The sequence below is a fragment of the Coregonus clupeaformis genome, unplaced genomic scaffold (assembly GCF_020615455.1).
Source record: "Coregonus clupeaformis isolate EN_2021a unplaced genomic scaffold, ASM2061545v1 scaf1360, whole genome shotgun sequence".
Lineage (NCBI taxonomy): Eukaryota > Metazoa > Chordata > Actinopteri > Salmoniformes > Salmonidae > Coregonus > Coregonus clupeaformis.
In genome coordinates this window covers 328-144,506 of record NW_025534814.1, presented here as the reverse complement: position 1 = coordinate 144,506, position 144,179 = coordinate 328, and the positions used below count along the sequence as shown (strand labels likewise).

The window sequence follows — 144,179 nt, the reverse complement described above, 5'->3', positions numbered from 1 at the left end:
GGGAAGGGTTAGCTAACATGCTAAGTAGTTGCCAAATAGCTAAAAAGTAGTAAGTAGTTGAAAAGTTGCTAATTAGATCAAATGCAAAAGTTGTTTGTGATGAGATTTGAATTCTCAACCTTTGGGTTGCTAGACATTCGCATTATACTCTGACCCATCCACCCCGACCAACCGCCCTACTTTTGCCTTAAATAACCATCTGTCTTATGTAACCATACCAAATGTAATATATCATACAAATTTGAGTGTCCCAGATCTACTTTTACTATGTTACATCTAGTCTATGAGACCAGGCTGAGGTTAGGGTTAGGTTTAAAATCAGATTGCATGACTTTTTGGCTGTGCTAGCTAGTGACCACTCTGAAGAGCTGCCTCCAGATCAAGATTCATGACAATTTTGTATTTAAAAAAATATATATATATTTCACCTTTATTTAACCAGGTAAGCCAGTTGAGAACAAGTTCTCATTTACAACTGCGACCTGGCCAAGATAAAGCAAAGCAGTGCGATAAAAACAACACAGAGTTACATATGGGGTAAAAAACATAAAGTCAAAAATACAACAGAAAATATATATACAGTGTGTGCAAATGTAGCAAGTTATGGAGGTAAGGCAATAAATAGGCTATAGTGCAAAATAATTACAAAAGTATTAACACTGGAATGCTAGATGTGCAAGAGATTATGTGCAAATAGAGATACTGGGGTGCAAAAGAGCAAAATAAATAACAATATAGGGATGAGGTAGTTGGGTGGGCTAATTTCAGATGGGCTGTGTACAGGTGCAGTGATCGGTAAGGTGCTCTGACAACTGATGCTTAAAGTTAGTGAGGGAGATAAGAGTCTCCAGCTTCAGAGATTTTTGCAATTCGTTCCAGTCATTGGCAGCAGAGAACTGGAAGGAATGGCGGCCAAAGGAGGTGTTGGCTTTGGGAATGGCCAGTGAGATATACCTGCTGGAGCGCAGACTACGGGTGGGTGCTGCTATGGTGACCAATGAGCTAAGATAAGGCGGGATTTGCCTAGCAGTGATTTATAGATGGCCTGGAGCCAGTGGGTTTGACGACGAACATGTAGTGAGGACCAGCCAACAAGAGCGTACAGGTCACAGTGGTGGGTAGCGTATGGGGCTTTGGAGACAAAACGGATGGCACTGTGATAGACTACATCCAATTTGCTGAGTAGAGTGTTGGAGGCTATTTTGTAAATGACATCGCCGAAGTCAAGGATCGGTAGGATAGTCAGTTTTACGAGGGCATGTTTGGCAGCATGAGTGAAGGAGGCTTTGTTGCGAAATAGGAAGCCGATTATAGATTTAACTTTGGATTGGAGATTCTTTATGTGAGTCTGGAAGGAGAGTTTACAGTCTAACCAGACACCTAGGTATTTGTAGTTGTCCACATAATCTAGGTCAGACCCGTCAAGAGTGGTGATTCTAGTCGGGTGGGCGGGTGCCAGCAGCGTTCGATTGAAAAGCATGCATTTAGTTTTACTAGTGTTTAAGAGCAGTTGGAGGCTACTGAAGGAGTGTTGTATGGCATTGAAGCTCGTTTGGAGGTTTGTTAACACAGTGTCCAATGAAGGGCCAGATGTATACAAAATGGTGTCGTCTCGCGTAGAGGTGGATCTGAGAGTCACCAGCAGCAAGAGCGACATCATTGATATACACAGAGAAAAGTGTCGGCCCAAGAATTGAACCCTGTGGCACCCCCATAGAGACTGCCATAGGTCCAGACAACAGGCCCTCGATTTGACACACTGAACTCTATCTGAGAAGTAGTTGGTGAACCAGGGCGAGGCAGTCATTTGAGAAACCAAGGCTATTTAGTCTGCCAATAAGAATGCGGTGGTTGACAGAGTCGAAAGCCTTGGCCAGGTCGATGAAGACGGCTGCACAGTACTGTCTATTATCAATCGCGGTTATAATATCGTTTAGGACCTTGAGCGTGGCTGAAGTGCACCCATGACCAGCTCGGAAACCGGATTGCATAGCGGAGAAGGTACAGTGGTATTCGAAATGGTCGGTGATCTGTTTGTTAACTTGGCTTTCAAATACTTTCGAAAGGCAGGGAAGGATGGATATAGGTCTGTAGCAGTTTGGATCTAGAGTGTCACCCCCTTTGAAGAGGGGGATGACCGCGGCAGCTTTCCAATCTCTGGGGATCTCAGACGTTATGAAAGAGAGGTTGAACAGACTAGTAATAGGGGTTGCGACAATTTCTGCGGCTAGTTTTAGAAAGAAAGGGTCCAGATTGTCTAGCCCAGCTGATTTGTAGGGGTCCAGATTTTGCAGCTCTTTCAAAACGTCTGCTGTCTGAATTTGTTTGAAGGAGAAGCGGGGGGGGCATGGGTAAGTTTCAGCGGAGGGTGCAGAGTTGGTGGCCGGGGTAGTGGTAGCCAGATGGAAAGCATGGCCAGCTGTAGCAAAATGCTTGTTGAAATTCTCGATTATTGTAGATTTATCGGTGGTGATAGTGTTTCCTAGCCTCAGTGCAGTGGGCAGCTGGGAGGAGGTGCTCTTATTCTCCATGGACTTTACAGTGTCCCAAAACTTTTTGGAGTTAGTGCTACAGGATGCAAATTTCTGTTTGAAAAAGTTTGCCTTTGCTTTCCTGACTGCTTGTGTATATTGGTTCCTAACTTCCCTGAAAAGTTGCATATCGCGGGGGCTATTTGATGCTAATGCAGTACGCCACAGGATGTTTTTGTGCTGGTCAAGGGCAGTCAAGTCTGAGGAGAACCAGGGGCTATATCGGTTCTTAGTTCTGTATTTTTGAATGGGGCATGTTTATTTAAGATTGAGAGGAAATTACTTTTAAGGAACAACCAGGCATCCTCTACAGACGGAATGAGATCTATATCCATCCAGGATACCTGGGCCAGGTCAATTAGGAAGGCCTGCTCGCTAAAGTGTTTTAGGGAGCGTTTGACAGTGATGAGGGGTGGTCGTTTGACCGCGGACCCGTTACGGACGCAGGCAATAAGGCAGTGATCGCTGAGATCCTGGTTGAAGACAGCTGAGGTGTATTTAGAGGGTAAGTTAGTCAGGATGATATCAATGAGGGTACCCATGTTTATGGATTTAGGGTTGTACCTGGTAGGTTCGTTGATAATTTGCGTGAGGTTGAGGGCATCTAGTTTGGATTGTAGGATGGCCGGGGTATTAAGCATAAAGGCTTTAAGAACTGGTCTTCTAGTGCGTCGGGTACATAGAATAAAGGGGGCAGATTTCCGGGTGTTGTAGAAAAGATTCAGGGCATTATGTACAGACAAGGATATGGAAGGATATGAGTAAAGTGGGGGTAAACCTAAGCGTTGGGTAACAATGAAAGAGATAGTATCACTAGAGGCATCAATTGAGTCGGTCTCTGCGTGTATGGGGGGGTGGGACAAAGGAGCTATCTAAGGCAGGTTTAGCTGGGCTGGGGGATCTACAGTGAAATAGTACAATTAGAAATAACCGAAACAACAATAAGCTAACCATGTTTGGGCTGAGGCTAAACATAAACAGGATGTAGTACCGTAAAAGGAACAGTCCAGCAGACATCAGCTGTATAGCTGAGTTATCATAAGGTCCGGTGAACAGCAATAGGATAGTTCGGAGGCTGCTAAAGCACTAGCAGGTAAGAGGCCACGGCTAGCGTGTGCTAAGCGGGCCGGAGCTAGCAGATGGAATCTTCGTGGTCGACGCTGCCGCAACCACATCAGACGATTTCATCGGCAGACCAGTCGTGTAGGATCGGCGGGGCTCCGTGTCAACACTAGGTGGTCCCGTCCGGTTGACAGAGAGGTAGATAGCCGGGAGATGGGCCTAGCTCAGGATGATTAGCCAGACCACAGAGTCCATTTAGTTGAAGCTAGCTGGTAGCGATGAATCCGGAGTTAAAGGTCCAGTGATTCAGTGATTCCGGCAGAAAAACTGATATGTTCTGGGTCGATAACGCGCTGTGCAGACTGGCCGAATATCCGGTGATTAATATCCAGTGATTGAATTAATTCCGCAGAAAAAAAAAATCCAATGTTCTGGGTGAAATACCGCTAACTGTGGCTAATAGCAAGTAGCTGGCTAGCTGGCTAGCTAGTTTCAACTGGAGATTCTAGATTCTAGATAAAAGGTAAGTCAATAATAGAATCCGTTCCACATTGAGTGAGGCGGGTTGCAGGAAAGTATATTTTGTAGAAGGATGAAAAGTCTGATAGGGAAATATGTACGAAAAATACAAAAAAAACTGGGTATTTACAGGCTATTTACAGACACACGACAAAAACAGAACTACACTACTTCGCCATCTTGGATTCCCTATGAATTCCAACCTGCCAAAAATGTAGCAGAGGAGGTTTTGCCCAAGAGTACAATACTGGGATTCTCAAATGTTCAGAACCGCAGTGCATCGCAGGTGTCTCCACTTGCGTCAGCTGAAACCAGCATGACTCAATGAATCATGGGTAAAAACATCTGGTGCACCTGCAGATATGTTTACCCTCAGCTTGATCACCTTCTCATCTCCGTGTTTAGACAGACTGGAATTATCCAGGGGTAGAAACACACCCAGGGAGTCATGAATTTTCCAATGCTAGACATTCAATAAGGAGCCTACTATTTCCATTACTTGGTTTTAAATGGTGATACCCAGAGTAACGGTAGTAAAAAATACTAAAGAGTATTAACAAAGATTCAGTTAAGCATTATTGCAACTTCCTGTTACCAAGTGATGCTTAGTGGTGCTTAAAAAATATGTACTTATATACTAGGTAATAAGCAATACTGTAAAATAAAGTGTAACCACTAAGACAAGCAAGTACCGGTAAATGATTCAATCACAACATCCAGTAGTAACCCAGATACTCCAAAACAGAAACAACAACAACAACAACAACAACAACACAATTCCAGAAGTTTCTGAATAGAACAAGCTAGCATGATGGACAAGTTCAGAAAATTGCCACATTCCAGCAGAAACCTTTTTATATCCTCGCATACATTCGGTAAGACACGTCGTGCATGGATAGAGAGGGAGGGAACTCTCTTTTTCAGCTTTAATTCGTTCTGCTCCAGAAAAAGGGAAAGTAGCGAGCTAATCATCCTAACTGTGGCGGGAAAAACGCTTCTCTGGGACACTGGTTCTCTGGTGGGGCAGAGGGTTATTGTCACGGTCGTCTAGGAGCGAAGGAGACCAATACGCAGCGCGTTGAACGAACATAATGCTTTATTTAGTAAAAGCCTGGAAACAAAACAAGAAACAGAACGATCCGTGAAGTCCTCAGTACACAGACTGAAACATGGAACAAAAACCCACAACCCTCATGAGAACACAAACGGTTTAAATATGGCTCCCAATCAGAGATAACGAGCCGACAGCTGACACTCGTTACCTCCGATTGGGAGTCATCGACCAACCTAGAAAACAACCCAACAGAAATGCAAACATAGAAATACACCCAATACCCAACTAAACAAATACACCCTGGCTCAAATATAAAAGTCCCGGAGCCAGAGTGTCACAGTACCCCCCCCTAAAGGTGCGACCTCCGGGCGCACCAGCATACAGTCTAGGGGAGGGTCTGGGTGGGCGTCTGTCCACGGTGGCGGTTCTGGCCCTGGTCGTGGTCCCCACCCCACCTTAGTCACCACCCGCTTCCCTAGCCTCCTCCACATGACCACCCCCCAACTAAACCCCACTGGATTAAGGGGCGGCACCGGACTAAGGGGCAGCACCGGACTAAGGGGCAGCACCGGACTAAGGGGCAGCACCGGACTAAGGGACAGCACCAGGATCAATGGCGGATCCTGGCTGGCTGGCTCTGGCGGATCCTGGCTGGACGGCTCTGGTGGATCCTGGCTGGACGGCTCATGGCTGGCTGAAGGATCTGGCTGCTCATGGCTGGCTGACGGATCTGGCTGCTCATGGCTGGCTGACGGATCTGGCTGCTCATGGCTGGCTGACGGATCTGGCTGCTCATGGCTGGCTGAAGGATCTGGCTGCTCGTGGCTGGCTGACGGATCTGGCTGCTCGTGGCTGGCTGATGGATCTGGCTGCTCATGGCTGGCTGACGGATCTGGCTGCTCATGGCTGGCTGACGGATCTGGCTGCTCATGGCTGGCTGAAGGATCTGGCTGCTCATGGCTGGCTGACGGATCTGGCTGCTCATGGCTGGCTGACGGATCTGGCTGCTCATGGCTGGCGGAAGGCTCTGGCTGATCCAGTCTGGCGGAAGGCTCTGGCTGATCCTGTCTGGCGGAAGGCTCTGGCTGATCCTGTCTGGCGGAAGGCTCTAGCGGCTCCGGTCTGGCGGACGGCTCTGAAGGCTCATGGCAGACGGGCGGCTTAAGCGCCTTAGGGCAGACGGGCAGTTCAGGCCCCGTTGGGCAGACGGCAGACTCTGGCCGTCTGAGGCGCATCGTAGGCCTGGTGCGTGGTGCCGGAACTGGAGGTACCGGGCTGAGGACACGCATCTCAGGGCTAGTGCGGGGAGAAGCAACAGGGCATGCTGGACCCTGGGGACGCACATAAGGCCTAGTGCGGAGAGCAGGAACAGGGCATGCTGGACCCTGGGGACGCACATACGGCCTAGTGCGGAGAGCAGCAACAGGACGCACAGGACTCGGGGGACACACAGGAGGCTTGGTGCGTGGTGTAGGCACTGGTGGGAAAGGGCTGGAGACACGCACCATACAGCTAGTGCGTGGAGGAGACACAGGGCTCTGCAGACGTACAGGAAGCCTAGTGCGTGGTGTAGGCCCTGGTGGTACTGGGCTGGAGCGGGGAGATGGCGCCGGAAATACCGGACCGTGCAGGCTTACTGGCTCCCTTGAGCACTGAGCCTGCCCAACCTTACCTCGGTTGATGCTCCCCGTCGCCCGACCAGTACGGGGAGGTGGAATAACCCGCACCGGCCTATGTGGGCGAACCGGGAACACCATGCGCAAGGCTGGTGCCATGTACGCCGGCCCGAGGAGACGCACTGGTGACCAGCTGCGTGGGACCGGCTTCATGACATCCGGCTCAACACTCAATCTAGCCCGGCCGATACGTGGAGCTGGCATGTACCGAACCGGGCTATGCCTGCGTACAGGAGACACCATGCGCTCTATTGCGTAACACGGTGTCTGCCCGTACTCTCGCTCTCCACGGTAAGTCCAGGGAGTAGGCGCAGGTCTCCTACCTGACTTCGCCACACTCCCTTTAAGCCCCCCCCCAAGAAATTTTTGGGTAGTACCCACGGGCTTCCAGCCTTGACTCCGTGCTGCCTCCTCATACCGCCTCCTCTCGGCTTTAGCTGCCTCCAGCTCTTCACGAGGGCGGCGATATTCTCCCGGTTGTGCCCAAGGACCCTTTCCATTCAGTATCTCCTCCCATGTCCATGAATCCTTTATAGGCGTCCATGAATCCTGTGTAGGTAGGTCCTGTTGCCGCTTGACACGCTGCTTGGTCCTTTTGTGGTGGGTTTTTCTGTCACGGTCGTCTAGGAGCGAAGGAGACCAATACGCAGCGCGTTGAACGAACATAATGCTTTATTTAGTAAAAGCCTGGAAACAAAACAAGAAACAGAACGATCTGTGAAGTCCTCAGTACACAGACTGAAACATGGAACAAAAACCCACAACCCTCATGAGAACACAAACGGTTTAAATATGGCTCCCAATCAGAGATAACGAGCCGACAGCTGACACTCGTTACCTCCGATTGGGAGTCATCGACCAACCTAGAAAACAACCCAACAGAAATGCAAACATAGAAATACACCCAATACCCAACTAAACAAATACACCCTGGCTCAAATATAAAAGTCCCGGAGCCAGAGTGTCACAGTTATGCTGTGGCACAGTGGCATTAGCTGTGTTGTACAGAAAGAGTGACAACACAAAGCATATGCTACATAAAGAATACAGTAAGGCCAATTTAATCTATGTACTGTACTGACTGCAGAACAGCTACCCCACTGTAATTGTGTTGTGTTGAGTGTGTCACATCAAAAGCATGTGTTGTATCTTTGAACCGCCAAGTTAAATTGCCCGTCGGTCACAATTTGTTATATTTGCACCATACACCTGGTGTTTCATGTAAGTGTTACTGTATTAATTACTTGACGTTGTACTATCACACTGTATGATTTGAATTTGTGGGAGAATCTCCACAATAGTTTAGTGAGATGTATCTAACAACACACATGGACATGTCATCATTGTCTCAGATCGGTATAGTTCCCCTAAACCCAGGCTTTTTCCTAGTTTTGAGGTTGATCTATTCTGCACATATCTGTTTATCTATTCTGTTTCAACTGCCATGCAAGCTAGTAATGTGGAAAAATGGATCCCTCTCATTTTGACACACAGGTGTTAGGCAGACAGCACAGGGGACAGATTGCTATTATTTCCCTGTATTCTATCTCCCTCCCAGCACATTGTTTCACACAGGCAGACACCCCCTGTGTACAGTAATAGACTAGTGCTGTACGGTGTGTTGAACGATAGTTTAACAGGAAGAAAAATGACCAATCAGCTTGGTTTGGTAGCACTCTGTATTCTTTATTATCATTACAGAAATAATTGCTCCATACTGTGTATATGTTTAACTTCAGATGTATGTTTTAATAGGCTACATACAGCAGCACTGCTATCTTTTATGTTTTCCAGCCTACACAGAACAGTTTGTAAACCCATTCATGTCACTACACCACACAGCTTCTCAAAACCTGTCCTTGAGCTGTTCTTGTCTATTAATGTTCTGTATTATGTCATGTTTCATGTTTTGCGTGGACCCCAGGAAGAGTAGCTGCTGCTTTTGCAACAGCTAAGGGGGATCCTAATAAAATACCAAAATACCAAACCCAGAACGCATTGGCACTGCATTGTGTGCCACCGGGAGAGCATCCTATACCCAGAGGACATGGCAAAACAATCCCTTGTGTTGAGCTGCATCCTTAGTCCCTTCAGTAACAGATCATAGCGCAGTCACAATTGTCTTCTTTTCACTTTTACTGAGGTTATGATCGAATCAGTCCAAACTATTCACCTCATGTAGTCCTGCCCACTCGACCCAGTTCCTGATCGAACACGAATGTTTTTCTACTTCCGGCTGGCTCATTGACAAACAAGCGAAACCATCGTTAAATATGAATTACATTGGTCAAAACGATTAAATAAAGTGCACAGAATTAGAAAGATATGTTAATTCTCTGTTGAGGACATAAAAAAATAAAAAAATAATGTTTGTTTTCACGTAGTATAAGCACTCGGAAGCCAACGTTAGCATAATTAGCATTTCCATAGATAACATAGCAGGTTAGCTAGTTAGCTTATTTGACTGTATCTAATGGTCGTTAGCCATAAAGGCTGTATCCCTTTTCAATCAAAGATCAATGCTTGAAAGGCAATGTTGTTAGACACAGAATATCAATGACAAAATACAGAAACTGTGCCAAAATGTTTTATGTCAATAACATTTGGATATGTGCAATCTAATGTGCGATAAAGCTAACTAGCTAACCCGCCATTTTATCTCTGTGAGAATACTTATCACGCTAAAGTCGGCTTCTGAGTGCTTATGCTAGGTGAAAACTATAATTTTCCTCACCAGAGAATTACCATATCTTTCTAATTCTGTGCACGTTATTTAATAGGTTTGACAAATGTAATTGATATTTAATCACCAACTGTGTGTCAACACGGCAGAAGTTGTAAAACAACCGCAACAAATTGGCTGCTCCCTTGTTGTCAGGCTGCGTAAGGTGGATAGACCTATTGATTCAACTCAATCATTTTTCTTTCAAATATTGATTAGGAAGTCAGAGTATGCTGACTTCCAAATGCACCTTGTTCTTTGAGGGAATGTAGGCTAGTCAATCCCTGGCCTGGTTGTCATGGCAGTCTTGTATAAGACAACCCATCAGCTTCTAAACCTCCCACAGTACAGTAGACTCAGAATGTAATCACTGCTACACTTATATTGGGGTCTTAGTGTTACAAATTGTCTTTTGTCATATGCCATCCAATCTGCTTGTGGGTTAGATGGGTTATTTCAATATAACACTGATAGCAGTTTGAAAATAGTGAACATTCTCACCTGTCATGCTGTTTGAACAGCAAACATTCTCACTTTCTCATCCAACAACCTCTACTCTCAAACTCTCAACTATCGACTTTTACTCTTCCTATCTCTTCTCTGGTGCTTTCCCTACCTGTCCCTGTATTACCTGTCCCCTCCCTGCCACCCCCTCGTTCAATCTCCTCCCTCGCTCTTTCTTTCCGCTGACTGACTCCTTGAGATGGACGTAATGAGACGGGCCCATGCAGAGAGGGAGATGGAGCGAGGGATGGCGGGAGCGCAGCGGAGGTGGGCAACCGTAAACAAGGTGAAAATATAATCAGGAGATTGGGTCTCTCTGAGGGCCATGCCCAGCCCAGGGTTTGGCTGAACAGGGAGCGATGGGACAATACACCACATTCTCTTTTCAAAATGACTCTTTATCTTCAGTCAGGTATGGTTAGGTATCTCTCCAGTATATTCTCTTTGTTGTGTTCCCCATCTTGTTTTCCTGTTTTAGAAGATCTATGTTGAAAGATTCAAACTGATCTATGATTTCAAATTAGTCATGATAATATACATTTGGCATATAGGAGTGTTTGTGCCTGCTGCACATACAGGATATATGTCTTAGCATTACCCACACTTGATAATGTTGTATTCTTATTCCGTATAGCCAAATTGTTATGCTTTGTACTTTTTTTAATTTTTACAAATGATTCATTGTTTAGTCTTCCCTCAACTCAACTCTCATGATTGTCTGCACAAACAAAACACAATTGGGTTATTGAAGTCCTACATGTATTTGCTAGGTTATAGCACTGTTGAACTATAATGTTAAGTACATTTAAAGAAGTTACTTTTTCTTGGACAAAGGAAATGTAATAAAGTACGATTTTCTTTAAGGAAATGCAAAACAGATGACCCGTCCAAGAATATGCAAAAAATAAAAAATTGAAGAAGACTAAGCTCACAATCACAATGGGCACAATCATGTTCTATTCAAAAACCCGGACCTCCACAGTCCACATTCACTCTCTCCGTATTTGCCCAGGACAAAGCAGTAATTAAAATATCTCCACCACAGTCTTGGCTAAGAGCACACTACTCATTGGCATTACAGTATGTAACGAGGGCCTCAAGAACTGTTCTATAAGAATACGAACAACCCAACACTTTTCTAGGCCACCACCTCCCTTTCTCAGCCTAGATGATTCGCTTGAGTTCAAGCACCCATAAATGTTGCTGCTGACGCGAGGGCAGGTATAATCAGATCCTACTGTGGATGCTGCCTCCCTCCCTTGGCCGCCAATCCAGATTGGATGAGTTGAGTGGGGCCAGCGTCGTCTGCCTGGTACCCAGGCCTAGTGTGGACTTGGAACGAGGTGTGCAGACACAGCAGTAAGCCACCGTGACGAATGACCCAAGCTAACGGCCCCTGGAGGCAATTAAAAATAGCTGGCGGACAGCCTTTTGACCGGTTAACCCTGGAAAATGTTACACTTCAAAACCCTCTCCCAGAGGTACTGTAGGCTAGGCTACCCACCAGCTTGTCTGGGATACTTTGTTTTGATTATTCTGCTGGTAAGAAGCTTGGCTTCTAAAGGGAACGAGTTGGAGTTCTCATCTGAGTTTTGGCTTGTATACTTTTTGTAAGAAGTGTTGTTGAGTTACCGTGTGCATCTCAAATAATAGGCTACCTCATCAATGGTAGTAAAAGAGGTCTTTGATTTGTAGCAGTTAGCTCTTTGTTGATTGGTTTTATAAGTTCAGCACAGTGCCATAGTGAATGAATAGTGGCCTTGTAAGAGCTATTAAAGACCCACTCATGATTCACTATTTTTACGACCATATTTTTACGACCTGTTTTGTCCAGTGTGTTGGTGTGTCGATTCTCACTTCACTTTGAAGTGATGAAATATTGGCAGTGTAGCTACTAGCCTTGCATTGAAGAATCAGTGTTCTGCAAATGATTTCTCGGGGTTTATAGTAGAGTGAATGCTTTGATTTCCTTCTACAGTGTACATGTACTTTCTTCTTGTAGTTCCAAGGCAAAAATGATCCAACCAATCCAAGCTTAGTCATGTGAATCTAGATTTTATTTTCACCATATATACCAGGGGTATTCTAATCTTACCCTACGAGGTCCTGACTACTGCTGGTTTTCTATTCTACCTGAAATTAATTGCACCCACCTGGGGTTCCAGATCTACAGTGAGGGAAAAAAGTATTTGATCCCTTGCTGATTTTGTACGTTTGCCCACTGACAAAGACATGATCAGTCTATAATTTTAATGTCCAGAAAAACGCATGTAAAAAATTATATAAATGGATTTGCATTTTAATGAGGGAAATAAGTATTTGACCCCTCTGCAAAACATGACTTAGTACTTGGTGGCAAAACCCTTTTTGGCAATCACAGAGGTCAGACGTTTCTTGTAGTTGGCCACCAGGTTTGCACACATCTCAGGAGGGATTTTGTCTTACTCCTCTTTGCAGATCTTTTCCAAGTCATTAAGGTTTCGAGGCTGACGTTTGGCAACTCGAACCTTCAGCACCCTCCACAGATTTTCGATGGGATTAAGGTTTGGAGACTGGCTCGGCCACTCCAGGACATTAATGTGCTTCTTCTTGAGCCACTCCTTTGTTGCCTTGGCCATGTATTTAGGGTCGTTGTCATGCTGGAATACCCATATATGGACTTTCTTGAGCAGGGGGACCTTGCGGGCGCTGCAGGATTTCAGTCCTTCACGGCGTAGTGTGTTACCAATTGTTTTCTTGGTGACTATGGTCCCAGCTTCCTTGAGATCATTGACAATATCCTCTTCTAGTTCTGGGCTGATTCCTCACCGTTCTCATGATCATTGCAACTCCACGAGGTGAGATCTTGCATGGAGCCCCAGGCCGAGGGAGATTGACAGTTATTTTGTGTTTCTTCCATTCGCGAATAATCGCACCAACTGTTGTCACCTTCTCACCAAGCTGCTTGGCGATGGTCTTGTAGCCCATTCCAGCCTTGTGTAAGTCTACAATCCTGTCCCTGACATCCTTGGAGAGCTCTTTGGTCTTGGCCATGGTGGAGAGTTTGGAATCTGATTGATTGATTGCTTCCGTGGACAGGTGTCTTTAAGATTGTGCTCCTAATCTCGTTACCTGTATAAAAGACACCTAGGAGCCAGAAATCTTTCTGATTGAGAGGGGGTCAAATACTTATTTCCCTCATTCAAATGCAAATCAATTTATAACATTTTTTACATGCGTTTTTCTGGATTTTTTTGTTGTTATTCTGTCTCTCACTGTTCAAATAAACCTACCATTAAAATAATAGACTGATCATTTCTTTGTCAGTGGGCAAACGTACAAAATCAGCAGGGGATCAAATACTTGTTTTCCTCACTGTAGCGGTTGGGTAATTGATTGGTAATTGATTGGATAAAAGGCCATTTCCACAACCAGCAGACCCAGTGGCTCCCGGGGTGCAATGGCAGGGGCCATTGAGAACAAAACTGCAGGCTACTGTTTGTGTAATAAACAGTGATAGTGGCATTTGTCTTTTGTAAAATATTTTGGTCTTGTACAGTATAATGAGGACTATATTATTCTGGTGGGGGTGGTTCACGTCAGTGAGATAAAAAAGTTTGAAACTGCAATTTACCCTGAAAGTTATTCAATAATAACATTGGTTACATTTTATAACATTTCAAACAAGAAGACTCAAATAGGTTGTTTCTAAAGTATGTGGGCGAAAAAAATATTACTCAGAGGACTCAAGGGTATTGTAATGCCCTTCATGCAGTAAAATGTCTTCGTGTTTTACGAGGCCTCTCATCATTCGTTTAGTGGGCTTTATCGCACAAACACTGAGGAGGCTATGGTCAATGGCTCCTGTTTAGCTGGGGACCGACCCAGCCAGTCAACAAGTCCCCTGTAATCCTCCACTGTTTGAATTGAAAAAGAAGATGCTAACCGGCCTTGATTGCCTCCCTGTGTAGACGATTAGAGGATGTAGACAGCCTTTTACAATACGTGATTCCCTGCGACATGAAGATGTATAGGTCTGTGCAATTAAAGACAATTCATCCTCATTGCCATACATTTCATTAGTGCAGGTAGCAATCTGGGCTCTAGTCGAATTTGCGAACCCACGCTCGACATTAGTGGCCAATACCCTCAGAGGCCTCCGCCGTTACAAGGGGAGAAGCCAGTTTTCCAGGAAAGCAATTATTAATTAAACAAGTGTGGAAACGAGGTAAGGGTGGTTGCGTACTGATGAATTACAGTGGCGAGTAATTTGCACGGTAATTAAAGATTGGGGGCCCATGTTGTGGCGATGAGCATAAATCACATTTGCAAAGGTGTCGGCGGGAATCTGTGATGCACTTTACCTCACCGGCCGCCGCCAACCTGTGTGTGTGTTTTCTCTATTTGACTTAATTGTTTAGCAGCATAGTAGAATTATCTATAGATCAGGAACAAGGGAAGTAAATAGCTCAGTCTTCATTCTATTTGATTAGCCCATTCAATTCAACAGTTTGAACAGCAATAATTGATCACTGACAGGCTTGTAGCCTATGTGTTGATTCATTAAGTGGGCAGCAGCACTGAATGAGATGTGTAGAAAAAATTCTGGCTTATACTGTACTACGCATTTGTAAAAGATGCACGTACCATAGGTACACTCATTATGGTATGTAGGTTTTGGCAGTTGTTGATGGTAATCTTCTCATAAGTCATCATCCTCCATTTATTTATAAGTTGCTTTGTACAAGGCCATTTCACAAAGAACATGAAGAATGAAATGTATCATCTACTCCATAATGGGAAAGCCTAAGGCAACAGAGGCAAAGCAATGTCTCCAAGAAATAATGTTTAGTGGAGGAGGACATCCCACAAACTCTCAATTAAATTCTCTCCCATTCTCACATACTGTATACATTTGGCGATCAGCACCACTGGAATCTCTGTGACAAGGATTCAGTATGTTCCAGACCAGGCCCACGTACCATAGATATAATTCTACATCTCTCTTCTTCCTAAAATATATATTTTTCGCTCCAGCTTTACGTTGCTAATGAACTGGGGTCCTGTCTGATATGCTTACGCTTTCTGACATTCTTCCTCTGCCAGACTACTGATAATTTCCTCTCTCCCTGTCACACAGCAGATTCTTGGCATTGTTTAATTAAGAGGAGCTGCTTTGACACAAAATAACATACATATTCTGGGAAGATGAAGGAACTCCTCTGCTGGGATTTCGTTCTTCTGTAAAAGAAAAGAGTGTGTGGGTGGAGGAGCAGAGATATGCACGTTGGAAAAACCGACTCCCTTCCCATCCCACCAATTCCCCAGTCCCCCTCCACACTGACAGAGCCCCGGGGGAGTTTGTGCAGAGCAGAGCATTCCTCCCTCTCCCTGGATACCCTTTCCCTTTTGCATTGAAAATGACTTGGGTGTTGCTAATTCATCAGGACCATTTAAGCACTGTCTTCTTTGGCAGTGAAGGCTTTTGAATGAGAGGGAACTGTTTTCCAGAACCCTGGAACTGAAGGTGTTAATGATTAAAGGGACTGTGGGAACCCTGAAGGCGTGAAGCTCTTCAGGACCATAGAGAATAGAATAGTCACAATATAGCATTCCTATCCATCATAGCATATTTCATGCAATCATAATCATCCTTATCTTTTTTTATAGAGAAAAAAATGAAATACAATGGAACCTGTGCCTCCAGGCCATGCAGCAACTGTTTTACCATGCAGTGCCTCCATCATTATTTGGTAAAAAGTTACTAGGCTATATGATAGGCCTATGTCATGTGTGTAATATTGTCTGGAACGACATCATTTGTTGAGCACTCCACATCTATCTACTTTACTCCACGCTAGGGGTAAACTTTTCCTGGAGAATATTCCTCGAAGGCTTCCTGGAAGTGCACGAACCGAAATGGCTCAATATTGTCATGTCAAGCTGCCGGTGTCTACTCCCAGTTTTAATTACAATACAAGCACCGTTAGCACTGAAAGCTAATGGAGGCTCTGAGACTATAAACTGCCAAAGGCACCGAACACCATCTGCGACTTAGGCCAGACAGTTCCCTTGCCTAGCACGATCAGCCGAGATCACACGCAAGCTCCGCTCTATCAACACTTCCTGTTGAGATCTGATGCCTCTCTCAGCGGAGAGAAGGGCTTCTCTTTGCCCAGAGCCAAGATCTGACTGCAGCACTTCCTCTCTCCAGCTTCCTCTCAAGCGTTGGGGAGGGGAAGACTGGGCATGCCTCATGTTTTCGCAGAGGAGGATGCAGAGATGAGAGAGGCTGTCAAATTTGCTTTGGCACCTCATCCTCAAGATAGGATCATTCAACTGCTGCATGCCTGCAAACCAGCACACAATGCTCCAGTCTTCATCCTCTTGTCTTGGAGATGCTCAGAACACTTTGAATAGACTTTAGACACTTGTTGTAGTGTCATGTTTTCAAGTGAGTGGATTTGAAATAGTGGTTTACTCTTACCACATTTGAACAAGACTTATAGTGTAGTTGTAAGGCTGAATGATTGGCAGGGAGTACATTCTGGAGGGAAAAAAACAATCCCCCCCCCCCCAGTTTACAGTAGGAATGAAAATATATTTGTGAATAAAAAAAAAAAATGTGGACCGTCCAAACTAAAACAGGCATATAGAGTTGAAGTCGGAAGTGTACATACACCTTAGCCAAATACATTTAAACTCAGTTTTTCACAATTCCTGACATTTAATCCTAGTAAAAAATTCCCTGTCTTAGGTCAGTTAGGATCACCAATTTAATTTAAGAATGTGAAATGTCAGAATAATAGTAGAGAGAATGATTTATTTAAGCTTTTATTTCTTTCATCACATTCCCAGTGGATCAGAAGTTTACATACACTCAATTAGTATTTGGTAGCATTGCCTTTAAATTGTTTAACTTGGGTCAAATGTTTTGGGTAGCCTTCCACAAGCTTCCCATAATAAGTTGGGATAATTTTGGCCCATTCCTCCTGACAGAGCTGGTGTAACTGAGTCAGGTTTGTAGGCCTCCTTGCTCGCACACGCTTTTTCAGTTCTGCCCACAAATGTTCTATAGGATTGAGGTCAGGGCTTTGTGATGGCCACTCCAATACCTTGACTTTGTTGTCCTTAAGCCATTTTGCCACAACTTTGGAAGTATGCTTGGGGTCATTGTCCATTTGGTAGACCCATTTGCGACCAAGCTTTAACTTCCTGACTGATGTCTTGAGATGTTGCTTCAATATATCCACATAATTTTCCTTCCTCATGATGCCATCTATTTTGTGAAGTGCACCAGTCCCTTCTGCAGCAAAGCACCCCCACAGCATGATGCTGCCACCCCCGTGCTTCACGGTTGGGATGGTATTCTTCGGTTAGCAAGCAACTCCCTTTTTCCTCCAAACATAACGATGGTCATTTTGGCCAAACAGTTCTATTTTTGTTTAATCAGCCCAGAGGACATTTCTGCAAAAAGTACGATATTTGTCCCCATGTGCATTTGCAAACCGTAGTCTGGCTTTTTTGTGGCGGTGTTGGAGCAGTGGCTTCTTCCTTGCTGAGCAGCCTTTCAGGTTATGTCGATATAGGACTCGTTTTACTGTGGATATAGATTCTTCACAAGGTCCTTTGCTGTTGTTCTGGGATTGATTTGCACTTTTCTCACCAAAGTACGCTCATCTCTAGGAGACAGAACGCGTCTCCTTCCTGAGCGGTATGACGGCTGCGTGGTCCCATGGTGTTTATACTTGCGTGCTGTTGTTTGTACAGATGAACGTGGTACCTTCAGGCATTTGGAAATTGCTCCCAAGGATGAACCAGACTTGTGGAGGTCTACAATTTTATTTCTGAGGTCTTGGCTGATTTCTTTTGATTTTCTCAATCAAAGAGGCAGTGAGTTTGAAGGTAGGCCTTGAAATACATCCACAGGTACACCTCCAATTGACATTTTCTGGAATTTTCCAAGCTGTTTAAAGGCACAGTCAACTTAATGTATGTAAACTTCTGACCCACTGGAATTGTGATACAGTGAATTATAAGTGAAATAATTTGTCTGTAAACAATTGTTGGAAAAATTACTTGTGTCATACACAAAGTAGATGCCCTAACTGACTTGCCAAAACTATAGTTTGTTAACAAGACATTTGTGGAGTGGTTGAAAAACTAGTTTTAATGACTCCAACCTAAGTGTATGTAAACTTCCGACTTCAACTGTACATTCTATATATGCTAACGAATGTAAAGGATTTGTTCTGAGCTAAGCCTGTTTATACAGCTCCCCTTGACCTACAGTATCTTAGTCCTTCATCCTATGCGGAAATAAGATGCTTTTGTTTTGACCATGTAGGCTTACTGTAATTTGTGTACAAGGACTTATTTGCAATGCATGCAATGTCTATTCATAGGCTACGCCTTAAAGTTAAATCAAAAGAAGATTAGTAAAACACTGAACAACTAATTACAGTGTTACAAATGAAAATGTTGGATTCCCCATAAACATGTCTCACATCAAAATGATTAAATAGCAGATGAGGGAAACAGTTGTGCCTTGAACACAAATAGTGTTTGGTTTACAGCCTCTGTGTGCATCACAGGGTGCATAAGGGAGGGGGAAGCTAGCTAGCCTGCCGTGTGGCTGATTACTTTTAGGCGCTCACAACGCCGGGCTCCTGGAGAAAGGGCCAGTGTGGCGCCCGGTACGGCGTGGGGGCACCAGGTGCGAGCCATGGAAATGAGATGGTCTAATGTATTCATACAGGTGTCCCAGTACCCACTTCAGCTCAGCTTCTCACTAAGCCTCCTGTCTGCAAAACAAACATGGGCCTGTACTGTAATGAGGGCATCTGTAATCGAGTAGCAGAGCTCACAATAAATCAGTAGGTTGCATCCACTCATCATGGAAAGAAGAGAAAGAGACAATATTAGGAGGAGGAGGTCGAGATTCATTGTGTGTGTGTGGATCCCCCATTTGGTGATGAATGTCGCAAGGGTAACATAGAGTCTGTAACTTCCCAAAGAATGTTAATGACTCACTCTCTTATTACACAATAGTTTACGGAGAAAGAAGGGGATTCCTTCTAGGAGGTAGTCCTATACATCTACATTTTAAGTTTTGTGTTCCAGTACTCTTGTGTTCCCAATAAAGAGTTTCCCAGTAAAGAGTACTAATTTCCTTTGTAACCACCACTGATCTGATCTAGATAGTTAAACATTGATAAGACTAGGTCATATTGCTGCCATGTTGCTTTCTCCTATCCACAAATTACAGATTTGGAGTGTAGCAAAGGAGGAAGAGAACCCATTAAACTTATTGGGACATAAAAGTGATATGCCTGGTTACAGTCCGCTGCAGATCAATAGAAAACAGCTGATCAATGTCTTCTCCTCTGAATTCTCTGAAGCCTCTGTGATAGGGTCACCTCAGTCAGCCAAGTCCAATTTTTTGCCTCAGTCAGACAGAATACATCTTACCAGCTCATCCCTACAGAGGACGCTGAACCGAATGCTCCAGCCATGATGCCGATTGCTGTGCCGCTTCCATGGTTCCTCCATGTTCTCCCCCAGCCCCAGCCCCACCCTCCCATTGCCCTTCCTCGAACCAAGACCTGAGCCCAAATAGAGTTGTAGAAATAAGCGAAGGCCAGGCTTAAAGAACAAAAGGAGAGGTAGAGTTCAAGGGAACTAGAGAGATTAGAGACTTCAATCCCAGCGTCTTTTGCACCATCCAAGGCCCCCTTGTGGGATCAACCAGAAAGTTGTAATGAAAGCGCAGGAACTTTTCTCTCCTTCCCTCCCCATCCAATTCACTGCATCATTGTGGAGGTGAGGAGAGGTTTAGGCAGGGGTGAGTGGGTGGGGCGATTCAGATGCGGACCCGCAGAGAACTTTATCTGAACTTGTGTCGGCTTTGCGTCTCCTGCTTTCATCTCAGGTCACTGCCATCGGAGGGTTTATCTCAATAAAGATGAGACAGCCCTAAAAATGAGGTTGTCAGAGGCCAGGCTTCCATCACAATCTAAAGGATCATGCTTTTCTTCTTTCAAATTCCTTAGTGTAAAGTCCGGGTCATGACCAGGGATGATGTCAAGAGACTGATGTACACAGATGAGGGGAGGTAGTTCAGTATTGTCAAATAATTCAGAAGTGAGTTGAAACATTCTTGAGAGGAAAAGGAGGTTAGTACGGTATTTTACTAATTATACTGTATCACAAATTAAAATTCCCTCAAAAACCCACCCATAAAAGTTGGAATTATAGTATTAGAGGTTATAATAAAGAACTGAACGAAAAAAAAAAAAAAAAGGCAGTCGTATAAGAATTATTTGATTATGATTCACCATAATTCTTTAGCGACAGACTCATCTAACAATACCACAAAACAACTTGGCCACCAGGCCTTGATCATAAATTGAACGGCATGCCTTCATATCGTGCTTTCATCATGCAGATAAAGAAACAGGCCAGAAAACAAAGAACCTGACAAACCCAACAAAGACACTTCCCGCTTTTTCTGATGTTCCACCAGAAATGTGACAGTTATTGAAATGGCCTGCTTTCATTGAAAACCCTGCTATTTTACTCATTTATAAATTGGTTATTGTCAATCTCCTTTCACCATTGTTGTTGCAAGCCTGGTATTCAGCACAGGGTACTCGCAAATGATACATTCATAACACAACAATGGCTGATACAATAGCAGTGCAAATCCCTGTGGCAGCTGTTGTCGTGTCTGCTTCTCCTCCATTGGATGTGTTGTTAGACAGGTATATCTTATGCTTGATGACAGTGATAGGGAGGGTCACCGGCTCGTCCAAAACATAATTTGTTTGCTTTTTTATTTACAACTGGTTGAACTGCGAGCCAACACCTAATTTACCACCCCTTTCACAGGGAATGAATCCTTTTTTCAACACATTATTAAGTGGGGAATGTCCGGCACATGACAGACAATGCAGAGATGGTTTTGTTAAATGTATTTTCTCTCCAAAACATTATTCTATGCCAGATGGCCAGATTTCTATTGTATGCATTTTTTTTCTCGTGCTCACAGCAGAATAATGCTTTTTTAAATACATTTATTTTGGCTTAGGAAGTTACCACCTACGCAGGTGTCACGATCGTCGACTGAAGACACGGACCAAGGCGCAGCGTGATAAGCGTACATTTTATTTGTACTCAACACACGATCAAAACAACAAACCAAACGATACGTGAAGTCCTAGGTTAACACCAAAACAAACCTTACGGCACAAAGTCCTAGAATAACACCAAAACAAACCTTACGGAACAAGATCCCACAAAGACTAGTGCAAAACAGGCTGCCTAAATATGGTCCCCAATCAGAGACAACGAGCTACAGCTGCCTCTGATTGGGAACCACCCCGGCCAACATAGATCAAAACGATCTAGAACGAAAACATAGAAAAACTAAACATAGAAAAATCCACACCCTGGCTCAACATTTAAGAGTCCCCAGAGGCAGGGCGTGACAGCAGGTTTCTATTGATAATCAATTTTGGTGTTTTTCCCCAAAATAATTGACTGACTGCTCCTCTAACTAAGGTCCTGTGTCCAGAAAAAAATTATCATAAAATGAACTGCTATGATTAATAATTAGGGTGGATGTGATGCGACTCTGAAAGCAAGATGGCTGTCCTTCACTTCGTGATTGCATTGACCTGATTTGAATAGAAACTAAAGTAGACTAAATACAGATCTAGCATTTTGAAATCCAGTCAGTTGAACTCCCAACATCCCACTGGGCAAAAACTGGTTGAATCAACGTTGTGTCCACGTCATTTCAACCCCAAAAATATATGTGATGATGTTGAATAAATGTTGAAAACTGATTGGATTTGCAAAAAGTCATCAACTTAAGGCCATGTCTTTTTTTCAGCCAACTTTTAACCTAAATCCAATGACAGGGTGAATGTCTGTTGATTTCACATTGAATTCACATTAGTTGACAACTCAACCAATTGTAAACCAAAACTAGACGTTGAACTGACGTCTGTGCCCAGTGGGATCAAAATTCTAACATACATATGAAGTCGGAAGTTTACATACACCTTAGCCAAATACATTTAAACTCAGTTTTTCACAATTCCTGACATTTAATCCTAGTAAAAATTCCCTGTCTTAGGTCAGTTAGGATAACCACTTTATTTTAAGAATGTGAAATGTCAGAATAATAGTAGAGAGAATGATATATTTTAGCTTTTATTTCTTTCATCACATTCCCAGTGGGTCAGAAGTTTACATACACTCAATAAGTATTTAGTAGCATTGCCTTTAAATTGTTTAACTTGGGTCAAATGTTTCGGGTAGCCATCCACCAGCTTCCCACAATAAGTTGGGAGAATTTTGGCCCATTCTTCCTGACAGAGCTGGTGTAACTGAGTCAGGTTTGTAGGCCTCCTTGCTCACACACGCATTTTTAGTTCTGCCCACAAATGTTCTATAGGATTGAGGTCAGGGCTTTGTGATGGCTACTCCAATACCTTGACTTTGTTGTCCTTAAGACATTTTGCCACAACTTTGGAAGTATGCTTGGGGTCATTGTCCATTTGGAAGACCCATTTGCAACCAAGCTTTAACTTCCTGACTGATGTCTTGAGATGTTGCTTCAATATATCCACATAATTTTCCTTCCTCATGATGCCATCTATTTTGTGAAGTGCACCAGTCCCTTCTGCAGCAAAGCACCCCCACAGCATGATGCTGCCACCCCTGTGCTTCACGGTTGGGATGGTATTCTTCGGTTAGCAAGCAACTCCCTTTTTCTTCCAAACATAACGATGGTCATTTTGGCCAAACAGTTCTATTTTTGTTTAATCAGCCCAGAGGACATTTCTCCAAAAAGTACGATATTTGTCCCCATGTGCATTTGCAAACCGTAGTCTGGCTTTTTTGTGGCGGTGTTGGAGCAGTGGCTTCTTCCTTGCTGAGCAGCCTTTCAGGTTATGTCGATATAGGACTCGTTTTACTGTGGACATAGATACTTTTGTACCTGTTTCCTCCAGCATCTTCACAAGGTCCTTTGCTGTAGTTCTGGGATTGATTTGCACTTTTCGCACCAAAGTACGCTCATCTCTAGGAGACAGAATGCGTCTCCTTCCTGAGCGGTATGACGGCTGCGTGGTCCCATGGTGTTTATACTTGCGTGCTGTTGTTTGTACAGATGAATGTGGTACCTTCAGGCATTTGAAAATTGCTCCCAAGGATGAACCAGACTTGTGGAGGTCTACCATTTTTTTTCCAGCATCTTCACAATTTATTTTCTGAGGTCTTGGCTGATTTCTTTTGATTTTCCCATGATATCAAGCAAAGAGGCACTGAGTTTGAAGGTAGGCCTTGAAATACATCCACAGGTACACCTCCAATTGACTCAAATGATGTCAATTAGCCTATCAGAAGCTTCTAAAGCCATGACATCATTTTCTGGAATTTTCCAAGCTGTTTAAAGGCACAGTCAACTTAGTGTATGTAAACTTCTGACCCACTGGAATTGTGATACAGTGAATTATAAGTGAAATAATCTGTCTGTAAACAATTGTTGGAAAAATTACTTGTTTCATGCACAAAGTAGATGTCCTACCAACTTGCCAAAACTATAGTTTGTTAACAAGAAATTTGTGGAGTGGTTGAAAAACAAGTTTTAATGATTCCAACCTAAGTGTATGTAAACTCCCGACCTCAACTGTAGGCCTACAAATATGGCAAGGGCAACACATCTTGCCATGACAACTGGAGAGAGAGCCTCCAATTTAACCATAACACGTTCTCATGTTCACTAACCATATCCACTTACGGTTATGGAAGTACAGTGGTATCAGCCGAGCGGATGATATCTTTGCAGACCTCCCCAGGCATTTGATTAGAGAGTGCACTGATGAAATAGAGAGCACAGCCAAGCCTGTACTTTGACACCGAGGCAAGGCATATGAGAAAGAGGGGGGGAAAGTATTTAATCTATCACTGGGATGAATCTCCTCAGCTTCCTGTGTTTTACCAGTGTGTTCCCTCACTGTGCTATATGAAGGATGTTCCGGTGAGCTTGGGGGAATGCGCTGGCCCAGCATAATCCGTCATGGTCTTAATTAGTGTCTCTCGCTCTCACTGTTGAAATTGGGCTGAGATGGACAGGACACATTTCACTATGTTGTAACATTATCACAAATTTCTGCTCAGTCAATTCCTGATCCTCCCCATCCGCCTATTCCAATTCAGAATGTACAGTGGGGAGAACAAGTATTTTATACACTGCCGATTTTGCAGGTTTTCCTACTTACAAAGCATGTAGAGGTCTGTCATTTGTATCATAGGTACACTTCAACTTTGAGAGACGGAATCGAAACAAAAATCCAGAAAATCACATTGTATGATTTTTAAGTAATACATTTGCATTTTATTGCATGACATAAGTATTTGATAAATCAGAAAAGCAGAACTTAATATTTTGTACAGAAACCTTTCTTTGCAATTACAGAGATCATACGTTTCCTGTAGGTCTTGACCAGGTTTGCACACACTGCAGCAGGGATTTTGGCCCACACCTCCATACAGACCTTCTCCAGATCCTTCAGGTTTCGGGGCTGTCGCTGGGCAATACGGACTTTCAGCTCCCTCCAAAGATTTTCTATTGGGTTTAGGTCTGGAGACTGGCTAGGCCACTCCAGGACCTTGAGATGCTTCTTACGGAGCCACTCATTAGTTGCCCTGGCTGTGTGTTTCGGGTCATTGTCATGCTGGAAGACCCAGCCACGACCCATCTTCAATGCTCTTACTGAGGAAAGGAGGTTGTTGGCCAAGATCTCGCGATACATGGCCCCATCCATCCTCCCCTCAATACGGTGCAGTCGTCATGTCCCCTTTGCAGAAAAGCAACCCCAAAGAATGATGTTTCCACCTCCATGCTTCACGGTTGGGATGGTGTTCTTGGGGTTGTACTCATCCTTCTTCTTCCTCCAAACACAGCGAGTGGAGTTTAGACCAAAAAGCTCTATTTTTGTCTCATCAGACCACGTGACCTTCTCCCATTCCTCGTCTGGATCATCTAGATGGTCATTGGCAAACTTCAGACGGGCCTGGACATGCGCTGGCTTGAGCAGGGGGACCTTGCGTGCGCTACAGGATTTTAATCCATGACGGCATAGTGTGTTACTAATGGTTTTCTTTGAGATTGTGGTCCCAGCTCTCTTCAGGTCATTGACCAGGTCCTGCCGTGTAGTTCTGGGCTGATCCCTCACCTTCCTCATGATCATCGATGCCCCATGAGGTGAGATCTTGCATGGATCCCCAGACCGAGGGTGATTGACCGTCATCTTGAACTTCTTCCATTTTCTAATAATTGCGCCAAACAGTTGTTGCCTTCTCACCAAGCTGCTTGCCTATTGTCCTGTAGCCCAGCCCAGCCTTGTGCAGGTCTACAATTGTATCCCTGATGTCCTTACACAGCTCTCTGGTCTTGGCCATTGTGGAGAGGTTGGAGTCTGTTTGATTGAGTGTGTGGACAGGTGTATTTTATACAGGTAACGAGTTCAGGTAATGAGTGGAGAACAGGAGGGCTTCTTAAAGAAAAACTAACAGGTCTGTGAGAGCTCGAATTCTTACTGGTTGGTAGGTGATCAAATACTTATGTCATGCAATAAAATGCTAATTAATTACTTAAATATCATACAATGTGATTTTCTGGCCTTTTGGAGGCCCTAAGTGAAATTTAGACCCCCCCCACCCTGTGGGCAAAACATTTTAGTGGCCCCCCTCTTTACGGCGTATTTAATTTTTTAATTTCCTGCAATTTTGACATGGGGCGTATAAAAAAGTTTGCTGCAATTCTACACATTTGCCATGAGGCAGAGTGTCACGTTGCTGTGTATAGGTGTGGTGTGGAATCAGGCGCAGGCAGCAGCGGGTAAATCCAACAAGACTTTACTTAGCACAAAAATAATCCACAACAGCCCGGAGGCAAAAAGACGCACACAGGCGTAATGCAAGCGCACACAAAGGTGCGTAAATCTCTCCTAGACACAAGGAGGAAACTACGGAAAATAGCGTACCGTAACAGGTAGCGCAACAACGACACGAACAATCACACACAACACAAACCTAACAACAAGGAAACTAAATAGGGTGCTAAACGAGACCTAACACAAAACAGGTGTGACTAACAGACAAAACCAAACAAACACGAAACATCGAGCGGTGGCAGCTAGAACTCCGGAGACGACGAACGGCGAAACCTGCCCGAACAAGGAGGAGCAGCCGCCTCAGCCGAAACCGTGACAGTACCCCTCCCACTCCACGAGATATTGGAGACCCCCCATCCGGCGTCTCGAATCCAGGATGGTCCGAACCGTGTACGCCGGAGCCCCCTCGATGTCCAACGGGGGCGGAGGGGTCTCCTCAATCTCAAAGTCCTGGAGTGGACCAGCTACCACCGGCCTGAGGAGAGACACATGGAACGAGGGGTTAATATTCTTGTAATCAATAGGTAGTTCTAACCTGTAACACACCTCGTTCAATCTCCTCAGGACTTTAAAAGGCCCCACAAACCGCCGACCCAGCTTCCGGCAGGGCAGGCGGAGGGGCAGGTTTCTGGTTGAGAGCCAGACTCGATCTCCAGGTGCGTACACTGGCCCCTCACTGCGGTGTAGGTCGGCGCTCGTCTTCTGTCGACGTATGGCACGCTGCAGATGGACGTGTGCAGCGTCCCACGTCTCCTCCGAGCGCCGCACCCACTCATCCACAGCGGGGGCCTCGATCTGGCTCTCATGCCATGGTGCCAGAACCGGCTGGTACCCTAATACACACTGAAACGGGGTTAGTTGGGTGGAGGAGTGGCGGAGAGAGTTCTGTGCCATCTCGGCCCAGGGCACATATCTCGCCCACTCCTCCGGCCGGCCCTGACAATATGACCTCAGAAACCTACCCACATCCTGGTTGACTCGTTCAACCTGCCCATTACTCTCCGGGTGGTAACCCGAGGTAAGGCTCACCGAGACCCCCAACCGTTCCATAAATGCTCTCCAGACTCTGGAGGTAAACTGGGGGGCCTCGATCGGACACTATATCCTCGGGCACCCCGTAATGCCGGAAGACGTGAGTAAATAGAGCCTCAGCGGTCTGTAGGGCCGTAGGGAAGACCCGGCAGGGGAAGGAGACGACAGGCCTTCGAGAACCGATCCACAACGACCAGGATGGTGGTATTCCCCTGGGAGGAGGGAAGATCGGTAACAAAATCCACCGAGAGGTGAGACCAGGGTCGTTGTGGAACGGGCAGGGGCTGTAATTTACCCCTGGGCAAGTGTCTGGGCGCCTTACACTGGGCACATACTGAGCAGGAGGAGACATAAACCCTCACATCCCTGGCTAACGTTGGCCACCAGTACTTCGTACTAAGACAGTGCACCGTCCGGCCAATACCCGGATGTCCAGAGGAGGGAGACGTGTGAGCCCAATAAATCAGCCGATCCCGGACCTCGAGCGGGACGTACACCCGACCCACCGGACACTGGGGAGGACTAGGCTCGGTGCGTAACGCCCGCTCGATCTCCGCATCGACTTCCCACACCACCGGTGCCACCAGACAAGACTCCGGTAGTATGGGGATGGGCTCCACGCACCTCTCCTCCGTGTCATACCGACGGGACAGAGCATCTGCCTTCCCGTTCTGGGACCCAGGGATGTAAGTGATCTTGAACACAAACCGGGCGAGAAACATAGTCCATCGAGCCTGGCGAGGATTCAGCCTCCTAGCTGCCCGGATGTACTCCAGGTTACGATGGTCGGTCAGAATGAGGAAAGGGTGCTGAGCCCCCTCAAGCCAATGCCTCCACACCTTTAGGGCCTGTACTACGGCTAACAGCTCCCTGTCCCCTACGTCATAATTCCGCTCCGCCGGACTGAGCTTCTTAGAATAAAAAGCACAGGGGCGGAGCTTAGGTGGTGTACCGGATCGTTGAGAAAGAACTGCCCCGATACCGGCCTCAGACGCGTCCACCTCAACTTGGAAGGGTAAAGTGGGATCCGGGTGCGCCAACACCGGGGCCGAGGTAAACAGGTCCTTCAGTCTCCCAAAAGCCCTGTCCGCCTCAGCTGACCACTGCAAGCGCACCGGACCCCCCTTCAGCAGAGACGTTATGGGAGCTGCCACCTGTCCAAAACCCCGGATAAACCTCCGGTAGTAATTCGCAAAACCCAAGAACCGCTGCACCTCTTTAACCGTAGTTGGGGTTTGCCAATTACGCACGGCGGACACACGGTCCACCTCCATTCTCACCCCCGACGCAGACAACTGGTAACCCAAAAAGGAAACTGACTCCTGGAAGAACAGACATTTCTCAGCTTTGACATACAGGTCATGCTCCAACAGTCTCCTCAATACCCTGCGCACCAGGGCTACATGCTCGGCCCGAGTAGCACTGTACACAAGAATATCATCTATGTACACCACTACTCCCTGCGCCTGCATGTCCCGGAAAAGTTCGTCTACAAACGATTGGAAGACTGATGGGGCATTCATTAACCCATATGGCATGACGAGATACTCGTAATGGCCGGATGTAGTACTAAATGCTGTCTTCCACTCATCGCCCTCCCTAATGCGCACCAAGTTATATGCGCTCCGGAGATCCAATTTTGTGAAGAACCTTGCCCCGTGTAAGGACTCCGTCATAGTCCCAATCAGAGGAAGTGGATAGCTGTACTTCACCGTCACCTGATTGAGACCGCGGTAATCAATACACGGACGCAAACCTCCATCCTTTTTCTTCACAAAAAAGAAGCTCGAGGACGCGGGAGAAGTGGAGGCCCGTATGTATCCTTGTCTCAGAGACTCGGCAATGTAAGTCTCCATTGCTTTTTTCTCCTCCTGTGACAAAGGATACACATGGCTCCGCGGAAGCGCTGCTCCTGTCTGGAGGTCTATCGCACAATCCCCTTGTCTATGAGGTGGCAACTGTGCCGCTCTGGTCTTACTGAACACGAGCGCCAAATCCTCATACTCAGGAGGAATGTGCAGTGCTGACATCTGGTTCGGACTCTCCACCGAGGTCGCCCCTCTACGGAAACACCCAGACATAACCCCTCACACTGAGCAGACCACCCTTTAAGAGCTTTCTCTCGCCACGAAATAGTAGGATCATGGGTCATCAACCAGGGAAGCCCCAGTACCACTGGATACGCAGGAGAGTCGATCAGATAGAGTTGAATCGTCTCCTCATGACCCCCTGCGTCCTCATCCTAAGTGGCGCTGTGACCTCCCCAATCAACCCAGATCCTAACGGACGACTATCTAGGGCATGTACAGGAAAGGGTTTGTCGACTGGAAGGAGGGGAATCCCTAACTTAATACAGAATCTCCGGTCTACAAAATTCCCAGCTGCGCCTGAATCGACTAGCGCCTTATGCTGGGACCGAGGTGCAACCTGTGGGAAACAAACAGGTAAGGTAATGTGCACGACAGAAAGCTCTGGGTAAGTAGGGCGCCTACTCACCTGGGTGGACTCCCCACTGTACGACCGGCTCTCTCCCTCACCAGGGGACCCTCCCCAGCACCTAGCCGCGGTGTGCCCTCCGCGCCCACACTTGGTGCAGGAGACTGCCCCCCTCGGGCTCCTACCTCCTCTCCCTCTAGCGCCAGCACCTCCAAGCTCCATCGGACACTGCTCGGAGGCGCTGGAGGATGGAATGGGAGGCCCACACCTGGGACGTCCGCGGGTCGCCAGCAAGTTGTCCAGTCTGATGGCCATGTCCACCAGCTGGTCAAATGTTAGTGTACTGTCCCTGCAGGCTAACTCCCTGCGGACGTCCTCCCGAAGGCTACATCGGAAATGGTCTATGAGGGCCCTCTCATTCCACCCCCGCATCAGCCGCTAGAGTCCGAAACTCCAGTGCGAACGCCTGAGCGCTCCTCATCCCCTGTCGGAGGTGGAATAGACGTTCCCCCGCCGCTCTCCCCTCTGGTGGATGGTCGAAGACCGCACGGAAGCGACGGGAGAACTCCGCATACGTGATGGTGGCGGCGTCTATTCCCCTCCACTCAGCGTTGGCCCACTCCAACGCCTTGCCGGTGAGACAGGAGATGAGGGCGGACACGCTCGTATCCCGAGGGCGCCGGGTGTATGGTGGCAATGTAGAGCTCCACTTGTAGGAGGAACCCCTGACACCCGGCAGCGGTGCCGTCGTACGCCCTCGGGAGCGAGAGCCGAATCCCACTGGGTTCCGGTCGATGGGCGGGCTGGTTGTCCGGTGGTGAAGGTGATGGTGCGATAGGTGGGGCTATGGGAACCCCGCTGGTCTCCCATCGACGGAGGGTGTCCATGACGCCCTCCAAGGCGTGCCCGATCCGGTTGATCCGGTGCTCGTGTCCAAGGAGACGCTCCTCTATGGGGTCGACGGGTGCTCCTGCTGATTCCATCTGGTGGTGTGTGATTCTGTCACGTTGCTGTGTATAGGTGTGGTGTGGAATCAGGCGCAGGCAGCAGCGGGTAAATCCAACAAGACTTTACTTAGCACAAAAATAATCCACAACAGCCCGGAGGCAAAAAGACGCACACAGGCGTAATGCAAGCGCACACAAAGGTGCGTAAATCTCTCCTAGACACAAGGAGGAAACTACGGAAAATAGCGTACCGTAACAGGTAGCGCAACAACGACACGAACAATCACACACAACACAAACCTAACAACAAGGAAACTAAATAGGGTGCTAAACGAGACCTAACACAAAACAGGTGTGACTAACAGACAAAACCAAACAAACACGAAACATCGAGCGGTGGCAGCTAGAACTCCGGAGACGACGAACGGCGAAACCTGCCCGAACAAGGAGGAGCAGCCGCCTCGGCCGAAACCGTGACACAGAGAGAAGAGTTTTCTAACTCATGACATGCAAATCTACTCATTTTGACATGGGGCGGAGAGAAACGTTTTCAGTTTTGAAGCAAATTTTCTGCAATTCTACACAATTTGGCATAACTTATGCTATCTGAGTGAGAGTGACTAACAAAATCAATGATGGCCCCCTACAGGTCAGAGCCCCTGGGCACTTGCCCTGCGTGCCCGGTCGGTAATTCGACCATGATTACTACAAGTTTAGATAGCTGGCTAGACTAACAAAAAAATTGTTAGCTGCCCTGGGCTAATTGAGTGACTGTCAATGACTGACATAACAAGATAAAAATTGGTGATGGTGATTTAAATTGCACCATCTATATTCTACTACTCTCAACAGTAAATTGAGACAGCTTATGCCTGGAACCGGCCCTGAGCTTTCATACAGACTGCCAACTTCCAATGTATTGTTCTATTTATCTATGTATCCACCCATACACAAGTCTGTACACTTCTTTAGCCACATTCTTTAGTTGTGTGGATACTGTATTTTCCCCATAAAAGTCCACAGAAGTAACGTTATGCTGACAGATGTGCAAAGTAAAATAGGTTAAAGAAAAAATCCTCTTAATGATTTAGCACCTCTGTCAGTGCAATGTATCAGAGATCGGTGACTTCCTGTGACCTTTTAGGGGGTTAGACAAAAAATACATGTTGGCTTAACTACTTTTTGAAACAACAATCATTCTTGAAAAGGTAAGACATAAGAATAAAGAACTGAAAAGTTTCAATCTAGTCACTCTTTTTAAATTGGCAATGCAGACTCATATATTTCAATTCTTGTCAAGTGAAATGAGTAGTGAGCTACGAACTGGAAAACAACCTGTGCTAATTGACTCAGAAAGCTTACTCGTTTGGAAGTTCCCTCAACTCCTATTGTCTATGCTAGACTGGCTTGTCTCACTTCAACAGTCCTTTGCAGTAACACTACCATACATGGACTATTGTTCTAACAGGGAGATTTTTAGCCACACTCTCCTTGAATATTAAACTGTGTCAAAGGCAGATCTAGTGGCCTTATCCTCATGTACATAATGAAGTAAGGAAAGTAACCTTCTTTCAAATAATTGCAAGCACTAGAGTACAGTAGTACCCACGGGCTAAATGAGATGGGCCACGCTGAAAAACTCTAGATTTACAAATAGCTTGGTATGTGGAAAAAAGCTGAACTGGAGACGTTTTCTGACTGCTGACAATAACATTGTCGCCTTATAACCATTTTGTATTTAGTAGCTTATGCATCTAGTTTACTATCCTGCATGGCTTTATTAGATCTATTATCCATGTGTATCGTATAGGCTACCTCCCACCCCCACCCCCAAAGAGCTAATATTTTGTTAACATTGCCAGACGTTTTACCCCATTGTGCACTGTTAAAGGTGCACTATGTGGAAGCTAGGTGAATTGCAACAGCACTAGGCTGCATTCAAAACAAATCTCCCCTCTCCCCCGCATCCCATTTCCCCGTAACATGGCGGAGACTCGCGCTTAAGCCTTTTACCTTCGTCCACCAGCGCCAAACAGCTGTAAAAACTATATATTTTTGTGGTTGAAAATATATTTCACAGCGATTTAGATGGTACAATGATTGTTTTCTTACATAAACTGAAATTGAGCAAACAGTGTAGAGTTTTAGCAACCAGTTTGACCCGATTTCCACTAGATAACACAGCCACAAAGTCAGAACAGCTTTCCCATTTTGACAACAGATGCCGCTCCGGCGTGAGAAATCAATAGGCAACTATCACAGGCAATCACAACACTGGCGGGTAAGTAATACTGTGGAACACTATCATGCCACTATTACTGCAGATATACACTGAGTGTACAAAACATTAGGAACACCTTCCTAATATTGAGTTGCACCCCCTTTTGCCCTCAGAACAGCTTCAATTCGTCGGGGCATGGACTCTACAATGTGTCGAAAGCGTTCCACAGGGATGATGGCCCTTGTTGACTCCAATGCTTCCCAAAGTTGTGTCAAGTTGGCTGGATGTCGTTTGAGTGGTGGACCATTCTTGATACACATCGGAGGACCTGTTGTCTGAACCTCTGGCAGTCTCTATGGGGGTGCCACAGGGTTAAATTCTTGGGCCGACTCTATTCTCTGTGTATATCAATGATGTCGCTCTTGCTGCTGGTGACTCTCAGATCCACCTCTACGCAGACGACACCATTTTGTATACATCTGGCCCTTCATTGGACACTGTGTTAACAAACCTCCAAATGCTCTGTCATAGCCGGCCGCGACCGGGAGACCCATGGGGTGGCGCACAATTGGCCCAGCGTCGTCCAGGGTAGGGGAGGGAATGTCCTGCAGGGATGTAGCTCAGTTGGTAGAGCATTGCGTTTGCAACGCCAGGGTTGTGGGTTCGATTCCCACGGGGGGGCAGTATGAACATATTTAAAATAATGTATATCACTAACTGTAAGTCGCTCTGGATAAGAGTGTCTGCTAAATGACTAAAATGTTAAATGTAAATGAGCTTCAATGCCATACAACACTCCTTCCGTGGCCGGCAGGTCTGACTTAGAATATGTGGACAACTACAAATACCTAGGTGTCTGGTTAGACCGTAAACTTTCCTTCCAGACTCACATTAAGCATCTCCAATCCAAAGTTAAATCTAGAATCGGCTTCCTATTTCGCGACAAAGCCTCCTTCACTCATGCTGCTAAACATGCCCTCGTAAAACTGACTATCCTTGACTTCGGCAATGTCATTTACAAAATAGCTTCCAACACTCTACTCAGCAAATTGGATGTAGTCTATCACAGTGCCATCAGTTTTGTCACCAAAGCCCCATATACTACCCACCATTGTGACCTGTACGCTCTCGTTGGCTGGCCCTCACTACATATTCGTCGCCAAACCCACTGGCTCCAGGTCATCTATAAATCACTGCTAGGCAAATCCCCGCCTTATCTTAGCTCATTGGTCACCATAGCAACACCCACCCGTAGTATGCGTTCCAGCAGGTATATCTCACTGGTCATCCCCAAAGCCAACACCTCCTTTGGTCGCCATTCCTTCCAGTTCTCTGCTGCAAATGACTGGAACGAACTGCAAAAATCTCTGAAGCTGGAGACACTTATCTCCCTCACTATCTTTAAGCATCAGTTGTCAGAGCAGCTTACCGATCACTGCACCTGTACACAGCCCATCTGTAATTAGCCCACCCAACTACCTCATCCCCATATTGTTATTTACATTGTTATTTATTTTGCTCATTTGCACCCCAGTATCTCTATTTGCACATCATCTTCTGCACATCTATCACTTCAGTGTTAATACTAAATTATAATTGTAATTATTTTGCACTATGGCCTATTTATTGCCTTACCTCCATAACTTACTACATTTGCACAAACTGTATATAGATTTTCTATTGTGTTATTGATTGTACGTTTTGTTTATTCCATATGTAACTCTGTGTTGTTGTTGTTTTTACCGCACTGCTTTGCTTTATCTTGGCCAGGTCGCAGTTGTAAATGAGAACTTGTTCTCAACTGGCTTACCTGGTTAAATAAAGGTGAAATAAAACAACAACAAAAGAAAACATGAGAAACGGTTGAGCGTGAAAAACCCAGCAGCATTGCAGTTCAAAAGCACTTAAATATTTAGTCTTGCCCATTCACCCTCTGAACGGCATACATGGCACACATACACAATCCATGTCTCAATTGCCTCAAGGCTTAAAAATCCTTCTTTAACCTGTCTCCTCCCATTCATCTACACTGATTGAAGTGGACTTATCAAGTGACATCGATAAGGGATCATAGCTTTCACCTGGATTCACTTGGTCAGTCTAAGTCGTGGAAAGCGTTCCTAATGTTTTGTACACTTAGTGTATTATGGTCAAATTAAAATGCAAAAATTCTAAGAAATCCTATGTGTAGCACCTTTAAGGGAATGCACACACACACACACACACACACACACACACACACACACACACACACACACACACACACACAGTCTTGTACAGCTAACCTTGTGGGGACACACAATACAGTACCATTCAAAATCATATTTTCCCTAACCCCTAACCCTAACCCTAAACCTAACCCTAACCCTAACCCGTACTCTTACCCTAACCCTAACCCTAACCCTAACCCTAACCTTAACCCTAACCCTAACCCTAACCCTAACCTTAACCTTAACCTAAAAACCTTAACCCTAACACTAAACCTAACCCTAGCTCCTAACCCTTCACGTAATTCTAACCCTAACACTAATTCAAACCTTAACCCTAAGCCCCCTAGAAATAGCATTTGACCTCGTGGGGACGAACCAAATGTTCCCAGTTGGTCAAATTTTTGTTTGTTTATTATTCTTGTGGGGACTTCTGGTCCCCACAATAGTTAAACACGTCTACACACACACACACACACACACACACACACACACACACACACACACACACACACACACACACACACACACACACACACACACAACCCATAGGTTGTAAATAAACCCTTTTTAAGCTGATATAACTTGTATCATTATTATAGGGCTGTGAAACCTATAGCCCAATGGCTTCAGACTGAGCATTTCTCAATGGAAAATGCTGCTGACATTGAACATAGCTTAGGGTTGGGGTGTTTAATTCATTTCAGACTCTCCTATGCCACTGTTCCCAACATCTTCTACCCCATTGGTTGAAGCTGGTTGAGAGAATGCCAAGAGTGTACAAAACTGTTATCAAGGCAAAGGGTGGCTACTTTGAAGAATCTCAAATATAAAATATATTTAGATTTGTTTAACACTTTTTTGGTTACTACATGATTCCATATGTGTTATTTCATAGTTTTGGTCTTCACTATTATTTTACAATGTAGAAAATAGTAAAAATAAAGAAAAACACTGGAATGAGTATGTGTGTCCAAACTTTTGACTGGTACTGTATATCAAAACTAATTTCCCACAGATAATAAAATGTAGCCTAAAGATTAAATTGACAATAGTCTGACGGGTGAGAATAGTATAAATTGTTATATTGCATGAAGAACTGATGAGGTGCACAGCTTGGAATTGACACAGAGGCAGGGAAATGAAATGGAGCACCAAAAAGTGACTTTTCCAAATTCTCCTACAGATTTACAAGCAGGTAAGCTGTTTTGATGTCTATACAGTATCAGAAAGAGCAGATTCTGCCGTTTTCAAATAACCTATCCTTGTCAGGCAACTCTTAAAGATGGCCCCTCAAACTTTATTCCAAAAGATAACTTTTTGGCAATTACCATGTTTACAAGCACTCCCAGCATGTATGCAAAACTCAAAGCACAGTAATATATTTAAAATCAAAATATGCCACTCTGTTCTTTTGAAATGCATTTTCTTGAATGAATAATGTTTTGTAGGATCTGCTCTTAACAAATTAATAATGAATTAATTATATTTGTGATGGTGTTTATTTAACGGATAACACTTCAATTCTGGTGTTTTAGTTGTTTTTCGTTTGTACATATAGCCAACAGTTAGGCCTATATAAACTAATGAAAATGCTATTGTGTTCTTTGAAATACATTTTATTTTCATAAACACAACCAAATTCACATTTTTTCAATATAATACATTTATTTAGGCTATGATAATGTTTGAATCTTTGAATAAAATAGAAACAATTGATACAAATAAAAGTGTTAAAATGTTGAGGCCCTGAAGACGCTTCAATGGCTCGTCGGCTTTTTATGTGTTCAGTCTTAATTGTAAGTTACATTTACATTTTAGTAATTTAGCAGACGCTCTTATCCAGAGCAACTTACAGTTAGTGAGTGCATACATTTTTCATACTGGCCCCGTGTGGGAATCGAACCCACAACCCTAGCGTTGCAAACAGTCATTATTATTTTCAGATGGGCTTCACTTACGTCCTTCTTCATGTGTAGTGTATAGAAATGAACTAAACCAAACTAAATTTGCCGTGTTACAGTCTACCGCCCATAAAGGGTTAAATTAGGTATTTTTATTTAGCCTTTATTATGACAGGGAGTCAATGCTGAGATCAAGGTCTCTTTTCCAGATGAGCCCTGTATAGCACCACAATACACATCAAAATACATTAAACTACACATTCATATACACATTCAAATACACGTTGTTATATGCATCAATACACGAAAAGTCAAACACAATCATTAAAAAACAGACACATTCTTCAGTAAAAAGGTTCTCTAACAACCGTCTGAAATGCCCTAGAGGCACCAATTCCTCCAATTGTAAAGTGTATTTTAGATAATTCCACATGTAAGGTGCAAGGAAATTAAAGGCTGAATTACCTAACTCTCTAGACACCAAAGGAGTCTCCAGAGTTAACCAACCCTGTGAACGGGTACGATAACTTGTCATTTTCAATCTTAACAGCGATGTTGAGTAAGTTGAGAGTTTGTGGAGCAGGGCTTTGTAAACAAAAAGAGCGTAATGATGTGATCTACGTGACTTCAAAGAGGTCCAGCCAAGCTTTTGGTAGAGTATAAGTTGTTCTCTTTTTTCATCTACCATGCCCTTACACCTGGCAGAGACAGTGTTGTGGCTGGGTAGAACAGACTAAATATATCCGATAAATATATATAAGTCCCCAAAGGAATAGTAAACAAACAGAAATTCGACCAACTGGGGACATTTGCCGGTCCCCACAAGGAAAAAGGCATTAGGGATAGGGTTAGAATTAGAGTTAGAATCAGGGTTAGGGTTTAAAGGTTAGGTTTAGATTTAGGTTCAGGTTTAGGTTTAGGTTTAGGGTTAAGGTTAGGTTATGGTTATGGTTAGGTTTAGGGAAAATAGGATTATTTTGAATTGGAATCAATTGCGTGTCCCCACAAGGTTAGTAAAACAAGAATGTGTGTATGCTGGGTGTTAGTGTGTGTGTCATTTCACAGTCCCTATTGTGCCATGAGATGTGGTTTTATCAATGTTTTAAAGGTAATTTTGCTGTTAAAATATAAACAAAATAAAAATCCTTGCAGAAATGTGATGTTTAGTGCAAAGATTAGTCCTTGTTCAATATTCTCCAATGGGAGAATCTGTTTTCCTGTAGTCCTGTTAAGTGCTGTCAATCAATATCAGTAACATACCAGTTACAGTCAATCAGAGCTGCTAACAGGGGTACAGAGTCTCTCTGCCTGCCTATTGGCTCTTTCGCCGCAGATAAGACTACACTGCCTGAGCGTGCTTTGGCTAAACTCAGCAGTGAGTTAAACAATGGACTCAGTTATGGCTATCAAAAACGTTATCCAATCAACATTTATCCTTCAACATGGCTTGTTTCGTAGTCTGCTGAAATGCATGTCTGCTGAGCATCATGGCCTACTTTTACATAATGATGTAGCTAAGTAAGGGTAGGCCTAAAGCTCTCAGGAGAGTATGTGAGAAACCCAACACTAGTGAAAATGCTTGATAAGGTGTTTGTAGCTGAGGTTTGTTTTTTGAGTGACATTTTAAAATCACTTGTATGGACTTAATTTGGGACTACAGGGTAAAACAGTTATTGGAATGCTTGAAAAATGTATTGCTTTTCAAAATACATTGTTATTTTCTCCTTTGATTTGAGCCCCCAAAACTTTTTCAATTTCCCGACAGTGCGTAACTATATCCAATCACCATCAGTACAGATGACTCTAGTGATGTCAGAGTTTTTTAAACAAGATTTGATGAGTTTAGTCTCTAAAGTACAACAATATACAAACAATACAACTAATGAATAATATGTGTGTAGATTATGTGTGATAGAGTGCACATGTTTAACTATACTTGTTGGGACCAAAAGTCCTCGCAAGAATAGTAAACTAATTTAAATTCGACCAAATGGGGACATTTTGCCGACCCCCAAAAGAAAAATGATATTTCTAGGGGGTTTACGGTTAGAATTAGGGTTAGGGGTTAGGTTTAGGGTTAGGTTAAGGTTTAGGGTTAAGGTTAGGTTTTGGGGTTAAGGTTAGGTTTTGGGGTTAAGGTAGTAGTAGTGGAATCATTTGAAAGGGGACCTGCCTTTCTTTTGTTCTATCAATAAATCTACTCGTTTTAGGCATGATAAAACGGTTTCAGTGTATGTAGAATACGCCAATAATGCTTGCGAACTACTTTGCTTTTCGCTTGGGTCTGTTTAATGTTGTTACAGTTAGCCTACTAGTCTACATAGCCAGCTAGCCTATTGTAAGCTACCTAGCCAGCTAGTGTTATGCTAACATTAGCAACCACTGCTAACATGCATTACAACGTGGTTGGTGTTTTAATGGCAAATCATTGCTGATTGGTGTTGATTTATCAATGGGAGTTTTGCAAATCTATCTTATATTCTTCGGTTGTTCATACAATGCATTTAGCTAGTGTTTAGTTTTGCTATGTAATATAGACCAACTACCTAGGTATTGTAGGTAGTTATCGTTGTTGTATGTAATTATTGTAGGTTAGTATTGTATTCGGCTGAGCCCGGTGAAGCACGAAGCTAGCTAGCTAACCCACTACCTGGACTAGCTGGCGGGTAGCTACTGGCAACTATTAGCAACGTTATAGTTGTTTCACGCCTGAGAGTGCCTGTATTTACGCCAGCTGGCTGCCTACAATAATTACATACAATAATGCCTACCATTCAGCTGTTTTCTAACCTCATTGTCTGAACCGTTAACGTTAGGTAGTAAGTGGCTACTGTGCTTCAAATTTAGCTAGCTTGTTGCTACCTGGATAGCTACTAGTAAACAATAGCTGGAACGACCTAGCGAACAGACGCGAACTGGCTGAGTCAATTCAGTGGCTAGCTTTGCACTTGGCTAGCTAACAGTAGCTGCTAGGGGTAAGTCATAACCTACATTTGTGTTTTGTTTTTACATATTGGTAGCCAGAGTCGTTCAAGGAATTCGGGACATGGGTGACTAGTTAACGTTAGCTTGGCTCTCTCTGTGTGTTCGTGCCGTGAAAGGAGGGGTTTCTTCTTTGTCTGAAAGCAATGGCTAGCTAGTATGCTAACTATTCTAGCTAACTAACTGGCTGAATAAGTTGACGACGGACTTGCTCAAGCTGTCGGGACTAACCCACAACGTTAGACACGGACACGAACGATCTGCTTGGCGTGTTGACACACTGGTGGTTTGTTGTGGCCGAGTATTGGTGCTAAACCGTGTTGTTGGAGTCCGGCATGCTAGCTGGCTGTGGCGTCTTATGACTAGGTGCCCTGGACGATTTTCACGGAAGAATACTGTACCAAGTTAGCTAGCTGAATAAACTAAGTTAGTCTATTCCTAGAAAACATTGAACCGCTGTAGTTTACAACAATGATAGTTTCTGAGGTGGAAGTTGGGAGAGTTATATTTGGGTGTTGTGGTGAGGGAGGCCCCGCTCTCTCCTTTCCCAGATGTTTAGTTCATTTCATTCCGATCTCCTTTGCATTATTGTAGCCATTTTCCGCAGCCTGTCAACTATGCCTCTGTCTATCCCTGTTCTCTCCTCTCCGCACAGGCTATACAAACGCCTCACACCGCGTGGCTGCTGCCTCTCTAACCTGGTGGTCCCTGCACGCACCACCCACGTGGAGTTCCAGGTCTCAGGCAGCCTCTGGAACTGCCGTTCTGCTGCCAACAAGGCAGAGTTCATCTCAGCCTATGCTACCCTCCAGTCCCTCGACTTCTTGGCGCTGACGGAAACATGGATTACCACTGAAAACACTGCTACTCCTACTGCTCTCTCCTCATCTGACCATGTGTTCTCGCATACCCCGAGAGCATCTGGTCAGCGGGGTGGTGGCACAGGAATCCTCATCTCTCCTAAGTGGACATTCTCTATTTTTCCCCTGACCCATCTGTCTATCTCCTCATTTGAATTCCATGCTGTCACAGTCACTAGCCCATTTAAGCTTAACATCCTTGTCATTTATCGCCCTCCAGGTTCCCTTGGAGAGTTCATCAATGAGCTTGACGCCTTGATAAGTTCCTTTCCTGAGGATGGCTCACCCCTCACAGTTCTGGGGGACTTCAACCTCCCTACGTCTACCTTTGACTCATTTCTCTCTGCCTCCTTCTTTCCACTACTCTCCTCTTTTGACCTCACCCTCTCACCGTCCCCCCCTACTCACAATGCAGGCAATACGCTTGACCTCATCTTTACTAGATGCTGTTCTTCTACTAATCTCACTGCAACTCCCCTCCATGTCTCCGACCACTACTTTGTATCCTTTTCTCTCTCGCTCTCCTCCAACACTACTCACTCTGCCCCTACTCAGATGGTAATGCGCCGTCGCAACCTTCGCTCTCTCTCTCCCGCTACTCTCTCCTCTTCCATCCTATCATCTCTTCCCTCTGTTCAATCCTTCTCCCTCCAATCTCCTGATTCTCCTCCTCAACCCTCCTCTCCTCCCTTTCTGCATCCTTTGACTCTCTATGTCCCCTATCCTCCCGGCCGGCTCGGTCCTCCCCTCCAGCTCCGTGGCTTGATGACTCATTGCGAGCTCACAGAACAGGGCTCTGGGCAGCCGAGGGGAAATTGAGGAAAACTAGACTCCCTGCGGACCTGGCATCTTTTCACTCCCTCCTCTCTACATCTTCTTCATCTGTTTCTGCTGCTAAGGCCACTTTATACCACTCTAAATTCCAAGCATCTGCCTCTAACCCTAGGAAGCTCTTTGCCACCTTCTCCTCCCTGCTGAATCCCCCCCCCCTCCTCCCTCTCTGTGGATGACTTCGTCAACCATTTTGAAAAGAAGGTTGATGACATCCGATCCTTGTTTGTTAAGTCAAATGACACTGCTGGTCCTGCTCACACTGCCCTACCCTATGCTTTGACTTCTTTCTCCCCTCTCTAAAAATCTTGCGACTTGTGGCGGCCGGCCGCCCAACAACCTGCCCGCTTGACCCTATCCCCTCCTCTCTTCTCCAGACCATTTCCGGTGACCTTCTCCCTTACCTCACCTCGCTGATCAACTCATCCTTGACCGCTGGCTATGTCCCTTCCGTCTTCAAGAGAGCGAGAGTTGCACCCCTTCTCAAAAAACCAACACTCGATCCCTCTGATGTCAACAACTACAGACCAGTATCCCTTCTTTCTTTTCTCTCCAAAACTATTGAGCGTGCCGTCTTTAGCCAACTCTCTTGCTATCTCTCTCAGAATGACCTTCTTGATCCAAACCAGTCAGGTTTCAAGACTGGTCATTCAACTGAGACTGCTCTTCTCTGTGTCACGGAGGCTCTCCGCACTGCTGAAGCTAACTCTCTCTCCTCTGCTCTTGTCCTTCTAGACCTGTCTGCTGCCTTTGATACTGTGAACCATCAGATCCTCCTCTCCACCCTCTCCGAGCTGGGCATCTCCGGCGCGGCTCACTCTTGGATTGCGTCCTACCTGACCGGTCGCTCCCTACCAAGTGGCGTGGCGAGAAGCTGTCTCCGCACCACGTGCTCTCACCACTGGTGTCCCCCAGGGCTCAGTTCTAGGCCCTCTCCTATTCTCGCTATACACCAAGTCACTTGGCTCTGTCATATCCTCACATGGCCTCTCCTATCATTGCTACGCAGACGACACACAACTAATCTTCTCCTTTCCCCCTTCTGATAACCAGGTGGCGAATCGCATCTCTGCATGTCTGGCAGACATATCAGTATGGATGACGGATCACCACCTCAAGCTGAACCTTGGCAAAACGGAGCTGCTCTTCCTCCCGGGGAAGGACTGCCCGTTCCATGACCTCGCCATCACGGTTGACAACTCCGTTGTGTCCTCCTCCCAGAGTGCGAAGAGCCTTGGCGTGACCCTGGACAACACCCTGTCGTTCTCCGCTAACATCAAGGCGGTGACCCGATCCGGTGTGTTCATGCTCTACAACATTCAGAGAGTACGACCCTGCCTTACACAGGAAGCGGCACAGGTCCTAATCCAGGCACTTGTCATCTCCCGTCTGGATTACTGCAACTCGCTGTTGGCTGGGCTCCCTGCCTGTGCCATTAAACCCCTACAACTCATCCAGAATGCCGCAGCCCGTCTGGTGTTCAACCTTCCCAAGTTCTCTCACGTCACCCCGCTCCTCCGCACACTCCACTGGCTTCCAGTTGAAGCTCGCATCTGCTACAAGACCATGGTGCTTGCCTACGGAGCTGTGAGGTGAATGGCACCTCCGTACCTTCAGGCTCTGATCAGTCCCTACACCCAAACGAGGGCATTGCGTTCATCCACCTCTGGCCTGCTGGCTCCCCTACCTCTGCGGAAGCACAGTTCCCGCTCAGCCCAGTCAAAACTGTTCGCTGCTCTGGCACCCCAATGGTGGAACAAGCTCCCTCACGACGCCAGGACAGCGGAGTCACTCACCACCTTCCGGAGACATTTGAAACCCCACCTCTTTAAGGAATACCTGGGATAGGATAAAGTAATCCTTCTACCCCCCTTACCCCACCCCACCCCCCCCACCCCCCAACCCCAAAAAAAAAAAAACATTGTAAAGTGGTTATCCCACTGGCTATAAGGTGAATGCACCAATTTGTAAGTCGCTCTGGATAAGAGCGTCTGCTAAATGACGTAAATGTAAATGTACAGTGGGGAAAAAAAGTATTTAGTCAGCCACCAATTGTGCAAGTTCTCCCACTTAAAAAGATGAGAGAGGCCTGTAATTTTCATCATAGGTACATGTCAACTATGACAGACAAAATGAGAAAAGAAATTCCAGAAAATCACATTGTAGGATTTTTTATGAATTTATTTGCAAATTATGGTGGAAAATAAGAATTTGGTCAATAACAAAAGTTTCTCAATACTTTGTTATATACCCCTTGTTGGCAATGACACAGGTCAAACGTTTTCTGTAAGTCTTCACTAGGTTTTCACACACTGTTGCTGGTATTTTGGCCCATTCCTCCATGCAGATCTCCTCTAGAGCAGTGATGTTTTGGGGCTGTCGCTGGGCAACACGGACTTTCAACTCCCTCCAAAGATTTTCTATGGGGTTGAGATCTGGAGACTGGCTAGGCCACTCCAGGACCTTGAAATGCTTCTTACGAAGCCACTTCTTCGTTGCCCGGGAGGTGTGTTTGGGATCATTGTCATGCTAAAAGACCCAGCCACATTTCATCTTCAATGCCCTTGCTGATGGAAGGAAGTTTTCACTCAAAATCTCACGATACATGGCCCCATTCATTCTTTCCTTTACACGGATCAGTCGTCCTGGTCCCTTTGCAGAAAAACAGCCCCAAAGCATGAAGTTTCCACCCCCATGCTTCACAGTAGGTATGGTGTTCTTTGGATGCAACTCAGCATTCTTTGTCCTCCAAACACGATGAGTTGAGTTTTTACCAAAAAGTTATATTTTGGTTTCATCTGACCATATGACATTCTCCCAATCCTCTTCTGGATCATCCAAATGCACTCTAGCAAACTTCAGACGGGCCTGGACATGTACTGGCTTAAGCAGGGGGGACACGTCTGGCAATGCAGGATTTGAGTCCCTGGCGGAGTAGTGTGTTACTGATGGTAGGCTTTGTTACTTTGGTCCCAGCTCTCTGCAGGTCATTCACTAGGTCCCCCCGTGTGGTTCTGGGATTTTTGCTCACCGTTCTTGTGATCATTTTGACCCCACGGGGAGAGATCTTGCGTGGAGCCCAGATCGAGGGAGATTATCAGTGGTCTTGTATGTCTTCCATTTCCTAATAATTGCTCCCACAGTTGATTTCTTCAAACCAAGCTGCTTACCTATTGCAGATTCAGTCTTCCCAGCCTGGTGCAGGTCTACAATTTTGTTTCTGGTGTCCTTTGACAGCTCTTTGGTCTTGACCATAGTGGAGTTTGGAGTGTGACTGTTTGAGGTTGTGGACAGGTGTCTTTTATACTGATAACAAGTTCAAACAGGTGCCATTAATACAGGTAACGAGTGGAGGACAGAGGAGCCTCTTAAAGAAGAAGTTACAGGTCTGTGAGAGCCAGAAAACTTGCTTGTTTGTAGGTGACCAAATACTTATTTTCCACCATAATTTGCAAATAAATTCATTAAAAATCCTACAATGTGATTTGTCTGTCATAGTTGACGTGTACCTATGATGAAAATGACAGGCCTCTCTCATCTTTTTAAGTGGGAGAACTTGCACAATTGGTGGCTGACTAAATACTTTTTTCCCCCACTGTATATAATATAATATGTGTATCTGAAAGGATTTGATTGGTCAGCATATTTCTTATAGAGAACACTTCTGGTCAGGTAGAATTGATATTTTGTTAATGTATTTTTATGGATAACTGACATGCATTAACAAAATCAACACTAAAAAAATTAAGTCTAAATGTTCAGTGAGAGTGAGAAAGGTCCTCCTTGATACCCCTTCCTCAAGGCCCCAAATATGTTAATGTTATGCAAATGCAAGCGGAACCAAGATTCTTTATACCCCTTCCTCAAATCCTCCAAATATGCCTGTTATGCAAATGCAGGCGGAGCCTAATTAAATATGCACACTGCAGTACCAAAACCCAGGTACAGGGGGCGCTCTCCATATACACACTCACACACACCATGACCGAAAAAACCACCTTCTGGGGACTAAACCCAAATAATGAGATATTCACACTAGGCATGTTAGCATGCCATTTTCTATCAGTTCCAACAGTTTGTCAAGACGTCCCCATACGGAAGGTGTGCAAACAGTTCAATGTCAGCAAATCAAGAACACACACACATACATACAGATGTTGAAACTTAATTAATTTGTTGCAGCAGGATTGTTGCAGCAGGATTTGAACGTTTAGTCCATAATGTTGCATGATCGGTGGTTAGGCTATTAGCTGGGCAAAATATGGCTACATAAAAAGTGCAATAATGTTAATATAACCGTGTTTTAGTGCGGTTTTCAGTGAATTTATGTAAATCATGAAGCTCATCTGCATTTCCTGCAGCACAGGAAAATTCTCAGCAACAAAAGAGAGATCAAATTAAGATCCTACATTTGTACACACACACACAAACGATATACACACAAAAACACATACACAAACGCACACAACCCATGATTTCTCTGTCTAAGCTCATTTTCTACTGATGATGGTGAGATCAAAGATCAATAAGAGGCATCCGTCATCATCAAACAGTACTCCTGAACGCAACTGTGGTTTCACTACAAAGTGTGAGAGTAAGGTGTGTTGCAACCCACCACGGAGCTGCTGCAATACCACACATTTGTGTGTACAGGTATATTTGTATGTGTGTGTGTGCCTGTGTGCGTGCCTGTGCGTGATTAAGATTTAATGATGGCTCTGGCTGCTGGCTGTGCAAAAGAAATTGACGTAGAGAACATTACAATTATTAAATTATCGGCCAATCTGACCACCAGTCCTACCACAATGTGATTGTTTAGTGCTTTGTGTTCGGGCTTTAAATGTTTCTTATTGGAGGACACCATGTAATCAGTGTTATTTATTTATTTATGATTCCCATTACCTGCTAATAGCAGCTCATTTTAAAGCATTTGAGAAGGAAAGGGGGGCAAACAGGTGATCATCATTAGTAGCTGAGAAGCAGAATGAATCACAGGGTGGGGCTCGTTCAGACCGTCGGGGAGCTGCTTCAATACAACAGGTCAGAGGAGGGCAATTTGAAGTTTGGCTTGGTAAAATGTCTTTGTGCATCTTGGTGGGCCCAGGCTGTAACAGTGAAATTGATGAGTAGGACAAAATGTTCTACTGGCAGAAGGTTGTCCAACATGCAGGTTGTAGGGACCATTAACAAATAGTGTGTTAGGGCCTGGTTCTACAGAATGCATCAATATAAAATCAGGTTTGTGTGCTTAAAGTGCAGGTGCACTGCTGATCCTAGAGCTGTGCTTAGAAGCAACCTCTACCTGGGAGCGCTTATTATTAGCCCTGGCGTAGCGGAAACCCCTGCATCCCCCACAAGACACTAAGTATGGGGGCCCATGCACCCATCATCTCACACCTACATCTACATTTTATGAAGAAAAAAAAAAGACAGTAACCCTGAATTTTTATTTCCACATGTAGCGAGTGAATTGTTTGTGTTGTCCAATCTACATGGGTAGTAGGTGAGACAGACAGACAATATATTTGCCATGCATCTAATTAGCCTATTTCTCAGCGGCGACTACAACTTTGCGGGGGTTCCAGAGAAACTGCCCTCGGCCAGTAATTATTAGGAACAGGAAATGGTGTCCTTTTGCCTACTGTCAAATTACATACTATGAATTGTCTAGTGAAGGAAATAAGAAATTGTCTGGCTAAATGCGTTATCTGAAAAGTTCATTATCGGCGGAGTAATCTCCCCATATGCTGTCTCTGTTTCCAAGTCCACGCTCAAACACATTATATCTCCAAGCCTGAGGAAAAAAAACCTATAGGCTATCAACACTAAAATGATTAGAACGATTAATTCCATATCTATAATTTTTTCCAACACGTAAGCCTGACAAGTCCTTTTGTTATGCAAAACTATAAAATGAAATTAAAGTACAAAGCCGGCGATAGCATCACAAATGTTTTACACTGAGCTTCTTTAATGAAATGTTCCTTTCCCAGAGAATCGACAAGCTCCATTCCCCTGGCGGAGCGTTTAATTACAAAACCCACATAAGATTATGAAACTATACAGCATATGGTGAGAGGAACGGGTTTCCTTTGATGTACTCTTGTAATGGCAGCAGTGTAAAAAAGAAAGAGACAAATGCCTTTACCTCATTTGAATCAAGAAGCATCAGAGAGAGAGAGAGAGCTTCTAAATTCTGCTCACAGTGCTCTTTTATTCCTAACTCCACCACATCCCTCACCTTTCCCATCACAGCACTGAGATGTGTCAGAAAGCGGCTGAGAATCTGTGAGGGTGGTTAAAATGTCAACCCGTTTTAACGCTCTGAGGCTTGTGGGGTGTCATGGACTTCTGATGGTGGAGAGCATGTGTTGTTCTGAATGGGGCGCCCTTTGTAATCGAAGGTGAAGCTGTGTTTGAAGGAAGCACTTGCTCGTCTAAGAGGACTCCGCAAAACATGACAAACTGAGACGCTCGGGGCAGCAGCGCTTGTCTTCTGCTGCCGCCTCAACACATTTCACAGACTTAAGGGTGGGAGCGCGTTAGCAGGCATGGGAAGTCATGTCATTCAAGACGGTGGTGTTTGACATCGTCGGAAATGGTGCGTTGCAAAGGAACCTCAGTGGTCCAGTAAGGGAGGGCAATGAGGATGCTGGGAGATGAGATGAGTGTGTCCATGAAAATCTAAAGAGGAGGGAAATGCACTATATAATTATGAGGCACCTCCTTGAACCCTACTGTACATTGTACCTTTGTCAAGTAGACTAGAGTGCAGTAATGAATCCATTTTGCCATGACCTAAGATAACAAAATAAGTAGCCTACTGTTTTGAGCCTAGTCCTTTCCATACAACTGACAATCTAAGTGAACATGCTGTTTATCTATATTATGTTGCCTCAAAGCAACTGTATGCCCATATAATTACTGCACTGGAAATACACATTTTAATAGCTTCAAGAAAATCATTATTATTTTGTTGACATTATACACCATTCATTTACTGGTATTATTCTCGCAGTTCTATGCCTTTTCAGTTGTGATTTTATGAAGGTATTTTCTCTCCTGGCTGTCATGTTCTTGGAACTCAATAACCCCTAGATTTCATTAGCGCCTCTCTCGGTGTGATGTATTTACTCTGGTGACATCAATGTTTGTCTGCCCATGAAAGGCAAACAATGGTATTCCTGAGGGGGGAACGTTTGAAAAGGTAGGTTCTAGTTGAGTGGTGGTGACATTGACTTTGTGGGCTTTGCTTTCGTAATGGTTGAAAATGCCTCGTACAGTACCCATTTAGGATTTGTAGTTTGCTATGTTTTTAACTTTAATCATGGCTCACAAGATCTTTGATATTCCGGATGTACATCTTCGAAGTGTGTGTGTGTGTGTATGAGTGTTTGTGTGTGTGTGTGTGTGTGTGTGTGTGTGTGTGTGTGTGTGTGTGTGTGTGTGTGTGTGTGTGTGTGTGTGTGTGTGTGTGTGTGTGTGTGTGTGTGTGTGTGTGTGTGTGTGTGTGTGTGTGCATACACGTATTTGTGCTTTGTACACTATGTGTTGTGGCATAGCCCATAAAGAGGACTCTGAAAGGAATCAATGTTTCATTCCACAACAGAGATACTCAATCTAAGGGCTGATGCATAATCATTATCAAGCCTTATCAGCTTCATACTGTAGCCTACACTGTGTGAATGTGGTACACTGTGTGAAGCATAGCTAAACAAAGTCAATCTCTGGTTTCTTCCTCCTACACCTGAGGAGGTTAAGTGTCACATGACAAGCGTTAAGTTAAGACACAACCACAGTTTATTATTCGAAGATGTTATCACTTGCACAGACGAAGGAAGCGTCAGCGATACCTGTTGAAAAGCGAATCAGAAATGAATTGTAAAAAAATCACTTAACACTTAACCGGCCCCTACCAACCCCATGGACTATAGCCAGTATTAGAGAATGAATGCATTTTAGCTTGCATACATTTATATAAACTTTACATGGACATTCGAATCTGAGCCTCAGCATTGTGCAACATAGACCAACTAACTGGATCAGCTGGCAGTTGACAGAGTGATTTTCAAAAGAACATAAGCAAACGTTAAGCACATTAGGGGTAACTCACAAATTGCGCACCACTTTCATTAACGTGTACATTTTCAAAAGTGTGTATCTAGTGCCTCAATCTGCTTTAGATCAAATGAAAGATGATGCCCTTGGAATAAAACATGCAAATCAAACATGACCTTCGGTTTTCAGTTTTGGTGCTAGAAATCCTACATTGTAGTATGCCCTATACATCAGTAGTCTACATGTATTTGTCCTTGGATTCATCACATTCTCTCATTCTCCCATTGGCCATTGGCTGCAACTCTCATTTGAATAAGCCATGTTCCCTGCGCGCAGCACCATTGAGAATGGCCACCCATAATGATGGCCACCCATAATGATGGCCACCCATAATGAAATGATGGAGGTGTACATACGCCAATTCCAATACCTGTCCCTTTTTTGTGCTCCTTTGAAAATCACCCTGCATGTTCAATGATTGGCTCAATACAATAAGGTCCACCAATTGTATATTCCTTCTTCTTACCATTGTCTGACCATCATTTGATCGTTAAAAACTGGATCGAATTCGACTCGTCCCTAATATCCATGGGGGATATTCTTGATATTGATGATACTCCAGTTTTCTCACCCTGTTACAGTAATGATGCACAATGCATTCCGAGGAAAAATTTCCCTAAGAAAAACTATCACTTTACAAATAATGTTTAGGCAAAATTCCCCATTGTAATCCACTATAAGCAGAACAATGTTAGAGAATGAAAATACATCCTGATGTCCAATGTGGTGATAGTCATGTCTGTGCTTTTCAAAATAAAGGTCCCCTCTACTGAGCCATCATTTAGTAGTGTCCACTCTTCTCATCCAGATGTCCTTTGTTACCATGTGCTGCTTCAGTCTTCCAGAATATTCATAGTATAGTCTCCAATAGAGGGAGTCTCTATTTACAAAAAGGGTTTCTGCAATGTTCTTGAGTCCCTGATGGTATTCCACAGGTAAAGACCCAGTTACATTTATTGATCCACCTGTAACACAAACACATTTCCATAAACATCAGGCTATCCTGATGTCATCTCACAATTAATGCAGTATGTGCAGTGCAACCAACGTCACTGTTTTCACCACCAAGTTGTTGAGTTATAAAAGGATTCTAAAGAGTGGCTTTGAAGTGTAGACATAAAGGTTAATGAACAGATTAATTAAACATTCATTGTTTCTTCAGGAAATAACTGTGTTCTCACATTCAGTCCCTAGTGACTACAGAGTCAGTTTCTATCTTGTACTTTTCCCAGAAGAATTTGAGGTAATTTGGTGCAAAGTAATCACAAGTCTAACACAAGGCCTTTTGCATCTAAAGTTTACGGTTCATGTGCCCGCATTATGAAATGACCTTTTTTGAAAAGTTTACAATTCTTAATCTCATGACCTAATCTTGTATGATTAGGTGGTTGGTTTTCTTTGCTAGTTTTAATGAGAAAAGGCAATAAAGTGAGCAAAGAAAAGCTATCAGGAGATATTAGCGTCTCCACTCACAGTGGTCAACAAACAAAGCAAACTCATTAGCGTTCCCAGCCACTGAAATTACCTCTGTCACACTGACTGCACAAGTCACACATGATTTTGTCCACTTCTTTTCCCAGATAGGGGCAAAACAATGATGATAAGCATAATACTAAATCAAGACTTGAAATGCACAAGTGCTTTCCCCTGGATAAAAATGTGCTTTTTCCAACTAAATGCCTTTCCCCATCCGTGCTGGGAAATGATTTGTAGTGGTAGGCTACACTCAGGGGGAGGAAATTCCTTGAAGAAAATTGAATATGTTTTTGCAGTTTAGGCCAAGTTGTCGCTCAAATGTTCCCTGTTCCACCTTCCATATCAGATTCTGGCCTATTCTGCCAGGGATGGTGTTTTTATCTTGATAAAGGACTTGTCTGGATAGAATTAGCCTTATCCTACAGACTGAGGCTTTCTCCCTCCCCTAGTTTAATGCTGTCAGATACTCTCAGCGCTTCGGACCCTTCACAAGATTAAATTGCCCGTCATGAAGCTCCGGCTCTGACTGACAGCTCCTCGGCTCGGGCAAAAGTACATTCCGGAAAGGGTTTAAGAAACGTGCCTTGCGAGGAACACCCATAACACCTTCATAACGACGTTCCACTATCGATTCCAGCAGACTGTCTACCACCTAGGCCAGTCTGACAGCTGACGGAAGCTGCCACAGGAGTTGTCAAGCTACATTTTTACTGCTGAACTTTGCAAAGAAAACAGGCACCTTTGACAGACTCATTTTGCCAATTCACCAATCAGTTATTTGACTGTGGACAGGCCCATTTTTCATTTGTCCTAATACACTGTATTCTCTGTCTATGAATAAAGTTGCTTAAAATATAGTGTGGATCAAATTCAGTGACAACCCCCAGGCATCGCCTAACTTCTTATAAAAAAATCCCTCATAATCATATCAAACACACTCTCTGTAAATTCCACAGATATTTAGGTTAGCACTACGCCACTTTGCATGTGTGTAAGAAGAGAGCGTCTTCTTGTCGTGCAGATTGCAATAAATTCTCCCCCTCAATGAGCCATTTACATTTCCTAGCTGTCATTGTGATTAATGTGGTACTAATTTGAGAATAATTCCATGCTAAAAAGACAAAGAGCAGACGCAGGCTTTTGTCAGCAGAGAAAGGAGCCTACACGAGACAGATCTAACGGCATCTCAGTGGAGTTGTCGCAGAAGGCGAAAATTTATTCATCGACTGAGATCATCATCACCAACAGAAGACAGGAGGAATTAAATAGGAATGTGGCATCCTCTGAAGGTGTAACTCATAATCGCTTTCTGAATCATATTCAATTGCATACATTGTGTTAAACCTAAGGCTGAGTGAAAACAATGAGCGAAACAGGCCTATAGCTGCATGGGTCAGCGGGTGACTCATGAAATCCGTAACAGAAAGATACCTAACCTGGCTCGGCTCATTATTCATTGTACAATTATTATTTTCCAATCTATAATGGCTAAATGGGTTATTTGGACATGTTATGCTAGATAATCATTCTCCTGTTCATTCTCCTGCATTCTCAATAGGTTTTGCCCGTGGCAGGGAAGCACATTAGCGGATAGATGGAAATATGCTTCCATTTTAATGTAAGGCAATTTTATTGAGATGGCATAATCACATTATGGGGAAGCAATGTATTTTCCATCTTCCAAAAGATGTCGAAATATCTTGGATGGGAGGTAAAGCAATTAGAACACTCTCTCCAGCTGTTTTGTTGAATTTATCAATTTAAACCATAAATTATGCATGTATAGTCATTACTTGTGTCCTAATAAGTACAATTAAGGAGCCTGGTATAAATCTTATTTCCTCATTAAGTAAATGTTCAAACTAATGGAAATGTTTTGTTTGCTGTTTCTCACCAGCACTTGACACAGTCTGATACAGATAATGTTTAAACTGTAATATTCAATATTTGTATTAAAGGCTATAGTCTGAATTCAGAAAAACAATGAACATTAACATTGATATTGGTCCAATTCAATCAAATTAATCTAACAAGATTGCATCACCTTGATTCGGTTCCGTGGCAACAAGGGTTACCAGAGCTGATCCCGGTCCGATGAGATCTTTCCGGCGTTCCGTGTTAACAAAAACAGGGGGAAAAGAGGAAGGGAAGAGATTAGTTTTAGATTTCATACCAGGCGAAATTAACACGTGCGTGAGGTTATTATGGTTGATCAATCCATCAATACTGCTGCAGCAACAACGCCCACCAAAAAGGCCCCATTCCATTTTGAGGTCCCGACTAATCCCGGGATCAATAATTACAGGCTCCAGACAGGTGTGGTGTGGCCAGTTTAAATAATTAAGTACATGGAAGGAGGCAGAACTCAAGTCTAGGGGTCGTCATAACCCACGGAAGGATACGGGCATCAGGTTACCGCGTTAAAAGCAAGTAATTGGAGTGAGTAATTTGCAAGTTTCGGTCCTCAAAATGGCTCTGATAGTGCTAAGGAGACATGTCGGCCCCTCAGATATAGGTCCCCAGGGTCCCAGTAGTGACTACAAACATTAGACGGTTTTAGAGTGCTGTAATTTCAGATGAAACATTTTGACCTTGACCAATAATACAAGTAGGCAAGGTCAATAGGTTGAGAAACATATAGGTCTGTCTTCTTAAACTGAAGTTGACTACTATGAGGACTTGAGGACTACTATGACCCCTACCATGTTGGTACTCTGTACAGCTGAAATTGAATTCGATGGCTTGTCTAAAGTGTAATGTGTTGATTAAGATGACCCTTACATTTTACATTACATTTTAGTCATTTAGCAGACGCTCTTATCCAGAGCAACTTACAGTTAGTGGGAATCGAACCCACAACCCTGGCGTTGCAAACGCCATGCTCTAACAACTGAGTTACATCCCTGCCGGCCATTCCCTCCCCTACCCTGGGCCAATTATGCGCCGCCCCATGGGTCTCCCAGTTGCGGCCGGCTACAACAGAGCCTGGATTCGAACCAGGATCTCTAGTTGCACAGCTAGCACTGCGATGCAGTGCCTTAGACCACTGCGCCACTCGGGAGGTACCTTACCTTGGTAGTCTTTATCTTGTTCCCCGTGGCGCAGCTCCATCCCTTTAGATCTGGGAGGACTTTACACTCCTCCCCATCCAGACATGGATGCATCTGACACCACCACTTCTGCTCCACTATAGAGGCTAGAGGAGAACAGAGGCATCGTTATAATGAGCAGCTTTGAGAGTTACTAGGGAGACAGACAGGAACAGACATTTTCCTTGTTTTACAAAACACTAGGGCTGGGAATTGCCAGGGACCTCACGATACAATATTATCACGATACTTAGGTGCCGATACGATATGTATTGCGATTCTTACGATTCTATATGTATTGCGAATCAATACTGCGATTTTATTGAGATTTGATGTTCCAGACATACGGTATTGCTCACTATATGTCTGCTGCAGAGAGACAAGAGAGAGCCATGAGAAATTGAGTTTTGATAAGTCAGGGAAATAAAAGTGCTGAAAACATGTTGGCTCACTATTTAAAAAGAAGATGGAGAACAAGCTATAGGATGAAAAATACCAGACTTTTGGCGCAGGTACAGCCGACTACATCTAGCTAATGCTTACCCTACCTACATTTTTTTTTTTACTAATCGATACTTGGAGTCAAATATTGATATAATTTTGGCCAGAAATAATTTTGCGATATGGAACTGTATCGATTTTTTCCCCCCATCACTACAAAACACCACGAGGTAGTTGTATTGTATTTAATGAGAACCATCATGCACAGAGGGTGGATATATTAAGATAAACTTATTTGTGTCCCACAGGCATGATTATAACAGCAATATTGTGTAAAGCACATTTAGAAGTGACAGTAATTGTACAACGTTGGCTGTATAATATTGAGGGTTGCATGTTTGATGTCCAACCAAACTGTTGGAACAGGCTACATTTCAAACACTTAACAAGGTTTTGAGGAGGCGATCAGGCTCAAACTGAGATGAGAGCTCAGGTAACCCCTGGACGTATACAAAATAATAATTAAAAGGTTAAGTGCTGATCATTTTTCAGAGATCACCCGTGGAGCACTTTAAACTGGGCGCCATTGGCACAGCGCTTTAATTTGCTGAGAATGTCAATACTCAAATGTCATCGAATAGGTCAAACGCATCTGGTGCCAGACTTTAGGTGTGAACTGCTTTTCAAGCCCAAATTGAGGCAGCTCCTTCTGCCTGGTTGGTGGTCTGACTACCACATTAGTGTGGGTAAGTGATGTTCTGGGACTGACATGGCATAGATGTAAGTCAACTTCAAGTGTGTTTTTCGAAAATGTCAGGGTTTCAAATCGTCCCCTTCCCTTAGAAAGCATAGTGATTGCTGTGCACTTTCTACTGATTTCAAAGCAGAAACGTATTCCCTTCTCACCTCCTGTAGACCTAAATAAAATAATACTGTACATGGATAGAAAACTTTATGGGATGATGATACATCAGTCTTAACATTCTGATACACAGCACTGTTAATCACCTACATTCACTGTGCAATACAAGGGAACAGGTTTGGAGCCTTGCAAATTAATCTGAGAGCTTCTGAATATGATACTAGGTGCACAAGGAATGCAGCAAATATAATGTGAGCTAAGCAAAACTGGGAGGATTGTGAATTCACGGTTCTGCGGTCATAACTTCAGCCTTGTGGAATTTTAAAGCGGTTTTGTGGATATGTAAAGCTGAGTTGACTTTGCAGTGAGGCCTGTTGAAGTGTAGCTAAACCTTGAATGTGGAAGTCAGAGTGGTTGTATGATATAATGCAATGAAAGGAAACATGATGCAGCAGTCAGCTTTATGATTCAGAAGAAGCACATTTACCATGTATAAAGATATATATAGTACATTGCACTATAGTATATATAGTACTTGTACATACCAAGTACATTGATATCATCATTGATACAGCATTAGGCCTATATAATGATGGTCAGTATTGAAATTCTTATCATGTACATTGAAAACCTCTTATGAATCCAGAAAACTGTTTAGAGAATAGAAGAGATTTAAGGAAGACATTTGTTTTTGAAAGCCAAGAGTACTCTTGGCATACTTCGCTCACCACATATGAATCAAATGTATATTTCACACTTATTTCATGGTAACACCTTCCCTGCTTGCCGCAAATGAGATTTGCTCCAAAACAAGGAGCAGTCACTTATACACCTGATCTGTCAGTAATTTGAGGATTAAGTTGTACGGTATCAACGTGAGGTGAATCCGGCTTGGGCCCGATGTTGCATTGAAGGTGTAAAATTGGGTTCTGATGGGAAAAGACAACACATTTCTGCGTACTCATTGAAACGGTGCTGAGATTCACAACATCTACCTTCATGCCTTCAGAAAGTATTCACACCAGTGGAGGCTGCTGAGGGGAGAACAGCTCATAATAATGGCTGGAACGGAGCAGATGGAATGGCACCAAACACCTGGAAACCATGTGTTTGATGTATTTGATACCATTCCACTTATTCCGCTCCAGTCCTTACCACAAGCCCGTTCTCCCCAATTAAGTTGCTACCAAACTCCTGTGATTCACACCCCTTGAGTCAATAGATGTTAGAATCACCTTTGGCAGCGATTACAGCTGTGACTCTTTCTGGGTAACTCTCTAAGAGCTTTGCACACCTGGATTGTACAATATTTGCACATTATTCTTAAAAAAATTCTTCATGCTCTGTCAAGTTGGTTGTTGATCATTGCTAGACAGCCATTTTCAAGTCTTGCCATAGATCTTCAAGCCAATTTAAGTCAAAACTGTAACTAGGCCACTCACCATGTCGTCTTGGTAAGCAACTCCAGTGTATATTTGGCCTTGTGTTTTAGGTTATTGTCCTGCTGAAAGTTGAATTTGTCTCCCAGTGTCTGGGAGCAGACTGAACAAGGTTTTCCTCTAGGATTTTTCTTGTGCTTAGCTTTATTCCATTTATTTTTATCCCTAGTCCTTGCTGATGACAAGCATACCCATAACATGATGCAGCCACCACCATGCTTGAAGAGTGGTACTCAGTGATGTGTTGTGTTGGATTTGCCCCAAACATAACGCTTTGTATTCAGGTCATAAAGTTAATTTCTTTGCCACATTTTTAGCAGTTTTACTTTAGTGTCTTATTGCAAACAGGATGCATGTTTTGGAATATTTTTATTCTGTACAGGATTCCTTTTCACTCTGTCAATTAGGTTAGTATTGTGGAGTAACTACAATGTTGTTGATCCATCCTCAGTTTTCTCCTATCACAGCCATTAAACTCTAACTGTTTTAAAGTCAACATTGGCCTCATGGTGAAATCCCTGAGTGGTTTCCTTCCTCTCTGGCAACTGAGTTAGGAAGGACGCATGTATCTTTGTAGTGACTGGGTGTATTGATACGCCATCCAAAGTGAAATTAATAACTTAATAACTTCACCATGCTCAAAGGGATATTCAATGTCTGCTTTTCTTTATTTTTACCCATCTACCAATAGGTGCCCTTCTTTGTGAGGCATTGGAAAACCTCCCTGGTCTTTGTGGTTAAATCTGTGTTTGAAATTCACTGCTCGACTGAGGGACCTTACAGATAATTGTATGTGTGGGGTACAGAGATGAGGTAGTCATTCAAAGTTCATGTTAAACACTATTATTGCACACAGTCCTTGCAACTTATTATGTGACTTGTTAAGCACATTTTTACTCCTGAACTTATTTAGGCTTGCCATAACAAAGGGGTTGAATACTTATTGACTCAAGACATTTCAGCTTTTAATGTGTTATTAATTTGTAAAAATTATGAAAAACGTAATTCCACTTTGACATTATGGGGTATTGTGTGTAGACCAGTGCCAAAAAGTGTCTCAATTTAATCAATTTAAAATTCAGGCTGTAACACAACAAAATGTGGAAAAAGTCAAGGGGTGTGAATACTTTCTGAAGGCAGTGTAGTTGGCATGTGCATGTTCAGCCTTCTAATTGGCTCACTTGGTTTTACAGCACTATAGGGAGTTAGAGGAGGAGTACAATTCAGCAAGACCATTACTGTAAAAGGCAGAGACAGTACTGAGTTGTCATAAAGCACCAGACTCCACTAAATGTAAGGAATTGTTGGTTGAAAAACAGGAGACCAAACTAATTTCCCCTGAGGATACGACTATATGGCACAGGAGCACTTCTGGTAAACACTTTTTAACACATTTAATTACAGTTTAACACTTAAACACGTAAAACAAAGTATAAATGAGGCCTCTGTGGATGGCTATAACTAAGCACCTTGTGGTCTGAAGCGTTACAAAATGAATAACAATTCTTTAGAGCAGTTTCACTAAGGAAGACGGTGCGAGCTCACAATATAAATATTCAGCTGGAACGTACCATCTACACAGGACGGGGCAGCTCTGGTCGTCCCGGCCACTTGTCCAGGGAAGCAGGAGCATTTAACAGTTTGGGAGCGTTCTTCTATTTTGTTCTTGTTGCAGCATCGATGCAAAGCCACAACCTCACAAGTGCCGGTTCTGACTTGATGCACTGTAAAAAAACACCGAACAGAATTAGCCACTTGATAACTCAGTACAAACTTGTCAGAACTCAAATAATGCAACACTACTTCTAAGTAGCCTAATAGCTCAGTTTATTATCATAGTGCAGCACAAAAAAGAGGCGTAACGCAAAAACTAATGTATTACTTATGCTGTGGGACTGCAAAAAAAGTTAGAATCAAGGGTTCATTTTTAACAGGCAATAATGTAGGCCTACTATATGGCCATTGTTGAGTTAACTTTGTATTAGGTTCACTAACAGCCTGTTCACATATTCAGAACACTGGAGGCATGCTCCTGTTAAGGGAGGCTACCTAATACTTCTGCGGTACCCACAACCCTGAAGGTACAGAATAACTATGATTAAGCTTTAAAACAGTTTGTAACTTCAAGCATCAGCTGAGGAATTAGTAGGCTATTTTGCCATTCAAAAAACAATTGAAAAATCCCTATCTCAGGAGTTTCTTACAAGTTCCCCAGAAAAGAAGGTGCAGTTGTTGCAGTATTTTGAGCCAATTTACAGCTCACGCTACATTGTCTGAATTATTTAGGGACTGTGCTGCTCCCTGCTCTTTTAATTACATGTGACATTTTCACGAGGAGTCCGTCCTTCTGCAGAGGCAGTTATTGCTCATTTGGTAAACAACAAATGAAAAGTGCTGTGGAACCTGCCCACTGATTGCTGTACTCTATACCAGTGAAGCCAGCCAAGCTTATTTAATTAAATTGCATTTGCATGCCTTGTTATTGTGGAATCTTCAGGCATGTTTTTTTTTTATCACTTAGGCAGAAATGTCGTAGGAGGAGGTAGGGTATTGAGTCGACTGTATTGCAGCTGCATCAACACCTAAACTAACATCCTGAACGCCACCATCACTGGGACACAACGTGGAAGAATCCCACCTCAATCAATAACATTTGAACGTTTACAATAGCTTCGATCTATCATTTGTACCCAAATGTTTCAAATCAAACTGAATGCAGTGGTTGAGTACCATTGCTCAGATGAGATTCCTCACACTAACTGTTAGGAGTTCAAGCAGATGAGTAGTCGTACCATGTTATAGAGAGGTGTTAGGTATAGGGCTATAGATCAAAAGACACACAGGAAGTGAAAAGGAGGGAGGCGGAGCTCTTTTTTGATAATACACAAGTTTTGATAGCGCTTCTGCTATCGCCGTCCCCCCGGTCCCTGCTCATACATCAAAATAACTGAGGAGCAATCACTTGAATGTAGCGGGAGGCTGACTCACACTCTACTCGTATAAAAAAATATATGAAAGACAAATATGTTTCTGCCGGCGTTGCTTAGATCTATGTAAAGGTAGCGCCACGCTTCACACAGAGAGGAAGAGGTTTTTTGAGTAGATTTGGAGCTCTAGCCGTATGACCACTGTGCTGTCCTGCTATGAAACAGAGGTTTTTTATGTACTTGGGAATGAGTCTTGTCCCAGAGTCCCAGAGAAGCGCCTTTCCCTGCTGGGCCGGTGCAAGGGAAAGGAGTGAGTGGCTTTATACATTGGTGAAAAGAATATTCCAAGGTGATGAAGAACTGGTGACCCATGTAATTGCTATGCACTGACTACAAATTGATTCTCTGGGTCCCTGTTAGGAAAGTGGCACCAACACTACAGTTCATGATTATATTCACTTTTTCTTTTTTATATAACCATTATTTCTCTCTGTTTGAGAGGCTTTTGGCCGAGCAGGTCACATATGTACAGTACAGAATGTCTAGATTTTTTTTAACCTTCAATCAATTCTGAATATGTAATTCTAGTAATTGTATGCAAGTGAAGACAGCCAGCGGCACAATAGCTTTTCATGGTTCTTATGCTGTTCTGCACCTGACGTCCGTAAAGCTTGGTCCATAGATAGAAAACTGTTTTGTCATCAAGTTTCATATCATTTTGATCATGTAAATTGGTTGTGAACACATCCTCTCTCTTTCATAAGATACCTTTTACTCAAACTCTTGATATTGCAGGGCTCCGCTGAAGCGGACAGTCTATGTAGTGAAATCCTCAAGGCACACTACAAATCAGATTAAGAAGTGAAATAAAATGTATTTTCTGAGGGCAATGCAATTGCGGATCTATTCCCAACCAAGAAGTATTGATTGTGCTGTTTCAGAAAAAAATGAAAAAGATAGGACTCCCAAATGGTTGGGAACTGTGCTCTTGAGGAAAAGAACAATGTTTATTTTTTGGCAATCCATTTGCACTGTTACCAGCCAACTGATTTCCCAACAAACACTGGAAATCGACAAAGAAGATAAAATGCACTTACAGACATAATAGGATACTCGCTCTGGGTTGCCCGTAATTCAAATAGAATTGCTCCCGTATAATGGGGGGATAAGGACATTCTCACAATGTTTCTAAGTAGGCTGAATACGTCGTAAACCTTTGGAGTGAGACCATGCTTCATTGTACATTTTATTGCAATGCGCTAATGGTCTATGACAGTAATTGGACAAACCATCGGACAAACTAGAGCAATATGTTAAGTCTCAGTGCTTATTGTATGTGTCCAGTGTTTTCCCATTGGATCAATACTTGGAATACTAGGAAAAATATTGATTATCAGGAACATTCATCCACTGAGTTTACAAGGACAGTGGATCATTGTAATGATAATGATTGTAAAGGTCCTTGGACATCTTATTCCAAGGATGTGTATACGGTAGGAGTGCCCATAGGGTCAAGTGCTCTTGTTGTGCCTCTCCAGTATTGCACCTTGGCCATGTAAACAACTCAATACAATGGCAAATACAAGGTGAACTAGAGAAAGCAACTCGGAAAGCGAGGCAGATCACTCTTCCAGCACATCTCAGCAAATGAAAGCCGACACGTCAAAGCGAAAAGAGGGAAGAGGGTTTTGAAGATATACAAATCTATGCAGCTTTTTGCTGACAGAAGCCACTAATATAAAAAAGTATTGCGAGCACTCAAATATGACACAAAGTGCATTAGAAAATCAATTTCTTTGCTTGCCGAAACCAACAATATTTACTTAGGGTGTTTTTTTTTGTTTTTTTTTATGGTATAATTTCTTTTTTTCTTGTGTTCTCTGGGAATAATTTATTTTCTCGACTTTGAACGTGTTCTGGGTTGATTTCATCCCTGGAATGATAACAGGTTTACAGCAACATAAATAACACCCGAGGGAAATTAGGGGACCGCTGAAGCTATCAGATAGAAATTGAACATGTGCGAGATTATTCGGATCCAATTCCTGCAGAAATGATGAGCGCCTTGAGTAAGGATCGCTGCCAATCAAAAGCCACATGCTGGAGGCCCATGCCCTACTTTAATTGGTCGACAGACAGAAGAAAGCTAAACATTTTCTGTCATGTCCACGAATGGCCATCCTGCATGTCTATGGAATCACCTTGCCAATTATCTACGACAGTGGATTGTCAGTGAAGCTCCCAGTGTTGAAACCAATGAGGTTGAAACATGTGAGTTGCCCCACACTTGTAATGTTACTGAGATGCTATAATTGATCTCGTCGGGTTCTAGTCATGTTCTAGTGATGTCCCAGCTTGTCAACAGTCTTAACAAGACAAGGGAAGTATTTTGAATTACACCTCTTTCACACATTTAAGCTGTCACACAATCCTTTACCGTTGGAACATCAGGTGCATTTAATCATCTATGACATCGAAGATAAAACATCTAGACATACTATAGGCTATAAAAAACAATTAGTAAGTCGCTCTGGAGAAGAGCGTCTGCTAAATGACTTAAATGTAAAATGTAAATGTAAATAATATGAGAGCTCAGAGATCAGACATCATTTAAACTAGCAGGATGAATGTCCAAAACATTAGGAACACCTTCCTTATTGAGTTGCACCCAACCTTTTGCCCTCAGAACAGCCTAAATTCGTTGGGGCATGGACTCTACAAGGTGTCGAAAGCGTTCCATCGGTGCGCCTGGCACCTGCTACCATTCCCCGTTCAAAGACACATATTCTGTCTTGCCCATTCACCCTCTGAATGGCACACATACACAATCCATGTCTCAATTGTCTCAAGGCTTAAAAATCCTTCTTTAACCTGTCTTCTCCCCTTCATCTACACTGATTGAAGGGATTTAACAAGTGACATAAATAAGGGATCATAGCTGGATTCACCTGGCCAGTCTATGTCATGGAAAAAGCAGGTGTTCATAATGTTTTGTACACTCAGTACCAAAATGAATGTAAAGAAAGGCAATGAGCATGCTGCTCTTAGGCAGGTGTACTGTACTGCCCTTACCTCTGTGACCTTCTGTTGGTCTGGCCATCTCCAGCAGAGTCACCATGCAGACCATCAGAAGTAGAACCCCTTTACTTCCTTGCTGTGTGTGTCTCTCACTCATCCTGGGAGAGACAAACAGAGAGGGGGAAGAGAGATACACGACTACACTTAGTTTGTTTTAACAATGGTTATACACTTATACACAAGCATCCCATTGTCTACTTCAGCATCTCGCACGTTAGGCATTTAAGTCATCCAAAACATGGCAGTTGCATCTCAGTGGTCTTAAGCGACTTCCTCTATCCACATAGCTATTATTCATCAACGTTGATCTGTAAAAACTGGACAGGTGAAAGCAAATCATCTAGTTGGTTTCTGCCATATTACTTTCACCAATCCTGTCTATTTGGATCAGTGCGAAAAGAGGAAGACATATGTCTATTGAGGTCCTGTGGTTCACATTCATTCCGCTCCTGCCTTTTCAAATCAACTTCTAAGAAAGGTACAACAAGTATCCATCTAATAATAATAATATGCCATTTAGCAGACGCTTTTATCCAAAGCGACTTACAGTCATGCGTGCATACATTTTTGTGTATGGGTGGTCCCGGATCGAACCCACTACCTTGGCGTTACAAGCGCCGTGCTCTACTGTCTTCTCCAGTGTTGTAGGAGATGTGCTTTAAATTGCATCAGGCATCAGGCCAACCTCTGCTGACCGGAAGCCTACACACTAGCCAACTACTCATCTCCACCTTCTCCTTCATTATCCCCCTCTCTATCCCTCTCTCCCTCTCTATCTTTTTCTGCCCATCCCCTCATCTCCACTTTCATTTACTTGCTTTACCTCCGTCTCTACCATATATCCTAATTACCTCTCTCTCTCTCCCTCTCTATGACGGGAGCCAAAGGGCCACTCAGAGCAGGTGAGGCCCTCTGCCACCCCCACACAGGCCCTCACCATTTCAGCAGGGCAGAGGCATTGACAGGCCCGTGACGGGCTGTGGTTCCACACAGGGAGGAGATGAGAGAGGAGCCTGGGTTCTTCTACTCAGTATTAATCCATTCCTTCTGCCTTACCCTGGGCCCTGCACTCTTTTCTCCCTAATGAAGTGTGGTTGAGATGGGGACAGAATACATAAACCCTTTGGTATTGCTTGCTATCCTTGACAGGAAATGATCACATTTCGAACACAAGACACAAGTGGTGCAGTAATTACTGGAAGAGGTGAGGTATCAGATGCCATAAGGCAGAGACAGTTACATGTTTCGTTTGCCCCTTTTATTTCACCATCCCCTGTCTTTCTCTGCCTCGATCATTGACATATATATTGCGTATCTCTCACAGGGATTATCCGATTATTCTTGCATTCATTAAACGGAAGCCAGCCTTTGAGTGCGGAAATAGTGATTAAAAGATGGCCGATCGATAAAGCAGATACAATACTGACCATTCTAATATGGCACTGAGCTGCCATGGTGGCCCTGCACAGGATTACATTTTTCAATACAAGATTTATCAAATGTACTGTTCATTCCACATCTCCCATAATAAGTGGATGTTACTATGACGCTGCATAGCTGTGCCAGTATATCATAACATGCATAGTACAAACAAACACATTGTCAGCCTCTTTCTAGTCAACAATTAAATTTTTCACCTTGTTCCGATAATCATGAGGGATCAAAGAAAGTGTTGATTTAGCAAACTATTCATCCCCTTCCTAAGTCTTCACTCCTCCCTGAACACTCACATACACCACTACCTCACATGAGGGGTTTCTCTGAGAAAGCACAAGTCTGTGGAGTAAATAGCCATTTTGTGCATTGTTAGTATTCTTGCAAAGCCTTTTGATTTCAAGGTAAACTATCAAAGTAAGGGTGCAGATAATAATAGTTTTTTTTTTTTTGTGCTGGGCTTCGAGCAGTGGGATTTGAGTTACCTGGATATTCCACATAGCCATTGTGTGAAATTACTATTTTTAGTTTTAGACAGAAAGGAGGAGACACACTTATTTTCTAGTTAAGATAGTGTCAAAGTGCAAGCATCAAGTTCTAATTTGTGTGTTTTATTAAAATACAACTTCATGTATAATGCATGGATTTTTGTCAAAGAAATAGACCTGGAGGAAATATGCATAATGTGTGCCGTTGATTGCTGCAGGCACAAAACACGAATATCACACATAAAAGTTTATAGGAGAGCAAAAACAAACCAAACAGTAATAAACCACAGAGAAATGTACTGTATAATTAAAATATGGTTTGGGAGGATGAGTTATTTTGCCTCTTATCTATGGATGTGTGCTGATCTTAATGATACAATACCTCTATTAAAATTGCTCATTTAAAGAACATAGTATTGTTGTTTTCACTCGTTTGATTTTGCTCTCCTATAAACTTTTATGTGTGATATTCGTGTTTTGTGCCTGCAGCAATCAACGGCATACATTATGCATATTTCCTCTGGGTCTATTCAGTGGTTTCCCTTATTTGAAATCTGTGTTAAAATTCATCTGGAATTTGACTTTTATCCCTTTATATCTCTGTAGCAGTAAGGTCTGTTGTTCGCTATATGGCCTATGGAGTGTAGATTAGATTTTCTTTCAAGAGTACAAAGTGCATTAGTTTAAAACTGAATGAAGCAAGAAATCTTTTTCCTTTCCTGTGAACTCTGATCGTTGTCCCATATGCCCCTTCCTATTCCATTGACTTCTTCTCTCTCTGAAACAAATTGAATAGTTACAGACCAATGAGCAGGCTTTCAAAAGACTCAACTTGACCTTGCAGAGTGGAGCGGTTGCATTGGCTATGGAAGGACCACTTCACAAAGAGTTTTCCCGCACACAAAACACATGTGCCCACAAAACCCCCCCACAGCTGATCTATATGTAAAATTAGCTGAAGTGAGTGCAATGAAAAATAAGGGAATTTACTATAGTATTTTGATTTCATTAAATTATAATATAAAGGTATAAAAAGCTATATTATGTTGCATTAATAAGATGTAAATATGCGTTATTACCTTTTTAATGTAATAATATCTATATTTAGCAGGTTTTCATAAAGTCAGGTGTTGAATGTTAAATGCTGTTACTGTTTAATGACCAGCAATTACACTTCTCTTCACTGAGCACCAACAATTACTAATGCAAATACTACATCATTATGTAATTCTGTTGTTTTTGCATATATTCATGTTAATGACTATATTCTACATAAATATCTGAAACTGTGTCATAATGCATGGTTTAGGTATGAGAACATTGTCAATGCTAGCAGTGAACTGAGTATTTGCCTCATAACTGTTCTTGAACACCAAATACTCTGTGTGTGCTATTATTGGTTAGACTGAATAGTATTACTAAATAGGCCAACTTGGATTGGAGGAAGACCATGTGATTCATTCCTATCCACAAACTATGATGGACTGCTTATGAGGCTGGTCCTCACTGTGGTTCCAACCGGTCATTAGGTCAGCATGTGGTTATGGTCAGCCTTCCACTGAATGTTAGCCTATACCCCAAAATCATTACTAGATTCTGCCGAGCTTGGCTGATCTGTGGATAGCGAGGTCGTGTTCACATACGTTGATAAGTTCCCCCTGTGCCGTTGTGGTGAGGAGAAGGTCTTAGGGCAGCCTTCCCCATGGATAGACAGTGCTGGATTCTGACCTGAGGTAAAAGCGAGATGCTAGCACTCTACAGACAGGGCAACATACCAAGATCTCTTTCGACCCAGAGTGAGTGTTTGCATCAGTAAATGTATTCAAAGACGAGCGGTGGAGTGTTCTCACAGCCAACGGGTCAAGCTGCTGCAAGTTTTAAAACTTTTGCCAGGGATGGATAGCATAACTAGGTTACTTTGTCAGAAACTTGAGATTTCAATCATTTAAGAGTGGGGCTGAAATCTAAGACCACGTTTGCCAAGGGGAACAGATAATGGAAAAAGCTGAATTCCCATGTGAAGACAGACTGTATCAACGGGATACATGTCAAATCATTCTGTCCTATTTGTTAAACCTAATAATATTTTGCCGTGTAACACATATGTCGCTCATATCCCAGCCTTGAAGGACCAATCTATAATAGTTTTCATTATGTGGACAAAAGACTCTGTCGACCTTGGCCTACATACATACTGTAATGTACATTTTGTTCCATACAGACCTCAATCTTGCTTGAAAAGAGGAAAGAACTCAGGAAGGGAAGACATGTATTCATCAAGACTTACAGACGTAGGATCTTAATTTGAGACAGTTTGCTACAGCAGGAAAATAATCCTGCAGCAACAGGAAATGTTAATTATTATGTGGATTATAATTAATGGACATTTTTGTAGGGGTTGATACATTTCAAAGTGGAAATTACAAACTTCAGAAGCCTTTTTATACCTCAAATACACTACAAGTTTTACATTTCCTGTATTGCAGGACAGTTCTCCTGTTTACAGGGAGATCAAATGAAGATCCTACATCTGTATTTACATAATGGAAAAAAGTAAGGGCCCTATTAGCAAAGACAGAGGCCACACAGGAGAGGAGACTCTGATGGTACTGTAATGGTGGAGCCATTATAGTAAATAAGAGCTGCTGAAGTTGCAAAGCTATTACACAGTTAAGCCATGCATGATGAGAGCTGTTCCTACGCCACTGTACTGTGCAAACCTCTTTGAGACGACACACAGTAACCCACAGAGGGATTTGTGAGGCCATAACAACATCTCAAAAGAGCCCTGACATATTCGGCGAACAAACATAGGCTTTTATTCCTATAGACATGGCTCAACATATGAAAAAATCCTCAGTGTAATAAAGTGAGGGAGAGGGTGGCGGGGGACACAGACAAAGCTGTGGATGGAGAGATTGGCAGGCGAGCGAGTGAAATCGTTAAACTGCAAAAACCTGGACCTTCCTCTCTCTGTCTCTGGGGCTGGATTTGATACAGGGATTATCTCTCTCTAGTCTCCCTCTCTCACCCCACCCCCCCACCCCCCTCCCTTTCTCTCTTTTCTTCGACCGTGACAGGGACTGTCACCTCGGACAGCTGCAGTGGGCCGATTGCACGGTCACAGAACAAGCATCTCTGCTACACAGATGTTCTCCACTGACAGTATGAAGCGAAAGTAAAGCTTTTTCCCCTCTGTCACGCCAAACACTTTTCATGAACCTTCCGTCACAGATCCTGCTTTAATGTGACCGTAAACGAGACGTGACACCCAGTCATAACAGTCTGTGATTTTTAGGTCGAAACTAACAACAAAATCACCAAACCTTGTCACAAAATATTATCTGGTTCAATGTCTATCTTGAGCTAACCGGGTCACACTGGCTAATGAATATTGCTATGCATGTCCGCAGATAGGAAAAACACAAACAACATGTAGAAGCCTACCAATATACTGTAAGTAACTGACATGAAAATGCAGGGACCCCTAAATGCATGACCTGACTTGAGTTTGACCCCTTTAAAAAGTTTTCACTTCAAAGTGTTCACTCGTTACCCGACACCAACGCTGAGTGCCCTTTCCGAGTGGTAACCGTCATAATGACCTTTCGTAATGACACTCGGAGATGTGAAGCCATTTGAGAGGGCAAGCTCATAAACGTAGCAGGCTGCAACATTCAACCCCGTTTTTTCTCCCTTTGATCAAAGCTCTCAGTCTGTACGTCTCAGACAGGCGTACGGGGGCCAGTGTGATATTTCAATCCATTTCCCATCAAGTTCACTCTGGCACCACTACTAATTAGGAGAAACCAGTGCATTCACACCAATGGATTGGATGGCTGCCTCTCTTGCTCTTCTTTTCCCACTTCCTCCTCTTATGAGTTATGATGTCATAGTACAATGGTCTATTTTGGAGCTCTCTTAGCCAAGGCTTTATGAATTATGAATGAATGTGGTCCAAACATTTTAGTAGTAAGTGTTTACTTTAATAAAGGGTAGTACAGGAAGTAGTTATACAGGATGGGCTCCTTTACTGCAACCGCCCCAATAATGACTTGCACATGAAAATATTGATCAGAGAGAGATGAATATGGGGGAAAACTATGAAATAACTTCTTTGAGTTTTGCCGTTTACATTCAGTAGTTATGCACTTTTGTACGTTTTGGTTATTTTAAGTTTGTCTTCTTGATTGATTAAACTCTGGAATAACTGTAAAGAACCCAGCAAGAGCTATTTTTCTCTAACGCATATTGTTCTTGTCTAACTTGATAACAATGGTAATATTACTTTTGAAGTTTGTGTGTAGTTGGAGGTACAGTACCTTCAGAAAGTATTTATACACCTTGACTTATTCCACATTTTGTTGTGTTGCAGCCTGAATTCAAAATGGATGAAATATAGTACCCACAATACCCCATAATGACAATGTCAAAACATGTTTTTAGAAATGTTTATATGTGTAGCAGTGTGTGTAGTTGGAGGTGATGCTTATTGTCCTCGTCAGTTTTAGCTTAGGCCTACCTCCTCGGGGCATTTCTCACGTGCACAGCCGATATTGATGATGAAGTGGTGATTATTGTTGTGGGTGACCTTTGTCGCATCTGCAGAGGAAGTGTGCATCATCTGCCTGTCCAAATAATGACCTGATGAGGTTTATGTTATTTATATCCAGCATCCTCTTCACCACCCAGGCTGGCGCTGTCTGTGCAAACAGACATGTTAGAATACAATCAAATTGTGGAGATAGATTATCACGCCAGATAGTCACTTCCTTTGCTATTCAGACACTGGTCTCCACCAGTCTCAAAGACTTAGAACCTTGAAATATTTGTGTCCTTTTATCTAACCACATATCACCACTGTGAACATGAGGGTGTTCAGTGTCCGTCAGAAAATGTATTGGTTTGATTTGGCATTTTTCTCTTATTTATTTCATCCTTTATGTTTAATCTTATTGCTTTATTATGCTTTTGCCATTTATTTATGATAAGGCCTTTGGGTTGCACAGCTGTATGAAGTACACTATTACAATAACATTTACTTTGAATGTCAATAGATGAGGGTATAATGTGTGATGTCTTCCCTAACTGTACACAGCATATTTCCTCTCTCTTAACTCTTTACCATTCTCTCTTTAGAAGTGCAACACTCATTATGGCTATTGACATGCTTTGGCAGCCTTTTGAAATATTAATGTGCAATATTTTTTTAATCAATATTTCCATCCCCTTACAACCTAACCCCACAAGATGATGCTACTATAATTGAGTGAACCATAGAAAGCAGTGTATTGGGTAGGCAACATAGGATGAGTCCCAAATGGCATCCTATCCCCTATAGGCCTATATTACATAGGGCTCTTGTCAAAAGTAGTGCACTATGTAGGGACTAGGGTGCCATTTGGGGTGGCGCCATAGAGAAGTGGCACCACATTATGCCTTAGTGCTGCAGGGTTAATAGGTCCTAGCTGTTCAGCAGGGAGCAAATTACTTCAAAGATCTGGCACTTGACAAAATGTCGAAAACGGAGAGCCACTTGAATTATCCAATCATGGTGAATGATGCAGACTGTTAAGGAAGGTGTGTGTGTGGGAGTGTACGCGTGGGCATGCCTGTGGTGTGTGAGGCCGTGGGTGTGTATATGTGTGCGTTTGTGCGTGCATGCGTGTACGTAGGCTATGTGTACACATGCTGTGTGCTAGCATTAGACACTAAAACATAGAAATGTATCCTTCTATAGAACCACCTAGGTTTAGGGGTGTTTTCCCCCAGTATTTGCTTGAGGTGCAGTAGCAACATATAAAACAAACCGAGGGTGCCAAGTGGTCTGACCTTTTGAGGTAGGCTGCTGTTCACAAACACTTAACCACTGAATGGGAATCAACGCAACCCAACAGAATCACCACAAGACAGGGGTTTCATTGATTCTTCTTAGAACAAAAGACAATAAAATGGGACCTGTTATCTGAAATTACAAGTTGGGGCTCATACTGGACACAGTAAAGGGTACCGGTTCCTGATCCACCACCATCGTTGTGTAGCAGCCACGTGGTAGATGCAGCTAGGGCGGTAATTTGGGACAAATTAGAGACCTGAACACCCCTCTTGTTCAAGGGCCCAGCGGGCAATGACTGTCTTTCGATCATGACGTCATTACAACCAAAAACTGTCGTTATTACATCATTGCAACCAGGAACTGTCATGATAACGTCACATCCAATTTTGCCCACTAGGGGAAGTGACCTTCAATCGAGACCCTTGGGAGAGCTGGCGGGTATGCAGATGCTGAGGCACATTCACACCTGTAGCAGTAATTTGGTTTAAACAAGTCTAATATTACACATCATTTAAGGAGTTGTTGATGCGATCGGACAGGAGAGCTGAGAACTAATTTAGTTCCAGACACCTCGGGATGACATGTTTCAGCAGTATTAATGCACTGACTTTGTTTATATATCAAAGTAGTGTTGTGTTCATGGGCTTGGCTGTTTAACATCCCTCCAAACCGTTGTTACCTCAGACTCCATCTGTTGTGACTAAAACGACATTCCCTTTAAAGGTCCAGTGCAGACGTTTTTATCTCAATATCAAATCATTTCTGGGTAACAATTAAGTACCTTACTGTGATTGTTTTCAATTAAAATGGTCAAAAAGAAATACAAATTGCTTAGCAAAGAGCAGTTTCTCAAGCAAGAATTTTGCTAGGACTGTCTGAGAGTAGTCTGAGTGGGGAGGGGAAAACTGAAAACTAGCTGTTATTGGCAGAATGGTTTGGAACACTCTTTCTTATTGGTCTATTAACTAATTTGATGACACCAGGCAGGCCAAAACTCCATCCCACCAAAACAGACTGAAATTTCAGCCACTCTTTTCAAACAGCTATTACACTAAAAGGGCCTTTATCATAATTTTCACAATTTCACAGCATTATTTCAACCTCATAGTGTGGAAATATATATAAAACACAGGAAAATCACGTTTGACTTCACTGGACCTTTAAAGTTAAGATATTGTACCCATAAATAACGACGCAATGTATCCCGCCGGGGGCCGCATTCAGCATTCAAAGTCACAGGCTCAATTTTCTTAGCCTAACTTGGTGTGATCGGAAACCAAAAATTCCCACCTCGGATTACTGGAAGCCAATAACATGAATAGAGTGTCTAAGCCGTGCTCGGGCATGCTGAGCTCCTTTTTGATGAGAAAGAGAAGGTGAAAAGTGAGACGTCAGAGCGAGGGAGCACTCTATTTTTAGGAGGCCTGATGAAACTTCTAATTTCTGTACCAAGGACAGGCGAGAAGTGACAGGTGATTATTTAATGCCTTTAATTAGCCACAGAGACTGACTGTTCTACCTATTAGCCAATTATCGTCTGAGCACTCTGCAACGACTCTTAATAACTTTGTAACTGAAGCTGTAATATATCACTTCCAAGAAAACCTGGAATAGAATATGTTGCTTTATTGCGCAGTAATCCGTAGCTAGGGTTGGGAAATTGACGCACAGCAAATAATTGGTAGTACTGCATGTTGCTTGGTTCTGAAGTTTTTCATTTAATGTATTCAAGATGTAAGAATTACTAAGACAATGGTAGGGCTTTATTATGCTATCTGTACCAACTACCTTGGTGAGGGATTAACCTTATAAAAGGTGTTGTAAAGCACCCTACCTGCCACATTGTCAAGCCGTCAAAGAACCGTGAGGTGTGATTTTACAGTACGTCAGTTGGAATAGAAACACCTTGCAGAAAATGTCATCATATCATTATCATTCAACAAGATCATATGTATGATCAAGACGGTGATTAGCCTGACATGATTCTATGGAAGAGTTGCTGTCTTCATCTGATGTTATATACAGTAGCGTAATTATAACTGTAGCTATTGGAGATGCTATTCAAAAGAGTGACTGTAGATTTCTGTTCTACTGTCCTTGCCTGCCTGCAAGTGGAGAGACCTTGTGGAGCAATATTTTAAAGGCTCCTTCTTTCCTCCATTGAAGCAGGGCACCATTTGTTCAGAGGTTCAAGCTAAGACTGATAGGGGAGAGAGCCAAGGTGAGCAGCCCATCCCAAGAATAGAACTTAACCATGTGTGTGTGTGTGTGTGTGTGTGTGTGTGTTTTTTTTTAAGAATGGCTGACCAATTCAGCCAATGTCACCCTCAATGCTTTTCTGTTCGTTCCCTCAGTGTGTGTGTGTGTGTGTGTGTGTGTGTGCATGTGAGTCTGTGTGACCCTGACAGCTTACCAAAACCAGGCTTCAACACCTTTCTTCAGTGATAATTTGTAGGTCAGTGCCACTGACCATTACGAATGCACAGCATCTGACAAGCTATGCCAGAGCGGACCATGAATCAACAACACCTCTCAATCTCTTTCTCTTTCTCTTTCTCTCACTCTGCCAACCTCTCTCACATGTCAGCACAGCTACATGGGCATAGGGGTGGAGTGGGTGCTTGGGGCCAACCAGGCATTGACTTAGATTAGCGAGGGAGGCTTCTCGAAGTACAGAAGGGGATCAGGGTGTGTTGAAATGGTGGGGGAGGTTGGGGGGTGGGGTGGTATAGGAGAGGGGGGTGACGAAGAAAATATATTTAATTACACAGAGACTGATTGAGCGGATTAAAAGGAAAAGGTACCCTTTTTCTTCCTTTTCTCCCCCTCCCTCTCTCCCCCTCCCTTTTTCCCCCCTCCCTCCCTCCCTCCCTCTCCCCCCCTCCCCCCTCCCTCTCCCCCTTCCCTCTCTCCCCCTCCCCCTCCCTCCCTCTCCTCCTCCCTCCCTCTCCCCCTCCCTCTCCTCCTCCCTCCCTCCCTCTCGCCTTCTCCCCCCTCCCTCTCCTCCTCCATCCCTCTCCTCTCTCCCTCTTTCTACCATTTACATCCAGGAACAACGAAGCAGAAGTTATTTGAGCTCGTGCTCTCACGGGGGTTATAATCCGGCCTAAGTGACAGGCTAATTTGTGGTATTAGATTACTTTCATCAGCGCGTTTCGTTGGGGCCTCCTTTGAACGCAAAGGGGCATAAACGGCCGCTTTACTTGGATGGCCACGGTGACTAATGTGCTGTTCAGGAGGGCTGTCAAGGGGGGTATCATAACACCGTGGTGACTCAGAGGAGTCCCACACACCTGCCAATCGCCTTGTTCCAACTCCCTGATGACTCACTATGAAAAAATGTGTACATGGATTCTACACAGATGATGTGGCACATTATAACTGTGTCCTTTTAGCGGTTGTCTGACAATGCATTCCAGTAAAATGCAAGTGGCTCCCACCAGTTCTGTTACCATAGACATTGACAGAAGACTCTTACAGAGCTTGAGTGTAACATTTAGGGATCATTAAGTAGACCACTTGGACAAGCATCCGTTCACAGTCCACATCAGCTGTCTAAAACCTTTATGAAAATGGTCCAGAAATGAAAAATGACCTGCCTAGCTAGTTTACTAGTCATCTCAAATGAGGATCCACCAGAAGAAGGTGTCACTCATGACCAAACTATAGGAGACCACACACACAGAGAAAGAGAGAGAGAGAGAGAGAGAGAGAGAGAGAGAGAGAGAGAGAGAGAGAGAGAGAGAGAGAGAGAGAGAGAGAGAGAGAGAGAGAGAGAGAGAAGCATAAACATAAGCAAACATTTCTTAAAGTCACAATGGGAAACGCGTCCAAGTCAAGTTATTGCTGGAGACCATTCAGCATGTCAGAGGCCAGAACAAGTAATTAAAGGCAATAGAAAAATTGAGGATTAGTTGGAATTAATCCGCAACTTTTCCCATTTTCTGGGCTGAAAACGCTGAAATGGAACGATATGGAAATGTAGCCGAGCATGGCAGAACTAATGGGGCTGCAGCTTCTCCCTGAAATGAGAAGTAGCTAATGGATGGCCAGGCCTGGCTAAGATGGCTGAGCGAGATTGCATGTGGATTTAAATGATTAGGAACATGGTGGCCAGGGCTCTCTTTGTGCAGAGAAAAGTAATATGTGACAAAGAATGCTAAAATATTAAATCCGCCATTTAAGGAATACATTTTATTTTCTCTTATTCAAAATTCAGGCCATGTGACCCAGAGACACAATCCATATCCCCCATTCTGGAAATGCATGTCATTTAAATGCATTATTTATCAAGGGGAGGGGAATGATAATGGACATTTGTGTGGCGTGTAACAGCGAGCGTCTGCAAATGTGCAAACAATTCCTTGCACCGTTAAATACATTTATCAACATGATACATAGATGTTAACCTTTTTTTTTTTTTTACTCAGCCAGCTGTAGCTTCTATTGTGTTCACAGTATTTAAGAATCAAACACAGAGCTTGTTGAAAGTAAAAGCAGTATACTGTAGTCTGAGTCGACATCAGAGACAAGTAACAAAAACCTCAGTAGGTTTGGTGGGTAGAAAGACAAGATGGGGAATATGATGGGCGCTGACACCCAAATGGAGAGCTGATCGCTGATGGCTGTGGATCAGAACAGGCTCCATCATCATTACAACCAGGAATAGGAAATTGGAAGCAGTGCTCAATGCTCACTGCTCTGTGGGGAGGGACTGGAGCACGCAGCCTGACTGCTTCACTGTTCCGTACAGCTGCGACCAAGTTGGACAGGTGCGGGCCGATAATTGGTTGCCGTGTCGACGGGAAGCACGCCGAGCCTGTCTCCTGGAGCTCATTACTATCACTCAGAACAAATCCAACCCCCAAAAAAAAAAAACACTGAGCAGACCTCCAAATGACTAAAGTTATTTCTGTGTGGGACATCACTGATTCATTCTTGTGAGGTGCCACTGTTTAAGGAGAGCATCAAATACAGAGCAGCGGCAGCCATCTTTGATGGGTGATCAATGACCAGGCTGTTTATCTGTTTGTGGCCTGTTTCTAGAATGTTCTAATAGGACTAATTTAAAAAAGTTATTTACAGTAAATGAACCTGAAAGTGATTTAGACATGCTATTTGGAGCATATAGGGCCTACAGGTCCTACCACTCCTATAGTACCATTGTTCGTTGAAACATTCTAGACCAGAGGTCCTAGTTGATCACCAAATATTTCTGTAGAAAAGCCAATGATAAAGTCTTGTGCTCCTATTTTATTTTATTGGTCTTGCACTGTTGGCGGTAGGTGCACTTGATTCAGAAGCCCTGCTGTGCGCCGGGGTAGGCAAAGTGTTCCCATTTTTAACCATTTCATTTGTCTGAAAGGACAAACGCCGCCTACCCAGCGGACCAGGAGAGCTGTGGCTAAATCAAGTGCACCTACTGCGCTGGCCAATCGGATAGCTCAAATCACTGTGCCTACTTACATTTTCCATGACCCCACAGCAAAGTTTGATACAAGCCTACTTGAGATTTCATAACTTTTAAAACAATGACCAGAGAGAGACTGTCAAAGAATACAGCAAAGGGCTGATGTTTTTATGAGGGAGTTCATGTTTAAGTTTTTATTCAGCACTGTCAACACTGTTTTTATTCAACACATTAACAAAACGTAAAAGGCTATTTTCCCTACTTCCACTCGCGTTGCAGCTGCAATGAATGAGTATCAAAGTGTATAGATAGCCCTGCGTTTTTATTATCAGCTCGTAGTGTCTCTTCTAATATTGAGGAATAATTCACGTTCTCTGGTCATGGGAACAACATGAATTTGTGATTGAGGCAGAAATAATGCAGTGCGACTTGAGTTTCGCCATCAGGTGGAAGACGGTGTCCCCTCTCTCCGGCCAGTCTCACCAGAGGAAAAGAGAGAGCAGGGACTGTGAGAGGTGGACCATCTGCTGCTCTCTCCCTCCTCTGATCATATGCAGGTACCATCAGTCCAGTAAAATAAAAATAATTAGCAAATTACTTCAATTTGTGCTCAGCTGTGCCTTGCAAGTGATACAACAACTGATCTAGGCCTATTTTGTTATCAAAGCTCGAGTTTTGAAATATAACGTGGTCTGAGCTGAACAATATTGGCAGGCCAAGCATAGCCAATATACTGTGATAATGTGCACAGCCCACTGGGCACACACTGGTTTAATCAACATTGTTTCCACGTAATTTCAATGAAATGACGTTGATCCAACTTGGAACAGATGTTGAATTGACGTCTGTGCCCAGTGGTAAACCTCATTCCTACATAACTGTTTGTATTACGTTAATGTTGCATAGGCTTACATTTTTTAAGTCATGTTTTTCTTTCTTCTGAGCGGTAGATCTCGGCTTGCTTTTTGACTGCGAAAGTGATCTTGACTTAGAAAAATGTTGGTGACCACTGTTCTAGCCAGTCCAAGAACATAAAGTTGGAAACTTCTGAGAAGAAATGTGTGTCTACATTCAGTGAATGTTTTGTTATCTGGTTTGTAAGGCATACAGAAGTTGATGCATTGTTGGAACTGGCAGTCGCTCTCCAAGGCCACCAGTGGACACAAAGCCATGACTGGGGGGCATCATTAAGCTACAAAACTCAAGCCTGAGTAGGAACTGTTGTCTGTGAGCACTCTGTGGTAGCTTACATAGTCAGAGGGCTGTGAAGGACAGGCTGAAGAATTACAAGAGAAAAATCAAAGTAGATCAACTGTTCAGCCCACATTTTCATGACGAACAATTGGGCCCGGATAAACACTGTGATGTAATGTATGATCCAAACCAAATTGCCCCCTTTTACCAAATGCATGCTGGATAGTGGTGCAGGGTACAATTGTCCTGGCAACTTGTGAATGTATAGCCTATAGCCCACAATATTAAGATTTTAATTTTATAAAATCTATCTGCCATAATATCAAATAATAAAAAGATAGGCCTATTTCTTTTGAGAAGGACTTCTGATAAATGTTTTGCCTTTTCTGAATAAGAATGTGTTCATGCTATAACACGCTATTTCCCCTTGTGTCATCTCTGCACACAAACACACACACAGAACAGAAAAATGCTGCGCTGAGCAGATGCTGCTGAGTATGTGTCTGATCTTGCGCCTTCAAATAAAGTCTGGTGAGGAAAACTGACACCTCAGAAAGCTGCTGCAAATTGGTGGCACTGTCTGGGTAGTTCCATAACAGCATGGTCTAGGAAATACATATGCGCATAGAGGACTGACATATGAACATAATATAATACTGATGAACATAATAGGTGACTGAATCAGCCTTCAGAACAAAATACAATCAAGCTACACTGCAATAATGTCCTTCACACACTGTATACTGCAAAGACGCAATAATAGACCTACATTTTCCACAACCTTTAATAACAGCAACCCACCTTTTTTGCCACCCTTTTGCACCTTATTGATAGGATTATGGATTTCTATTTAAAAAGCAGACTGATCGTGAGGGGAAAAAGCCTCCGTCCAATATAGATTTATTTGCTGTAGGCACACATTGAGTTTACTTTGTCATTAACTGCAGATAAGTAGCTTGCAACAACACTTGACGCATGTTGGGACGCACTTGAAACTGATTTACATCAGTTTGTCTGATATCGCTTACTCTATAGTTTACAAGAAATCAAATTAGGCTAACACTCAATTACCAACTACACTCTTAGAAAAAAAGGTGCTATCTAGAACCTAAAAGGGTTCTTCGGCCCATACGAGAACCCTTTGAAGAATATTTTTTGGTTCCAGGTAGAACCCTTTTGGGTTCCATGTAGAACCCTTTTGGGTTCCATGTAGAACCCTTTCCACAGAGGGTTCTACATGGAACCCAAAAGGGTTCTACCTGAAATCAAAAAGGGTTCTACCTGGAACCAAAAAGGGTTCTCCTATGGGGACAGCCGAAGAACCCTTTTGGAACCCATTTTTCTAAGAGTGTACAGCAGGGTTCCCCAATTGGCGGCCCGTGGGTGGTTTTATTTGGCCCCTTAAGTTTCTTGAGCAAAAAAACAACAACATAAAAACAACAGGAAATCAGCTCCAAGTGATTTTTATTCAGGAAATCTGTTCCCAAGTATTCCCACGCATAATAGAAAGACAACGTGATCATAAACAAATGTAAGCAAGGTTTGAAATGATTATGTTTTAGTCAAACATTATATCTGTTTGGGCTTCTTGCTGTCAATTTGCAGTCTACAAATGATTTGTAACTCTGTTCCGGGCCCCTCGACCATCCGCTCAAGAAAAAATAATCGTCCCGCGGCTGAATCTAGTTTATGATCCCTGGTGTGTACAGTATGTGGTATTTTGCCCAACATCCTGCATGTTGCCAACGTTTGACCCTTTAGGGGCTGACAATGTACAGATAAAGTTAACATCGGATCACTCTGGTATTTCAGACAGGAAACGCCACGTATACAATACATTAGTCTTGGTGTTAGGCTCCGTTCCTTCTGAGTAGCTCACTGCCAGAGCATGCATCATGTTAAGATAATAATAATTACAGGCAGTGAGCAAGGTATGCTATACCAATCCCCCTGACTGAAGCTAAAGCAGAGCCAAACAGGTGGAGGCTGGGGTGGTGGTGGGATAACAGAAAACAGACATACATAGCAGGTAACGCACGTTAAAGCAACAGCATGGCACCAGTAAAGTAGTGATGAATATAATTGGTGCAATATCAGCTGATGCTATCACTCTGGTTTCCTGCATGAACCGGCTTCTCTTGATTAATGAGTGACAAACTTCTTCATTGCTAAATGATTCATGTGACCTAGACTAGAGTCCCTGCCTGCAACCATAACAACCAACCAGAGCTTGGAGACAACTGGCTTGTTCTATTGGCTTAGCAACAAGAAGCCTTGTTTTTATGCATTCACGGCATGTTACTGTACGTGCATACTGGTGTGATAGGATTTCTTATTCTGACATTCAGGCAGTGTGCCTGGGTTGACAAGGCGCTACAGGGCCAAAGACGTGGCTTTGAACTCCTCAGAGTTTCTTCCACCACCACCACCTCCTCCTCCACCTCTCTCACTTTCTCTCTCTCGTTCCCTCCCTCCTTCTCTCTCTCTCCTGTGGAATAATCTCTGGTACAGTCACCCCGGTAGAATGCAAATGACAGCGTGAGTGAAGCGTCCGTGCTAGTGTGGGCCCCGCCGTGGTCCCAGATCTCGTTAGGACCTGGCTTGACATTTACCCAGGGAGTGTGTTGATTCGCCATGTGTTGCACAGTGGTCATAATAACAATATGACCACAGAAAAGGCTTTTGATAGACTAGAATGGTCATATCTTTGGTTGGACTTGGCTTCAATTTCATTAATATGATTAAAATATTATTTGCCAATCCCTCAGCCATAGTAATAACAGGCAATACCTGCTCTGTTCCATTCAGAATAACTAGAAGTAGCAGGCAAAGTGATCTGATCTCACCTCTGCTATTCTTATTTTCTATGGAGCCCCTGGCCCAGGCAATTCGACAATCAAAAGAAATTACACTAATCTCTCAATTCTACGGATCCCGTCATCTCAATATATGCTGACAATATCTTACTTAGACAATGTATCTCAAACCCTCCCAAACACTTTGAAGATCATAGACAAATTCAGCTCCATCTCAAGTTATAAAATAACTCTAACCAAATCTGCCCTGTTGCCTCTCAAGACCCTGACGCCATCTCGATTTATGGAATCCCAATCGTTTTCCATTCTAAATATTTGGGAATAGATATATTTCCTTCCTTAAATAAAACCATTGCCAGAAACTTTAACAGATAGCTCAAATCAATTAAATCCGACCTCAGTAGATGGTGTGAGGACTGTGATAGAAGGAGTCAGGCGCAGGTGTTAGTGTTTTGAGGTGGATGTGGTGTTGGAGTCAGGCGCAGGACACAGAAGCTTAGTCCAAACAGACTTTACTTGTCAGCAAATGACAATACAAAATAAAGGGCCTCAAATAACGGAGGCGAGCGATACGCAAAACAGTGCGTAAAACACTAAACATAAGCGATGCGCAAACAGTGCATCAATACACTTAATAACAAGAATGCAAAATCCAAAACCTCAACGGACAGGCGTACAACAACACACAACTACAAACAAAACCAAAGGAAACTTATAGGTGACATAATCAGGACAGGATAAGACACAGGTGCACCAAACAGACAAAACCAAACAAACACAGAGAACATCAAACGGTAGCAGCTAGTACTCCGGGGACGACGAATGCCGAAGCCTGCCCGAACAAGGAGGAGGAGCAGCCTCGGCGGAATTCGTGACAGTACCCCCCCCCTTGACGCGCGGCTCAAGCCGTGCGCCGAACCCAGCCTCGGGGACGGCCAGGAGGACGTGGAGCAGGGCGCGTAGGATGACTGCGATGGAACTCAGTCAGGAGGGATGGATCTAAAATGTCCCTCCGAGGCACCCAGCACCGTTCCTCCGGACCGTACCCCTCCCACTCCACGAGATATTGTAGACCCCCCATCCGACGTCTCGAATCCACGATGGACCGGACTGAGTACGCCGGAGCCCCCTCGATGTCCAGTGGGGGCGGAGGGGTCTCCCTTATCTCACTCTCCTGGAGTGGACCAGCTACCACCGGCCTGAGGAGAGACACATGGAATGAGGGGTTAATATGATAGTCATTGGGCAGTTGCAACCTGTAACACACCTCATTCAATCTCCTCAGGACTTTAAATGGCCCCCACAAACCGCCGGCCAAGCTTCCGGCAGGGCAGGCGAAGGGGCAGGTTTCGAGTCGAGCCAGACTCGATCTCCAGGGGGCGTAGACTGGACCCTCACTGCGGTGGAGGTCGGCGCTCGCCTTCTGCCTGCGGATGGCCCGCTGCAGATGGACATGGGCAGCGTTCCACGTCTCCTCCGAGCGCCGAAACCACTCATCCACCGCAGGAGCCTCGATCTGGCTCTGATGCCATGGTGCCAGAACCGGCTGATAACCTAACACACACTGAAAAGGGGTCAGGTTAGTAGAGGAGTGGCGGAGAGAGTTCTGAGCCATCTCTGCCCAGGGGATATACCCCGACCACTCCTCCGGCCGGCCCTGGCAACAGGATCTCAGAAACCTACCCACATCCTGGTTTACTCTCTCCACCTGCCCATTACTCTCCGGGTGGTAACCCGAGGTAAGGCTAACCAAGACCCCCAAGCGTTCCATGAACGCCCTCCAGACTCTAGAGGTGAACTGGGGACCCCGATCAGACACTATATCCTCGGGAACCCCGTAGTGCCGGAAGACGTGGGTGAACAAAGCCTCAGCAGTCTGTAGGGCAGTAGGGAGACCCGGCATAGGAATGAGATGACAGGCCTTAGAGAACCGATCCACAACGACCAGAATAGTGGTATTCCCCTGGGAGGGGGGAAGGTCCGTGACAAAGTCCACCGAGAGGTGAGACCACGGCCGTTGTGGAACGGGCAGGGGTTGTAACTTCCCCCTGGGCAGGTGTCTAGGCGCCTTACACTGAGCGCACACCGAGCAGGAGGAGACACAAACCCTCACGTCCTTAGCCAATGTTGGCCACCAGTATTTAACACTAAGGCAGTGCACTGTCCGGCCAATACCTGGATGTCCAGAGGAGGGTGACGTATGAGCCCAATAAATGAGCCGATCACAGACCTCGAGCGGCACGTACGTCCAACCCACTGGACACTCTGGGGGAGTAGGGTCGGTGCGTAACGCCCGCTCAATTTCCGCATCGACCTCCCATACCACCGGTGCCACCAGACAAGACTCCGGCAGTATGGGAGTGGGCTCAATGGACCTCTCCTCTGTATCATACCGCCGGGACAGGGCGTCTGCCTTACCATTCTGGGACCCTGGGATGTACATGATCTTAAAAACGAACCGGGTCAGGAACATGTTCCACCTAGCCTGACGAGGGTTTAATCTCCTAGCTGCCCGGATGTACTCCAGGTTACGATGGTCGGTCAGAATGAGAAAAGGGTGTTGAGCCCCCTCAAGCCAATGCCTCCACACCTTTAGGGCTTGAACTACGGCTAACAGCTCCCTGTCCCCTACGTCATAATTACGCTCCGCCGGGCTGAGCTTCTTAGAATAAAAAGCACAGGGACGGAGCTTAGGTGGCGTGCCTGAGCGTTGCGACAGTACTGCCCCAATACCGGCCTCTGACGCGTCCACCTCTACCTGGAACGCTAAAGCGGGGTCCGGGTGCGCCAGCACCGGAGCCGAGGTGAACAGGTCCTTCAGTTTACAAAACGCCCTGTCCGCCTCAGCTGACCACTGCAAACGCACCGGGCCCCCCTTCAGCAGGGAAGTAATGGGAGCTGCTACCTGTCCAAAACCCCGGATAAACCTCCGGTAGTAATTGGCAAAACCCAAAAACTGCTGCACCTCTTTCACAGTGGTTGGGGTTTGCCAGTTACGCACGGCTGACACACAGTCAATCTCCATCTTCACCCCTGACGCGGACAACCGATGACCCAAGAAGGAGATGGACTCCTGGAAAAACAGACATTTCTCTGCCTTGACATACAAGTCATGCTCCAACAGTCTACCCAACACTCGGCGTACCAGGGCTACATGCTCGGCACGTGTAGCAGAGTACACTATGATGTCGTCAATGTACACTACCACTCCCTTCCCATGCAGGTCCCGGAAGATCTCGTCCACAAATGATTGGAAGACTGAAGGAGCATTCATTAACCCGTATGGCATGACAAGATAGTCATAATGACCTGAGGTGGTACTAAATGCTGTCTTCCATTCATCCCCCTCCCTAATGCGCACCAAGTTATAAGCGCTCCTGAGATCCAGTTTTGTGAAGAACCGCGCCCCGCGTAATGATTCAGTCATACTCGCAATCAGAGGAAGAGGGTAACTGTATTTCACAGTGATCTGATTGAGACTACGATAATCAATACACGGGCGCAAACCTCCATCTTTCTTCTTCACAAAAAAGAAACTAGAGGACGCAGGGGAAGTGGAGGGCCGTATGTATCCCTGTTTCAGGGACTCAGCTATGTATGTCTCCATAGCCGCCGTCTCCTCTTGAGACAGAGGATACACATGGCTCTCGGAAGTGCCGCACCTGTCTGGAGGTTTATCGCACAATCTCCCTGCCTATGAGGTGGCAATCGTGTCGCCCTCGTCTTGCTGAACACGAGTGCCAAATCCTCATACTCAGGGGGAATGTGCATTGCGGGCACTTGGTTCGGACTCTCCACCGTGGTCGCCCCCACGGAAACACCTAGACATCGCCCAACACACTGGCCAGACCATTCCTTGAGAGCCCTCTGTTGCCACGAAATGGTGGGGTCATGGGTGATAATAATAATATCCTCATGACCCCCCTGCGTCTTCATCTTTAGTGGCGCTGTGACTTCCCTAATCAACCCAGACCCCAACGGGCGGCTATCTAGGGCATGGACAGGAAAGGGTGTATCAACGGGCAGGAGGGGAATCCCTAACCTAGAACAACATTTCAGATCAATAAAATTCCCAGCTGCGCCTGAATCGACTAGCGCCTTATGCTGGGAATGAGATGCAAACTGAGGAAATACTACAGGTATACAAAAGTGAACAACAGAGAGCTCTGGGTTAGTGGGGCGCCTACTCACCTGAAATGACTCTCCAGTGCGCGACCTGTTGTCCCGATTCCCTGGAGACCCTCCCCAGCACCTAGCCGCAGTGTGTCCTCCACGGCCACAGCTGGTGCAGGGGACGGCCCCCCTCGGATTCTCTTTCCTTCTCCCTCTAGCGCCAGCACCCCCGAGCTCCATTGGGATCGGCTCAGAGGTGCTGGGGGATGGAATGGACGGCCCCATCTCGGGACGTCCGCGGGTGGCCAGCAGGGTATCCAGCCGGATGGACATGTCCACTAGCTGGTCAAAGGACAGATTGGTGTCCCTGCAGGCCAGCTCTCGACGAACGTCCTCTCGCAGGCTACACCTATAGTGGTCGATGAGGGCCCTCTCATTCCACCCCGCATCCGCCGCTAGAGTCCGAAAATCCAGGGTGAAATCCTGGGCGCTCCTCTTCCCCTGTCGGAGGCGGCGGGAGAACTCTGCGTAGCTGATGGTGGCGGCGTCTATGCCCCTCCATTCGGCGTTGGCCCACTCCAACGCCTTGCCGGAGAGACAGGAGATGAGGGCGGACACGCTCTCGTATCCCGAGGGCGCCGGGTGTATGGTGGCCAGGTAGAGTTCCACCTGCAGGAGGAACCCCTGACACCCAGCTGCTGTGCCATCATACGCCCTCGGGAGCGAGAGCCGAATCCCACTGGATTCCGGAACCGGTCTGGTGGGACTGGCCGATGGTGGTGGTACTGTAGGAGGAGGTGTGGGCACGCCTCCCCTTTCCCATCGGCGCAGGGTGTTCATGACTTCCTGCATGGCAGAGCCGAGTTGCTGGATCCTGGCGTCCTGGCAGCTGACCCGATCCTCCAGCGACTCGGTCGCCGCCGCTACTCCTGCTGACTCCATGAATGGTGTGTTGTTCTGTCAGTGTTTTGAGGTGGATGTGGTGTTGGAGTCAGGCGCAGGACACAGAAGCTTAGTCCAAACAGATTTTACTTGTCAGCAAATGACAATACAAAATAAAGGGCCTCAAATAACGGAGGCGAGCGATACGCAAACAGTGCGTAAAACACTAAACATAAGCGATGCGCAAACAGTGCGTCAATACACTTAATAACAAGAATGCAAAATCCAAAACCTCAATGGACAGGCGTACAACAACACACAACTACAAACAAAACCAAAGGAAACTTATAGGTGACATAATCAGGACAGGATAAGACACAGGTGCACCAAACAGACAAAACCAAACAAACACAGAGAACATCAAACGGTAGCAGCTAGTACTCCGGGGACGACGAACGCCGAAGCCTGCCCGAACAAGGAGGAGGAGCAGCCTCGGCGGAATTCGTGACAGCAGGAGGGTATTCACCGAATGCAGAGTTTATTCCGTCGTACACAAATAGTGCTGGATAGCGACAAACAAAACAGGCACAGGGGAAAATCTACCCTGGCAATAACAAGGTAAGAGTAGCTCCACTGAGCTACACTACTCTCACGAATAAACAATCACCCACAAGGACAAGAGGGGCAGAGGGAACACATACACACAGACTAATGAGGGGATAATAACCAGGTGTGTGTAATTAACAAGATAAGACAAATGGAATGATGATATATGGAGCGGCAGTGGCTAGTAAGCCGGTGACAACGAACGCCGAAGCCTGCCCGAACAAGGAGGGGAGGCAGCCTCGGCGGAAGTCGTGACAGTACCCCCCACTTGACGCGCAGCTCCAGCAGCGCGCCGACCCCGGGGACGGCCAGGAGGACGAAGAGCAGGGCATGCCGGATGGCGACGGTGGAAATCCCGCAACAGGGAGGGATCGAGGATATCCCTCACCGGGACCCAGCACTGTTCCTCCGGATCGTACCCCTCCCACTCCACGAGGTACTGAAGGCCCCCCACCCGACGCCTCGAATCCAGGATGGAACGGACAGAGTACGCCGGGGCCCCCTCGATGTCCAGAGGAGGTGGAGGAACCTCCCGCATCTCAGACTCCTGGAGCGGATCAACCACCACCGGCCTGAGGAGCAACACATGAAACGAGGGGTTAATACGGTAATCGGGGGGAAGTAATAACCTATAAGTGACCTCGTTGATTCTCCTCAGGACTTTGAACGGCCCCACAAACCGCGGGTTCAGCTTCCGGCAGGGCAGGCGGAGGGGCAGATTCCGGGTCGAGAGCCAGACCCAATCCCCCGGTACGAAGACCGGGGCCTCACTGCGGTGGCGGTCAGCGTTGGCCTTCTGACGACGCATGGCGCGCTGGAGGTGAACGTGGGCAGCGTCCCACGTCTCCTCCGCGCGCTGAAACCAGTCATCCACCGCAGGAGCCTCGGTCTGGCTCTGGTGCCATGGTGGCAGAACCGGTTGGTAACCTAAAACACATTGGAAATGGCGTTAGGTTAGTAGGACCGCAGGAACCTACCCACATCCTGATTTACCCGCTCCACCTGCCCATTTGACTCAGGGTGGAACCCAGAGGTCAAGCTGACCGAGACCCCCAGATGTTCCATGAACGCCTTCCAGACCTTGGACGTGAACTGGGGACCTCGGTCGGACACTATATCCTCTGGTACCCCGTAGTGCCGGAAGACGTGAGTAAACAGGGCCTCCGTATTGCAGAGCCGTGGGGAGACCGGGCAGAGGAAGGAGGCGGCAGGACTTGGAAAAGCGGTCCACAACGACCAGGATGGTGGTGTTACCTTGGGAGAGGGGAAGATCAGTCAAAAAATCAACACTTAGGTGAGACCATGGTTGTTGTGGAACTGGTAAAGGTTGTAACTTACCCGCTGGAAGGTGCCTAGGTGCCTTACTCTGGGCACACACCGAGCAGGAGGAGACGTACACCCTCACGTCCTTAGCCAAGGTAGGCCACCAGTACTCTCCAGTCAGGCAGCGCACTGTACAACCGATACCTGGGTGACCAGAGGAGGGTGACGTGTGTGCCCAGCAGATCAGACGATCACAGATAAGAGTAGGCACGTACCGCAGCCCAGCTGGACACTGAGGTGGAGATGGATCTGTACGTAATGCCTGCTCTATATCCGCGTCCATCGCCCATACTACCAGCGCCACAATGCAGGAGGCCAGGAGTATGGGGGTGTTGTCTCTGGGCCTCTCCTCTGTGTCATACAGCCGGGACTGTGCATCTTCCTTCACGTTCTTCGTACCCGGAATGTATGACAGTGTAAAATCAAACCGGGTGAAGAATAGGGCCCACCTGGCCTGGCGAGGGTTCAGCTTCCTCGCTGCCCGGATGTACTCCAGGTTACGGTGGTCCGTCCAGACGAGGAAAGGGTGTTTCACCCCTTCGAGCTAATGCCTCCAGTACGGTCAAAGCTCGGACAACAGCCAACAGCTCCCGATCACCAACGTCGTAGTTCTGCTCCACCAGGCTGAGGTTCTTTGAGAAGAAGGCACAGGGCCGGAGCTTGGGTGGCGTGCCCGAGCATTGAGACAGGACAGCGCCTATCCCTACCTCGGACGCATCCACCTCCACTACGAATGGTAGTGATGGATCGGGGTGGGCCAGTACCAGGGCTGAGGTGAACAGACCCTGCAGTTTGCTGAAGGCCAGGTCAGCCTCAGCAGACCAGCGGAGCCGGGACGGCCCACCCTTCAACAGGGATGTAATGGGAGCTGCGACCTTGCCAAAGCCCCGGATAAACCTCTGATAGTAGTTGGCGAAGCCAAGGAAGCGCTGCACCTCTTTAACCGTGGTTGGAGTCGGCCAATTACGCACGGCTGAAATGCGATCTCCCTCCATCTCCACACCTGGGGTGGTAAGCAGTATCCGAGGAAGGAGACGGTCTGCTGGAAAAACATACACTTCTCTGCCTTGGCATTAAGGTCATTTTCCAACAGTCGGGCCAGCACTTTGCGAACTAGGGACACATGCTCGGCACACGTAGCAGAATACACCAGGATGTCATCGATGTAGACCACAACACCGCAACCAAGCATGTTCCGAAACAACTCGTTCACAAAGGACTGGAAGACGGATGGAGCATTCATCAAACCATAGGGCATCACCAGGTATTCATAATGCCCCGTGGTTGTGCTGAATGCTGTCTTCCACTCATCCTCCTCCTGAACACGCACCAGGTTGTATGCACTCCTGAGATCTAATTTGGTGAAGAAGCGCGCCCCATGCATTGACTAAATCTTATAGTTTCCTTGTTCAGTGATCGATAATCAATGCACGGGCGCAGACCGCCGTCTTTCTTTTTCACAAAGAAAAAACTTGAGGAGGGGGGTGACGTATGTTTCCATAGCCTCCGTTTCAGCCTGCGACAGGGGGTACACATGACTCCTGGGAGGTACAGAATCTACCCGAAGGTTTATCGCGCAATCCCTCGCCCGATGAGGTGGTAATTTTGTTGCCTGTGTCTTAGAAAACGCGTGCGCCAGATCATGGTATTCGGGGGGAATGCGCACGGTGGAGGTACCGTCTGGACTTTCCACCGTGGTTGCACCAACGGAAACACCTAGACACCTACCCTGACACTCGCGACCACCCTGTGAGAACCCTCTGCAGCCATGAGAAGGTGGGGTTGTGGAGTGCTAGCCAACGGATACCTAATAACACAGGGAAAGCAGGAGACTCAATAATCGAAAAAGTAACCTGCTCAAAATGAGTCTCCTGGGTGATCATGGTGACTGGTACAGTGATTTCCTTTACAAACCCGGACCCTAATGGTCGACTATCAAGTGCTCTGATGGGGAGTGGAATGGATAGGGGAACCAATGAAATGCCTTGACGGCGTGAGAATGCCCTGTCCATAAAGTTCCCAGCTGCACCTGAATCGACTAGCGCCTTACACTGGGGAACTACCATGTGATCGGGAAAGTGGATAGGTAGGGTACAGTGTGCAGCAGAGGGCTCTGAACGAGTGTGGGTGTTTGCTACCTGGGGTGATTTGAGAGTGCACTGCCTGCCGCCTCCAGGCCCAAAAGAGCGTTGACTACGACATGTGGTGTACTGTCCCTTCGTGCCACCAGAGTGGCACTGTCGCTGTCATCCTTCGCTCTCTCGGACGGCGGCTCCACCCAGCTCCATCAGCTTGGATCCGAGTCATCCGGGGTGGAAACGGGCAGACCCCTACCAGGACGTCCTCTGGCTGCCAGCAAGTTGTCCAAACGGATGGCCATGTCCACCAGTTTCGTGAAAGACAACATGGTGTCCCGGCAGGCTAGCTCCCGTCGGACGTCCTCCCACAGATGGCACCGGAAATGGCCGATCAGGGCCCGCTCGTTCCACCCGGACCCCGCTGCCAGAGTCCAAAACTCCAACGCGAAGTCCTGCGCGGTCCTCGTCCCCTGCCTCAGGTGGACCAGCCGTTCGCCCGCCTCTCGACCCTCGGGCAGGTGATCGAAGAACGCCCGAAAGAGGCGAGCGAACTCCCCGTAGTCCTCCAACACGGCTCCTCCTTCGTTCCAAACCGCGTTGGCCCACTCCAGGGCTTTCCCCGAGAGGCAGGAAACGAGGACGGACACCCCAAGCTGGCCAGCATCGTGGAATGCTCCTGGACCCATGCCACGACTCCAGGCATGCGCTCTTCTCCCGCTGACTCCATAGCGGGTGGGTGATTCTGTGATGAGTGTGATAGAAGGAGTCAGGCACAGGAGGGTAATCACCGAATGCAGAGTTTATTCCGTCGTACACAAATAGCGCTGGATAGCGACAAACGATACAGGCACAGGGGAAAATCTATCCTTGCAATAACAAGGTACGAGTAGCTCCACCGAGCTACACTACTCTCACGAATAAACAATCACCCACAAGGACAAGGGGGGCAGAGGGAACACTTATACACTGACTAATGAGGGGATAAGAACCAGGTGTGTGTAATTAACAAGACAAGACAAATAGAATGATGATATATGGAGCGGCAGTGGCTAGTAAGCCGGTGACGACGAATGCCGAAGCCTGCCCGAACAAGGAGGGGAGGCAGCCTCGGCGGAAGTCGTGACAGATGGACTGATATCCCAGTTGCTTTAACAGGCAGAATATCTATTGTCAAGACTGTTGGATGGGATGGGATGGGGAGTTGGGGATGTAGGCCCACCTCTTTTTGTTTCTTTTTCTTTACCTACCAATTTTACTATTACCAATATGATCATTTCTATATATGTATTTCTTACTTTTGTTTTTCTTTTCAGTGGCTGTCAAAATATATGAATTGAAATTGATATTGTACCTTTAAACCTCCCAACAAAAAAATAACAAAACAAATAAAAACTTGGTCCATTGTTTTTGTTTATAATAACAATACACACACACACACATGCATGCACAGCACACCTGCACACACACACACACACAAAACATACAAACACTTAACTGCCAATTCCATTGACTGCTATATCACTATATCATAGCATTTGACTACCAGATAGTTAATGCTATTCTTGCTGGTTTCCGGAAACCAAGGAACTATGCTAGTTTTAATTAATTGAATGGGGTCCCCGTACAAATATTTCCCAGTATTCCTGAGGCCAGTGTTTTCCCTTGAGAAAGACTCAACCTCCCTGTTTTTCTGTGGTCTTCTTATCCTGTTACTCACACCTGACACCATGTCAGCCTTATCTCTATCCTCACTACACTCGGCTGCCTGATAGGGCACTGGCTGTAAGCTATTAAAATGGCCTCTTCACCAGATAAGAGCAGGAAAGCGGTCAGATTGAAAGCCACAGTCTCTGAGGGTAAAGTCTTTAGGTTACAGCCCCCGGGTTAAATAGCCTGAGGGAGGCAGAGTGCCAGATCAAGCCAGGCTCTGTGTGTGTGTGTGTGTGTGTGTGTGTGTGTGTGTCGCATCTTGGGGTCACCAATTCTCCAAATCTACAAATAGACGCCACCTCCATGCCAATAAGCTATTTGGAAGGGTTGCCATAAAAAGCCTTTATTGAAAGCAACCAACAACTGTAAATGCCTGGAGTTTGCTAAACGGCATTGGCCCTTGGATTGGAGCCGGGTGCTATGGTCCGATGAGACAAAAATAGAGCTCTTTGGCCACACACACCAGTGGTGGGTTTTGCCTCGAAAGAAGGATACATATGCAGAAAATAAACTCAAAATATGGTGGTGAACCTTTGATGTTATGGGGCTATTTCGCTTCCACTGGTCCTGAGGCCCTTGTTAAGGTCAACAGCATTATGAACTCTACCAACTCTACCAAATACCAGGACATTTTAGTCCAAAACCTGGCTGCCTCTGCCAGGAGGCTGAAACTTGGCTGCAAGTGTATCTCCCAGCAAGACAATGAGCCCAAGCGCACATCAAAATCCACAAAGAAATGGTTAATTGAAGAGGGCAGTCCATAAGAGCAGGCAAAATGATATCAAGGATCTGGAAAGATTCTGTATGGAGAAATGGTCTAAGATCCCTCCCAATGTGTTCTCCAATCTCATAAAACATTATAGAAAAAGGCTAAGTGCCGTTATCATCGCAAGGAGAGGGTTCTTGAAAACAGGGGTGCCAATAATTTTGGCACCTATCTTTTAGAGATTATTTTAAATTACTATTTAAACAAAATATTTTTCTCTGAACAATTGTGGAAGTATAAGATAATATAAATTCCCGCTTTTCTTTTGTCAATAATTTTGGAGGTGATTGTAGTAGAAATGCATAGACATCCATATAGTATGTACAGTGAGGAAAAAAAGTATTTAGTCAGCCACCAATTGTGCAAGTTCTCCCACTTAAAAAGATGAGAGAGGCCTGTACTATGACAACTATGACAGACAAAATGAGAAAAGAAAATCCAGAAAATCACATTGTAGGATTTTTAATGAATTTATTTGCAAATTATGGTGGAAAATAAGTATTTGGTCAATAACAAAAGTTTCTCAATACTTTGTTATATACCCTTTGTTGGCAATGACACAGGTCAAACGTTTTCTGTAAGTCTTCACAAGGTTTTCACACACTGTTGCTGGTATTTTGGCCCATTCCTCCATGCAGATCTCCTCTAGAGCAGTGATGTTTTGGGGCTGTCGCTGGGCAACACGGACTTTCAACTCCCTCCAAAGATGTTCTATGGGGTTGAGATCTGGAGACTGGCTAGGCCACTCCAGGACCTTGAAATGCTTCTTACGAAGCCACTCCTTCGTTGCCCGGGCGGTGTGTTTGGGATCATTGTCATGCTGAAAGACCCAGCCACGTTTCATCTTCAATGCCCTTGCTGATGGAAGGAGGTTTTCACTCAAAATCTCACGATACATGGCCCCATTCATTCTTTCCTTTACACGGATCAGTCGTCCTGGTCCCTTTGCAGAAAAACAGCCCCAAAGCATGATGTTTCCACCCCCATGCTTCACAGTAGGTATGGTGTTCTTTGGATGCAACTCAGCATTCTTTGTCCTCCAAACACGACGAGTTGAGTTTTTACCAAAAAGTTATATTTTGGTTTCATCTGACCATATGACATTCTCCCAATCCTCTTCTGGATCATCCAAATGCACTCTAGCAAACTTCAGACGGGCCTGGACATGTACTGGCTTAAGCAGGGGGACACGTCTTGCACTGCAGGATTTGAGTCCCTGGCGGCGTAGTGTGTTACTGATGGTAGGCTTTGTTACTTTGGTCCCAGCTCTCTGCAGGTCATTCACTAGGTCCCCCCGTGTGGTTCTGGGATTTTTGCTCACCGTTCTTGTGATCATTTTGACCCCACGGGGTGAGATCTTGCGTGGAGCCCCAGATCGAGGGAGATTATCAGTGGTCTTGTATGTCTTCCATTTCCTAATAATTGCTCCCACAGTATATTTCTTCAAACCAAGCTGCTTACCTATTGCAGATTCAGTCTTCCCAGCCTGGTGCAGGTCTACAATTTTGTTTCTGGTGTCCTTTGACAGCTCTTTGGTCTTGGCCATAGTGGAGTTTGGAGTGTGACTGTTTGAGGTTGTGGACAGGTGTCTTTTATACTGATAACAAGTTCAAACAGGTGCCATTAATACAGGTAACGAGTGGAGGACAGAGGAGCCTCTTAAAGAAGAAGTTACAGGTCTGTGAGAGCCAGAAATCTTGCTTGTTTGTAGGTGACCAAATACTTATTTTCCACCATAATTTGCAAATAAATTCATAAAAAATCCTACAATGTGATTATCTGGAAAAAAAAATCACAATTTGTCTGTCATAGTTGACGTGTACCTATGATGAAAATTACAGGCCTCTCTCATCTTTTTAAGTGGGAGAACTTGCACAATTGGTGGCTGACTAAATACTTTTTTTCCCCACTGTATGTATACAGAAATATCCATCAACTGTTTTTTGGCTTAAACACACAGATGCCATGTGCACATACTGTAAACACTCAGTCAAAATCGTACCAAGATGGCGTAGCAGTGCGGTCGTGTACTCTGTGTGTGTCCGTGTAAATAGCCAGTTTTTTGCATTTGTTTTGTATTTTTCGTACATATTTCCCTATCACACTTTTCATCCTTCTACTAAATATACTTTACTGCAACCCGCCTCACTCAATGTGGAATGGATTCTATTATTGACTTACCTTTTATCTAGAATCTCCAGTTGAAACTAGCTAGTCAGCTAACTAGCTACTTGCTATTAGCCACCGTTAGCGGTTTTCAACCAGAACATCGGATTTCCTGCCGGAATAACTGAATCACTGTACATTAACACCGGATCGCAACTAGCTAGCCGCAACCGAATGGATGTTGCTGTTGGCTAATCACCACTGCCCCCGAAGCAAGCACCAGTTAGCCTTGAGCTAGCCTCAAGCCAGGCCCATATCCCGGCTATCTACCTCTCTGTCTATCGGACGGGAGTAGCCAGCTAACTAGCTACTTGCTATTAGCCACCGTTAGCGGTTTTTCACCATTGTCCGTGGCCTGCACTACCTACCAGCCAGCTCCAGCCTGGACTATTATCGGCCAGTCTGCACTGTCTGCACGGCGCGTTATCGACCCAGAACATAGCGGTTTTTCTGCCGGAATCACTGAATCACTGGACCTTTAACACCGGATCATCGCAACTAGCTAGCTGCAGCCAAATGGATGTTGTTGTTGGCTAATCCACCTTGAGCTAGCCTCGAGTCAGGCCCATCTCCCGGCTATCTACCTCTCTGTCAACCGGACGGGACCTCCTAGAGTCGACACGGAGCCCCGCCGATCCATCACGACTGGTCTGCCGACGTAATCGTCTGTGGTTTCAACAGGCTTCCCGTTGCGACGACCACGAAGATCCATCTGCTAGCCCCGGCCCGCTAGCACACGCAAACAACAGCCGTGCTTCCTGCTAGCCTGTGCTGTAGCACCAATTCGAACTGCTCTCGGACTCACATATTGCTGTTCACTGGATCTTATGATTCACTTTATGCCTCTCTCCCATGTCAATATGCCTTGCCTATTGCTGTTCCAGTTAGTTGTTATTATACAATTTCACTGTAGAGCCCCAAGTCCCTCTCAAACTGCCTCAAATAGCTCCTTTGTTCCACCCCCCATACACGCGGAGACCGGCTCAATCGGTGCCTCCAGTGATGCTATCTCTTTCATTGTTACCCAACGCTTAGGTTTACCTCCACTGTACTCATATCCTTCCATATCCTTTTCTGTACATAATGCCCTGAATCTATTCTACAACGCCCGGAAATCTGCCCCCTTTTTCTCTGTACCCAATGCACTAGAAGACCAGTTCTTAAAGCCTTTAGCCGTATCCTTATTCTAGTCCACCTCTGTTCCTCTGGTGATGTAGAGGTTAACCCAGGCCCTGCAGCCCCCAGTATCACTCCTACTCCCCAGGAGCTATCATTTGTTGACTTCTGTAACCGTAAAAGCATTGGTTTTTTGCATGTTAACATCAGAAGCCTCCTCCCTAAGTTTGAGTTATTCACTGCGCTAGCACACTCCGCCAACCCTGATGTTTTAGCAGTGTCTGAATCCTGGCTTAGGAAGGCCACCAAAAATTCAGAAATGTCCATCCCCAACCACAACATTTTCCGTCTAGATAGAACTGCCAAAGGGGGTGGAGTTGCAATCTACTGTAGAGATAGCCTGCAGAGCTCTATCATACTATCCAGGTCTGTGCCCAAACAGTTTGAGCTCCTACTTCTAAAAATCCACCTTTCCAGAAATAAGTCTCTCACTGTTGCCACTTGCTACAGACCCCCATCAGCCCCCAGCTGTGCCCTGGACACCATATGTGAATTGATTGCCCCCCATCTATCCTCAGAGTTCGTACTGCTTGGTGATCTAAATTGGGATATGCTTAACACCCCGGCCATCCTACAATCCAAACTAGATGCCCTCAATCTCACAGAAATTATCAAGGAACCTACCAGGTACAACCCTAAATCCGTAAACATGGGCACCCTTATAGATATCATCCTGACTAACTTACCCTCTAAATAAACTTCAGCTGTCTTCATCCAGGATCTCAGCTATCACTGCCTTATTGCCTGGGTCCGTAACGGGTCTGCGGTCAAACGACCACCCCTCATCACTGTCAAACGCTCCCTAAAACACTTTAGCGAGCAGGCCTTCCTAATTGACCTAGCCCAGGTATCCTGGATGGATATCGATCTCATTCCGTCAGTAGAGGATGTCTGGTTGTTCTTTAAAAGTGCTTTCCTCTCAATCTTAAATAAGCATGCCCCATTCAAAAAATTCAGAACTAAGAACAGATATAGCCCCTAGTTCTCCTCAGACTTGACTGCCCTTGACCAGCACAAAAACATCCTGTGGCGTACTGCATTAGCATTGAATAGCCCCCGCGATATGCAACTTTTCAGGGACGTTAGGAACCAATATACACAACTAGTTAGGAAAGAAAAGGCTAGCTTTTTCAAACAGAAATTTGCATCCTTTAGCACTAACTCCAAAAAGTTTTGAGACACTGTAAAGTCCATGTAGAATAAGAGCACCTCCTCCCACCTGCCCACTGCACTGAGGCTAGGAAACACTATCACCACCGATAAATCTACAATAATCGAGAATTTCAACAAGCATTTTGCTACGGCTGGCCATGCTTTCCACCTTGCTACCACTACCCCGGTCACCAGCTCTGCACCCTCCGCTGCAACTTGCCCATGCCCCCCCACTTCTCCTTCACAGAAATTCAGACAGCTGATGTTCTGAAAGAGCTGCAAAATCTGGACCCTTTCTTTCTAAAATTAGCCGCCGAAATTGTCGCAACCCCTATTACTAGCCTGTTCAACCTCTCTTTCGTAACGTCTGAGATCCCTAGAGATTGGAAAGCTGCCACGGTCATCCCCCTCTTCAAAGGGGGTGACACTCTAGATCCAAACTGTTACAGACCTATATCCATCCATCCTGCCTTTCGAAAGTTTTTGAAAGCCAAGTTAACAAACAGATCACCGACCATTTCGAATCACACCGTACCTTCTCCGCTATGCAATCCGGTTTCCAAGCTGGTCATGGGTTCACCTCAGCCATGCTCAAGGTCCTAAACGATATTATAACCACGATCGATAATAGACAGTACTGTGCAGCCGTCTTCATCGACCTGGCCAAGGCTTTCGACTCTGTCAACCACCGCATTCTTATTGGCAGACTAAATAGCCTTGGTTTCTCAAATGACTGCCTCACCTGGTTCACCAACTACTTCTCAGATAGAGTTCAATGTGTCAAATCGGAGGGGCTGTTGTCTGGACCTATGGCAGTCTCTATGGGGGTGCCACAGGGTTCAATTCTTGGGCCGACTCTTTTCTCTGTGTATATCAATGATGTCGCTCTTGCTGCTGGTGATTCTCAGATCCACCTCTACGCAGACGACACCATTTTGTATACATCTGGCCCTTCATTGGACACTGTGTTTACAAACCTCCAAACGAGCTTCAATGCCATACAACACTCCTTCCGTAGCCTCCAACTGCTCTTAAACACAAGTAAAACTAAATGCATGCTCTTCAATCGAACGCTGCTGGCACCCGCCCACCCGACTAGAATCACTACTCTTGACGGGTCTGACCTAGAGTATGTGGACAACTACAAATACCTAGGTGTCTGGTTAGACTGTAAACTCTCCTTCCAGACTCACATTAAGCATCTCCAATCCAAAGTTAAATCTAGAATTGGCTTCCTATTTTGCAGCAAAGCCTCCTTCACTCATGCTGCCAAACATGCCCTCGTAAAACTGACTATCCTACCGATCCTTGACTTCGGCGATGTCATTTACACTCTACTCTGTGGTCCTCTGTAGCTCAGCTGGTAGAGCACGGCGCTTGTAACGCCAAGGTAGTGGGTTCGATCCCCGGGACCACCCATACACAAAAAAAATTATGCACGCATGACTGTAAGTCGCTTTGGATAAAAGCGTCTGCTAAATGGCATATTATTATTATTATTATTATACTCAGCAAATTGGATGTAGTCTATCACAGTGCCATCCGTTTTGTCACCAAAGCCCCATATAGTACCCACCACTGTGACCTGTATGCTCTTGTTGGCTGGTCCTCACTACATATTCATCGCTAAACCCACTGGCTCCAGGCCATCTATAAATCGCTGCTAGGCAAAAATGTATTTTTGACTTTATGTTTTGTTTTACCCCATATGTAACTCTGTGTTGTTGTTGTTTTTATCACACTGCTTTGCTTTATCTTGGCCAGTTCGCAGTTGTAAATGAGAACTTGTTCTCAACTGGCTTACCTGGTTAAATAAAGGTGAAATAACATTTTTTATTTTTTTTATTTTAAATGAACAGTTCTGTCATGGAGCATTCCATTTGAGATATCCATGCGAATCACAAGGAGTGACCCTCTCTAGATTGTTTAGATTCTAGAATGTCAGTTGTTTAGATTCTAGAATGTCAGCTGGAATTAGTTTATAGATTGACGTTGCAGATGTCTAAAGGATGGCGTTCAGTACAGGTCCAGTGTCTCAACACCTACAGTGGGGGAAAAAAGTATTTAGTCAGCCACCAATTGTGCAAGTTCTCCCACTTAAAAAGAAGAGAGAGGCCTGTAATTTTCATCATAGGTACATGTCAACTATGACAGACAAATTGAGAATTTTTTTTCCAGAAAATCAAATTGTAGGATTTTTTATGAATTTATTTGCAAATTATGGTGGAAAATAAGTATTTGGTCACCTACAAACAAGCAAGATTTCTGGCTCTCACAGACCTGTAACTTCTTCTTTAAGAGGCTCCTCTGTCCTCCACTCGTTACCTGTATTAATGGCACCTGTTTGAACTTGTTATCAGTATAAAAGACACCTGTCCACAACCTCAAACAGTCACACTCCAAACTCCACTATGGCCAAGACCAAAGAGCTGTCAAAGGACACCAGAAACAAAATTGTAGACCTGCACCAGGCTTTGAAGACTGAATCTGCAATAGGTAAGCAGCTTGGTTTGAAGAAATCAACTGTGGGAGCAATTATTAGGAAATGGAAGACATACAAGACCACTGATAATCTCCCTCGATCTGGGGCTCCACGCAAGATCTCACCCCGTGGGGTCAAAATGATCACAAGAACGGTGAGCAAAAATCCCAGAACCACACGGGGGACCTAGTGAATGACCTGCAGAGAGCTGGGACCAAAGTAACAAAGCCTACCATCAGTAACACACTACGCCCAGGGACTCAAATCCTGCAGTGCAAGACGTGTCCCCCTGCTTAAGCCAGTACATGTCCAGGCCCGTCTGAAGTTTGCTACAGTGCATTTGGATGATCCAGAAGAGGATTGGGAGAATGTCATATGGTCAGATGAAACTTTTTGGTAAAAACTCAACTCGTCGTGTTTGGAGGACAAAGAATGCTGAGTTGCATCCAAAGAACACCATACCTACTGTGAAGCATGGGGGTGGAAACATCATGCTTTGGGGCTGTTTTTCTGCAAAGGGACCAGGACGACTGATCCGTGTAAAGGAAAGAATGAATGGGGCCATGTATCGTGAGATTTTGAGTGAAAACCTCCTTCCATCAGCAAGGGCATTGAAGATTAAATGTGGCTGGGTCTTTCAGCATGACAATGATCCCAAACACACCGCCCGGGCAACGAAGGAGTGGCTTCGTAAGAAGCATTTCAAGGTCCTGGAGTGGCCTAGCCAGACTCCAGATCTCAACCCCATAGAAAATCTTTGGAGGGAGTTGAAAGTCTGTGTTGCCCAGCGACAGCCCCAAAACATCACTGCTCTAGAGGAGAGCTGCATGGAGGAATGGGCCAAAATACCAACAACAGTGTGTGAAAACCTTGTGAAGACTTACAGAAAACGTTTGACCTGTGTCATTGCCAACAAAGGGTATATAACAAAGTATTGAGAAACTTTTGTTATTGACCAAATACTTATTTTCCACCATAATTTGCAAATAAATTCATAAAAAATCCTACAATGTGATTTTCTGGAATTGTTTTTCTCAATATCTCTGTCATAGTTGACGTGTACCTATGATGAAAATTACAGGCCTCTCTCGTCTTTTTAAGTGGGAGAACTTGCACAATTGGTGGCTGACTAAATACTTTTTTTCCCCACTGTACGTGAGAATGCTGTTCATTGGCTACAGCTCAGCGTTCAACACCATAGTGCCCTGGAAACTCATCACTAAGCTAAGGACCATGGGACTGAACACCTCCCTCTGCAACTGGATCCTGGTCTTCCTGACGGGCTTGGCCCCAGGTGGTGAGGGTAAGCAACAATACAATACAACGGCTCTTCCACCTTGTGAAGAGGGCACGACCACGCCTCTTTCCCCTCAGGAGGCTGTAAAGATTTGGCATGGGCCCTCAGATCCTCAAAAGGTTCTACAGCTGCACCATCGAAAGCATCTTGACTGGCTGCATCACCACTTGATATGGCAGCTGCTTGGCATCCGACCACAAGGCGCTACAGAGGGTAGTGCGTACGGCCCAGTACATCACTGGGGCCAAGCTCCCTGCCATCCAGGACCTCTATACCAGGCGGTGTCAGAGGAAGGCCCACATTTTTTTTCAAAGACTCCAGCCACAGACTGTTCTCTCTGCTACTGCATGGCAAGCGGTACCATTGCACCAAGTCTGGAACCAACAGGACCCTGAACAGCTGCTACCCCCAAGCCATAAGACTGCTAAACAAGACTGCTAAATAGCTAATCAAATGGCTACCCGGACTACCTGCATTTACCCTTTTTTGCACTAATTCTCTTGCACTGACTCTATGGACAGACTCACACATACAGTACTTACACTGACACCCCAACACAAACACACACACACACACACACTACATACGCCTACACACACACACACACACTTTCACACTCACCACATACGCTGCAGCTACTGTCTATTATCTATCCTGTTGCCTAGTCACTTTACCCCTACCTTTATTGTATATAGAGTTCATAGCTACCTCAATTACCTCGTACCCCTGCAAATCGACTCAGCACTGCTACTCCCTGTATATAGCCATGATATTGTTCTACTACCTGTATATAGCCATGATATTGTTCTACTACCTGTATATAGCCATGATATTGTTCTACTACCTGTATATAGCCATGATATTGTTCTACTCCCTGTATATAGCCATGATATTGTTCTACTCCCTGTATATAGCCATGATATTGTTCTACTCCCTGTATATAGCCATGATATTGTTCTACTACCTGTATATAGCCGTGATATTGTTCTACTACCTGTATATAGCTGTGATATTGTTCTACTACCTGTATATAGCCATGATATTTTTACTTGTTATTTGTATTCTTTATTCACTGTGTATTATGCCTTGTGTCACTATTTATTTTATTTTATCTTATCTTTAACTCTGCATTGTTGGTAAAGGACCCTGTAAGTAAGCATTTCCCTGTTGTCTACGAAGCTTGTGACAAATACAATTTGATTTGAACAGGAACAAAGCTATCTGAAACTCTTTGAACTGCCTAGTTGTGTTGAAGGGAGGTGTGATGCCAGACATTTGTAACGGCGCTAGTCTAAATCTCTAGTCAGGCATTGACAGTCAGGAGGTTGTGATGTCACCTTGTCTGTGACCTGAAGACAGCAATTGCCTCCTGGAGCTACAACCTTGGCTTTAGCTCAAAGGGTTAACAATGTCTGTTTTGAAGAGTCAGAGACCTACTGGTAAACAACAGTTTGATATAGCTACATATTCGCCCCACAAACCAACAAAAAGCAAGGAAAAGAGAGAGTTTTCTTCCTACTGTCAAAAGAGTATCTTGGTATTTGTGTCTGAGACTTCTCTGGGCCTTGCTGGCAAGCTACGTGACGGCCGCATGTTTTTAAGCCACTGGGCCACACGCAGAGCCCTGCTAAGACCCTGCAGGAGAGATAAAACGGCTGTGGTGGGGAAAAGGCGGACGCAGACCAGCGGTGTGAAACAGGATCACAGACGACTGGAGGACAGCCCATGAAGAAGGAGGGGGTGGAAGAGGGGGAGAAAGAGGGGAGGAGGAGGAAGGGGCAATTTGGGACAGGGGTTGTGAGAGCCACCGCACCAGAAGAGAAGGATCCTGGGACAGCAATGGCTGCCAGCCATCTTCGGAGACAATCACAAGTATAGAGAATGGGAGAGGTGATTGTTATGTTAGATTGGTGTGCACACACGAAGTGCCTATGTAATGAGCTTGGAAACCCTAATGAAGCATCCCACTGGGCACAGACGTCAATTCAACATCTAGTTTTGATTTACATTTGAGTGGTCAACTAACGTGAATTCAACGTGAAATCAACCAAACATTTCACCATGTCATTGGATTTAGGTTAAAAGTTGGGTGAAAAAAAGACGATATTCCCTTGACTTTTTGCAAATCCAATCAGTTTTCCACGTTGATTCAATGTCATCACATTTCATTTTGGGTTGGAATTACGTGGAAACAACGTTGATTCAACCAGTTTTTGCCCAATGGGCTTGGTCAACGAAATGGAACTTAGAAGAGCATCAAGTTCAATAACCTACTCTTTTATAATTGTGTAAGTAATGTTGTCTGTGGTTCTAAAAAGGTAGTGGCCTCACATCTCAATTGCTGAAACCGGATGTCGACAACGGCAAGTACCTACTAGGCCACCCACTTAAAACCATAACCATCCACAGTATACAGACGATTCACAGGGCCAGTTTGATGGGCCAATGTATTACCCTTTAGTCAGTAGAACACACAAACAGGAAGTGACTCAATGCATGGTGAAATGTTCTATATTTCACAATAGCTAAGCCTACTATAAACCTCTTTCATCCTGCTAAATTGAAACCACCACTTATAGAAGCATGTGATGCACAACACAGTGCAAAACAGCTGTGCTTCACTCAGTATTATTTGATGGTGAAATATACAATGTACCTCTCCAGAGACAAGAGGGAAAGAGAGAATGAGAGAGGGAGAGAATAAAAGAGTGAGAGAGCGTGAAAGAGATGGAGAGGGTGGGGAAGGCAGAGAGATGCGTACATTGTCGAAACACCACGGACAATGGGTTAAATTGGAAAAGGAACAAAGCCTTCAGCCTCTAAACAAAGACTAACGAAGGCGGACATGATGCTAACGAACGCGTCCGCACGGCATTGGCAAATGGATCCTGAGAGGACCCATCAAAACCCTGGCACTAGAGTGCCAAAGCCCACAAATGGAAGATTGGATAGAGAGCAAGGGGGAGAGAGAGTAGGAGAGAGGGAAATAACATCTAGGAAGCATGAGGTGTATGTTAGGAGTGTGTGTGTGGGGGGGTTGTGTTAGATAGAGAAGGTGGGGAGGGGCGGGATTTGCTGTTATTTTGGCATTTCTGCTCTCTTATTTATTCTGCGGCTGGTGAATTTGTTTAAACTCCAATTGGAAAAGGCAGATCAAAAAGAATGGAACAGGCAGAGAGAGAGGGGGAAAAAGCCCTCGCTTCCGACTTACATCAAACACAGGCACAGCGGGTGCCAATCAACTACCAATTTTTTTCACACATTTCTATAGTTTCTCGAGAAAGGAGTGAGAGCTTGGCCTCTGAAGTCTTTTGTTTTGATCACAAAGAAAATGGAGCCCAGAACAGTCGAGAGCTACGGTATAGGTTCTATCTTTGCAGAGTAATATAAAATGTATCACATTCCAATGCCTTTCAAGTGACACCAAGGATATGTCACATTGATTTTAAAAGTTGTGACAAAAGTACTTAAGGTCATAGGCTATGTTTATTTAGTTTGTCTGCGTGTCCTTTTGAAGGATATTCTACCCATGTAGGCTAGGTCTAATGAGAGAAATTGTCTACTAGATTAAATCCCCAATGTATTGATTTTATAGAATCGCCATTAGGACTATAGGTCATGTTCCTCTGTGACCCTTATGAATCCGTGACCGTGGAATGAGTTCCCAACTCAAAAATGTCAGCTGAACCACAAAACCAAAACATGAGCATGTCGTCAAAATAAACTCATGAAGGTTGCTGTCAGTGAACTAGGACAAGGGTTCCCAAACATTTTTGCATCAGGGACACCTTTTGTGATAGCATATGCATCGTGGACCCTCTCAGAATATTAGAACACAACTCCTATTTAGAGTGTAATTAAAATAGCATACAGACAGTTTTACTATGACTTCTGCAGTGCATGGCCAACCTAATCAAGTCTCGGACCCTGGGAAATAACATTTTCCAGTCTCTGGAATCTGAGAGAACATTTTGCAGTTTTAAAGCTAATTTCATGCAATTCTACACATTCTGCCTTTGGGCAGAGAGAAAATATTGCAGTTTTAAACCTAATTTATTGTAATTCTACAGATTTTGCCATGGGGCAGAGTGAAAGAGTTGCTGTTTTAAAGCTTAAATTACAATGCATTATGTTCATAACAACATTTTGGGGGAATACAAGAAGAATTTAGTAGAGAAAAAAAAGGTCAATGATGGAGTACTGTGGATACCAATATCCCTGTGGGCCTCCCAGGCCCATGTTGTGCATCTAAAGGTTAAGAACATAAATTGTGGATGAATAATATTACATTGTATTGTACCCTCTAAACTTTGTCCACAAATATCTTGTCCAAAATTCATTATCTATGTTACTATTTTTTACATTGTAGAATAATAGTGAAGACATCCTGTGGCGGTCCTCATGAGAGCCAGTTTCATCATAGCGCTTGAAGAAACTTTCAATTTTCCGTATTGACTGACCTTCATGTCTTAAAGTAATGATGGACTGTAGTTTCTCTTAGTTTATTTGAGCTGTTCTTGCCATAATATGGACTTGGTTTTTTACCAAATATGGCTATCTTCTGTATACCTTGTCACAACACAACTGATTGGCTCAAACACATTAAGGAAAGAAATTCCACAAATTAACTTTTAAAAAGGCACAACTGTTAATTGAAATGCATTCCAGGTGACTACATCAAGAAGCTGGTTGAGAGAATACCAAGAGCCATCAAGGCAAAGGGTGGCTATTTGAAGAATCTCAAATATAAAATATATTTTGATTTGTTTAACACTTTTTTGGTTACTACATGATTCCATGTGTGTTATTTCATAGTTTTGATGTTTACACTATTATTCTACAATGTAGAAAATAGTTTTTTAAAAATAAAGAAAAACCCTTGAATGAGTAGGTGTGTCCAAACTTTTGACTGGTACTGTATATTGAGATCTTACCATGGACCCCCTGCAGTACCTCCTCAAACTCCACTTTAGGAACCCCTGAAATAGGATGCCTCATTGACTCTTACTGAAAGGTCAAGCCAGACACTACAGAAAAGCTCCAGAGGAACTTGAACCACAGTGGTTTATGGGTTAACATAGCACCAGGTCAATGCAGGGTTCATAACCCACCAATAAGCAATTTTGCTAATTTAAAGGACTAATCTTGTCACGATCGTTAATGGAAGATACGGACCAAAGCGCAGCGTGATAAGCGATTTTTTAGTACTTAACTCACGCAAAACAACAAACCGAACTGAAGTCCTAGGTTACACAAAACAAACCTTAACGGAACAAGATCCCACCCCACTAGTACCACGGCGCCATTGTCCCCAATCAAGACAACGAGATACAGCTGCCTCTGATTGGGAACCACCCTCCAACATAGATCTAAACGATCTAGCACATCAACATAGAAAATAAAACACAGAAACTACACACCCTGGCTCAACATTTCAGAGTCCCCAGAGCCAGGGCGTGACAAATCTGTCATTTCAACAGCCTAACCCCTGCCACTTTGTTTGATAAAATGAAGGAATGAGCTGAGGGAAATGTAACCACTCTCAAATTCATAGATGGATGGATCAGTGGTAATGCCCTGAATGGGAAAGGGCACAGTACACACCATGGATGTGACATTGGAGAATCATCATATGGCTCTGGCCAGACAGCTGCAGACAGTTGGCACCAGGTCACCCAGCTGGAGAGGGAATTTCAGATAAGTGTAGCCAGATAAGAGCCAGGCATGTGCCCATCAATTGTCTGTTTGAGGGAGTTAAGGTAGGTGTCAGTAGATGTTATTGATGTTGATTAACTACTATGTATGCACCTGTGTGTGTGTATGTGTGTGTGTGTGTGTGTGTGTGTTCGTGTTCGCTATCGTGCGTGTTCTCTCTCCTGTGTGGGCAAATTCTTCCCATCTTTGAAACCTGTACGCCCTCTCCCTGAGGTGTAATATAATTGTCACTGGTGACAAATGCTCATGTCATCTGATTAACAATGTCAGTGTGAGACGAGATGAGCAGGAGAGATAAAAATATGGAATATTCTAAGTAGCAGCCTGACAAACAGCTTAGATATTCTATTGACTGAGATTTATGATAACGTCATCCCTGAACACCACAAGGCTCTTCAGACTCCACATTTAGTTTACATCATCTATAGTGTATCGTGGTATGTATCAAAGCTGTCATTAACTTGCTCTATCTGACTGCCAGTAGGAGGAGACCACATTTTAAAGTCTATTTCATATCAAGCCTCTCAGTAAATCTGTACGATACTTGTGGTGATGCAAGAACACCTCATGTGCCTCTGAATTGGTATGGAGGGTGTAAGGTGCAGATACACAGTAAAATGGAAAGAGACAGACAACCTATTTGATTGAAACCCTAGGTTTTGCTGATAGGACCAGAACACATTTAGCTTCTCCACAGTGAGAGATAAGATTTGTAGTTTTGAATCCCTGTTGTTTTAAAATGTAAACATGGATTTCGGCTGGCCTACATAAATCTCCTATGCTTTTGTTCTGGTATACTGTCTTGTGTTGAACAGCTAGTCATTAGGTTGCATGGCTATCCAGCGGACACACTTGCCTTTCGGATGCATTTAGCCTGTTAATTTACAAGCCTATTCAGTATTGGATCTTGACAGTGGACCAATGTTGAAGCAGCATCTCTATCTTGTATGGCAACCCACTGAATAAACAATGGTTGCACTGTCGGCAGACCAATGGATGTCTGTGCATAAAAGGAGTGGATGGAGGATCACCATATATGGTTTTCCCTGATTAACGGCCCCAGGACCAAATAGACAACCAACTTGACAGTTGAACCATATTAAGGGGTCAGAAGGATTAAGGGATGTCTGATTCTGAAGGTTTAAGAGAACCAGTTTTAGATGGCCTATTCAAGATCTGGAATTAGCATACATCTCCTGCGGGCATTTATTCACTCCCTGTCAACTACATTTCTAATTATAAAGATAATCTAAATAGTTACAATGATGCCAGAAATGTCAGTGGTTCAACTTTTGATCTAGAGAAAATAAACAATGAAAGGATGCAGTTGGCAGAGCCTAATAAATGGAGTTCCACACACCACTCGAGGTGCGCTTTCTCGAGATGAGGGCGATTGACTGGCAATTAAACTCATGCTGTGAGCTAGTCTGATCAACATCAAGATTAAAGCGAACCCAGTCATTATCGCGCTAATTATTTCAGACTTGATTGGATATTGAAAAGATTCAAGTTAAGCACTTCTTGAAAAACAGGTTGAATCAAAATTGTTTCTACATAATTTCAACAACAACAAATGTGATGCCATTGAATCAAGGTGAAAAACTGATTGGATTTGCAAAAAGTAATCAACTAAGTAAAGGTCCTCTTTTTTTCACCCAACTTTTAACCTAAATCCAATGACATGGTGACATTGTTTGTTCATTTCACGTTGAATTCACGTTAGTTGACAACTCAACCAAATGTAAATCAAAACTAGACGTTGAAATGACATATGTGCCTAGTGGGTGAGCTCCTTTTAGCCAAACTCTCTTGTAACACGCAATAAAAAAAAAATAGTGCCTGACTGCACTTTTTTAAAGATTTTTTTTTTTTGTCAGTAGCCCATCATTATCAGGCACACAAAATTGACCAAGTGTGCTAAAATCAAGCATCTTTTCATACCTGCTGCCCCGCTCCCTTCGCGCACCTTGCGCCCTCCAAAGGTTTTAAGGTTGCCCTTTAATCCATCGGTACTGCTACAATCCAGCGGTGCGTCTGTCCGCGGGCGACATCAGCACAGCCTAGATTTGTGCAGGACGGGTCCAATATTGCTTGACACAGTGATGGATATCCGAAAATTAAATCCCCGCGCACACAAAGAAAACTGCTCGTTTTCTTGGAACAAATACTTGACTGTAGATTGATAGAGCACAGCAAATTATACAGGTACTTTCTCGTCTTCTTCTTATGCTTTCTGATAGAGAGTCAGGCTATTTATTGTCCAATGTGTGAATACACTGTAATTAATTTGTCCCAGTCTTAACGGAGTGTGATCAACCTTGAAGTGAGAGAAAATAAAATATAATCTAACATAAAATTGAGTAATAAGATCAAAATTGAAGTTAAATTGTCCCGACTTCTGCCTCAGTTGCGGCACCAGTCTGTATTCCACTGAGTTGCATCGGAGACTAGCTGCATGCACGCCGTGCGCACCAATTTATCATCATACAGATAGACACCCACCGACCGCCGCGCTCATCACAGACTCCGGAACAACCCATCATAGTAGCACACACAAAGCCACTAACACTATCCATCGCCACTCGCGTAAACACACTAATAGGCCTACATTGGTCAATCACATCAAGAGGCCACACAAAAATCTCTTTGCGCAGTTTTACGCAATGAGAATTTCGATTGATGACATTGAATTGCATCATGATATCGTTAAATATGATTCTTAAAAAGTTGTAATAGACATGACATCATAGCCTAGGGGTAGTATTTGCATTGGTCTAGTAATGTGCAAGATTTAACTTTGGCATATGTGAGTGTTAGGAGACCCGTTTTGCATAAGTATATCTATTGTATTGAGACCTTTTAATGGTCTTATGTGAGAACAGGTGTTGTTGGATATTGCACACACTTTAATTAACCTCTTAAAGGCCCAGTGCAGTCAAAAACGTGATTTTCCTGTGTATATACATACACACAGCCACACTATGGAATAATACTGTGAAATTGTGAAAATTATAATAATGCCCTTTTAGTGTAAGAGCTGTTTGAAAAGACCGCCTACAATTTCAGCCTGTTTTGGTGGGGTGGAGTTTTGGCCTGCCTGGTGACATCATTAGTTAATAGACCAATAAGAAAAAGAGTTCCAAACCTCTGCCAATAACAGCTAGTTTTCAGTTTTCCCCTCCCCACTCAGACTACTCCCAGACAGTCCTAGCAAAATTCTTGCTTGAGAAATTGCTCTTTGCTAAGAAGCTATTTGTTTCTTTTTGACAATTTTAATTGAAAACAAAACCACAGTACTGTACTAATTGTTACCCGGAAATGATTTGATATTGAGATAAAAACAGCTGCATTGGAACTTTAACTTCAATAGAACTGGACTTGGTCTACAGTGCAGTGAACTATGATGGTTTACAGTCAAAAGTGGTGCAGCATTGCCACCATGTGGATTGTTTCAGAATAAAGTTCCAAACTTCACGTCTTATGTAAAAAAAATAAGAAGAAAAAAAAAGTTCACCATACATTTAGCCTACATATCACTTCATTCAATCGTTTCAGGAATGATTGCTAGACATATGCTTCAGGCAATAAGGTCAGATGCATTTTAAAGAGGTCAGCCATACAAATTGATCAAAAAGATTTATTCTGTGGTGAAAACGTTCCAGCTACACACACCCTCCCATTATTTGCATAAATTGCAACATTTTCTTATACTTAATGCACATGTGGAGAAGAAAAATCAACAATGTATGACATGACAAACATTAAATGATTGATTTGCTGTGGCAGTTCAGGGAAAAGGAATGCTTTTTTAAAAGTCTCATGAGATATACTTGTCGCCAGGTCCTTTGAACTCCTTGCATTAAGACAGAAAACAACTGATAAGATTTGTCTGGAAAGAAAATCTTAAAGTTTTAAAGGGAATCTAGAGACGTCACCTTCAAGTTCCTCTGAGTTTTAGATAGAGTGAATGTCCGAGCGCTCTCGGTTTGAGACGATTGTCCGAGCTGCTTTCCGAAAGGCATCAGCGGCTGTAGTAGTTCATTCCTTTAGTGGACTCCATTTCCCAGAGGCCTCAGCATTCCTCTTTGATGTAGATTTGATCGTCTGTGTCAGACTCTATGTGATCCAGCCTTTCAGTTTGTCCACTCATAATCTCATCTGGGGTTTTCATGAACCTGAACCACACATACACACAGTGGTTAATCATTAGTTAACTCAAACTGGACAAGTGTATATATTTTTTTACTTCAAATCATTATTGGGTTTTAACTCAACCCTACCATACCTGAATAAGAGTCTCTGTCCTGGCTCTTTCCTGATAATGTTCAGTTTGTAGTAGTGTCTCAGTGCTCGTGACATCTTCTCGTATGTCATATTGGTCCTGTTCTGTTAAAACCAATGGAACAACTTACAACTTTAACACAGAACTTTTAGAAAACCAGCACTGTGGGAAAATGCCTTTTCCAATCAAACACTGGGGGGTGTAGTTCGTTACCTTGTGGTTCCCCCACAGGCGAGCCAGGCCATTGGGGTCCATGATGCGGAAGACTTTGGTCTCTGTGTCCTCCCAGCGGATGTAGTTCTCGTACCGGCTGTCTGAGAGGAGCTGGTAGACGTAGTCCCACAGCAGCCTGCAGTCTGGGAACACAGTACCTGTTAACTTCAACTTTAGCTGTCTTTTAGCCACACTTTATCCAGAGTTGGTTGAAGCCGTGAACACCACCCTCTAAGATGAACCCTTAGTAGTTAGGAGCGTTAGTTACCTGCTATCCGTCCAATGGGCATTGCCTGCTCCTCTGGTGGCGAGACGGGCATGATGACGTGGTGGTTCCTGTACAGCGCCTCCTCCTGCTGATGCAGAGCATGTTGCTGCTGCTGGTGGTGGGCCAGTGCCAGCTGGATGTGGCCTTTCCCCTCACGCCCATTTTCATGGGGGGCCTGAAGTGGTGGCCCCCCACGGCCATGCCTGAAGTCTCCAGCAGCACCTCCTCGCCCTGGGCTGAGCAGCAGGGGGTGCATGATGGCACTGGGCATGAGCTGGATGACACGATGGGGGGCAGCGTCCTGGCACCCGGGGCTGCCTGGGCAGGGGGCCTCGCGGGGCGTGGCGCAGCGGCCGTTAGGGGTGACCGGGGACACCGACAGAGTGTACAAGTCCTCGGGCAAGTGGTGGTTGTTGTCGGGCAGCTGGGAGGACGTCTGGAGGTGGTCCTCGGCACCAGGGCGTGGGTGGTTGGGGTCCAGGGGGGAGAGGCGGGGTGTGGGTTGGATTGGCGAGCGAGAGCTGTGTCGGAGCTCGATGGTGGGAGGGTGCTGGGGTAGGGGCTCTGTACCACGTGGTGTCCGCCGTACCGTTTCTGCAATGAAGGACATATGTTTCAAACATATTTACATGACGTCCAGTAGATGTCACTACACCCACTTACAAACGTCATCATGTCTCACAATGTATGTGGGTGGTAGATTATTAGTGATTGGTTTGGACTGCCCTCTACTGGGTAGGATATTACAGTACTTACAGTATTTACAAGAAATAAATATCTTTGCTTCTGCTTACCAAACAACAAGGAAGTCATGAGCATCTTAATCATCTAACCCAATCACTTCCCCTATAAATCATGTAGAGATGAGGAACTGTAGATAATGGACTGCTAGACCAAAGATTGTTTAAATATAGAAGCATTTCCTTGTGGAGCAGGTTTCACTGTCAACACTCCAACCCCACACCTCAACCTTCTATCCATGGCAGGGAAAGGAGTCCAAAGTGTAGCACGAAGAAGGTGAAGTCCCTCCCCTTTTCAGGTGGATGGTAAACAGAGACTTAAACACCTCTCTCTAGAGTCTAGAGTAGGCAATTGAACCACGTTACTTTTGTCAGATTCACTTAAAGCAAACTTGAGATGCTTTCTCGCAATTGTATTGCTACATGACCAACTGATTTTCGCTGATCGTGTGTAATTAAATACTTGAATTGAAGCCACTGTCTAAGATTGTTGAGTAACTCCTGTGAAACAGAAGTCAGATCAGTTGGGTTCTTCAGGGGAATTTACTCATGACAAATTCCCCTTGACAAGAACAGAATTGTGAAATCCTTCTGCCAGACAAGTTTGATGAATAACAAAATAATAATGTCAGGAAAGTGATGCAATGGTCATACGTTCAATATTCCACTCCATGGTGGGCCTCAAATGTTGTCGTTTTTCCCCCATAGGCTAATAAGTCGATTTCATATTGGTCTGATTGAACTGGCTCTCTAAGATCACGTTATAATAATCAACAACCATCCTAAAGTTGTTGAACTCAACGCCACCGTGTTCCCCCCATTCAATTCAACGCTTCCCTGTAATCGTCACTCTCGATTCTTTCTTCAGTTTGTGTGATCTCAGGAACATCGTCAGGCTGGTGTTCAGTAGGGAGAGTGAAACGTAATGTACAACCTGAACTTGTCTGAACACAGATTTTCATTTGCCGTTACAAAGCCTTTTGCTACAGTGTGCCTATTGAACATCACTGACCTTCCAGTTTGTGGTGCTGGAGAGCTCCCTCTGGCAGAGGGTGAAAGGAGTTGCCGGGGAAGTAGGCGGAGGGGTAGGGGACGTGTGGCTTCCTCTGCTTCAGGATGTGCTGCAGCAGCTCGTACAGGACGTCCCCTGCAGGAGACACAGGTCAGAGGTTAGAGGTCAGAGGTTACCGTATGAGCCCCTCCAATGGCGTACCACATAGACATGGCAGCAGCTGTCAATCAATGTCATCAAAAGGATCAGGCTCCGACCAGTGATCTTTACTGGAGTCTAAAAACATGTCTGGACCAAACAGATGGGAAATGATATCAGGACAAGAGTCATAGTGTTGCTAATGATTCAGCATGCCAAGAGACAGTAACTTAGCACGTATATGCTCAATGTGTAAAAATTGCATTACCAAGCCACCCTGAAAGATGTAACTCGTTACCTGTATATGAAGGGCTCAGAGAGAGTATTTCCCCTCAAAGAGAATGGAGGGACTTTTTTTTTTCTCTTCGATTTGAGAGGCTTCCCGTCAGAACATCAAGGAAATGGTTCTCATAAAGGAAGTGAAGCCGCAGGCACACACACACACTCCAGCACACACGTACAGACACAGTCACACACACAAGGAAGTGAAGATGCCACAGGCACACACACACACGCACACATACACCCCTTTCAGTTCTCACTTTCTGGCCCTGCTGTTTAACACAGCGCTGCAGGGGAAATTCCTGGTGTTAGCAGGTGACGGTTGAGGTCGGTTTGCACTTCCTGATCGGCCGTTTACCCAACCAATCTCCTACTTCCTCCCCCCAACAACTAAGACAGACAGCAACTCCACTAAGGCAGCTGCTGAATCGCCTGATATTGTTCTTCCTCTTGCTTTCTTCCAGCTGAGCAGATCTACTGACATATTTTACAAATATCGTCTAAAGGTCTATCAAAGACATTCAGTGTATGCTCTAGACACAAGACTATTATCTGAGGTCACTGTGCCATTTCTCCAAAGTAATTCCCCCTTCAATATTAATTATTGTTAAACATGAGCATGTTGTTAGAAAAATGTGTTATAATAACATTGCAACCCTTTGATTTAACAAGGGCCGTGGGAGGTGGGCGTACCGGAGTGGGGCGAGCGGTAGCGGAAGTCCTCCTTGGTGAGGAGGAGCAGGGCCTTGCCGTTCATCTGGAAGCTGCCGCTGGTGTTGGGCCGCAGGGCAAACTCCCTCTCCGCCCAGCGCAGCCACTGGCCCACGTCCTCCCTGCTCCAAAACACCGGCTGCAGGCCTGGGGGTGGAGGGAGAGAGGAGGGATAGGAGGGAGAGATGAGTGGTAGGAGAGAGAGAGAGGAAAGAGAGAGGAGGGGGAGACCGGGGGGAAGTAAAGGAAGGAGAAAAGGGAGAGAGGAAGGAAGGAGACAGAGGGGGCAGTAAAAGGGGAAATGAGGGAAGGAGATCAAAGTAAAAGAGGGATTGATTAGAGGATTAGCGGAGAGGGGGAAGAGAAGGGGTATGAGGTGAGATAAGCAAAGTGCAGGAATGGAGGAGGTGGAGAACAAGAAAGAGGAAACTTAAGTCAGACGTGCTCACATACAGTACATTAATTTCATATTTGCTTCATGTTTGTCAGTATTTGTGAGTTAACCTTGGTAGACATGTAGTTTGCAAAGGAAAGCCTGTGGCTTTCTCTCAGTCAGTCTAAAACATAGTGTATGAATAAATGTGTAATAGACTAATCTAATAAATAGTTCATAAATGGCAAGGATACACTGAGGAATACCAGAGGAAATAGCGCTGACATCTTTCACCCTGCAGTCTCTGAAATATTTATTTCACTGCCGTGGGAACTTACGAGAGCGAAACATCTGCACTGATGGATTGCCCAAACGTATTAGTGACTGACTGCAATGAGCAATAGCCTAGGAATCAACGCTCACCACAAATGTGTGTCCAGGACCATGACTTACTAAATGATAACCTTGTTCCTTGTAACCTAAACAATAACAATGGGTTGAATCAAACCTTGAGGTGCATTCCATTCATTCTTTTAGGAAATGTATGTCATAAAATCACATTACATTCTTCGTTAAACCCACACATGGACAATACAATAGTTTTCAAAAGGGAAAACAATGGTGTGTGTGACTGCGGCAATCAGAGAGCAGTGGATGTCTAGAAAGTAAACAGCATGTCATTCATATCAGCTGGAAAGCCTTACCATGGGTTTATACGGCATATGAGTCAAGTCATTTTGTTTTCCCAGTCTTGCTCATCATAATGCAATAGGGATTACTATATGTTTAGCACATAAATCATTGACAGAAAAGTCAGTGTTGTTGTGTGTCAGGAAATGTTTTCTCTGGCGTCTGTAGCAGGAGGGTATCTCTCCAGGAAGAGGGTTGGAGAGCCCTGATCTAGATGATGTCATTTGGTACTGGGTGGCCTATATTTACATGAATATATCTGTGTATTTGTACTAGGATTTACAGTATCGTTGTGCTTCACCTCATGGACTCCCTCACACACACACACAGCAAACCACCAGAGCAGCATCCATCACGCCCACACCAGACAAAGAGCGGCAGTTTCTACGTCTCACTTATCGCCAGGCCTCAAACACTTCCTCTTGGAATGGGACAGTTGTTATCTTTGGCCGGCGGCGCACGCAACGTCACTGTCACACAAGTAATCAGAACCCGTGCTCGGTTCCCCCCCGCCCATCAAACAAAGGACGTTTTAAACAGGGAACAATCAATATAAAAAGAAACTTCTCTTAGATTGCCAGTTTCCCATTTCCCTCTTCCTTTCCATATTCAGAAAGATAGCAAGATAGAGAGAGATAGATAGAGAGACATTGGCAGGGCTTGTGATAGACTTGTGAAGGGAAAGTTTATCATCTTGAATATAGCCTATGGACATAACCCACAGTGAACAACTTGATGAGTAGATGTGTCATGGAATGTTTTATGTAGTCTATTCCATCACTACACAGGGTACACAGCGTCTACTTACATAGTCTCCACAAACAGTCAAGTCAGAACCAGAGTCTGAGAAAAATACTACAGATTGTCACAGGGGCCAATTGGCACCCCGAGGGGTAACATATGACAGGTAAAGGGCCCTCTTATGAGTAAAGAGCTGTAAACATATAACAGTTGGATACCGGTGTTGAAGAATAACATGAGGACTACAGCCCATTGTTTGCAGGAATTTTAGAATGCCAAACAATGTCCCAATGAAATATGTTTTCATATCCTTTTACCCTTTCAATCTAGATGTCTTTTTCTAATTCCAGCTCTGGATTTTAGATTGAACAACCAAACAATGCCATTGACTCCCGTGGTGAAAACAGAAACGCCATCAGTAAGTTACCAGTAGCACCTAACAAGGGAACAGATCTAATTACCATATGCTCAGCATCCACCAGCTGTGTCGCCTACGGGTGACCCCTTAATCACATGACCTTAGTGATGTGTACAGCGTGCAGGGAGGCCCTGGTTGTGAGGTCACTGCCGTGGTATGTTCTCTCCAGGGCTGGAGAGAGAGGGGAACAAGAGAAGGAAGGCACAACGCTGCCAAAACCCCTCTGAGATCCGGCCTGCCAGACCCAGCCATCTGCACAGGGCCCAGTGGAGGAAGGAGTGGGGGGAAAAGGAAGGGGGCCCAAACAAACGTGTCCCACAACGCACTTGGGCAGGAAGCGATCCAGCATGGGCTCCGTTTCAGCACAGGAAACTTCCTGTGGTACGGTTAGGGAGAGACGCTGTGAGGTTTATCAACAGTCAGCAGCAACGGAGAGAGCAGAATGAGAAAAAGGGTAGAGCACGGAGGGGGATAGAGAGAGGATGGGAACCAGAAACAACAACGGAAAAGTGGTAGAAAAAGGGAGAGATATGGAGAGGTAAATTATGAGGGGGGGGGGGGGAAGAGCAAGCAGTAACCAGAGGGAGAAAAGAAGGGGTTGAAAAAGAAGGATAGCCCAACAGGAATAGAAACGGATATTAAGAGTCAGCAGACACAAACACATGCACAGAGAGAGAGAGAGAGAGAGAGAGAGAGAGAGAGAGAGAGAGAGAGAGAGAGAGAGAGAGAGCTCACAGAGGCAGCCAGAAAAAGAGAGAGTGACAGTGCCTCTTTGATTAGCCCTACATCTTACTCTGTCCCTCACGGGCTCAGAGAAGTTTCCCCTTTCGCCCAATCCTTTTCACATTTCAGTTGTGTAAGAACATGCAACAGATTTATTGTTTCAGTGTTCATGACCAAATCAATTTCAGCCCCCGCTCTCGTTTCACCATCCGTGTCTTTGTTGGACACCATCTCGGGTTTCTGGTGTGCAGTCTGTTTGTGTATGGGATGAAACACTCTCGAACACGCCTGGCGGATCCAACCGAAAGGCCCTTGACTAAACCGTGGGCTACTAATCCTCTCTGATGACACATAATTTTCACTCTGTGGATTTGCAGGCCCCCGCACGCACACACACACACACACACACACACACACACACAGTGGTGCTTGCTGTTGCCGGGGCAACTCGTAAGCGCTTGGGATGAATGAAGGAGAAAAGGGATGAGATCACTTGTATCTTGTTTCGTTGTTACCCTCCACAACCCCCAACCTCTTTAACGCCTCTCACCCTACCCCTCTCTCGGCAAAACAGAACATTCAGGGGAAATATGTGTCCATTCTGTAGAACTCTAAGGTCAGACCAGTAATGTGTGTGTGTGTGTGTGTGTGCAGTTTTACCTGGAATGAATAACAACATATTTTTTGTGAATGTACTGTAAATGCTATAGAAGTCTGCAAATGCTTTTGACAGCTAAGGACTTTGGTCAAAACATCCTGAATCAATGCTCTCTCTAGTCAATCACCTCTGCTGCAAATGTTTGCTTTCCCTCTTGAATGAAGAGGCGGATATTGCTCTTTCATTCTTGATTGAAAATAGCTTTTCTTCATGCAGAGTAGGAAGGAGAAGAGGAGGGAGGGGAGGAGGCCTTTTGACCTTGTGAGTCACAGACATGAGGGTGTGACACCTTACACATTTCCCCTACTCACACCCTCACTCTCCCGGTTTCTGTCCTTCACTTTATCGCCCCTCCAACAAACTACATTCTTCACCTTATCGGAAACTGCCTGTCCCAAGTCTAGCCGGATTGGACTTCATCCAGTCAAAACAAGCATAAAACAGATGACCAATCAAACGCTTGGTTTATGGGGAGGAAGTAGTCCAACCTGTTTGATAGTATGTTGCGCATTGGGGGCAAGTTGGCTCATGTACTGTAGTTTGTTTTCAATAAGTTCCTGCCTTCACTGATTCTATTTATGCTTTTTTTTATAAGAGAAGGTCCGCCCTCTTTTAGAAAATGCAGGAACGAGTAGTACTGTACTAATGCTGTACTTCAAAAGCTACACTTGTGAATTTTAAATGCACACCTGCCAGCTACCATGATTTCCTTCTCTTTGGGCAAACAGACCACTGAACATGTACATGCTAGATAGAGGTTATTGTTCAAAACAGACTAAACAGAGCTAGCTATGCCCTTAAAAGTTTCAACTGACTGCTTTTTAAAATCTTATTGTGGACACTGGTTCTCAAACGAGAGCTTAGAGCCATAGAATACCAACCAAGAACTTAGAATAAATGCAATGTTTCACATTAACAGACCCTTACAGGATTGAAGGTCATGTATGACATGCTGCATACTAAATCATGCAGATGTATTAGGAACATACAGTTGAAGTCGGAAGTTTACATACACCTTAGCCAAATACATTTAAAAACTCAGTTTTTCACAGTTCCTGACATTTAATCCTAGTAATAATTCCCTGTCTTAGGTCAGTTAGGATCACCACTTTATTTTAAGAATGTGAAATGTCAGAATAATAGTAGAGAGAATAATTTATTTCAGCTTTTATTTCTTTCATCACATTCCCAGTGGGTCAGAAGTTTACATACACTCAATTAGTATTTGGTAGCATTGCCTTTAAATTGTTTAACTTGGGTCAAACTTTTCAGGTAGCCTTCCACAAGCTTCCCACAATAAGTTGGGTGAATTTTGGCCTATTCCTCCTGATAGAGCTGGTGTAACTGAGTCAGGTTTGTAGGCTTCTTTGCTCGCACACGTTTTTTCAGTTCTGCCCACACATTTTCAATAGGATTGAGGTCAGGGATTTGTGATGGCCACTCCAATACCATGACTTTATTGTCCTTAAGCCATTTTGCCACAACTTTGGAAGTATGCTGGGGTCCATTGTCATTTGGAAGACCCATTTGCGACCAAGCTTTAACTTCCTGACTGATGTCTTGAGATGTTGCTTCAATATATCCACATAATTTTCCTTCCTCATGATGCCATCTATTTTGTGAAGTGCACCAGTCCCTCCTGCAGCAAAGCATCCCCACAGCATGATGCTGCCACCCCAGTGCTTCACGTTTGGGATGGTGTTCGTCGGCTTGCAAGCTCCCCCTTTTTCCTCCAAACATAACGATGGTCATTATTAACAGTTCTATTTTTGTTTCATCAGACCAGAGGACATTTCTCAAAAAAGTATGATCTTTGTCCCCATGTGCAGTTGCAAACCGTAGTCTGGCTTTTTTTGGCGGTTTTGGAGCAGTGGCTTCTTCTTTGCTGAGTGGCCTTTCAGGTTATGTCGATATAGGACTCGTTTTACTGTGGATATAGATACTTCTGTACCTCTTTCCTCCAGCATCTTCACAAGGTCCTTTGCTGTTGTTCTGGGATTGATTTGCACTTCTCGCACCAAAGCACGTTTATCTCTAGGAGACAGAACGCGTCTCCTTCCTGAGCGGTATGATAGCTGTGTGGTCCCATGGTGTTTATACTTGCGTACTATTGTTTGTACAGATGAACGTGGTACCTTCAGGCGTTTGGAAATTGCTCCCAAGGATGAACCAGACTTGTGGAGGTCTACAATTTTATTTCTGAGGTCTTGGCTGATTTCTTTTGATTTTCCCATGATGTCAAGCAAAGAGGCACTGAGTTTGAAGGTAGGCCTTGAAATACATCCACAGGTACACCTCCAATTGACTCAAATTATGTCAATTAGCCTATCAGAAACTTCTAAAGCCATGACATCAATTTCTGGAATTTTCCAAGCTGTTTAAAAGGCACAGTCAACTTAGTGTATGTCAATTTCTGATCCACTGGAATTGTGATACAGTGAATTATAAGTGAAATAATCTGTCTGTAAACAATTGTTGGAAAAATTACTTGTGTCATGCACAAAGTAGATGTCCTACCAACTTGCCAAAACTATAGTTTGTTAACAAGAAATGTGTGGAGTGGTTGAAAAACCAGTTTTAATGACTCTAACCTAAGTGTATGTAAACTTCCGACTTCAACTGTACATCAGCCCAGCTAAAGTGGTTTCAGAGATGTTCAAGTGAATAGCTGTTCTCAGTTTGACCTCGTTGTTCAATCCAGAATTATTCTGTATTAAACCACAATGACCAAGGCCATGTCATGGAAATTTGCATGTCATCTATTCTAATGATATCTGCAGTAGCCCCTTCACTTAAAAAGGTAAACTGCCCCTTAGGCCATTTGAAACAAGATAACTTGTTTATATGTGCCATCGATATGAGTTAGAAGCATTAATTCTAGTGTCAAAATTAACTACAAAGTGTAAATAGGATAATTTTGGTCATAAAGTCAGTCTCGTCCAAAACTGAGTTCTGTAAATTAGTTTGTCACAATTTACTGGGGGGTTGGGTATGGATTATGATCATGCCCACTAACACGTCATAGCAGCCAGAACCTCCAGACAGTGAGACAGACCTGCCCATTACACAGCGCTTCAGACTTGTTTACATAAGACAACACGTCGCCAACGTTATGATGAAATAACCCTTGGCCCTAAGCCCTTTATGGAGTGGCCACTTTTTGATGTTTGATAGTGTCAATCACTCGAGTCTGCCACTTTTTTGGGCAAAATGAGAATTGAGACGATCAGAGAGCACTTTTCCAAAACCCATTCGCAAGCATCTTGTTTCTCCCCATGACCTGTTTTGTAACATGATTCCCTATGAAACACTGTCAGACAGCTGCACACTCTGGTAATAGATAGTGAGAAAAAAAATGTAAACGGCACCGAAGCACACAATTCGCCAGTTACTTGATAAGCCAATTGTGGGCTGGCTGCTCAATGTGCCTGCTAGCTTCTACTTGTTAGCTTCATTGACAAACACAGAGTTGGAACTTCGCTAGCTAGCAAGTGATTTTGTACACTGATAAACAGTGTGTTGCTTGTGCTTTATTTACAATAGTTTGACAGCTTGCAGATGATGTTGTAAAGAAATTATTTGTTCTCAGAAATCAGTCCTGAGCGCGGAGCCAGACTTTCCCGGCTCGATGGACTGTATGCAGTGCACAGACTAGTTTTTCATGCAAATGTTTTTACTTAAGAATTAATGCACCAGACACCTTAGCTAGATGCAAAATTGCACGACTAAGACCTCCTCGGCAAAATTGTCTAAATTAATTAATATTTTGAGGAAGTGGTTGTTGTTGCAACAGTGACTCAGGAGGGACAAACAACACATGCCAGGGTACAATAGACCCCTTTCTGTGTTTGCAATCATTGCCTCACGAGGGCGATACGCGCAAGTTGGTGGCAGAACACGGGGAAGTTCTTATAGAACGACAGCAAAAAAAGCCTCTATTTACATGTTGGATTTTTTATTAATGTATTATTATTTTTGTCTCATCGCTGCAACTCCCCAACGGGCTTGGGAGAGTCAAAAGGTGGAGTCATGCATCCTCTGAAACATGACCCGCCTAACTGCGCTCCTTAACCCGGAAGCCAGCCGCACCGAACGTGTCAGAGGAAACACCGTTCAACTGGCGACCGGGATCAGCCCGCATGCACCCAGCAAGGAGCCACTAGAGCGAGATGAACCAAGTAAAGCCCCCCCGGCCAAACCCTCCCCTAACCCAGACGACGCTGGGCCAATTGTGCGCCGTGCTATGGGACTCCCGGCCGGTTGTGGCACAGCCCGGGAATGAACCTTACTGCAGCCAAGAGTCCTGCGCATCTGTCAGTGTGTCGTATACTGGAAAGAGTCTATATGCAAACATAAGACAACCACATCAAACCACACCCCCAAGACAACTCTGGTTTGGCTTCAGTCATGGTCTCTAGCATTTCTTATTGAGCAATCTTTTTAAAAAAGCCAAAGGAAGTGCAGTCGCCCTTTAAAGGAAGAATGGGTAGCATTAGCAACATAGGCCTCCTGTAGCTCAGTATGAAAAACGTATGCACTCACTAACTGTAAGTCGCTCTGGATAAGAGCGTCTGCTAAATGACTAAAATGTAAAAAAATTGCTATGTCTTTTAAGCATCAATCTGTCTGGTGGGATCAGTTTGCTCCCTGGCTGGTTTGGGGTGGGGAACTATGACCCCCACTTTCCCCCCAAAACCCCTTCTTTCCTTGATGTCATGTGGAGTGTGTTTCAAACAGGAAGAGAACGGGGCTGCTCTCCACTTGGCTGTTGGCATGTGAGAACAGTTTCCCTTTCAGAGGGAGAAAAAGGAACGAGGGGGAAAAACAACAACATTTATTCAGGAAGCGCCGTCTGCCCACTCAGGAAATTCCTGAGGACGAGAACGGCTTCCAGGGGCAGGAAATTTCCGCTCTGCAAGGCACTGGCGTATACACACAGTCACACGTCTACACACACACACATATATATATATATATATATATATATATATATATATATATATATATATATATATACACACAATGACTGCACACACAGACACTCAAATACCCTTTTGTATGTACTGTACAGTAGATATGCATGCAAACATCTTTACAAATACAGCAAGACTCCAGAAACGAATATGCAGGCACACACACACAGTACAATTACTCACAGAGTGACATGCGGACACGCACACACAGAGAGATTGACTAATACACAAGCACACACCAACATGCCTGTGCACAAAGAAAGTCTCACACTCTCAGCCACCCACACACACACACACACACACACACACACACACAGTAGAAACCCAGCTGTGAGCAAAGCAAACAATCTATTGAGAAAGGTTTACAAAGATCAACAGCAGCAAGCCAAGTTTCCAAGAAGAGGCTTCTTTCTCTGTCACCAAGCAAGAGATTTGTCATGTTCAATAAGCTTCGATGTTTCATGTAAACTGTGCTCTGCATACAACTTCCCACACAGACACTCACTCCATATTCTTTGACCTTGTGTTACTTTGCACAGGTGTCTCAATGTTACATCCCAATCAGTACCCACCCGAGCTTGTGACGTCAGTAAATAGTGTGAATCCCTTATTGCAGTGAGCCTAAATGACACCGCTACGCTTCTCAGTGTCTGCTAGGCGGGTGACCTTGAGGCTGACACATAGCAAGACAATTAAGTAAACACGATTAATGCATCTGATGGAATTGTGGGTTGAAAAGTCATCCACTTAACTCAAGTGCAAGCAAACAGTAGAATTGAGTGTTTTACAGTTGTGTTTATTTCCTTTTCATTTGCATGGTCTGTAGTTCAACAATATGCGACAACTAACAGACAGGAAATTGGAGGATTCAAGTGAAAATCCACCAATGTGATGGAGAGATGGAACCCTAAATTAACTACTTCAAAAACATTCACCCAGACACACAGGTAAAGACAAACCTCTCCCATTCAGAGTGGGGTGCTTTCTAACACTCCTGGCTAAAGGGGATAAAAAGGAGAGTAGCCTTCTTTGAGAGTGAGGAGCAGGCTGCAACTCTCCTCTGATCTAATCCACTTCCTCCTCAGGAAATGGAGAAGGCGGATTTCTGCCCACACTGCAATTTCCTCTCTCCCTATAAAAAAGTGTATTTCTTTTCTTTCCCCCTGGACAAATTGCCTTTGAATGTGGACAGTTTGTCTCTCACAGTACGTGTGCCAGTTGGATCCAGCTGTGTGATGTGTGTGTAGGGGAGCAAACATGTTATACGTTGTTTGAGGAAAAAAGGGTACTTGATCATTGTCAGGAAGAGCGATGGCTTTGAGCCAAAGGAGGTTCTAATAAGAGGATTGGGTAGTGTAGGCCTACAGGTGAAGGTTCGTTGATCTATTTAACAGAGTTAAAGACAGAGTCAACATGTAGAATGGAGGGAAATCTTCCCTAATCTAAAGATTCAAATAAAACGTTGATTGGAAGCTCACAGTCCAGGAGACCACATTTTCCACGCCCAGATAAACGGCCCTAACAGACAACCTCAGACCAAAACAGACATGTTAAACGTTCTTCCTTTTTCTATGACAATGCAAAAGGGGAAGTGGAACTGGGGAATTTCCTCTGTACGGTCCATGTGCATAGACACTACAGGTCATTTCTTTTAGACATTGAGTTTACCACAAACTGTGTTAATATACTGGTCTAATTTATGAGTACTGTACCATATCTTTGCCAAACACACATCAACAAACCACCAATATTTAGGTAAATTACTCTCATATAAGTTCCCACAACAACCCATTCGGCACACACTGGTAGAATCGACATTGTTTCCACGTCATTCCAATGAAATTACGTTGAACCAACGTGGAATAAACGTTTAATTGACGGCTGTGCCCAGTGGGAAAATGTATATACAAACTCACTGAAGAAATACAAATATGAATCTCACTAGTCTTCTAAACCCTAAAAGTCCTACATGTTAAAAGGTGCCTGGTTAAATATTAATCGTTTTTCATAAAGAGCAGGCCCAGTGACTCTACAACTCTTTAAACACACAGCCTATATCCTGGCCGTGATCCAACCCCGCCTGTTGTTTTATTGGCTCAGGCAGTGGCCGGTTGAGACTTGCCGTCAGCTCCACCAGACAGCACACGGTTGTCATGTTCCCTCCTCTCCTTGTCCTTCTTCCTTCCTCCCTTCCTTCCTTCCTTTTGCGGCCCTTGGGGATTTTACTGGTCTTAAGAATAGGTAGAAAACATGGCTTCTACCAATGCTCTCACTTTTCCAACCATGTCAGATCAGTAAACACCTCAAATCAAAGTTTATTCGTACAGTGAAATGCTTACTTGCCGCTCTTCCTCAACAGTGCAGAATAATGTAAAGTAGCAAAGTTAATCAATATACGCATCTGCCCTCTCGATACAAATCAAATCCTCTCCACCTCACCTCATATTTACTGTCTTCTTGCTTTCCTTCCTGTGCATCCTGTCCTATTCTGTCCTGTATTACCTCCCTCACTCTCCTATTTCTAGACTCTCCCCCGTCCAACCCATCTTCTACTTCCTTTCTTCTCCTACCTTCTTTCCATTCTATACTCCTCCATTATACTGGGCTATTATTCTGTGCTGTTCTCTATTCTCTTGTACTGAGCTGGGTTGTGCTGTCCTTCAGTACCCTGAGGTGTTATCGTACTGAACACTGCCGTGTACTGAGTTGTGTTGGCTGTCACTGTCCTGCTGTGTTGCATTCCACCGTGTTCTACTGTGTAGTGTTCCAGTACAGTGCCTCTGCTACAGTATGGTCCAGTAGACGTCTTGTGTTGGTCCCTGACCCTTGGTCTGCTTCAGCAACTCAGAGGGGGGATACATGAGTAGGTCTGTCTGTCCACATGGGGGAGAGTCATGACGTGACATGCAAGTAGCTATAGTAAATCATGGCTTTCAATCTGCCATTTTCTGAGGTCAAAAGCTCTCAAAACAAATGTTTATGGGATAAGGAAAATGCAGGCTGCAAAGACAAAGAGATTTCTTGTTGATTATGACTGTCATGTTTTTCTCTGTGTGCGCCTGTGGGCGTCATGAATTGTGTGTGTGTTACGTGTGTGTGTGTGTGTTTGGCATGCGTCTGCATGTGTGTGTGTGTGTGTGGCATGCGTCTGCATGTGTGTGTGACTCACGCAGGTGCACGGGCAGCCTGGCAGGTTCGTCCTCCATTCGGCTGCCTGGCCTGGCCGTGGGAGCATGGACGGGGGAGGAAGTGGAGTTTGGCAGGGGGCTCGCGGAGGAAGGACTGAATGAGCTCCTCTCCTGCTATGAATAGACACACAGACACAAAGCATGCCTTAGTTACAAACCTCCACAAAAACCATCCTTAAACCCAAACAGCCTGAGAATCACCATGCAGAGAAACTATAACACCCTTTAAAGACATTCTTTATCTAGCTGATAAGGTACCTACACATAGCCAATCTTTTTATTCATTAAATCATATTTGACTTATTTGAGAAAGACGCTGGTGCGTTTGCATGGTCAATGCAGCCAGTCACTAAACAGGAGGTTGAACTTACTGGTAATTGTGCACAATTTGTAAGTCACTCTGGATAAGAGCGTCTGCTAAATGATGTAAATGTAATTTACTTATACAAAATGTTACCCCTCAACATGACAATGTATACATGTGCTGTTGTGTAATATGTTATTGTAACATCATTAATTTGCCTCTTTCTGTTCTGCATCTTCTATGGACAGCAACAGTTAACAGGTGAGTGTATGTCTGGGCCAATCAGTGCTGCTGAATATGATGTTTATAACACAGATTGGTGATTCATTCAACCAGTCAATCTAAAATGGCTAGTTCCTATTAGCCTACTGTACCAGGAACTCACTGTGGGATATGTAGCAATAAGCTTTTAATCTCATTTTATTACGCAGACCGCTCTACTCTTCAAGAATACTTTATGTATTCGGTAGCCTATAGCCAACAATAGCACACTATATCAAGTCTTACTTTTAGAAGATTTCGCATTTGTACAGCCCAGAATTGACAAGGCTGTGTACTGTCAAAAAAGGTGTTCAGGTACAGATGGGGTCGAGAGGAAGCGAGAGAGTGAGTGTGTGTGTGCGTGTGTTTAGAGGAGCATACATATAGCCTACATTAACTCTGCTACGTCTCTCTGCAAAACAATATAATTCCAAAATATATCTAGGCCTACTCTCCTAGGCTACATCCCAACAATCCCAAATAGTTTCCTTGTCACCTGAAATTTGAAGATCCAACTTTAGACCGTCATTGTAATGTAATAACATGATAAACAGCATGCCTTTTTGCACTGCAACCATTTTACATATTTTAGGCCTAGATATTTCAGGTTTACATATACAAAATGTATTGTATAGAAAATTAATTATTATCTGTGTGTATGCTATATAATCGTGACAGATACATGTATATTCCCATGAATAGTTGCAACCAATAACATTAACCACATTTCTGGTGGTTTTCAAACAAGCCATATGCCGCGTTCACAACAACTGGGACTTCCGTGGGTTCAAGACAACTGGTAACTCAGATAAAAACGAGCTCCGCCTGGGAAAAATCGTTTTGAATGGTCATCCAACTCGGAATTCCAAGTCGGAAACATGGGCATCTTTCTATAGCTCCGACTTTCCGACCTGAAAATCACTGACGTTATGATTTGACCTCGTTTTTTTCCGATTTCCCCGTTCTCTTGAAAGCACCAATAGCCTATGAAAATGAACGTCGTGACGAAAAACGTTTATCTCATGTGTGCTGCGAAGTCTAAACTTGCGCGCAGCATGGATGGACTTACCAGGCGCTACTGTAGTCTATAACACAGCGGCGAAACGTTCCCCTCAGCAACAGATGATTACCAACACAAACGATGCAGTTGTCAACAACACGACTGCGTCTAGCGCATCTCACCGCTGGGTCCTAGAACTTGATTCTGCTTTATAAAATCAACAAATACCTTGGTTGTGATCTGCGATGGAGATTCTGACATGTCTCGCTAAATGCAGGAAGTTCTCCTCTTCCCACTTTCCTTTTCCCGTTCTCCTCTTTGAAATAAACCAGAAAAAAACACCCACATCCGACTCCCTGACTTGGAGAGGGTTACGGGCCACGTAATAAATACGTTTAAGGTTTGTTATCAATCCATTATATGCCCATGTTTATCATAAACGCGTTAAAGTTCTTTGTTTTCTGTTGGTGCTGTGCGCTACATTTCCGGCGACGCGTTGGTTAATTCTCTTCCTGGAAGACTGGACTAAAAGGCGGACATCTCCGTGGTGCTGCTCATTGATATGGATGTGTAAACGGCGAAATGACGTAAATTCCCAGCATTGAGCCCAGCCCCCTTGTTGCACAGGGTTTGATTGCAGCCTGGATAAAAAGGCGTTCCTTGCATAGAATTATCTTATTGGCTTCCCGAGTTTCGTAGGCGTTTCTTGTTGAGGAGAAAGGTCTCCAAATAGTTCACTGCTAGAAAGAGACGCCTACGAGATCCAGGGAGCCAATTAGATAATTATATTCAGGGAACACACTTTAGTCTAGCCTGCAGCCAGAGTCTGTTCTGCAGCCATTTCTCTCTTAAAGGGAAACCCCATATTGGGATATTGCTGATTGTGTTTACACACCGAGGGCCGAGTGTCTGCAGGTTTTCGCTCCACCCTTGTACTTGAGCAATACATTAAGATCACTAATTAGTAAGGACCTCCCCTCACCTGGTTGTCTAGGTCTTAATTGAAAGAAAAACCCAAAAACCTGCAGACACTCGGCCCTCCGTTGAATGAGTTTGTAACGCCAAGGTAGTGGGTTCGATCCCCGGGACCACCCATACACAAAAATGTATGCACGCATGACTGTAAGTCGCTTTGGATAAAAGCGTCTGCTAAATGGCATATTATTATGAGAACCCAACAAATGAGGTACTCCTGAGTGGCGCAGTGGTCTAAGGCACTGCATCGCAGTGCTAACTGTGCCACTAGATCCTGGTTCGAATCCAGGCTCTGTCGCAGCCGGCCGCGACCGGGAGACTCATGGGCGGCGCACAATTCGTCCAGGGTAGGGGAGGGAATGGCCAGCAGGGATGTAGCTCAGTTGATAGAGTATGGCGTTTGCAACGCCAGGGTTGTGGGTTCGATTCCCACGGGGGGCCAGTATAAAAAAAATATGTATTCACTAACTGTAAGTCGCTCTGGATAAGAGCGTCTGCTAAATAAACTAAAATTTAAAAATTTAACCCATTCCATAGCCATAAAAAGTGGGCCAATAAAAATGTAAATTAGTGGCCCAGGTGCCACTGGGGTTTCAAGAGGGCCCTGTTAATTATCAGGTAGAACAGAAAACCAGCAGGCTCCGGACCTCGTAAGGTAAGAGTTGAGTACCCCTGAGTAGGCTATTATATGCATACTATCGGCTAATTAGCCCTACTCTCCCTATGTGTACTTTTGCATGAAGCCCAACATGGTGTTCAATGGTACACTTCCAACATAGGCCAGAGACAAAAGGGGATATCCCATATCTGCCACCAATGTAATATGAGAGGATCTCAATCCTGCTGTGCAGCCGTGAGTGTAGTGTGTAACTCCCTGGCATCTGGTAATGGCAGCACACTCCCCAGTGGAGGCTGCTGAGGGGAAGACGGCTCATACTAATGGTTGAATGGAGTCAATGGAATGGTATCAACCACATGGAAACTAGGTGTTTGATACCATTCCATGTACTCCATTCCAGACATTATTATGAGCCATCCTCCCCTCAGCAGCCTCCACTGACACTCACATAGTATGCAGCGTTACACTATGAAAAATTATGCACAAATGTAAGGATGGAAATTGCGACAAATCCATGGCAATATATTGATAATAATGACATGTTAAAGAATTCTGATCACGAAGTGATTTGACTGACGTAAATTTCCCAAAGGCCAAGAGTTTTTGGATGGGATGCATCTGACATCTACTGGGCATAGTTGGTATTTGTTTACAGTTAGACAGTAGAGCAGGGTTCTCAATTCGGTCCTGGAGGGCCGAAACACCTCTGTTTTTCATCCTCTCCTTCTAATCAGGCGCTAATTCAGACCTGGGACACCAGGTGAGTGCAATTAACTACCAGGTAGAAATAAAAACAGAAGTGTTTCGGCCCTCCAGGACCGGGGAATTGAAGAACCCTACAGTAGAGAGTAGTTCAGGAGATTTTTGTGTGAGCTGGTGAAGAGAGATTCGAGAAGGGGAAGATAGAGGAAGCGGATGATGAAGTGGAATCTGAATACAATGGCGGTAGAATCAAGGAGAATTGGAGTATTGTTCAAAAGAATGGAAAACAGAGAAAAGTAGGGTACAGTGATGAGAATGACCCTTGTATCTAGTAGGAGTACGGTTTGTTAATAAGGAGCAGCTGAGCAGAGTACGAATCTTGAAGAAACCATTTGAGTTCTCCAAACTGGTGGAGAGTGTGCTGGGTAAAGTGAAGGATGTGAGGGTCACGAGAGGCGGGCTTGTTTAGATTTTTTGTGATTCTGTGGATCAGAAGGAACGTGTGTTGTGTCTTAATTGATTTGATAAGTTTGAAGTGTTGTGTATGTCTCTTCGGAACAGGGCACCCCTCAAGGGGGTTATATCTGGCGTTTCGTGGGAAGTTGATTAGGAAGAGATTCCTGGAGTGATTGAAGCACGTCGGAGTAGTGAATGGGGAAAAAGTGAAGAGTTGATCAGTTATTTTGTTTTTTTAAATGGAGTCTCTCCCTAATGTAGTGCGGTTAGGGTATATTAACTACAGAGTTAGAGCATTTATCCCTAGACCAATGCAGTGTGAACATTGTAAAGCTTTTGTTCATGTAGAAAGTGTTTGCAGAAGGGAGAAGCCGAGATGTACAAGATGTGGAAAATATCATAATGTGTTATAAAAGTGAAGAAAATGTGACATGTTGTAATTGCGGTGGGAATCATGAAGCCACGTCTTCTGAATGCCCCACAAGGGTGAAAGAGAATGAGGTGGCCAAAGTCAGGGTTGTACAGAACATTTAATATGCAGAAGCTGTGAAAAGGGTTGAGGGTTTGAAGGTTGCACCAGAAGAGTCCATGGTAGTGGATAGGCCTTCGCTGCAGGGGTTGTCTTACACCAAGAGGATCCTGACATTTTAAAGGTTAAAAAGGTGGAATTTGTGGCCTTTATCGCAATGGTGATAAATGCCACTGCCAAGGTGGAGAAAAGATCTAGGAAGATTTAAATCATTGTGATTGAGGCAGAGCGGTTCCTAGGGCTGAAAGATTTCACAGCAAAGGAGTTGCATGGAATATTAGTAAAAGCCGTACCACCTTCTCAGATCCTAGAGCCTGAGAAGGGAGATATGGAGAACTAAAAGAAGGAAGAAGTGGGAGTTTTGTTTGTTTTGGCAATGTACTATTTTTATTAGGGTGGATTGTTAGAATCACTGAGTGGGGATGGTTTTATTTTTTTATATTTTGGGGGGGTTTCAAACCGTCCAGTTGGTGGCAACAGTACAACTTTTGGATGTAATCCGCCATAAAACCCACAGAAGAAGAAGTAAGACAGTAGCCAGATAGAGGCAGACCTACATATTTACATTCCAATGATAAAGATTCCAGGCCTATTTATATAAACAGTATATAACACATTGGCTACTGTCAAGATCTTGCAATTTATTTGGTGCAATATGAACGCTTTATTGCATTTGCAGAAGAAGGAAAGATCATAAAGGTTATACTAAGTTTCGGTTTCGATTCACTCACCTGCTTCCTTCTCAACACATAATTTCCTCGTCAGAGTTCCGAACCATATGTCAAGAATATAACGTTGTTTAACGCGTTGAAGAAATGACGGAATCGACCATAACTAAACTTATTTGTGCTAATCATGGATCAATGAACGTCGATGAATTAGATGCGAATTTTTACAGTGACTTGTACGTCTCGGTGCGGGATGTAATTACGAATCGAGCGAAATTCTGTTTAGTTGTTTTTAACGGAGAGCAAAGGGTGGTAGCCAAGACTGGAGTTCGACTGTGCAGATCCAACGATTGCCAGGGATGCCGAAATTTACATTTTTGTAAACGATTCCTGCTTGGAGATTGCCCATTCAGTCGGAGAAGGTATGGAATTGGCCGCTTGGAACTTCAACGCTTCCCAAATGTGTTACTGTTTTTACAATCGTTTGTTGGTGACGTTATTGTAATCACAAGGCCTGCACTGGGGAACTTTTCTCACATAGCCTTTCCATTTGCGTTATGGCGGGGATCATAATTACAAATCATTTGACTACAAATTGACCGCAAGAATCCCAAACAGATATAATATTAGACTAAAACGTAATAATTTCAAATCTAGTTTACGTTTGTATACGATCACATGTCTATTATCCGTGGCAATACTTGGGAACAGACTTCTCAAATTAAAATCACTTGGAGCTGAACACCTGGTGTTTTTAGTCTTTTATGTCCAATATGTATTTATTTATTTATTATGCTCAGAAAACTTGGGGAGCCAAATAAGACAACCGTTGCTGCCAGTTGGGGAACCCTGCTTTATGGCGTTATTGGTGTGTATATAGAGAACCACCAGGGTTGCCAGGTGAAGCAAGCATTTCTAAACCAATGACCCCTCAAAACCAGCCCACAAGGCCTGAAAACTAGGCCTGAAAACTAGACCCCCATTTGTTTTCTACAGCAAGAGAGGAGTTGCTTTATGGAGCAATTAGGAAGGAATATTGACGTAATTTGTAACAACATAGGCTAAGAAGCAAAATGCGGTTATCCATCAAAATAATGATTATTGTGAGCTTAAGAATATGTTGCAAGAGAAAAGATAATTCACCCTTATTAAACATTTTCCATCAATGGATGTCGATTTAAGTTGTTTTGACTACTATGATTAAGCAATAAGGCCCAAGGAGGTGTGGTATATTGGCCATATATGCCAACCACAAACCCCTGAGGTGCCTTACTTCTATTATAAACTGGTTACCAACGTAATTAGAACAGTAAAAATAAATGTTTTGTCATACCTGTGGTACACTGACTGATATACCACAGCTTTTAACCAATCAACATTCAGGGCTCAAACCACACAGTTTATAATTAAGCAATCAGGCTCAAGGGGGTGTGTTATCTGGCCAATATACCATGGCTAGGGGCTGTTCTTCGATGACGCAACGCAGAGTGCCTAGATACAGCCCTTAGTCGCGGTATATTGGCCATATACCACAAAGTCTAGAGGTGCCTTATTGCTATTATAAACTGGTTACCAACGTAATTAGAGCAGTAAAAATAAATGTTTTGTCATAATCAGCATTCAGGACTGTAAATAAATCCAGTTTGTGCATGTGCATAACTGTAGATAAATCCGACAGGAGAGTTTGAGTGATGAAATCTCTGTGCAAGAAACACTTGGACAAACTAAAAAAAAAGAAAAAAAAAAGAATGTTAGGCTATTTTCTGGCAATTGTGCCGTTATTATGTGCCAGATGTTAAGACTACAAACTGTTATAAATGGCCTATTTGCTTGCTTGACTTGTTATTTCAGGGTTTATAATTGCAATTGAACTTTGCCATGGTTTGCTGAACTAGATGCAGGTAGCCCATAGCCCCTGATAGGCCAACATCTCATTTCAGGGAAAAGTCCACAATGAAACTGACATTGAGTTGTGACCATGATTACAAATGATAACTTCCAATTTAATTAACTAACATTGCCATTAATAATTGCATAATAACACAAGGCTACAACAACAAACTGAAGTTATAGGCTATTTATTAAATATGTTTGCCAGCTCCAGGTAGGCTACACAAGTGGCACAAATTGATTTGCAATGACTCAAGTGATATCATCATTTCAACTTATTTATTGTATCAAATGGTAGGCTAAGATATTTTCAACTCGTACGTTGCTTTACCGTGCAGGGTGGTACAAACGGAAGTACACACACAGCTTTTAGCTAGTTGAAAAGCGAAACACGTGCCTCAAGTATGTAAAATGCAGGCTAGCCTAGGCAAACACAGACTATCTGAGTTGACCTTTGTATTTTATTCTTATTTTTGCACTGTCTCTATGCACACTCACAGGGCCCTACACACTACGCACACTGATACTCCAACACACATACATACACTCACTCTCATTTGCTCACACACACATAACATGCACATACATTTATACAGACTCTACACACACCCACTCACATACAATAATCATATACGCTGCTGCTCTATTTATCATATATCCTGATGCCTTGTCACCTTACCCCATACATATCTACCTCTATCAATCCAGGACCCTGCACGTTGTAAATATGGTACTAGAACTGACCCTGTATATAGTATGCTTACTTAGTTTATCTTGTTCTTCTTATTTCTATATCTCATGTGTTTTTTGTTCTACCTTGTTCTTTTTTATATTACATTGTTATTGATTACTATATTGTTGGGGTTAGAGCTGCAAGAAATGCATTTCACTGTACTTGTACATGTGACATTAAAACTTGAAACTTGAACACCTTGCAAAAAATCTGTGCATAATGGTCAACAATGAACGACCTTATCCATGGTGCTTTAATAACAGTAGTATTGATCCCTTATGACAACTATATTTTTAACGACTATAGGCTAGTAGGCTACGTGAGCACACCCATTGAAATGATTTATTTTAGGATCCTGGAGACCGGGGGCTATGCATGTATTTGTCCCAAGTCAAGCTGCTCTCCAAATTAATCAGCTGGTGATTGTCATGCAAATAAGTGCCGGTCTCATGGTAATTGACCATTAATCAACATAAAGACGTTTAGCATCTCTGGCTCCATGCATAGCCTACAAGCCACTGATGAGGACCTTTGGAACATCTACATGTTAAAAAAGTCAAATAAATCCATTTAATATAGCATGCCCTACACCATAACAATAAATCCATTATTTATTTTAGTCAGGTCTAAAGAAAATGTTGCCTATTCAGAAGAATAGAATAGCATATTCTGAGACGTCCTTATGTTAGGCCCTGATCTGACTATGCCATGTGGCTGTGGGCTACACTAATTTAGCAGGAAAGATTTGCTTAAAATTCCCATGGCGTTATTTTATAGTAAGAAAGAACAATACAATTGAACATACAGCAGCTGAATAAAATAGAAAGGATATTTTCTCCAACTGATTTCAGAGGAAGTGGGCACATGCGGCTATTCTGTGTTGAGCGGTTAACAAGGAAACAGGTCCTCCGATATGCTTAATTGAAAGTTATTTATGCAACTTTAGTTGTGATACAAATGTTAGGCTATATATATGGATTTTTAATACATTCTAAGGCTGAATGATGCGACTAATAATGTTTTGAAAAAAGTCACATGAAAGGCTGCACACACTTCATCAGTCTCTCATTCACAATTTGACAAGCACTTGATAATATTCTCACCCATCAGACTTTTCTCAATTTAATCTGGTCTTTACATACAGTATATCATGGTCGCACAGCATATTAACTAACAGGTTATAGAGCAAACAATGCAATTGTCACAACACAGGTTGTTATATGGCTTTTTTTCTGGCTTCCCCAGTGATTTTACCCATGCACCCCTACTGTTAGCGACTGGCCGTTAGCAAGTTTGGTAGGCTACAATGACCATCAGCGGCATCAGAGCGCAGTTTTGGAGAAGCCTAGTTACCATGACTCAACAGTCACGTGGAATTTGACTGCGGTCATGACTCGTGACTGCCGGTGTAGCGGTGTAGCAGCAATTTTACGTTCCATTATTATAACCTAACAGATCTAGCCACTAGCCTTTTATAAGGTGAACAAGTGGTAGCCTAAGTTAGCGTTATAGCTGAGACAAATAGCCTATAACGGAGCCTATACATCCTTCACTCCTCCCATCCTTGACGACATCACCGATAGATGGATAGTGAAAGGACATATTAGCTAGGCTACCAACCAAGTCATGTCAGATCAGTGATTATTTCTTTATATAGGCCTAGCCTATATAGCCCTCTCATTGATCTAATAGGCCTATATTTAGATAAATGATTATGTCAAGAAAAGGAGTTAATTAATGAATATTAATATATTGAAACAGCCCTCAGATTAGCTGCTTGCGCATGCAGAGTGGTCCTCGAGTTGCCTCTCCTCTTTACAGACACGTTTGCGAAAATCCCTGCTTCATTGTTCATTCCTCCCGCAGCCGTTGGATAGGCCTATAATTTACTTTCACTTGCCCACTGTAACGCATTCGATTAGTGTACATGTTAGGGTACCCAATCTAGTGGGCCGCTATAGGATTATAATGGGATGCAAAATAAGCGGTGTTGTAGCAAATTTGGAGAGCAGCTTGACATGGGACACGCACACACATAGCCCCCGGTCTCCAGGATCCCAATATAATTTGTTTCAATGGGTGTAGGGTGCTCACGTAGCCTACTAGCCTATAGTCGTTAAAAGGATAGTTGCGATAAGGGGTAAATACTACTGTTAGTAAAGCACCATGGATAAGGTCGTTAATAGTTGCCATTATGCACTGATTTTTTGCAAGGTGGCCGGGCATGCTGACAGCGACTCAACCCAGGTCAGTGACAGTGCCAAGATTAGTTTTTTTGTTTGTGCTCATAACACACCATGGCCATTAGAAGAGTGTATGCCTATAGTCTGAAATTGCCAGGGGGAAACTTTGTGAGTGTGCGTGCAGTTATTAGATCATTAGGTTGATAAGCGTGAGTGCGCAGTGACGCCTGTTTGAACAAGTGTATTAGATTATTATGGCCGTTTGTTTGTTTTAACGCACCCGTCTCTACTTATTTATGTAACCACACGGACTTGGATGAAATACCTAATCCAAGTCCGTGTGGTTCCTCCTAATGAAAATACCCAATCTGTGGCAGTCACAACCTCTTCTAGGTCCTAATACTTACAATAATTTGGTTATGTGCTAAAAGAGCAAGGATTTCCTTGTTACTAAAGCCAATTCTAAAGTATAGTTTCAACAGTCTTCTAACTCAGGCATTTAAAGGTGGAAGCACACAGCAACAGAGAGCCAGGGAGGTATCTGCATTTATTAACCAAATCCCCTACTTTAATCTTGAAATACAACTGCGACTTTATTCTCAAAATATTGCCACTATTCTCAAAAATATTACCACTTTATTCTCGAAATATTGCCACTTTATTCACAAAATAAAATGTTGACTTTATTTAAAAAGTACATTTCAACTTTATTCTCGAAATGTCTACTTTATTCTCAAAGTATTTCAAGTTTATAAAGTACAATCTGTGCAAAAAAAAATCCAGGTACTTCTCCACCCATAATGTATATTTTATTTTTTTGTCTTACTTGGGCCTAATACTCTTCCATATCATGCATACCAAAATCTGAGGGGGCACAAAGTGTGAGAAACCTCTGGGTGGTCTGAGGGGGCTAGCCCCCATTTGGATGTTGGAGAATGTAGCATTTTTCAAACAACTGAAACAGCTTTTTCCTGCAATCTAGAGTCATAATCATTATGCTAATTCTGATGTCAGAAAATGTTTTGGTGCATATTTAGCATACAGTGCTTAAATTCTCCCCCAATCGCGCATTGCATTCGAACACATCGAACCCTCTAGGCACTGCTCAAAAGTTTTTCATTGTGCACTAGGCTAAAAGTTCATAAATGTAGGTCTAGAAGTTGCAATAAATTGAAGAAACAGGCCTGGGCATGTTATCATGCACTGATCAAATACCCACTGAGAACAAACGTCAGTTCAAAGTCTATTTTTGATTTACATTTGGTTGAGTTGTCAACTAACATGAATTCAACGCGAAATCAACCAAAAATCCATCACATTAAATTTAGGTTCGAAGTTGGGTGAGAAAAAATAATGTTTCCATATTGATTCAACATCATCACATTACATATTTTTTTTCATGACGTGTAAACAACGTTGATTCAACCAGTTTTTGCCCAGTGGGTACTGTGTAGGATCACTATTTTTACTGTTTCAATGGAATAAGTATAGGCCTAGGCGCATCCAACTGGGCACACTACGTCATTTCAATGTGGTATTTTTTTAAATATTTGGTTGAGACGTTGATCAGTGAAATTTCATATTTATTCACCCACTCAAAAATACTTTGTCTGGCCTAACAACACCGTCCAATATATCCTCCAAACACCGACTTCTCGGGCATTATCACTTAAATAAATACTGTTACATTAGTTTGCAAGATAGCCTTAACTAAGGCTATTTACTGTATGGCAAAAGTGATATTGAAATGTCAATGCAACCAAATATCAACATTTGAAAGAGATGTAGCTTTTGTGCCACTGACTTAATCTGGCTTAAATTCCAGTTTGTCTACAAATTAATAATTGATATGTTGGATTCACGTCTCCATCTCACCAAAATTTAAGTTTAAGAATAGGACCAATCAAATCAAACTTTAAATGTAGTTTGATTTGATTTTGTCCTAATCTTTAACTTAGGTTTTTGGTTGAGATGGAGACGTGAAACCAACATATTAATATTAACTTGAGTACATTTGAAATCAACCAAAGCTTGAAACCCTAGGCCTACATGTGTTGTCTATTTTTTTGTTGAACCCTGGGTTGAATTGAAACAATAGTTGTTGATTTCGCAAATGCTACATAGGCCTATTAGATTATATATGACTTTTAAAGTAAGGTAACATTTATTTTGCTCTGTTAAACCTGGCAGAATTACTTCGATAGCAACAGTAAATCTATTTGGTTATTAAGAGATCTTAATAATAATTCTCACAATAGCATTGGTAGTAGTCAGTGACAAATATCAAAGCTGTGCAGGGCTGGGCTGGGCTTAGTTAAAATCCTGTATGGGAGACCAAAAGGTAGCTTTAGATGGATCAATTCTCAGTTGGAGATGCTGCCCAGTCTATAGTTTCTTTTTGATAGTCAATATAACGTTGAAGATCTGACGTTGTTTCAAAGGTCCAAATTCAACATATTTTATACAAGCTTTGTCTATGTTGAAATTTCACCCTCTTTTTCAAATCCAAGTGCACAAAACATTAGGAACATCAGCTTTTTCCATGACATAGACCGACAAGGTGAATCCAGGTGAAAGCTATGATCCCTTATTGATGTCACTTGTTAAATCCACTTCAGTCAGTGTAGATGAAGGGGAGGAGACTTAAGCCTTGAGACAATTGAGACGTATTGTGTGGTGACATTCAGAGGGGTGAATGGGCTAGACAAAATATTAAAGTGCCTTTGAACAGGGCATGGTAGTATGTGCCAGGTGCACCGGTTTGAGTGTGTCAAGAACTGCAACGATGCTGGGTTTTTCACGCTCAACAGTTTCCCGTGTATCAAGAATGGTCCACCACCAAAGGACATCCCAGCCAACTTGACACAACTGTGGGAAGCACATTGAGTCAATGTGGGCCAGCATTCCTGTGGAACCGACACTTTGTAGAGTCCATGCCCCGACGAATTGAGGCTGTTCTGAGGGCAAAAAAGGGGTGCAACCAATATTAGGAAGGTGTTCAGTAATGTTTTGTACACTCAGTGTATTTTCTACGTAGATTTCATGTCACATTACGTTGACAAATAACGTTGATTCAACCAGTTTGTGCCCAGTGTGATGGAAGGTTGTATCAAGAAAATGTTTACTTTTGACTACAGAGGAGGATGTCGCTTCAACCATGACCTGACCTCGGGTACAACAGCAGAATCCGAAAGAACGCGGACTGGAGGAACTGAACAGATCTGAGCTGTGCACTCTGCTGCTTCAGAATGATGGCTTCTCTTACCACCAGTACGTCACACTGCAGGATGCTAACAAGTATACTCTGTCTGGTTAAGGTGTTGTGTTTAGTGATCATGATCTAAATTAAGCTAATATTCTCCAATTTATGCCATAGTGTGCATAAATATAAATGGAATACTGTGTGTGTGTGTGTGTGCTCATACGTACATGTGTATAATAATAATAATATGACATTTAGCAGACGCTTTTATCCAAAGCGACTTACAGTCATGCGTGCATACATTTTTTTTGTATGTATGTGTGTGCGTGCATGCATGTATGTGTGTTTGTGTGTATATTTTTTCTAGTACAAACATTTTCCTTCTGCTAGGTGTGCCACAACTACAACAACTCGGTGTTGGAGAGTATGGCAAATGCCAGGATGGCGAGACATGCAAGAGGCCCACATCTGTGAGATGTATCTCAGCGGAGCGCAACTGTCCCAGGTGTCATGATTTCTACGAACCCCACCCATTAAAAATCCTGCAGGACAAAGGAATGCAGCTAACGAGCTCATTGCCTCCTGAAGTCTGTGTACATGAACATCGCAGTGGTTGCAAAAGCAAGACCGTGGCAAGCAAACACAATATCAAAGAGCTAAAGCTAATGCAACCACTAACACAAGTAAGTCAAACCGAGGCCCACAGAGTAGTCACGGTGGGGCTACACTGTTATTAGCATGTTAACTCAAGTTATTAAATAATATTGTGTTATACTGTAATATAGTTTTACTAAAGTGTAAAGATAGTAAAGTGAGTTTGTATAATTTATGAGAACATAGCAGTTAGTGAACCTAATGCTAATTCCTAATATCTTGTAGGTGTTAGAAGATATAGTGTGTGATTATAGATGCATTCTCATAACTGCAACCCACCACATGCCCAGGGCCCACTTTGGGACCCGACCTATGGTTTACGAAACCTGGGCTACACATAATAGGCTACTAAATAAAATATCCAGTGGCAATTGACTCACCCAACGATAAAGATAGCATGAATATATGTAGGCTACACCCACCAGTGATGGTGCTGTTCGCTTAATATTGGGAATTGTTGAGAAAACATTTGCTAGCTTCTGCAGACAGACTAGTGTTCTCTTTTCAGCAGGAGTCATTTAGCTTTTCAAACCACGCTTTACCCGCGATTGTATTTAGACAATTACGAAAGGCCCATAGCTGCTCTTTCACTGACAGTAGAAATAGAATCCATAGAACGGTTGTGTCCATTGAAGTTAGGATCTGGCAGCCATTGTGGAAGTACATGAGTTTACCAGTCAAATTACCAGGGTTGGGTTCCAATCTTCCATGGATTCTATTTAGATGGCCCAACACAACAAGCAGTTCGATATTTGGTGCAGCTTTTGTTTCCCAAATTGCAGCTCTCTGGTGTATTATTTTGAATGTTATTATAAATCTGGTACAGATCGAAGTAGGCTAATTTATATATTTTTGGAAAAACAGACCTGGTCAAGGTAATGGTAATACTGCACTTAGCATGTGGTGGTGATGCAGCCATAGCCCATCATTGATGAATATCAATAATCAACACGTAGGTTGATTGTGGATTTCTTGTTTAAAATAACCTATAATTTAGCAGAAACTATTTCTCTATGTGCTCAGTTACAGTGTATTTACATGGTTAATCACTGGTATTAAGATTCAATGAATGATGAACAAAAGTTCCCAGTCACAAGCTATCAAAATGTATAGTGTTTTTTTATTGGGTATGATAAAATTAAATGTTTTGTTCTCTTTTTTCAGATAAAACTGAAATATGTATGTGTACTTCATCAAGGGGAGTTGTAGCACGGTGGTAAGATGAGTATTTTGCAAAAGCATAATTTTATGAATAATCAATGCTTATAGCTTAACAAACATAAGACTTCAACACCTAACTTAACTCATATTTCAGATAAGTGCTTTAAAGCCCACTCTACCATGCCAGTCTACCACCGGAGAGGTGAGGGAGGGACTAAACTGGACAGCTCTACAAGACAACGAGGTGATTGAGAAGTGGGACCATTACCACCCAGCAAAGACATACAGGTGCGCTCTACGCTTAAGAAGAATGAACTTGAATGGACAGTCAACACATAGGGCACTTGGTCAATGGTGGGTAAATGTTGCTAGTTGTTAGCACAATGAGATTAACAATATATAAACTGGGTGGTTCGAGCTCTGAATGCTGATTGGCTGAAAGCTGTGGTATATCAGACCGCATACCACGGCTATGGACAAAACAATTATTTTTACTGCTCTAATTACGTTGGTAACTAGTTTATAATAGCAAGAAGAGGCACCTCGGGGGTTTGTGGTAACAACTACCACGGCTAAGGGCTGTATCCAGACACTCCACTGCAGCATTGTGCGTAAGAACAGCCCTTAGCCATGGTAGATTGGCCATACACCACACCCCCTCGGGCCTTATTGCTTAAATACGCTTCTAGTTAGTGTGATATACAGCTTCCCCTGTTGTGATTGCTGATGGTCTGGGCTGTGTGTATCTTGTCTAGTCGGGGAGTCCAGCCTGTAGTGTTTCGACAAATGACTCAAGCGGTCTCGAACAAAGCCCGGGCGGTCTCTCCACTCATCTCCTCTGTGCTCCAGCCCTCCTTCATCCTCACCACAGAGTGGGCCTGGCTCTGGGAGGACGAGTTTGGAAACTGGGATCCAGTACCGCATCAGCAGGAGATTGACGACGCAGCAGTGTTGAATAGTGATGCTTGAATAGGACAGAGTTCAGTCCTTCTTTTAAATAAAAATTATGCAAATAATGCATAACCCCCGAGCATTTTCTGTCTTGCTCCTGCCAGAGCGGTGGCCACAGGGCAGCCACCATCACCAGTGAAGACCTGGAGAAGAGGTTCCAGGCACACAAGGCTGTGACAGAGCAGTTCACCGTCAAGGGGGTCACAGACCCATGAACTCAGTTTCTAGGTGAGCACAGATGACGTGATTTCCAAGATAAAACCAACTGCAGCATTAAAACCATATACACCAAACATAGTATATTACTTGAATGATATGCAGTGATTCTTACAGCTACTACTGCATATCTAGTGACAAATTGAGATAGTTTGGATGGAGTCACTACAGTAAAAAAATGACATCTGCGATGTGATGGAACTGTCTTGTTGTTACGTATTATCTGTTCTTTCAGACATGATTCAAAACAAACAAGCAGTACAGCACCAAGAATGGGGAGAACACGGCCTGTGTTTGTCTCTTCAGCTGATGCACAAACTATCAAAACCAGGTAAGATAAAGTTGTGAATGTTTTGTATGGATCAATTTGGCTATTTAAATGACTCCTTCACCACAAGGCTCCTTGTGTGTTCTCTTGCCCTGAACGTAGTCGTATAGGAAGAGGGAAACGCTTGATTGTAAATAATGTTTAAACTGCTGTTTAATCTCCTTTGCATGTGCCATTAACTATTGTCTGGTGACCTGTACAATTACAACTCATTGTCTTAAATATGTATTCTCTTCTACATTTCAGCAAAAGGGCTCCAGCAATCACTCAAATTTCAGAGCTTTACCAGGACATCGACAAGGCACAAACTCCTGAAACAGGATGCAAGGTATTATATTATATACAGTACATACCAGATGCATGTAACTCATGCTATTTTAGACCAATAGAGATGGCTGTTTGTTTTGTTCTGGGCAAATAACTGCTCCAATTTGGCTCCTACATGGTAGGCTAAGGGTGTATTATGACTGTGTTCCTGTCGCCTATCATGTACCTAGTCAGAGAGTCGACCTTCCGTGCTCGTCAGTGGAGTTTAAGGAGATTCCATGGGGCTTTTTCAGAACACCATGAGAGGCTTCAGCATCCGCTAAATCGAGAGGATTCAGAACAAAGCACTCTGGGAAGTATTTCAGTGGCATGCCCTCTAAGACTACATAAACTTTCAACTGACGATCACCTGCTATTGATTGGTCTAGAATAGATGCTCACTTCCTGACTGGTTGCAATAATAATCTCGCACATTATACAAGCATTCTCTCTCCCCAACTAACTTTCTGTCACAAATATCATATTTAAAAAGAAATACAAAGAATTGATTTCCACATATTCTGCTCGCTGTCTACAGTGCTTCTAGAGGACATACACTACTGTGCAAGGCAAAAGGGATTTATTTGTATTATTCTGATTGCAGAAGGCAAAGGAATCTCATGAAGAAGAACAACAGAGGGAGGAATGACGGAGAAACAGCTTTTCCATGGCACAGACCTAAATACCTCGATGCCATCTGCCTTAACAATCCTTTGATTCCAAGGATTCAGACTAAACGGAACAGCCTATGGGAAAGGTGAGCTGTCTCATGTGCTTGTGCTTATTACATTTTTACAAATTATTGACATAAAGTAAGATGATATATCATTTATAATATATATTTTCCTGTGATTAATGATTACTGCTTACCCTTTATCCCTTAACATCCAATGTCAGGGAGTTACTTGCCAGGATGCCAAATACTCCAACAGCTACACTGGCCAATCAAATACGAAGTCCATGTTTGTCTGTCGTGTGTTGGCGGGTGATTACACCAAAGGGCACTCCAGTTGTCGCCCCCTCGAAGGACGGAGGGGACACCATCTTCTTGCGCCACAGCTGTGTGGATGACGCCAGCAACCCTTCCATCTTTGTGGTGTTTGAGAAGCACCAGGTGTACCCAGAGTACCTCATCCATTATAATGAGGATGACGATGGCCTCAAGTCTACCAGCCATACCCTCCAGCTGCACCTGCGCCTAGACCAGCACCAGCATACAGACCAGCGGCCGCCTCTGGGCAAACAAGACCTGCACCAACACACAGACCAGCACCAACACCTGCACCTAAACCTGAGAACTCCTGTGGCTAGTTGAGGCTGACTGTGAGCTGTGAACTGTGAACTCCTTTGATATTAAAAACTGAGGCAAAAATGAGGGCTTCTTGTGAATTAGAGAAATGGATTTAGCACTCTGTTAAATGTTTGACAAATTACAGCTCATCTTGGATATGCACCTACTATGATTACTAGATGTCTATTATCCGCTTTCTACAATGCAAGCATTTTTTGTAGTGCTATTGACTTTATATAATGGTAAATTACAATCTATGTACACACCAGAATGTAAATGTAAAGTTATGCACCAATAATTAAATTAACCAAGTGGATGAACACCTTAATGATGGTTATAGACAACGACACAAATAATGTATAAGCATTGAGGTGTAAGTCGTGAAGCCGGTTTGTTATGATTCTGAAGGGTCAGATAGCTGGGCAACAACAACAAGAAGCTGCCATGTGGGAAATTGTAGGTGGCTCAAGTCAGCTAGTTTTATCTTGTGCTTGATACCATGTCTTGTTTTGACTGATTTCATGTTGTGAGAGATTTATTATTTTTATAATTGATGGGATGACTAACTTTAGAAAGAATGCATTCTTGACTGGGCTAATGTAGGCTGTGTGACACCTGGCAGCCTGTTATTGATGTGAAGAGCTGTTTGGGGGTAAGATGAGATAGGATTTGTGTCTCACAGATACGAACACTGGTTCTTTGTGATCTGTGAACCTTCCCTTGGACGTAGGAATGGTGTCTATGGTAGCTGGCTCTTCTCACTATGACAGGCTGTTATGATAAAACGCATGCCTGGTAACAGAAGAGGCTGGCAACAGGGGTACTCAACGG

General features: G+C 44.0%; 2 protein-coding genes and 1 pseudogene across 5 annotated transcripts; 1 reads left to right on the top strand and 2 right to left on the bottom strand.

The window, feature by feature from the left end:
* Nucleotides 1–49,212: 49,212 nt before the first annotated feature.
* Nucleotides 49,213–108,035, bottom strand: LOC121543534 (chemokine-like protein TAFA-2). Its single transcript, XM_041853473.2, has 6 exons — nt 107,451–108,035; nt 62,860–62,963; nt 58,432–58,584; nt 54,101–54,225; nt 53,074–53,130; nt 49,213–50,518 (listed from the first exon to the last, which is right to left on the bottom strand). Exons 2-5 carry the CDS (start codon nt 62,960–62,962, stop codon nt 53,101–53,103), a joined length of 411 nt encoding a protein of 136 aa, XP_041709407.1. The 5' UTR covers nt 62,963; nt 107,451–108,035; the 3' UTR covers nt 49,213–50,518; nt 53,074–53,100.
* A 1,097-nt stretch (nt 108,036–109,132) lies between these two features.
* Nucleotides 109,133–126,817, bottom strand: LOC121543533 (transcription factor ETV6). Of its 4 annotated transcripts, none has more exons than XM_041853469.2 (8): nt 126,713–126,817; nt 124,901–125,033; nt 113,138–113,302; nt 112,025–112,159; nt 110,273–110,866; nt 110,005–110,147; nt 109,795–109,895; nt 109,133–109,684 (listed from the first exon to the last, which is right to left on the bottom strand). In XM_041853469.2, the coding sequence occupies exons 1-8, from the start codon at nt 126,743–126,745 to the stop codon at nt 109,582–109,584; spliced, it is 1,407 nt and encodes a 468-aa protein (XP_041709403.1). In that variant the 5' UTR covers nt 126,746–126,817; the 3' UTR covers nt 109,133–109,581. The 4 variants fall into 4 exon arrangements, with proteins under 4 accessions (XP_041709403.1, XP_041709404.1, XP_041709405.1 ...); XM_041853470.2 differs by having other exon boundaries at nt 124,901–125,030; XM_041853471.2 differs by lacking the exon at nt 126,713–126,817 and adding an exon at nt 126,554–126,682.
* Nucleotides 126,818–130,317: 3,500 nt separating this feature from the next.
* Nucleotides 130,318–143,368, top strand: LOC123486945 (annotated as a pseudogene).
* The last annotated feature ends 811 nt before the right edge of the window (nt 143,369–144,179 follow it).

Coding starts and splice junctions, on each gene's coding strand:
- LOC121543533 (XM_041853469.2), bottom strand. CDS start 126,745: ATGTCAGAATCTCCATCGCAGATCACAACCAAG. Junction 113,303..124,900: donor CAGGCTGCCCGTGCACCTGC/GTGAGTCACACA, acceptor CTCCACCCCCAG/GCCTGCAGCCGGTGTTTTGG. Junction 109,896..110,004: donor GCCTGTGGGGGAACCACAAG/GTAACGAACTAC, acceptor TGGTTTTAACAG/AACAGGACCAATATGACATA.
- LOC121543534 (XM_041853473.2), bottom strand. CDS start 62,962: ATGAGTGAGAGACACACACAGCAAGGAAGTAAAGGGGTTCTACTTCTG. Junction 58,585..62,859: donor ACCAACAGAAGGTCACAGAG/GTAAGGGCAGTA, acceptor GTTTTTTTACAG/TGCATCAAGTCAGAACCGGC. Junction 53,131..54,100: donor ACAAGATAAAGACTACCAAG/GTAAGGTACCTC, acceptor AACGCCGGAAAG/ATCTCATCGGACCGGGATCA.